The sequence below is a fragment of the Colossoma macropomum genome, unplaced genomic scaffold, assembly GCF_904425465.1.
Source record: "Colossoma macropomum unplaced genomic scaffold, Colossoma_macropomum, whole genome shotgun sequence".
NCBI classification, from domain to species: domain Eukaryota; kingdom Metazoa; phylum Chordata; class Actinopteri; order Characiformes; family Serrasalmidae; genus Colossoma; species Colossoma macropomum.
This window is the reverse complement of record NW_023494798.1, coordinates 31,623,929-31,768,107: the sequence shown is the minus strand read 5'-3', so window position 1 is coordinate 31,768,107 and position 144,179 is coordinate 31,623,929. Positions and strand designations below refer to the sequence as shown.

General features: G+C 39.3%; 2 protein-coding genes and 1 non-coding gene across 6 annotated transcripts; 1 reads left to right on the top strand and 2 right to left on the bottom strand.

Annotated features, from left to right (window-relative positions):
• The first annotated feature begins 11,548 nt into the window (after positions 1–11,548).
• gdpd4a (glycerophosphodiester phosphodiesterase domain containing 4a) lies at positions 11,549–61,515 on the top strand. Of its 4 annotated transcripts, none has more exons than XM_036584924.1 (17): positions 11,549–11,640; positions 24,077–24,377; positions 25,358–25,461; positions 27,581–27,674; positions 27,760–27,819; positions 28,978–29,076; positions 29,211–29,304; positions 35,483–35,628; positions 36,933–37,015; positions 42,770–42,920; positions 46,461–46,685; positions 48,783–48,940; positions 53,178–53,325; positions 53,504–53,586; positions 56,068–56,147; positions 58,646–58,776; positions 60,655–60,767. In XM_036584924.1, the coding sequence occupies exons 2-17, from the start codon at positions 24,195–24,197 to the stop codon at positions 60,658–60,660; spliced, it is 1,845 nt and encodes a 614-aa protein (XP_036440817.1). In that variant the 5' UTR covers positions 11,549–11,640; positions 24,077–24,194; the 3' UTR covers positions 60,661–60,767. The 4 variants fall into 4 exon arrangements, with proteins under 4 accessions (XP_036440817.1, XP_036440816.1, XP_036440819.1 ...); XM_036584923.1 differs by having other exon boundaries at positions 60,652–60,767; XM_036584926.1 differs by lacking the exon at positions 58,646–58,776 and having other exon boundaries at positions 60,655–61,515.
• A 5,532-nt stretch (positions 61,516–67,047) lies between these two features.
• myo7aa (myosin VIIAa) lies at positions 67,048–136,630 on the bottom strand. Its single transcript, XM_036584922.1, is given in 48 exon segments — positions 67,048–69,373; positions 70,886–71,005; positions 71,100–71,183; positions 72,149–72,265; positions 72,421–72,606; positions 72,780–72,886; positions 74,571–74,658; positions 74,932–75,045; positions 76,793–76,898; positions 77,719–77,874; positions 79,190–79,343; positions 80,637–80,794; positions 82,318–82,442; positions 85,293–85,483; positions 86,636–86,805; positions 86,920–87,046; positions 89,173–89,290; positions 90,465–90,632; positions 91,116–91,343; positions 91,904–92,077; positions 92,669–92,788; positions 92,908–93,034; positions 94,476–94,603; positions 96,280–96,369; positions 99,699–99,779; positions 99,781–99,876; positions 101,867–102,070; positions 102,839–103,156; positions 104,519–104,737; positions 104,968–105,052; positions 106,430–106,524; positions 107,915–108,007; positions 109,638–109,796; positions 111,426–111,563; positions 118,016–118,122; positions 119,638–119,773; positions 120,838–121,048; positions 121,249–121,391; positions 121,535–121,654; positions 122,907–122,983; positions 123,854–124,007; positions 125,377–125,490; positions 125,692–125,834; positions 127,336–127,457; positions 127,615–127,799; positions 132,884–133,036; positions 133,372–133,485; positions 136,353–136,630. Coding segments are annotated over 48 exon segments (6,621 nt in total). The 5' UTR covers positions 136,458–136,630; the 3' UTR covers positions 67,048–69,280.
• On the bottom strand, positions 97,445–97,602 carry LOC118818586. The gene has a single exon (XR_005008100.1). It is a non-coding gene; the product is annotated as a U1 spliceosomal RNA (small nuclear RNA).
• Positions 136,631–144,179: the final 7,549 nt, after the last annotated feature.

Genomic DNA, 144,179 nt, shown 5'->3' with positions numbered 1-144,179 from the left:
ACGGTGGGAGGCACAGCAAGTGCTTTGGGGTGGGTACATGAGTTTGACATGTTTTGTTTTCCCCACTAGCTGAATACAGAAGGAAGCTGGATATCACCTTTGTGTTTTTTAAGTTTGTAATGAATATATTTGCGTAATGCATGCTGGGCATTGTAGTGTGTGAACATTGATGGACAAAAACACAAAAAGAACATAAAATCGCAAAATCTGCACTACAGAATATTACACAACATGACAAGTAACACATTAAATGCCAGTTTTAGGCCAGAATGCCCCTTTATTGAAAGTGCTCCACTGGCCAACTTGGTGCCCGATGGATTCTGTTTTGAATTTGGACTCTCTCAGTAAAACATTGACCGCATGCTACAGGTCTGGCAGATAGAGATGAAGTCGAAAACTCTGGATTATTACTTGTGAAAGGAAGCCTGTCCATCACTCTTCCCCTTTGAGAAGCTCTTCGGTACATCTGGAAAATTGTGACAGATACTTTCTGCATCTGCAGTGCAGTGAGCCGTGAGGAACAGCCTGTGTGGCTCATCTTTTCAGACAGAAGGATGTTTCCATATATCATTCAAGATATTCAAGTTGCACATGGACATAAGCACATATAACCCTTCCATAGTTGACTTTTTGAGACATTCTTGCTCTTTATAAAGACAAATGTTGTGGACATCTATGGACAGTGGTGCTCCGGTGTGCCCTGTCTTTTGATTTAAATGCATAGACTCACTAATTTCGGTGAAAGTTAGCTAAAACTAGTTGTTCAGAAAGTTGTAGACGCTATCTGTATCCCACTTAGTTCGCTTCAGTTTAGCTTAGTTAGCTTCAGTTTACTGTTTCTATGCATTTTCTTATCTAGTGCTAAGCTAACTAGCATAGTTCATGGGCAATGTTAGCTCGCTAACCGACTAACATCAACGTGAGCTACTTACCAATGTTAGCTGCTGTTGTGTTTTTCAGGCTTAACCAACTCCAGAAGCATAACAAACAAGGATATAATAATAAAATTAGCCTTATTGACAGCATGTATCTACACAAACTCTCCAGCAATGAATAGACATGTTAACATAAACTCTTCAGCAATGATCTGGATATGCTAACATTAATAGCCTAGCCATAGCATACGTTACTTCACCTCGTACCTTTTAGCTGGAAAACGGCGTGTTTGTGAATATTTAGCTGATATCAAACATGAAAATTCCGCTAAATGATGCTGAACATTTTAGTCCATTAATTCTATATGAGTAGAGCATAAAATAGAAAGAAAATGTAAGTCACTCTGGATAAAGTGTCTGTCGAAAGCCATACGTGTAAATATAGGCCAAAGCAAGGTCATTCATTATGTCCTTCAATTCCTGTAGAATTTTCTTTTCTGTCTTTCTTTTCCTGGTTTGTTTGGGAGTCTAAGCGGTTATAGCTGGTGGTGGAAACAGCAATTTTAGGGTTTTTTTTTCCTGACGTTGTTTCTTTGAAGACCTAACCAGGTGTTGCAATGGGTCTTATCATAACTCATGCTTGTAGTTAGCTAATGTTGCTAGCAGAGGGTCAATCATATCAGATAGTGGAAGCCTTTTGTTTTTCAGCACCAAACTTACACTGTGCGATTCTGTACGGCTAAAATGGCTTATAAGCTCTGCGGTTTTGCCCTGAATGTCTTTTGTAATTGACTTCCTGCGGATTTTCCGTGCTCTCGTACTATAGCACGGTGTGGCATTGCAGTGATAAACCTGTTTCCATTTCTTTTCTCTGTCTCTCTCTTTCTCTCTCTTTCTCTCTCTCTCTCTCTCTCTCTCTCTCTCTCTCTTTTTACGGCCAATGAATTCTGAGGCAGTAGAAATCCCGCTGAGTTGGCGCTGAAGAGGTTTGCCAGTGTAATGGAGACAAGCCAGTGTGACGTACTGACAAGGACAAATGACAGCAGCCAAATCGACTGGAGGGGAAAAAGGGAGGGAGACGGATGGAAGGAGGATTGGCACTGAGCCCACTACACTGCATGAGCCCCAGCTAAAGGAAAGACTGTAGAACAGCAGAGAAGGATGTCGTGAAAGACTGCAGTACAGGGTCATCAGCACTGGCAATGCGCTTTTTTCAGGAAGATTCAGCAGAATATCTGTACCAGGAGCACGATTTTGTTCAAAATTCATTTGACATGAATGCACTGACATTACGCTGGAGCCTCATAATATTAAATACTAAATAATACATAATATTAAATATTTATTTGTATACACTGAATATGCATAGTCATTTTATATGTGCATTAATTAATACATATGAAAGCATATTTAATATACATGCCTCATTAAAATGCTTACATTCATTAATACTCAGTGTATGTAAACATAATGTTATTCCTGTATATGAATGTATTTTAAAGCAAATTTAATGTAAATATATGTACTATACACACATTAATAGACATTGAAATATGTATTTTAATACATATTGATGTATATGTACATGTAAAACACGTACATGAATAGACACTATAGTAACGTATATGTATAATATACATATTTTAATAGACAGTATACTAATGCATATTTTATATCTATGTAATATACATATATTAATAGACACTATGAATGTTAATTTACATGAATGTATGTTTACTAATGTGCATGTAATTTGAAAAAAATAATGGAAATTTAATATGGATATGGAAATATATATATATATTATATATATATATATATATGTATATATATAATATATGTATTAAACTATATACATATATATAATATAACAAGTTTAATATGCATGAACTTAGTGCTGCAGCATCAGATATAGGCTTGCTTAAGTTAAACTCTGGATTGTCAATCCAAGTTAAACTCTGGATTGTCCTTGTTTCTGTCCGACACTGTGTGCTGTGCTGGTTTGTTGAAGGTGGCGGCGGCTCTGATGTCACCGTTGCCCAGGGTTACCCTCAGGTGCAGTTCTGCTGTTTGATTTGTCGCTGGAGTTGACAGAGCAGAGGGGTGCTGGAGTCTGAAAGGCGTGTGTGTGTGTGTGTGTGTGTGTGCTCCGTGATCAATGATGCACCGTTCCCTCCTCAACACACACTGACTGAGCTTACATAAGAATCTGCAGCAGAGATTTCATACCAGGTTGCAGCACACACACACACACACACACACACACACACACATACATATATACATATATATGTATATATGTATGTGGTGTACATATATACATATATATGTATTCATATATATGTATTCATATATATGTATATATATATATACACACATACACACCACTGTGTATCTACCCTCATTGTCCATTATATCAGCTCCACTGACCATACAGGAGCACTTTGTAGTTCTATAGTTACAGAGTGTAGTCCATCTGTATACTTTGTTAGCTCCCCTTCACCCTGCTCTTCAATGGTCAGGACCCACAGGACCACTACAGAGCAGGTATTATATGGTGGTGGGTCATTCTCAGCGCTGCAGTGACACTGATGTGGTGGTGTGTTAGTGTGCGTTGTGCTGGTCTGAGTGGATCAGACACAGCAGAGCTGCTGGAGTGTGTAAACACCTCAGTGTCACTGCTGGATTGAGAATTGTCCACCACCAAAAATATCGAGCCAGCAGCGTCCTGTGACCACAGATGAAGGACTAGAGGATGACCAACACAAACTGTGCAGCAGCAGATGAGCTATCATCTCTGACTTTACATCTACAAGGTGGACCAACAAGGTAGGAGTGTCTAATAGAGTGGACAGTGAGTGGACACAGTGTTTAAAGATCTCCATCTCATCTTAATCTGCATTGTTGTTTCAGTTCAGATGCAGCACTTGCTGGTAACTATCAGGTGTATTAGTGTAAGACAGGCTGAAACGTCTGTAGACGGATCTGCCCAATCCATCATTAGTGTCTGAACTGGTCAGAGAGGACGTGTTTACCTCTGAAGGCCAATAGAGTCATTTAACTAAAGCCCCCCACTTCAGGGCAAAGGTGGAGAGGTGGATTGTGTCAGATTATCCCAGCGCGTGATTAAGTGTGAAGGAGCGGTGTTTGAGGGAATTCTGCATTAGTGAAAGACCTCAGGCACTCAGCATTAAGCTCCTTATGCTGTAAACACACTGGCATTTAGTGGAGACGTAGATGTACATAAGCTGTTGGGTAACTGAAATGAATGTGAATTAGTGGAGAATTTTGAAAAGGTCAGTTTTATTATAAGATCATGTATTTGGAACCCTAATTGAAATTCAATGTGCTGGAGAACAGAGCCCAAAAAACATAAACGTGTTTGTGCACTGCGGTGTAGATTATATAATATAAGATAATATAAGAGTTATATGTTGATGTTAGAGTTATATGGTGATGATGTAAGAGTTATATGTTGATGTTAGTTATATATTAATGTTAGTTATATGTTGATATTAGAGCTATATGGTGATGATGTTAGAGTTACATGGTAATGTTAGAGTTATATGTTGATGTTAGTTATATGGTGATGATATTAGAGTTATATCTTAATGTTAGAGTTATATGGTGATATTAGAGTTACATCTTAATGTTAGAGTTATATGTTAATGTTAGAGTTATATGGTGATGATATTAGAGTTATATCTTAATGTTAGAGTTATATGTTAATGTTAGAGTTATATGTTAATGTTAGAGTTATATGGTGATGATCTTAGAGTTATGTTAATGTTAGAGTTATATGTTGATGTTAGTTATATGGTGATGATATTAGAGTTATATGTTAATGTTAGAGTTATATGGTGATGATATTAGAGTTATATGGTGATGTTAGTTATATGGTGATGATATTAGAGTTATATGTCAATGTTAGAGTTATATGGTGATGATGTTAGAGTTATATGTTAATGTTAGAGTTATATGGTGATGTTAGTTATATGGTAATGATATTAGAGTTATATGTTAATGTTAGAGTTATATGGTGATGATATTAGAGTTATATGGTGATGTTAGAGTTATATGTTAATGTTAGAGTTATATGGTGATGTTAGTTATATGGTAATGATATTAGAGTTATATGTTAATGTTACAGTTATATGGTAATGATATTAGAGTTATACGTTAATGTTACAGTTATATGGTAATGAAGCTCATGAAAAGCTTCTTCAGGTTAATGTCAGTCTCTCCTCTCCTGCATTAACATCTGCATCTCGCGAAAGCTCCATTATGTAACAGAGATCAATAAGGGCTCGCGCGCGCCACGCTCTCTGCATCCCAACTGCTGCGCGAGACGTAACACATACACACACACACACACACACACACACACACCAAGTGCGCGAGACTGCGGCAGCCCCTCCCCCTGCCCGTGGTTCCCCGTGACGCCGCTCGTTTTTTTTCGCGCGCTTCTCAGCGGAGCAGCTCGCGTGCTGCACGACGGTGCAACTCTGCCGGATGAAGCTGAGTCTGAGCAGAACGGAGCCTCCTCATCCTCATCCTCAGCGCGTGTGAGGTAAGGAGCGCATGCTGTTCCCTTCGTTTAAAGCTGGGTGTGCACGTGCCGCTGAAGGGGCTAGTTTGTTTCTTTAACGACAGATCGAGGAAGCTTGTGTAATATACATCAGAGCAGGCAGGCGCGTGCGAATGCGAGGGCAGGAGAGGGGAACTTTGTGCTTTATTGAAGGGGCAGTTCTGAAGCGTCATGCAGAAAGAACAGAGCTGCTGCTGCTGCTGCTGCTTTCAGGTAATCAAGGTCTTCAATGCTGCAGCTCAGACTAATAACTGCACCAGTCCGCAGCAGGACAGAGAGCTCAGTCTGAAAAGGACAGAGATCCTTCATTGTGCCTCAGTTCATTAAGCTACACAGTCCAGTTCAGTCAGGTAGTGTTGCAGTCCTGCCTTAACTGTCACTATCCTTCACTTCAGGGTCGTGTCTGCGCTGCTCTGTCCTGCTCTGAGCTGTATTTGCTGGATTCCAATGTGTCCATCGTTTCCACGTGAACAACATTTGCCAGTCCTTATTCTTCAGTAACAACACTGAACGCAATGCAAAATGACTGAGTTAGTATGAAGTTATGGTAGAATGGAAGTTTGGACCCAGATGTGAAGATTAAGGGGTTAAATTGCAACATAACTGCCAGTGATTGTGTTGATGTAAAGTAAATTCAATGCAGTACTGTTTACTATTTGCTGTTTGTGTATTGTTTGTGTGTCTACTGTTCATTATTTTTTATCATATAGTGGTATAATGACAATAATCTTTAATTGAATTGAACCAAATTCATCTGAATTGAATTGAATCGAATTTATCCGAACTGAGTTAAACGTAATTAAATCGAAACGAATTGAACTGACTCTAAATTAAATGAAGTGAATTGAACTGAACTGAGTTTAAATGAACTGAACTGAACAAAATATGATTGACCTAAATTAAACTCGACTGATTTAGAGTCAATTGAATTGTACTGCATTAAATCAAGTTTAACTAAACTAAATTGAATTTAAATAAATTGAAGTAAACCAATTTAACTGAATTGATCAAAGTTGAATTGAATTGAATTGAATTGAACTGAACATAATTGAACTGGATTGAGTTGAATTGTGTTCAACTGAGCAAAATTGAATTGAATTGAATTGGATCAAAATTGAACTGAACTGAAATGAACTAAATTAAATTATACTGGACTCAACTTAATTGAATTGAATTGAACTGAATTGAATCGAACAGAACAAGATTGAATTGAACTGAATTGGATCAAACTGAATTATACTGAACTCAGCTGAAATAAATGGAATTTAATTGAATTGAACTGCACTGTACAAAATTGAGTTGAATGAAGTGATTTGACTGGATTGAATTAAACTAAACTGAACTAAATTGAATTAAACTGAACTGAGCTGGATTGAATTGGACTGAACGGAGCTGAAATGAATTAAACTGAACTGATCTAAACTGAATTGAACTGAACTGAACAAAGTTGAATTGAACTGAATTGAATGGAACTGAACTGTGCTGAGTTGAATTGAATTGAACTGAATTGATCTAAACTGAGTTGAAGTGAACTGAACAAGTTGAATTGAATTAAGTGATTTGATTGGATTGAATTGAATTTAACTGAACACAATTGAATTGAACTGAAAAAATTGAATTGAATTGGATCAAATTGAACCGAACTGAAATAAATTGAATTATTAAGATCTCAACTGAATAGAATCTAATTGAATTGAATTGGATCGAATCAAACTGAACTAAATTGAACTGAACTGAACCGAACTGAACTGAGCTGAATTAAACTAAAATGATCTAAATTGGATTGAACTGAATTAATAAAGTTGAATTGAACTTAATTTAATGGAACTCGGCTGAATTGAATCAAATTGGATCAAATTGAACTGAATTGAATGAAACTGAACTGAGCTGAGTTGAACTGAACTGAATTGATCTAAACTGAGTTGAAGTGAACTGATCTAAACTGAGTTGAAGTGAACTGAACAAAGTTGAATTGAATTGAGTGATTTGATTGGATTGGGGTTGTATATGTGTACAACTGTTCAAAGCTGTGTTTGCTGGTCATGCACTGGCTGTGTTTTTGAGTTCTGCTCAAAATGAGCTAAAATTGTCTCTACCGAAACAGTCACTAATGAAACATTTGGTCATGGTAGAAAAGTTTGGTAGTGTTATGATTGTTTTGTTAGTGACAAAATGGAATGTTCAGTTATTTATTTCAATAAAATAAACATAATTAAGGTATAAAGTCACTCAGGATTTTAGTCTAAAGTCCAAGTGAGTTAAAATACTTAATACTTAATACTTAGAAATACTTTTTAGGCCAAAATCTTATCTCAAATATTACATTATTATTATATAATAAGTATTATAAAACAGTGTCTCAGTCTTCAGGTAACACATTCATAACCAGTTCATGTAATAACTTTCTGTGAGGGAGCTTTTAGAGGTGGACGTCTGGTTCCTATCACCACCACTGTGAACAGTTCTGACTCAGTTTCTCTAGAACAGAGCGTTTCACACCAAACCACTCTGAATGACTTTGTTTACATCTAAGTGACTAAATTATATAGAAATTCTAGAATTATCAGATGTTCTATTGGATTATTATTGTGATAATGAGAAGAATTTAGTCTGTTAAGTTATATGATATGATGAATAATGCTTAATATGATCAGAGACATAAACTGACAAGCAAAAATGAGTCAGTTCTGGCACCAGGTTGAGATGGATGGTACGTTTCATGTGTCCTCCTATAGGGGGCACTATATAATAACAGGATGAACTGAGTGTTTGTCATGTTCTGTGTGCTTACAGTGTGTCTCATGTGGTTGAGCAACACTGTTTCATAATAATTCAGAGTCAGGGTAGTTTTGTGTTTGTTTTTGCATTTCTAATAACTGATTAAATTGAAAATCGATGTGCACTGATTGGCATATATTTAAATGTTATAAAATGGCACAGTTAAATTTATTTAGCGCATATATTTGAAAAAAAACATCACACATATTGCACATATACTGCATGAGTAAATATGCATACATATATTTTTCTACCATATTGGACAGTAATCATAATAATAACTTATTTATATAATACCTTCAATATATAATATGCGGACTGCTTACAATAAAATAAAAATGAATGAAAAAACAACAGCATTAAATGATATAAAAAGGAATAAGATTGAAAATTAAAACAGTTTATTAAGACAAACAGAATGTAGGATTAAAAATGTTTTTTAGCTGATTTTTAAAACTTGCAGTTGTGCACACACACACACACACACACACACACACGCACACTCACACACAAATTTTCTAAGCCGCTTATCCTTCCGGGTCGCGGGTTCAACTAGGCAAAGTGTTCCAAATCTTTTGTACAAGGCTGCTTCACCAGTCTGTGCTTCAGTAGAGGACAACATGCGGGTTATTTTGGTGTGACACTTTCATCAGTTTTATGTTATATGTTAAAAGTGTATTTCAGCCAAAATCAGATGTATGTATTTCCCCCTTGCTTTGTTGTCCACTCAGATAATGTATTATTGCTAGTACAGGTAGGTCAGAGTAAAAGCTGCTCCTGAGCTCAGAAACTGCAAGAAACAAAAGCCCATGTTGATACCCAGAAGGAACAGAGCTCCACCACCTGAGTTCCAGGACAGAGAAGAGCCTTGATGCTTGTCTCCCACGTGTCTTGAAGGACGGCGGGCCAAGCCGAACTGTACTTGAAGCTTGAAGGGCTCGAGGTACAGTTCAAGTTTTGACCATTGCCATCAGGTAGGGAGGGGCTGGTCCATTTTTGGCTTTGTAGGCATCAGAGTTTAAAGAAGAACATTATTAAAATCTAATAACTCCCTAATCTAATAACTTTAATAACTCCCTCAACACATCAGGCTGTCTTTATATAATTATGTCTGGAGTCGGTGAGGCCTGTTCAGCTTATTACAGCCTCATATAGATTCTGTTCTCAGTGCAGGTGAATCTACAGACAGATCAGTTTCCATCTAGTGGGGGACTCTGTTATGTCAGAGAGAGAAAAAACAGCTGCAGCAGCAGGAGAGCCTCCCTCTGAGAGTCTCTCTGAAATCAATGAAAGTCATCCAGCAGAGCGTGCAGAGAGGAGGAGAGTCTGATTTCACACGGAGACGGACGAGGACCTGCGTCACGGCAACATCTAACCATACTGGGGGGGGGTAGAGAGAGATTGAGGGAATGAGAGAGAATGAGAGAAAATGAGAGAGAGAGAGAGAGAGAGACTTGGGATGGGAAAGAGAGGGAGAGAGAGAAGAGAAATAAAAGAGAAGGATAGAGAGAGAGAGAGTGGGGATAGGGAAAGAGAGGGGGAGAAAGAAAGAGAAGGACAGAGAGCGATTAAGAGAGAGAGAAGAGAGATAAAAGAAAGGGATAGAGAGCGACAGAGAGAGGGTGGAGATGGCAAAAGAGAGAGGGAGAAAGAAGAGAGAAAAGAGAAGGATAGAGAGCGATTTAGAGAGAGAGAGAGGGTGAGGATAGCGAAAGAGAGAGGGAGAAAGAAGAGAGAAAAGAAGGATAGAGAGTGATTGGGGTAGAGAGAGATTGAGGGAATGAGAGAGAGAGAAATTGAGGGAATGAGAGAGAGAGACTTGGGATGGGGAAAGAGAGAGGGAGAAGAAGATAAAGAGGGAGAGATGAAGAGGTAGAAAAGGATAGAGAGAGACTGAGGGAGAGAGAGATGGGGATGGGGAAAGAGAGACAGAGAAGAAGGAAAGAGAGATAAAGAGGTATTGAAGGAGTGAGGAGAGAGATGGGAAAGAGACAGGAGAGAGAAGGAGTAAGAGGGGAGAGAGATAGAATGAAAGAAATGTAGAAAGAGAAAGAATGAAGGAAAGGGAGAGAAGAAGTATAGATAGACACAGTAAGGCAGAAAAAGAAAATAAAGAGAGTGAGAGAGAGAACTAGGGAGAGAAATAGAGAAAGAGACAAAGAGAGAGAGGGGAAAGAATAAATGCAGTAGGGCAGAAAAAAAATAAGGGAAAGAGTGAGAAGGAGAGAAAGGAAAGGAGGGAGATAAATAGAACAAGAAAGAGAAGAAGGGAGATAAAGTGAGAGAGAGACGGCTGTAGATAGGGAGAGATTGGGGGAGAGAGGAGGAATAGGTAGTTGCAGAAAGAAAGAAAATGAGTGGAAGAGAAGGAGAATAGATAGATGCAGAAAGGCAGAAGAAGTGTTAGATAAGAAACAGAGAGAAAGGAGACAGACAGGGAGAGAGAGAAAGAAAGAGAATGAGAGAAAAGCAGAAAGAACCAATGAAAGTGGGAGAGTTGAAATAAAGAAAAAAAGAGGGTGAGAGAAAAATAGTGGGGGAGAGGGAAGAGAGAGAAAAAGAGAGAAATAGTGGGGGAGAGGGAAGAGAGAGAAAGAGAGAGAGAGAGAAATAGTGGGGAGAGGGAAGAGAGCGAAAGAGAGAGAGAAATAGTTGGGGAGAGGGAAGAGAGAGAAATAGTGGGGGAGTGTAAAGAGAGAGAAATAGTGGGGGAGAGGGAAGAGAGAGATAGAAATAGAAAGAGTAAGAGTGAAAAGTAGTAGAAGAAAGGATAGAAAAGTAGGGAGAAAAAGAGAAATAGTGTAGCATGAGTAGAGAGAAAGAGAAAGAAAGAACAGAAGGAGAAAGAGTGAACGGTAGAGAGAAACAGTAGCAGAGAGAGAGAGAGAGAGAGAGAGAGAGAGAGAGAGAGAAATACTGGGGTAGAGGAAAGAAAGAGAGAAATAGTGGGGGAGAGGGAAGAGAAAGAAAGAGTGAAAAATAGTAGGAGGAAGAAAAAGAGAGAAATGGGAGGGAGAGAGAGAGAGAGAGAGAGAGAGAGAGGCTGCTGATGCCTGTCTGTGCAACAAGTGAGAACGAAAACGCGAAGGTTATTTTTATTCCCACCTGTAATCCTTCAAGTCCCGCCTCCCTGCGCCACGATTGGCTAATAGATCCGTATTTTGCGCTAGGATTGGCTGAATTGTTAGACTTCGTCTGCATACAAACTATTGGCCAATCCTATCCCATAACGCGGAATACCGATAGCCAATCGCTGTCGAGTTCTAGCACAGGAAGGCGTGGCTCTCCTGAAAACAGGTGGGAAGAAATAAAAAAATAACGCCGCTCAGCTCGGCAGCTCCCACCTTCAGTCCATCCAGAAAAACACAGAGCTGGAGGAAGAAGTCAGGCTACAGCTTCGTAAGTCACGACTATTAGTACTGGTTACTCTGGTTTCTAGCCAAGTTTAAGATCTAAAACTAGAGCTGTTTGCTTAATATTTTAGCAAATTATTCCGGACTGTAAGTTACTTCAGTGCCGACTGGGCGGTGTGGAGGTTATTGACTGTGCCACGCAGTGACTGAGGCTCACAGACAGGCTGCTCTTTCTCTTTCACAGCGCAGAGGCTTCGAGAAAAACCAGCAGATACACAAATGCGCTTTATCTGCTTTCTGCTGCTGTTTTGTTCTGACTGGTTGTTGTTTGTCTGTGTTGGTTTACAACTGTCTGCTCACTTTACTGAAACTACATAGCTTTTTTGGTGTTTGTGGTGTTTCCCTTCTGGTATATATACCACCATAACAGACCTTAAAGGGAAATTCCACTGATTTTTCAAAATTTCTGCATTAATCAGTCTTTTAAGTGTTTAAAATGTAATCAAAGTCATTCAGAGTGATTGGATGTGAGAATAAGTGTTTGTAGAGAAACTTACAGAGTCACAACTGTTCACAGTGGTGGTGATAGGAACCAGACGTCCACCTCTAAAAGCTCCCCCACAGAAAGTTACTGTCTGATGTCTGAGACATTACTGTTTTATTATAGCAGACAAAACAGTCCCCAAACTAAACTTATTTTTCAGATACAGGATGTGTTAACGTATTTACACAAAATCAACAATTTTTTGATTACTACTTTGTGTCAGATATGAGAAATGGTTATTCTTACATCAACAGCAAGCCTTAAAATCTTTACTGAAACTTGAACCTAGTATCTAGAAAGATAAAACCAACTTTGTTGCAGATACATGTATAAAATTGTTGTAATGTGATGTTAATATTCTGATTATTCTGTAGGTTTCAAACAGTCTGTAGGCTGTACATGTTGATGAGCAGAGCTGTTTATGATTGCATAATAATTGTAGCTATTTTAGTAAGACTTAAATAAATACTAGGTTGCTATGCTAAATGCTGAGACATAGCTGTAGTACCATGGACCAGTGGACTACAGCTGTTTCCATGGTTACTCTACACCCATTTCCATAGTTTCTGTACTGTGATTTTCATTGGTTATGCTAAGTCATTTCTATGGTAACGCTACTGCCATGTCAATGGTCACTCTACCACAATTTCCTTGGTCATGCTGAGTCATTTCCATGGTAATGCTACAGCCATTTACGTGGCAACACTACATCTATTTCCATGGTAACACTACACCCATTTCCATGTTAATGCTACACAAATTTCCACGGTTACTCTCCCATGATTTTCATTGGTTACGTTAAGCCATTTCCATGGTCACACTACACTCGTTTCCATGGTTACTGTACCATGATTTCCTTCATTATGCTGAGTCATTTCCATGGCCACACTACACTCGTTTCCGTGGTTACTTTACCATGATTTCCTTCATTATGCTGAGTCATTTCCATGGTAACACTACATCCATTCCTGTGGTAACGCTACACCCATTTCTATGGTAACATTACACCCGTTTCTATGGTAACATTACACCCATTCCCATGGTAACACTACACCCATTTCTATGGTAACACTACACCAATTCCCATGGTAATGCTACACAAATTAAGCCATTTCCATGGTCACACTATACTTATTTCCATGGTTACTGTACCATGATTTCTTTGGGTATACTGAGTCATTTCCTTGGTAACGCCACACCCACTTACATGATAACACTGCACCCATTCCCGTGGTAACACTACACCCATTTCATGGTAACACTACACCCATTCCCATGGTAACATTACACCCATTTCCATGGTAACACTACACATATTTCCATGGTTACTCTACCTTGATATTCATTGGTTATGCTAAACCATTTCCATGGCTTCTTTACCAAGAGTTTCATTGTTTTTGCCGCAGCCGTTTAGATGCAACTATAGTACCATGGAATGATCATTTGTACGATGTCTTTCTTCAGCATCATCTTTTATCATTTGCAGCTGTGTGTGTGAGAAGTTGACCCTGTGAGAATCTCTTGTCAACCTCTGACAGCGTCAGCTGTTTTCATTCTATGGGGCAGAATCAGCTTTTCCAGTTTAATCATTACTCTGCCGTCCTGAGTCTGAAGACAGTAGGGTGTTGAGCCGCAGTTAATCTGGTGTTGGTTTGCAGTGTCTGCTGGGACTGCGCTGTGCAGTCTGAGACTGGAATGAAGGCAAAGTCCAGTAGGGGTGGAGTCCAGCATGTCTGAGCTCATTCATCTCCTTCCATAACCAGGTCTGTGTGGAAGGGAAGTATATATGATTTTAAGAACAGCTCGATTTAGATTTTCATGTCTTTCATTCATGTCTTTATCTGAAAGACATGCATCTGCACAGACACAGAGTCTGGATTACTTTATATAGGTGAAGTACACCTGCATATATGAGGAATATGTTTTGGGTAAAATAGAGCGTAGGCAAAGAGACAATAGAGTGCAAATAATAAATATAAATACATATAATATAATAAGAAAATAGAGATGCCCCCCCCATATATATATATATATATATATATGTATGTATATATATATGTGTATATATATATATATATTTTTGGGATGTTAAGTTCATTCTGGATGCTATACAGCTTTCTGAATTATTGAATTATCTACAGCTCCATTAATAATCCAGTATTAATTTTTGCACCTCCAAATAGTTTGAAAACTATGAAATATCAGCATCATACTACACCATACTTTATGCTGTATGGTATGTTATATATTTGACTACTGGCCAATCCTAGCCCAGAACACGGGATACCGATAGCCATTTTCAGTTGAGTTCTAGCACAGAAAGGCTTGGCTTTCCTGAAAACAGGTGGGAAGAAATAAAAAAAATGTTTCCAGGCATTTACTTGGTCCATCTAATGAGCACAACACCAAACAAAAGATTATTTACGCTGACATCAGCAGCAGTAGCGGATTTTATTGCATTACGGTGTGATTAGCTGTGTGAGGTGTGTTAAATTAGCCCACACTGCCGTGTGTGTGTTTGATGGGGGGAAATGACCTTCAGTCTGTGTGTCTTGTTTTATTGCTCAATGGCATCTCGCTGCTCATCTCTGATGGTTTATTGGACTTCATTGTGAGTCTTTCCGCTGTGGACAGGGACGATATGCCCTCCATCACTTTTTTAAAATGCACTTTTTCACGCTTTCAACGTGAGCTAGAGGCTGTGGTGAAATCTGTAAATAATGCAGGTCCACTGTTACTGCCCAGCTGACATAATGCAGCTAAGAGGAATTCAATTATAACATGAGCTGATTAAAGAAATCCATCACTGAGCCACTGATATGTGGACCTGTGGACTACAGCTGTTTCCCTGGGTGCTCTACACCCAGTTACACGGTTACTCGACTTCCTCAGTAATGCTACGGCCATTTCCATGGTTACGCTACACTCATTCCCATGGTTACTCTACACCCGTTTACGCTACACCATATTCGATGGTTACACTACACTCGTTTCTATGGCTACTCTTTACTCATTTCTATGGTTACTCTGCACCCTTTCCTGTGGTTACACTACACTCGTTTCCATGGCTACTCTTCACTCATTTCCATGGTTACTACACCCATTTCTGTGGTTACGCTACACCCATTTCCATGGATATACCGTACCCATTTCCACGGTTACGCTAAATCCATTTTCATGATTACACTAAATCCAATTCTGTGGCTACACTATAGCAGTTTCCATGGCTACTCTATGTGCATTTCTGTAATAACACTAATTTCTGTGGTTACTCTACACCCGTTTCCATTGTTACGCTACACCATTTCCGATGGTTACACTACATTTGTTTCCATGGCTAGTCTTTAATCATTTCCACGGTTACTCTACGCCCGTTTCTGTGGTTAAGCTACACGCATTTCCATGGTTACAGTGCACTCGTTTCCATGGTTATGCTACATGCTTTTCCATGGTTACACTACACTGGTTTCCATGGCTACTCTTCACTTATTTTCATGGTTACTCTACATCCGTTTCCGTGGTTATGCTACGCCCATTTCGTGTGTGTGAGTGATTTTGCATACATTTATGTGTATATATATACATTAAATGTTTTGACTGGTTACCATGTCCACCACTATGGACAATTCTGACACTGTAATGACTTTGTTTGTGTCTTAATGATTGAATTATGCAGAAAATTTGAGAAATCAGTGGAATTCTCCTTTAAGTTATTTCATGTATGAAGACTATGTTACTTAATTATGTACAGTTGCTGTTAAGAAATGATTATAATTTACCATAACGATAAATGGGCAGTGATTAGTTGGCAGTTTGTGTGCTGATAATGCATATTTTACATTCACCTGCAGGTGGATACAGACTTTTAGACACATTTTTTAATGAAGTCTTTTTGAAGGCCTGTAGTTCATTATTTCCCAGTAAAGTGCTTTGGAATGAAAGTATCTGCACGGCCTGTTACTCTACAGTTAAGACAATTTTTTATTCTTTGACCTTTTTTAAAAACTTTGATTACTCAGTTACTTGTCAAAATGATCAGTAGATGGCGTGATCACTAATATAATAGATGTATTCAGCCCCAAACAAAACACTGATGAAATGTTCCCTTTTTACCGAGGGAGGACATCCATTCTGCGTCTTTCACTGCTGATCAGATTTGTGTCTTGACCTCCAAACCCCAACAAGGATTGATGTTTTTTGACTTGAGGACGGTCAGAAATAAACACTTCTACGTTTGTGGAGCCGCTTTAGTTGATGTGATGTTCCATTAGTTAATGAAAGGTCAGAGGCAGCCGACCTTAATGACGTGTTTAACCTCAGAGTGTTCTTTAAATCCTCTGCTCAAACCCAGAGACACTAGGAAATACCCAGTGCTGTGTACGCAAGAGGAGGAGATAAACTCACCTTTAATCATCTACAGTGTGTGGAGGGTGATATTCACTCCATTCACCCTCCCATATTACACCACCATCTTTACCTATCAGTCATTTCCTCTCCAGCTTCACTAGATCCCCACTGACGCGTCTTATTATGTCATTTAGGAAATTACTGTGGAATCCCGCAGTCTGATAAGCGTGGGAACAAAGCTAGATTTAATTTATTGATTCTCTTCTGTAGTTACGATAACAGGAATGATATTGAACTGGCAGTAGTAGTGATAAAACAATCTGAATTTAAATCAACATTGCTACCAACTGCATCAGGCAATCGCTAGGACGTAAAGTCATTCAGAGTGATTTGGTGTGAAATGCTCTGTTGTAGTGGTGGTGATAGGAACCAGACGTCCGCCTCTAAAAACCCCCTTCACAGAAAGTTATTAGGTGAAATGGTTATTGCTACCCTGCCTGATGTCTGAGACATAGTTTTATGATAGCTTTGAGAAGGTTTTGGCGTGGAACGTGTATTTTAAAATTCATGGGGGAGAGGTACACCCAGGGCATTGTGGGGCAAAATAGTCCCCAAAGAAAACTTATTTTTTCAGTGTTGCCACTATTTTATCATCATCAACATTCCATATAAAACTCAGAAGACACGTGAAGGTAATATTCAGGATTTTATTGAGATTTGTGGACAAACTGGAACAAAGAAAATGTTCTTACAAAAGCAGTGGCACATTTAACTTAAAGAAACAGTTTTTAAGAAGCTATTGATCGTAAAAAGTTTTATTATTCATATTATGCTTAGGGTACTATGTGTATATATATGTATACACACACACACACACACACATATATATATATATATACGTATGTGTATATATATGTATACACACACACACACACACACACATATATATATATACGTATGTGGATATATATATACTATATATATATATATATATATATATATATATATATATGACTTAATAATTGTGTCTTAATGATCGAATTATGCAGAGACTTTGAGAAATCAGTGGAATTCTCCTTTAAGGTATTGTATTTATGAAGACTAAGTTACTTAATTATGTACAGTTGCTGTGTGAATTGATATGCTACAGTATTACGGGCTGCTGGGATGTGTAGTTCAAGCCATATTTAGTCAGAAGTACGTGTGAATAGAGTGCTTTAAACAGCTGTTGCAACAGAGGCTCTCTGAGGGTTAAAAGGGTGCTATGCAAAATTACGAGAGACCTGCACTCTTAAAAATAATGGAACCAAAAAGGGTTTTCTGAAGTGATGCCATACAAGGACCTCTTTTGTTTCCCTAAGGACCTTTCAGTGGTTGGTTCTTCAGAGAACCATTTTTGTGAGTGAGTTGTGTGAGTGTGAAAGATCTTTTTAAAGTTTAAACAACCTCCATTTCATTTCTATACCGATTAAAGGGTTTTGTCCATACGTGGAACCATTTAGGAATCTTTATTTTAATTGATTTTTTATTCAGCGTTAGCAAAAATACACTGCTTAAGAATGAACAGGAGGAGAAATCAAACAATTAATAAAAAATAATGAGCTGTTGACCAGTGAACTGCTTACTACAGTTATGTGCAAAAGTTTGAACACCCCTGGTCAGTTTACGCATTTTTTTTATTTTCTAAGTGAAAATAATAAGACTTGAAATGATTAGATTATTAGATTTTGAACAGGCCACATTTAATGTGTTATTTTTTTCCAATTTGTTAAACTTAAAATTCGACGAAATAGAAATTGTGCACTAAAATTAGCAGGAAAAATGACGTTTTTAAGTGTGTTACTTCCTTTAACTCAGGAAATCAACCAGACGTCACTTGACCAGGGGTGCCGAAACTTTTGCACGCAACTCTGTGCACTAGTTATTGAGATTGTTGTTTACAGGCTCTCTTTTTATGGTACTTGCGCAGTTGTTCAATGTTCTAGAAGTACTGACGTTGTCCATGATGATGAAAAGTGCATTATGATGTGAATTAGTATGATAACTGTAGTAGCTTTTGCTTCTTTAGTTTATAACATCGTCATAGTGCCCTCCCCTAATGGAGATGTTCTTTTGGAGAGCAGTGGTGGGTGAGAGATTTACGGTTCTATTGAGAGTAATAACTGAAGGAACAGACTGAATGTACCGCAGTCTCCCACCTACACACCAACCTGTGAGGACACACTCATTGAAAGCCACTGCGGATGCCAAGGACAGCTGTCGCTATGGCTACAGAAAGCCCAGGAAAGTCTCTCCTGCAGATTCAGGAGCAGCCCAGGACTCGAATTTCATCCCAGGATCCCTTCTCCTCTCCTTATGCTTAAAGGAGAGGAGAAGGGATCCTGGGATTTGTGTTGTCTACAACACAAATATAGACGTTTTATTTCAATATAGATGTTATTTACTATCTGAAACCTTCTATCAGACCTACACGTGGTGCATGGGGTAAATCTGTTTTCTTTGGGAACTATTTTGCTTCATAACTTTTCACCATGAATATATATTTAAAAAATAAACTATATCAAAACCATATACACCGATCAGGCATAACATTATCACCTTGTTTCAACGCTCATTGTCCATTTTATCAGCTCCACTACAATTACAGACTGTTGTCCATCTGTTTCTCTGCATACTTTGTTAGCCCCCTTTTACCCTGTTCTTCAGTGGTCAGGACCCCCATGGACCCTCACAGAGCAGGTACTATTTGGGTGGTGAATCATTCCCAACACTGCAGTACCACTGATGTGGTGGTGGTGTGTTAGTGTGTGTTGTGCTGGTCTGAGTGGATCAGACATAGCAGAGACATGGACGTTTGGTTCCTTTCACCACCACTGTGAACAATTCTGTTTCTTTAGAATGGAGCATTTTACATCAAACCACGCTGAATGACTTTGTTTACATCTCACTCGTTTAATTATGCAGATATTTTAAATGGAATTTCATAATATCTGCATAATTTCCCTTTACGTAATCTCAGATAGACTTCGACACCCAAACAGAGCATTATTTGTGCAGTATGGACGTGCCTGAATCCCAAATCTCCACTTCTTAGCTATATTATGTACTGTTTGGGTGCAGAAGCCAGTATTTGAATTCCTACACAGTGCACTATATTTGAGATTCAGTCCCAGTGTGGAGGAAAGGGACATACAACACCATTAGTTTGGTGCTAAATAAAACTGGAAATCGCATAGAGGTGGTGAAGGAAGTCAGAGTCACCATCCAGTGTGCAAAAAGTGAAAGTTTTACATTAAACAGTGTTATGATTATTAAACAGTCATGTTTATTATTATATGACAGAAAGTTTAAAAGGTTCATGGAATCACTGCTGTAGACAGTGATGTGCGAAAATTCTTGTTCTTTTTCAAGAGTCTGTGGTTGGATGGAAACAGTCTTATACTCTAAACTACGTATCTTGGTGAAAAAATTGTTTATCTCTATTATTAATATTTAAGATCCTAAATCTTTATTAGACAGATTGTGTGTTTTATCATATTTAATGTCATCTGCTGTTTTATAAAAGCAGTAAGCCACTTGAGGCTGCACATTACAGTGATTTTATCAGGGGTAAGAGAGTTTCACTGTGCTTCATGTCATGCCTAATAACACCCTTACCTGTGGTAAACGTACAGGCTAATTGCTTTATTTTGTCTGTACATTTGTCCATTTTTACCAAATTATTCCTTTAAGCCTGCGATCCACCTGCCAACTACTCTGGCAGTCCATTTAGGGGGTGAAGAAAGAGTGACCATTGGGCACAGACAGTTCTTTCCGCTCCTGTATTCCCTCTTTCAGTTCGTCCTTTACCTCCCACACCGCCACAACTCAACTTCAGGTCCTGTATTGAAGGATGGCTGAAAAACAGGTGTAATGGCCTCCATAATAGACCTCTGAAAAGCTTAATAAGCTAGTGTCATCTTCTCATCTCCCCGCCTCAGACCCTGGGGGCTGAGTGTTTACTTGGCCACGCTCAGGCATTAGCTCTTAGCACTAGACCTGCAAAATAAGGCTATTTTTACTCTAATCTCTCACCGTAATATCCACTAACGGGCTTAGCTGCTCTGTGACAGGAAGCTAACACTCTTCTGAAGTTCACAGACCCAAATAGCCTCTTACAACTGAGAGTGTATTGATGGGGTCAGACGCTGCGGCCCCAGGACGACCCCTGCAGCTGACAGGCTACCACTGTGACCATATAGCAGAATAACTTATTTTTTACTCACAGAAGAACCGAGTGCACTTAGCTGGTTAAGTACTGCTTTAGTCAACCTCTAAAGGTCAGTATGTGGCCCACGCTTTTCATATTAGTTTCATAGGTCTTTCTTGTGCCTATAGAAAAAAAAATGTATTTATTTGGTTTTATAGCCTTTATTGAGGTAATACTGACTGTCTCTCAGGCCTTCAGTGCAGAAATGTGCTTGTAGTGCTGATGTAAGTAGTTGTTAGTATTTCATTTTTTTATTGCAGAATATTAAAGAGTGTTTTTGTAATTTTGTACTTTGCTGTTTGTTTAAATAGAGATTAGTTTGATTTCTGTTTACACATCCCAAAAAAATGTCTGCGCTTACTGTAATAGTTAATTTATCGCTTCTCATATCATCGTCATGATATTCGACAGCTTTAACGAACGTCGCATTTTATGTCAAAATCGTGCAGCCCAAGTTTAGAGAGAGTAGATGCTCAGTAATTTATCGTAGATAATATAAAGCTATATTAGTCATTGAAAAATTCATATCATTTATAATATTTATTTAATAATTCATATTAATTAATGAATAAATAATAGTGGGTACTAAACGATTTATAGTAGTTATTGAATGATAAATATTTAGATTAATATCTGTGTAATAAGCTCTAAGTTGATTAACAGTAGATATTGAATAATTATTAGTTACTGAATAATTCGAAGTACATACTGAATAATTTATTGTTATTCCAGAATAATTATTAGTAGTTACTGAATAGTTCATATTAGTTACTCAATAATGTCTTAAGATTAACAAGTGAATAATAAGCGTAAGAGTTTAAATGGTTAGGCTATAGGTGATGAGGAGCTGCTCTAATGGAATCCTTCTTTTACTGGTTTGTTATCTTTTTTTGGTTTGTTTTGCTGTGGCCTGAATTAGAGAAGCACATGCAGGAATATGAATGAAGGCATATGAATGAGTTTGCCGCTATTTCTGGATCAGGGAAGCCCGCGGGAGGCACGTGAGGCCAAAGCTTCTAATGACCAGTGTGATGGACTGGCGCAGGGTCATTAATAAGCAGCTTTCACTCTGACTAACCACACAGCCTCATCCGCTGGAATCGCTCGTCTGCTGGAATTTTTCTAAACAGGCCAAATAAGATATTAAAGGGCCCATATCATGAGAAAACAAACGTTCTGGTCTTTGTTTTTTTATTATTGTTTAGAATTATTATGGCTTTAATTATGTACAATTCAAGGTTTCAGTCCATATATGGAAACGTGCAAGCTGCAAAAACAGTTTATTGTGGTTGTGATGTCATAACCATGAAATCATATAACCACCTTACCATTTTACAACAGTTTAGCCTCACTTGCTCCACTTGCTTACTTGTGACAGGGTCAGCAAGTCAGAGCAGGGGTCATTTACATATGTCAGTTGTAAAAGGCACACAAACAAAAACAGGGATAAATCTAGATTGGAAAAAAAATGGTCATGTAAAAATGAACTATGACTGTTTTTGGTACATAAAACCTTGTGCAACATAAGTGGACCTCAGAGGTTAAATAAAAGAAGGATATGGACTCTTTAAAGGGAGAATTCCACCAATTTTTAAAACTTTCTGAATAACTAAACAAGTAAAGAGACATTCAGAGGGGTTTTGTGTGAAATGCTCCATTCTAGAGAAACTTACCAGGTCAGAATTGTTGACATTGGTGGTGATAGGAACCAGACATCTGATCCAAAAAACAGACATTGTTTTACGGTCTAAAATGAATTTAACAAAATCCTTTAATCACGGAGGGGTACGTGCAGGGCGTTGTGAGGCAAAGTAGCCCCCCCCCAAAGTGTTTTTTTCAGATTTACCACTATTTTACCATCATGAACATCCACATAAAAGCTCAGGAGACTCGTGTAGGTTCACTGGTGGTTTTGGTTGGTAAATAAAATGTCTATATTTGTGTTGTAGTCATGGTGACCCCTGGTTCCTATCAGCACCACTGTAAGTCAGAGACTGTATGTTTCTCTACAATAAAGTATAGAAATTTTGAGAAATTGGTGGAATTTCCCTTTAATATTTTCCTTATATTACTATACTTTATTCCTGATTTGTATTATTTTGCTGAAGGTGGTGTAGATGTCCATACTAAAGTGTAGCTGTTGCAGGTCATGTGAGGTGTTGGATGTCAGGTTTCTTCGGGCACGAGCTGCAAAATGCTGCTGCTCCTCTCTGCCGCAGAATTGAAAAGCTTCCTCCAATTTAACGAGAAAACGTGTCCTTGAATCCTCGAGTGGTGCTTCAGCATCTCTCTTCCTCTTTCATCTGTGCTCAGTTTCTCTCTCTCTCTCTCTCTCTCTCTCTCTCTCTCTCTCTCTCTCACTCTCTCTCTCTCTCTCTCTCTCTCTCTCTCTCTCTCACACTCTCTGTCTCTCTCTCACTCTCTCTCTCTCTCTCTCTCTCTCTCTCGCTCTGTCTCTCTCTCTCTCTGTCTCTCTCTATCTCTCTCTCTCTGTCTCTGTCTCTCTCTCTCTCTGTCTCTCTCTCTCTCTCTCTCTGTCCCCTTCACGCTGTCTCACAGCAGCTCGGGGGCAGCGTTACATATTTAAGATTGGATTATGAAGAAGAAATGAGGTATGGATGAAAAAGACGTGTCTCTCTTTTAACTCATTTAATTCTCTTTCTCTCTCTCTCTCCCTCTCTCGCTCTCTCCCTCTCATATTTTCTTTCACTCTCTATCTGTCTTCATCACTCTCTCTTTCTCCTCTTGTCCATTTGTCCATTTCTCCACCTCTTTCTTTCTCCCATTCTCTTTTTCACCCCTTCTCATCCATCGGCCTTTATCTCTCCATCACTCCTTCTTATTTTCTCTCTCTCCCTTGACCTCTTTCTTTTTCCTTCTCTCTTTCCGTCTCTATCTCCTTACCTCTCTCTACCACCTTTCTGTATTTCTTTCTTTCCCTCTTTTTCTCTTTGTTTCTCTCCCACTCTGTTTTTATTTCCTCTCTCTTTCTGTTTGTTCTGTACCTCTTTCCACTTCGCTTCTCCCTCTCCCTTTATCTCTCGTTTACTTTCTTTCTGTCTTCTCTATCTTTATCTCTCTTTCTCATTCTCTGTCTTCTTTCCCTCTCTCCCTTTCTCTTCTTCTCTCCATTTCTCTCTCTTTCTCTCCTTCTACCTCTCTCTCTCTTCTCTCTCCTGTCCCCCTTCTCTCTCCCTTTCTGTTTCTCTCTCTTTCTCTGTCCCCCTCTCCCTCTCACTCTTTCGCTCTCTCTTTCTCTCTCTCTGACTCTCTTTCTTCCCCCTCTTTCTCTGTCTTCTATCTGTTCTCTCTCATTACTCCCCCCTCCTCTCTCTCACTCAGGTCTCCAGAAGTGTGGAGTGATCAGTCTCTCCTCCAGTCTCTCTCTCTCTCTCTCTCTCTCTCTCTCTCTCTCTCTCTCTTTTTTTCTCTCTCCATGCTGGTGTTTAACGGCTGACCCATGGGCCGCTCTCCGGTCAGCCTTTCCAGACTGAAGCTGGGGAGATTAAAGGTCGTGCGGCGGCAGCTGCTTCAGCGTTATGAACACCAGCCCTTCGTCTCCTGTCTGGCCGGACTGTACGGCTGCCAGTGGAGGCGCTATCAGAGGGCTAAAGCTCAGCCTGGAGAGTGCTGCTGCAGCCGGGTGAGAGGACACGCCCTCCCTTCTCCTGAAATGTTTTAATGTTGGATTTACACTTAAGCATTCAGGCAAGCTTTACATTGACTCTTTAGGAAAAGACCAACAAATTAAGCCTGTCTCTGAACATTACTGGAGCAGCCTGTTAACTTGTTAGCCTACTCTACTCCAGAGTGTACTCCTGTTACAGAGAGACTGTAAGCAGGGCACCGAAGGCGCATGTTACTTTTAGAAACTATTTTGGGAAAATCAGCAATCAAAAATACTTACATGTGGGAAATACTAACCAATAGAACACCAGAGGCTGTGTGCTATCACAAATGACTTCTTCGGTACTCGAATATCAAAACTAGTCAGAATTCACGTCCGTAGCATAAACATCTAGAAATATAACATGTACAACTCTTAATTGGACAAGCATGAAGCTCTCCCGCGCATGCAGCAGCAATTCACATCCTCATATAAGCTAAACATCCTGACAGCGCGCACACAAACCCGCTGTAAACCCTCCAGCTGCTGTGCTTCATTATAGAAAGCTTATTCGCTCACTTTGGCTGCATTTGCTGATTTCACTTTTCTCGAGTGTGCTGAGCGCTGCATCGATTACACACTCTCTGCTGACACATGCTGTTTTGTAAAAGGAGCATTTTTTCACTCCAAAACAAATCTGCCCTGATTTAGCTCTAAAACCTTCTTATGACTAAATAGAGGGTGCGTATAAAGGTTGCTCAAGCACTGCGATGGTTTGAATCATGATGTGGTGCTATTCGTCAGCAGTATTAGAACAGCTGCGACGCTTGGCCCTTGGATGACTCACTCTTTCTTTGTGTGAGCTAAGAGGCCGGGGCGTATTGATTTGTTGATTTGTGGGATTTTAAAGGGTGCATTAGTCTGACGCACTTCTACAGAATCCCCTCACACTGACATGCGCTAAGTCAGTCACTAAAAGCCGTTCTTATTGTGTGTGTTATCTGTGGTTGTTTCAGTTGGAGTGTGGAAGTTTCGGCCTCCTCATCGTTACGTTTTTCCTGACGCTGGTGTTCCTGTATTTCTGGAGCGAGGCTCAGAATGACTACAACGACTTTGATTGGTAAGCATAAACGCCGCAGCACAACGGAAGTGCCGCCCACGACTGCAGCATCCAAAATTTCAAAACCACTATTTCAAATGAAGGTACGCACATCAGCGACAACATTCGATTCCGAGCATGGGATACCTGTATTTTCTGGGTGCTGTGTTTCCAAGGTTACATATTCCCACCCTGCTGAAAAAGAAGTGCTGGTTTAGCTGGTCACCCAGCATGGTCATGCTGGTTAACCACCATACCAGCTTCCAAAACACTACTGTGGTAGTTTTTCTAGCAGGGTAGGACTGTATGTTCCTTATGTTCAGCTCTTTATGCATCATAAGTCAACATGATACTTTAAGGAGACCCACAAAACGTTTCCAAAGTCATGGTTAACATCATAAGGTCATCCAAGGTCATACAGGGAACAACAAGGAGCAGGTTTTTCAATAGGAATGCACTTATCCTTAGCTAGGCTAGGGTAATTTACAGAGAGAAAAACAGTCAAGCTCATTTAACATCAGACGTGGTAACCGTGCCGCATGACGCACCACGCAATATGCTCCTATATTAATCAGTGTAGCCTTTTGCACCAGCCGCACACATCACGCGGCATGTAGCGCTAAAAATACGCTCTGGGTCTATATCTGACGCGTGCCGCACGCAGCGTGCTAGTAGTTTCTGTGCAGAAACAGCAGTGAAATGCAATGTCTCTGCTATAATATAGGCTAATAAACAAACCAACAAATCTAGTTTTAAGTCTTTGACAGGTTGACTGACATCCTTTGAGTAGGTTAATGTTGTGAACACACAGGCATCTCCTCCTCTTCATATAGCGCTACATCACCTGGCAGCTAGTGAAGGTTTTATTGTTGATCTCTTTATGTCATCATCTACATGAAGCTTATATGAGTAATAAACAGACAATACAGATGTTTATATTATGTGACAAACGCAACACAAACAGCTACCGCGCTTGCTTTGTGACGCGTCCAGTGTGAAATACCAAGCGACGCGTAGTGGTTCTGGATTAACGTGCCACATCTGTGTGAAATGGTGTGAAATGGGCCTTAGTCTTTTCGATAAACAGACAGATGCTAATGAAAATGTTACCTCAGCTAACATTACTACCTTAGTCTTTTTCTCTCCTTGTGTGTTTCATCTCTAAAACGGTCAGTTTGTGAAATTAATTAACTGATGCCAAACATGATAAATCATTTTGAAAGTTAAATTTCATTAAAGCAGAGTTTAAAAATGAACTTGAACTTGACACTATTTTGTTGTTGCTTCCACTGCAACATGTTCTATGTAGTATAACAGCACTCTGTACTGTATCAGCTACATGATGCTATGCGATGCTACACAGGTCGCTGAAATTCCACTTATTTTTCAAAATTTCTGTATCATTCAGTGGTGGAGATGTAAATAGTCATTCTGAGGGGTTTGATGTGAAATGGTTCATGGTATAGAAGCTTACAGACTCAGATTTCTTTACAGTGGTGGTGATAGGAACCAGGGGTTGTGATGTCTACAACACAAATACAGCCATTGTATTTACTATACAGAGCCACCAGTGAACCTACGTGTGTCTTTGAATTTATTTATGTAATGTTGATGGTGGTAAAATAATGATAAATCTGAAAAAAGTCTTCTTTGGGGACTATTTTGCCTTAGAACACTGTGCATGTTCCCCCCTGCCATGACTGGATTAAACAATAGGTTTCAGGCCAAAACCTTATTTCAAAACGATCATAATACAAGGCATCAGGCAGCATATTCATAACCTTTTAGTGTAATAATTGTCGGTGAGGGAACTTTTAGAGACATTGAACTCTTCAGACGTCTGGTTCCTATCACCACCACTGTGAACAAATCTGACTCAGTACGTTTCTCTAGAATGCAGCATTTGACACTAAACCACTCTGAATGACTTTGTATTCATCTTGAACATTCCCCTTTAAAATGGCAGCATCTTAAAGTCTTATGTCTTGAGGCTTGTGATTATGAACATATTGATTGCCCATTGTCTTTTGATAGCAGCCCATAATTGGCTGTTGACCATCTAAAGACACTGCTGACGGTCTGCATTCTGCACACTAAATTAATCTGGATTTGTTGTCGACTCTATGTTGTGTGCACTCAGGTTTAACTTCGGAAACCTGGGCTTTTGGTTCCCCTGGTCGGTGGTGCTGCTGGTGGCGTCTGCAGCACTTTTCACCTACATCGCCCTCCTGCTGGTGAGAATATGGAACTGCAGCTATGTTAAACTTAGCTCTGTGAAGTGTTTTGCTTGTTATCTGATGTAATTTTACATACTGGCAGGTCTTAGCGGTGTGCCTTCTCTCTGAGGGACAGAGGCTTTACCTACACTGGAGCCACAAGGTGAACACTTTATGGTTTATGGCCTTTATTATTATTTCTGCAGTGAATTTAAATAAAGTGAGGGGACACAATATTTTGGCACTTCTGTTTTTGTTATTTAATATACTTCCATTGCATATATTTGTTCATATTTTACAAGTACAAAACCAAAAAAATAGTTTGATTGCTCAGCAGAAGCTTGTTGCTAGGCGGTTGCTGATGTGTATCTAGGCAGTTGCTATGGCAAGAGGGGTGCGAACTGAGTGGTTGTTAGCTAAGTGTTTTTGCTAAGTGTTGTGAAAAATGAATGGGAGTCTATGGGGGGAACAAGGGATGAAAAAAACGACACACGGAGGAGCGCAGGTCAGTATGCCTGTGAATTACACCTTGGGGTTCTGCCCTGAATGAGTCCATGCAGTCTAGTATCTGTTGGGCAAAGGAAAGGTTAGGATTTGAATGGGGACAAAAATGAACGGGACTCTATGGGAGGAATGAGGGATGAAAAACGACACATAGAGGAGTGCAGGTCAGTATGCATGTGCAGTAGAGTTTGAGGTCCTGCCTTGATTGAGTACATGCAGTTTGGTGGCTGTCGGGCAAAGAGATAATACGCCTAGTGTGGAGTCAAAAATGAATGGGACTCTATGGGAGAAACGAGGGATGAGAAAAAATGACAAACAGATGAGTGCAGGTCAGACCAACATTGAGTTTGTGCTTGGGGGCCTGCCCTGAGATAGTATATGTGAAATGGTGTCTTTCGGTTGAGCAGAAGTACAGTAGGTGGGCGTGCAATTTTTCACCCCATTCATTCCTATGGGAAAAAATGTGTAATTTAACGAAGATTGTATGAAAACCGTACGTCGGATCAAAAAGCAGTACACAAGCACACCTTTCCTGATCAGACCAAACATTCCGAAGTTAGAACAGTGTTGATATCTTGAAAACTGTGGGTTGTGTTAGTGGACAAAAATCCAGCAGAAGAAGAAGAAGAATATATAATTAGGAGAACAATAATGTTGCACAATCAATAACATCAAATACATTATGTGTGTCAGTTTGAAGTGGATATGTGCACTGGAAGTATATTAAATAAAAGCAAAAGTGCCTGAATACTTGTTTCCCCTCACTGTATAAACCGTATTGAATAACTCTGATATTTTCTTTTTTCGGTTTTTATAGATTGGTATTCTGGTGACCCTCACCTTCTCTATCAGTGCTACAGCTGTGCTCTCTGACCTATGGAGCAAAGAGTGGAAAACGCTCCTGCTTTCCTTTCAGGTTGGTCAGTCCACATTAACTCACAAACTCAGGTGGTATTCAGATCGTCTCAGCAGCTTCATTACAGTCACTTACGTGCCTGAATGATTGAACTTATTAATAATATTGCCGTTTATTGTCTGAATTGTCTGCAGGTCACAGCACCCTTTCTGCATGTGGGTGGAGTCTTGTTAATGACTCTCCTATCCTGGCCAGTAGCCTTACACTTCTTTCGAATGAATAAGAGAGGTGAGTACTGCTGTTCACTGTAGTTTTGCCTGTTGCTGTTTTTGCTGCAGTAGGTTGGCTTAATTTCTACTGAAAGCTACAGTAGAGGTTCCCAACAGCCAGGCTGCATACTGGTGCCGGGCCCAGGGAGTTAACGGCCCGAAACAATGCAGCAGTGAGCAAGGAAAACCACAAAAAATATACCACTGAAAGGGTTCAGCTCTGGTTACAAGTTAAAGAACTTATTTAGTTCTATACACCTTAATTGAAACGTTATGGGTGGTATAGTGTGGTGGGTAACACCTCTGCCTTCTATGCTGTAGACTGGGGTTCAGTCCCCACCTGAGTAAACACCCTACAGTCCTTGGGCAAGACTCCTAACACTACCTTCGCCTACCTGTGTAAAAAATGAGCAAATTGTAAGTCGCTCTGGATAAGAGTGTCTGCAAAATGCCATTAATGTAAAAGGGAATTCCACTGATTTTCTAAAAATTCTGTATAATTAAACTGATAATAAGTAAAGGAAATCAGTCGCAGTAGTTTGGCGAGAAACGCACCATTCTAGAGAAACACAATTAAATTATGAAGCTAGAATTTTTCACAGTGGTTCTGATAGGAACCAGGTGTCCATATGAGTTTTATGCTGGTAAAAGCTACATCAGGGTAGGTTATTACATAAAATGGTTATGAATATGTTGTCTGATGCCTGAGGCATTGCTTTACAAAAGTTTTGGCCTAAAATATATGTTTTTTAAATCGATTTATGGCGGAAATGTAAATGCAGGGCGTTCTAAGACAGAATAGCCCCCAAAGAAACCATATTTTTTCAGATTTATCACTATTTTATCATCATCAACGTTCCGTATAAACCTCAAAAGATACGCATAAGTTAACTGGTGGTTTTGGATAGTAAATAAAATGGCCACCACCACTGTAAACAGTATCTAGGTTATTAAGCTTATCTACCATGATCCATTTCATACAAAACACTCTGAATGATTTTGAATTGAATTAATCAGAACTTTTGTTTTGTTTGGAAAAACACACTGGGACTAATAGCTTATTAGACGTAAAGTAAATAAGGGGGCAGCTGGCATGTTTGTTAGTTTGGCTTTGAATTTGCATCTAGACAAATAGAGCTGTTTTGGAACAGTGTACTCCGGTCCACAGAGCCCTGCTGGTGACATCCTGTATGAATAAAAATAATGCGTGAGATAATTACATTGTGACCATGACTTAGTAAGGCGTGGAAACTAAAAACCTAATGCATGGCCGTGACTTAGTAAGGGAATGAGATAAGTTGTGGCCCCAATTTAGTAAGGCGTGGGAACGAGATCCAGTGCTCTCATCATTGAAAACCCTATAGTTAACATGACAGGCCCAGTAGCTTGTTAGACATAGTGGAAGTAATAAAGGGGTGGGGACAGTTTGGCTTTGCCTGCAATTCAAAACAAAACAAAAAAGGCATTTTCACAGCTGGTTATGTGAGATTTCTGTTTATTACAGTTACAATACCATATTCATAGTGCATGATAGTGATGAATGAGTAAATGAATATCAGTGTGTCTGTGTAAAGATCAGAGCTCTCTGCTCCAGCTCCTTACATCAGTTGTTTGATGTGTTTGTGAAATGCGGTCGGAGATGACGCATCAGTCGTCTTTGGCGGGCAGAGTGTTTCTCTCTGTGGCTTCATCACTTTCTATCTCGTTCTTTCTTTGTATTCCTCTCACTCTTCTTCTGCGGCCCTCCCTGTCTCTCCATCTGTGTGTCTGGTTGTCATGGGTGATGAGGTGGGGGGCTGACTCACGTCTGGACTCTCAGAGGGCGCCTGATGAGGGGATGACTAACGAGGGAGGGAGAGAGAGAGAGAGAGAGAGAGAGAGAGAGAGAGAGAGGGGGTTACAGGCTTGCACCGACTGTGTCAGCTGTTCTATTGTTCAAACACCACACTGACATCTTTCTCTTGACTCTGTCTCTCTCTGTCTCTCTCTCTCTCTCTCTCTCTCTCTCTCTATATATATATATATATATATATATATATATATATATATATTAGACACTCCTACCTTGTCAGTCCACCTTGTAGATGTAAAGTCAGAGACGATAGCTCATCTGCTGCTGCACAGTTTCTGTTGGTCATCCTCTAGTCCTTCATCAGTGGTCACAGGACGCTGTTGGCTGGATATTTTTGGTTGGTGGACTATTCTCAGTCCAGCAGTGACACTGAGGTGTCCAGCAGCACTGCTGTGTCTGATCCACTCAGACCAGCGCAACACACACTAACACACCACCACCACATCAGTGTTACTGCAGTGCTGAGAATGATCCACCACCCAAATAGGACCTGCTCTGTGAGGGTCCATGGGGGTCCTGACCACTGAAGAACAGAGTATCCAGAGAAACAGATGGACTACAGTCTGTAACTGTAGAACTACAAAGTGACCCTATATGGTCAGTGGAGCAGATTAAATGGACAGAGAGTGTAGAAACAAGGTAGATATACCTTGAAGTGCTCAGTGAGTGTATATATTTATCTTTCTCTCTCTCTTCTGTATTTTATTTCTGTCTCTCTCTTTTGTTCCTCTCTCTCTTTTTTCACGTTTTCTTTCTCTCCATCTCTCTTCTCCTCTTTACGTCTCCCTCTCCAACTCCTTCTCTCTCTCTCTCTCTCTCTTTCTCTGTTTGTGTCTCCATCTCTTTACATCTCTCACTTTTCACTCTCTCCTCTATCTGTGTCACTTTCACTCTTTCTCTCTTCTTTCTCTCTCCTCTTTCTATCTTTCTTTCACACCTTCTCTTCCTCTCCCTTCTTTCTCTCTCCACTCTATCTCTCTTTCTCTCCCTCTGCTCTCTTTCTCCCTTCTCTCTCTATCTCCCTCTATCTCTCCATCTCCTTCCTCTGTCTCTCCTCTTTCGTTCTCTCCCTGTATCTTTTTATATCTCTCTTTGTCTTTTTCACTCTCTTTCCTCTCTGTTTCCCTCACATTGTCTGTCTTTTTCTCTTTGCATCTCTCTCTTTACATCTCTCTCACTCGCTGCCTTGCTCTCTCTGTTTGTCCCTCTTTTTCTCTTTACATCTTTCTCTGCTCTTTTGCTGTCTTCTCTCTCTTTCATTCTCACTTTATCTCTCTTTTTCCTCCTCTCACTTCTCTGTTCCCTCTCTTTCACTCTTTCTCTTTTGTATTTACATCTCTATCTCTGTCTCTCCTCTCTCTATCTCTCCTCTTTCTTGCTCTGTATCTCTTTATCTCTCTTTGTCTTTTTCACTCTCACCTCTTTCCCTCGTAGCATCTCTCTTTCACTCTTACATATCTATCTCTCTCTCCTCTTTCATTCTCTTTCACTTCATCTCTTTTTCTCTTTACATCTCTTTCTCTGCTCTTTTGCTGTCTTATCTCTTTCACTCTTACTTCTTTCACCTCTCTTCCTCTCTCTCTCACCTCCCTATTCCTTCTCTTTCTCTCTTTCACTTTCTATTTACACCTTTTTCTCTCTCTCTTCCTCTTTCTCTCTCTGTATGTATCTCTCATTTTCTCTTTCTACTCTCTCTCTCTCTTTTCTATATTATTTTAATGTAATCACATATTTACATAATTATGTAGTTACGTGATGGACTAGATTTAAATTTGATTACGTTCTGTATGGACAGCTTCGAGTCTGGACTTCTTCCTAAAGAGTAGTTTAGAGTCTCCTCTTCTCAAGTTCTCCTCTTGTTCTAATAAGTTATGAGTGAGAAATAATTCATGTAAAATTACAGCGGTTATTGGTGGTAATATCTGCTACTTCTAAGGGCTGTTTAGATCAGCAGGGTCAACTCTGAGGGCTGTATTAGGGAGAGCTGAATGTGGAACCGTAAAGCAGAGACATAAACATGTGATTATCACCCTGTTTTTCCCATAACAGACTGACGTCACTTCCTAACAGAGTTGTGTAATGACTTATTAAACCACCTTTGTACCAGTCCTGAATACCGCTGTTTTATAACTGCAGCAGGATTGCACAGACCTGGACTCAGACCCACAGAGTGTATTCAGGAATGTTCTTCTCTGCCTGAACAAACAGGCTTTAAGTGGAGAGTGAGGTGGGTCTGTAGCAGGTGTTGGGTCAGATCACACGGCTTTCGTAAGTGCTGGTTATGAATGCTGTCTGATTCACACTGAATGAGCTCCATTCTGTTCAGCCACGGCCAGAGAACATCTTTACATATCAGTCGTGGTGCTTTTATGACTTAATAAAAAGTTCAGCATGACGTACTGGATTTGAATATGATCATATTACAGTACTGTGCAAAAGTTAACCCCTGTGTGGTGTTCACGTTTTTGTTTTATTGGCTTTTCAAATCAATACAGCCATATCAATTTATGTAAAATGCCAGATGTTTAAAATATCAGAAGTGCCCAGTGTAGGGTTCTCCTTTAGCAGCTGTAGCCAGTCAGCAGCCTGTCCATGTTGTCCACCCACACACACACACACACACACACACACACACTAACAGCAGACCATGTAGGAGGAGAACAGAGTGAAGAACACAGCACCTCCATACTTTTACTCCCCGCAGGTTCAGCCCAACACCATGTGTAATATAAATGTGTGGGGGGTGAACAGAGTGAAGACACTGAAAATGGGTTATTATATATGTTCTTCACAGAAAATGAGCAAAGAACAAGAAATCTGAGGTTGAAATAATAATTATTCGCATCATTTTTTTTTGGTGAACATTGAAAATGGGTCCCACAGACCTGAACACCACACAAGGGTTAAATGCCACCAGGAGTGTTGGCTGGGCATGTAAAGGTCCAGCGATCAGCCCTGTTCATTGTAGGATTGTTTTGGACTATCCTGACCCACAGTTTTTGAAGCATCTGTTAATGGGTAAACAAAATCATGAAAAAAAGAAAATTAGAGTGAAAACACAGCCTGTAACAGAAAATGAAAAAAACATCAATTTAAAAGATGCTAAAACAAGCCATTCCATCTGGGTGATTTTGTGAGTGTACTGATAACCATTTTAGAGGCCTGCTTCTGAACCCGAGTCTGAGGGCCCAACAAAATATCACGTTTTGTGCTGCGTGAGGGCCAATTTTGCACGTACATCAGGCCTGGGCTGCGCTTGCTCTCTGGGTCATTTTTATGTAGTAGATTGGCTTTTTTCTTTCTCTCTCTCTCCTTCTCTCATTCTCATTCTCTCATAACATTATAGTCTAGAGCTGTGTTTGGAAGAGCTCTGTTGTTGGAGGGGTGGGTGAATGTGCCCCTGAATCACACAGTTGGTGATTAGAGAGATGTGCAAATGAGCTTGGATAAAACGTGTTACATCTGCAGGGATGTTTCTCCACAACTCCTTAGTTCAGTCTTAGAAGCTGGTTGATCATTTTCTGAAGTAATCAAACACATTGAGTGATGTTGAGGTCTGGACTCTGGGGTGGTCAGTCCATTGTTCAGCTTCTTTGTTCGATGTGTCTGTCTCCTTTTCTCTGTGAGGTTCTTCTTGATCAGCTACACATCCTTTCAGACCCACAGCGCTGAGTCGTCTTCTCACAGTGGAAGGATGGACAGAAACACCTGTGGATGTTTTCAGATCTGAAGCAGCTTGATTTTCTCCTCTCTCTCAAAGATGAAAGCTTTGAGTGTTGTTTATCTGATGGGGGCAGTTTTGGTGTCGACCAGGTCTTCCAGGTGGTTGTTAGGAGTCACATGTTTTCTGCAGCTTTTAATAATTTTTGGAACTCTAGTTTTGTAAACTTATGTTTTTTTGTGACTTATTTTCCTTTAACTTTCTCCTTCCTCATGCAAGTCTTATATCTGATCTCCTCAGATGTTTGCACAGTACTGGACTTACTGTGGCTTGATTGGAGCCCACAAAGGCAAATGCTTGAGTATAAATGTTGACTCCATTTATTTAGTTTCCGATTGATTCCATTAGACTTATTATTAAAAATAAACTCACCTTAATGGAACTTGAGAAACTATTTACACAGTAGTGAAATATGCACAATAAAAACAACGAAAGGTTTGTTTTTTTTGGATTTTTTCATTTAAAAATAGCCCGTAAATTATATCCTGGCCTAAAAATATTATTATAATGAATTCTAGCATTCCAGAACTGATGAATCTCTACCTTCATATCTTCTCCAGCTACCACTTAAATTGCTGTATTTCTAAATGACGTGTGTGTTTCTGTATTGTGTTTGTTGTGCAGTGAGGCAGGTGATTATTCTGGGTCTGTATCTGGCTGTGCTCTTCACTCTGTATCTGGTTCCGCTGGGCATGTATTCCCCCTGCATTAAAGAGGAGGGCACACTGGGCCCGGCGCCGATCCTCATCGGGCACAGAGGAGCCCCCATGGTAACCTCTCTGTTTATATCACCAGCATCAGTTGTGTGTTTTAACCCTTACATTCACACCACAGGGCATTTCCTCCTGCCTGCTGCTGTCATTATTTCACAGGAGTGACAAAAAAAAATTTAAATATAAAAAATTCCCCTGAAAAAGTCATTGTTTGTTTGACTTAAAATGTCGCAATTAAATAATTTAATTTTAACCTAGGAAAATTTGTACTTTATTGCTGTTGTGCCAAAACCTTGTACCTCCAATATGGTAAATTTGTAGTGGAAGGGAAAAATGTTATTCTCTTTAAATATAAGTTACATTTATTCCTTTTGGGCCAGTTCTGTGGTCTGTTCATCAGGAATATATATGATGTAAAAAGTAACTGCTGTTTTAAAATGATGTAAACTGAATTGTAAGATTTTGACGTGTATGTGACGATGTTCTGACTGTGGCATAACTAAAAAAACGTTTACATTAGCATTTAATTTTTTGAGTATATATAATAAGCACTAAAAAGTTTTAAGAGTTTTACATGCTTATGTTATCGGTGTTTCTCTGAGGCTAAAATCAAGCCGATATGTACCGTCCTACCTCAAGTGTACAACTCAGAACATTAAAATGTTCGCTTTTATGTGGTGATGTTGACCGTTTCCTGTGTATCTCCCAAGCTAATGATAATGCTAGTGACACAGTGCATTTACTTAAGACAGTGAGACAGATGGTTATATGGAAATATGGAAATAACAGCTAAATTAATGTTTTGAGGTGTTTTCTGCTCTTTTCGCATCTCCCATCTCTGTCATTTACAACATTATGCCACAATATACTGCATTGGGCATCCTACACTACACTATACAACAGTACCTTTGACTCTATACTGCATTATACACACTACTCTGTACTACACTGTACATACCATCTCTGTACTACATTATACATACTACACTATACATACTACACTAGACTACACTACATATGACACTAAACAGCACTACACTACACTATACGGCGTTAAACACACTACACTACATTATACAACACTATGCTATGCTATACACTATATACACCACACTATGCATACATGCTTCATTGTACTATGCTAATTATGCTATACATACACTCTGTACACTAATTATACTATACTATAAAAATAGCCACTCCCATCTCTGCCATTTATATTGAAATTTCATATCCCATTAATGTTACAGACTGTGATAAACTGGCATTACCCACCTCTATTTCACATTCTAAGAAATATATTTTCATTTTTCATGCAGGCCTCTGAGTCACAGAGCTGAAATTTTCTGTTGTGTTTATAGCTCGCTCCCGAGAACACGCAGCTGTCCTTCCAGAAGGCTGTGGAGGCCGGAGGAGAGGGGCTGGAGACCGACGTCAGTATAAGGTGAGTTTTTATATTCTGTTTTCCTTTTTGCCTCCATCTGTCTCTCTTTCTCTTTCTCTCCCTTCCTCTTTTGCTCTTTCTTTCTTCCTCTCATTTTCCTACTCTTTTTTTTCTCTCCTCTCTTTCTTCTTCGATCTCTTCCTTCTCGATCTCTTTTCACCTCTCTTAATATCTTTTTCCATCCTCCTTTCTCTATTTCCCTCTCTCTCTTTCAGTCCCATGTTCTCCTTCTTTTTCTCTCTGTCTCTTTCTGTCCTCTCCTGTGGCTACCTTTCTCTTGCTCTTTTTTGTCTCTCTTTACCCCTCTTTTCCATCATTCTTTCTCTTTCTCGCTCTTTGCCTCTTTCACTTTCCCTCTGCCTCGCATGCTCTCCCTTATCCATTACTGTCATTATTTTGAGGCTGTATTAGCCTCCTCTCCTGCTCTCACCTTATAAGTAGCCACACACAACTTCCTGTATGTCCAGTGGTCAGGCACATGTCCAGCCATGAGCTTTCTCCTTTGAGCCCTCTGTCATCAGCTACAGAGCTCACCTTCAAAGATCCATCCATTCATAAGATCCAGTCGTGCTCACTACCTTCAGTTATTTACATTATTTAAGAATATGGCTGCATCCAAAATCACACACTATACTGACTATACTGTACTGCTCCATACTGCACTATACATACTGCTGTATACTATGTTATACATACTACAATAACTATACTACACTATACTACACTATACATACTGCTCTGCACTGTTATACATACTACAATAACTATACTACACTATATTACACTATACATACTGCTCTGCACTGTTATACATACTACAATAACTATACTACACTACACTACACTATACATACTGCTCTGCACTATGTTATACATACTACAATAACTATACTACACTATATTACACTATACATACTGCTCTGCACTGTTATACATACTACAATAACTATACTACACTATATTACACTATACATACTGCTCTGCACTATGTTATACATACTACAATAACTATACTACACTATACTACACTATACATACTGCTCTGTACTGTGTTATACATACTACAGTAACTATACTACACTACACTATACAACACTATGCTGTGCTATACATACTAATCTGTACTACATTATATATGCTACACTATACTAAACACTATACACTATACTGTTATGTATACTACACTACACTATACAACAGTACATTGGACACTATACTGCATTATACACACTACACTACACTACACAACACTATACTACACTATACATATTACTCTGTACTACATCATACATACAACACTACACTACACTATACATACAACCTGGTATACCAATGGTATACTTTGCAATACAACCCCATTTCCAAAACAATTTGAGACACTGCGCAAAATATTAATAAAAACAAAATGCAATGATGTGCAAATCATTTAAACCCTATATTTCATTGAAAACAGTACAAAGACAACATTTCAGATGTTGAAACTGAGAAATTTTATTGTTTTCTGAAAAATATTTGCCCATTTTGAATATGATGCCAACAACACGTTCCAAAAAGGTGGGACGAGGGCAACAAAAGGCTGGTAAAGTTGTGTAATGCTAAAAAAAACACCTGGTGGTTTATTGGCAACAGTTCAGTACCATGATTGGGTATAAAAGAGCATCTCAGAGAGGCGAAGTCTTTCAGAAGTAAAGATGAGGAGGGGTTCACCACTCTGTGAAAGACTGCATGATCAGATGCAGTGCAACAATTCAAGAATAACGTTTATCAACATGAAATAGCAAAGAACTTGGGGATTTCATCATCTACAGTACATAATAACATTAAAAGATTCAGATAATCTGGAGAAATCTCTGTATGTAAGAGACAAGGCCAAAAACCAGTATTTGCTGACCGTGATCTTTGGGCCCCTCAGGCAGCACTGCATTAAAAACAGACATGATTCTGTAGTGGAAATCACTTCCTGGGCTCAGAAACACTTCTGAAAACCAGTGTCTGTGAAAACAGTTTGTCGCTGCATCCACAAATGCAAGTTAAAACTCTAAAACACAAAGAAGAAACCATATATAAACAGCCCAGAAACACTGCTGCCCGACCATTTACTGGACTGGGGTTTCCTGGGTTCTTTTTGGAAATCATGGACACTGTGTCCTCTGCGCTAAAGACCACTCAGCTTGTTATCAGTGCACAGTTCAAAAGCCAGTATTCAGGATGGTATAGGGGTGCATTAGTGCACATGGCATGGATGACCTGCACATCTGTGAAGGCACCATTAATGCTGAACGATACATGTTTTGGCAACATATGCTGCCATTCAGACAACGTCTTTTTCAGGGAAGGCCTTGATTATTTCTGCAAGACAGCATCAAACCACATTCTGCATGTATTACAACAGCATGGGTCTGTATTAAAAGAGGCTGGGATGCTAAACTGACCTGCCTGCAGTCCAGACCTGTCACCCACAGAAAACATTTGGCACATTATGAAATGAAAAATACAACAAAGGAGACCCTGAACTGATGAGCAGCTGAAATCCTTTATCAAACAAGAACGAGAAAACATTTCACTTTCTAAACTACAGCAGTGTCTCCTCAGTTCCCAAACACTTACAGAGTGTTGTTAAAAGAAGAGGTGATGAAGCACAGTGGTAAACAGGCCCCCGTCCCAACTTTTTTGGAATGTATTGTTGGCATCAAATTCAAAATATACATATATTTTTAAAAAAAACAATAACATTTCTCAGTTTCAACATTTGATATGTTGTCTTCGTAGTATTTTTATTGAAATACAGGGTTTACATGATTTGCATATCATTGCATTCTATTTTTATTTACATTCTGCACAGCATCCCAACTCTTTTGGAAATGGGGTTGTACTTTACAATACTACCCTGTACACTGTACTGCTCACATGTATACATGCTGCACTATACTGTACATAGTTTTATATTATACTGTACTAGTGTTCAGATGTTATCTGCATTCATTGTCAGGCTAAAGCAAAAGAGGCAAAACTGTAGAATTCATCCTTCATCTCACTGTCTAACTGTGACAAACTGAGTTTTTCCTGTTGACTCTCTCTAGCTAAAGATTTCTCCTTTGCTGGCAGCCTCTTTCCCCTCATGGTATCGGACAGCTGGGAGGCTATAAAAGCTTACCCAATTTTCCCTGTTTTGTTTTTGTTGCTGTTGTTGCTACAGCCATTATCCACTCAGCACACGATGGCTATATTTTACCTGTCAGGGTGCTTCAATGACTAAAGCTGTAAATGGACTCTGTAGGAGTAAATTCAGGGCTTTGGGTTTTGCTGTGTTTGTTCTGGACTTGCACTGTAAATTCATTTCATGAACAAACCAAAAACAAAAAACATCTCACTGCCTTCAAAGAGTCACTCATTCATAAGATCCTTATCACTGGACACAAGGACACGCCAGCCAGGTGGCCTCTATAAATAGAGAGCAGACACTGGCAGCTGACCATGTGTCACGCCACCCGGCCATGATGAGTAGAAAAGCCCATTAGCGTTACTCTAATCCGGTTAGCGGAGTAGCATCCTCACAGACCCAGCTAGCACGCTAGTTCATATGACATGGACTAGAAGGTCTTTGGAGCTGCTGTTACCTGGGAAAGGTGGTGGGGTAGGAGATCAGCCGCTGATCTGTCTCACAAGAGCCTGTAAAGAAATGCGGTGACTCTGAAGGTTTGTAGGGTGAAGGAGAAGTGAAAGCAGGACATAATTTATTGCGTGCTATATGATGTGCGGCTGAAAGGATGTGTAGCTGTTATGAATCCATTACTGAGAAAAGGAAAGAGGCAAGAAGAGCGATCGTACTAGAACACAGAGGCTGGACATCTGAGATGTGGAGGAAGGGTTTATGGACTGAGTCTAAATTTATAAAGGGGCTACTTTAATTCTGGGAAGCAGAAAATGCAACTAACTTCTAAGACTGAACTTTGTAGAAAAATATCTCTGGCCCTTTTTTAAAAACTGTAATACACTCTAAGGCTCAATCCTGTTTCTTAATTTTACCCCTAACTCTTGTTTTCGAGTGTCACCTCGCCCCTTAGAACTGAGTTACAAGGTAGAGGTTGAAATCTTTCCCTATGAAATGGGACCCTCAAATAAAAAGAGCATCACTTCATTAACAGCTACCAGCGCTGCTCTGTAGGCGACCCTGCCAGTCTGCAGTGACAGCAGAGGAGGGTAAAGTTCAGCTCCTCACTGCTGGGCTTTAGTTACATTTAGGGCATCATATGCCTTCAAAGAGGGGGGCAATTATTTGTTATCACCCACCCCTAATTCTTCAGTGATATGAAGCTGAATTTAGATATTCACCAGCTTCTCGTTTGAATTTTCCTGTTCCATAGTTCAGCAGTTACATACTAGCGCTTCAGGCATCAGAACTCCTGGACTATTTAAGGTGGAACGGGAAATTTGGATAGCTACTGAGACATCAGCTACTATTAACAATTTTTTATGCTTGTTATGAAGAAAAGGACCATGATACACCGAAACAACATTAAACTAAGATAATCCAATGTTTATCATAATTTTTTTAACAGAGAAAATTCTCACATTTGTGTGTTTCTTTGGTCTCTTGTTCAGCCGTCTTGTCGTTTTTTTCTTTTTTTTCTCATAACACTCTGTTCGGAGTCTCTGAAAAACCTCAGTTTGGAGGGCCATGTAGTCTTAACACTTCACCCTCCCCCTCTATCTCAACAAGAATCAGGACACCCCACCCCTAGACGTGAAATGAACCAGCAACGTAATCTATTTGTAAGTCGGTTTGTGACTTACAAATACAAGTGACTGACCTACTTGCAATGTTACTTTAGTTCCAGTTATTGTTAAATGTAATAATTTTGCAGATTGTCATTACATTAATTACTACTGTTAATTTAGTTCACTGGAAGGTGCAGTGTAGATCTTTTATTTAATATCCAATCATTTTCCATGTTACAAAACAGTAAATGTTGACATGTGAGGACCTGGACAATGGAACATCTGTACTTGTACTACATAAAAAAGTTTTTCTCTGTACGTTGTTGTAATATGCAGTTCACTAGATAACTAAATGGTTGGATAGGTAGATAGATAGATAGATAGATAGATAGATAGACAGACAGACAGACTTAAGGCTGGCCAATATGACAATATATGTTATTATTGTGATAAATTAAGTCATTGTTCAATACAGTATGCTTCTCTGAACATATCATGTATTGTGAAAATTACTTAATGTATTGCAATATTATATTTTTGCCATATCATCCACCTCTAGATAGACTCATTATGCATTTAACATTGCGATTTAATATATGCATTATTTGTGATATTACCTATTTCTGCATTTTAATGTATCTGTTAATATGTTAAACCCTTAAATAGCCAGGGCCCAAAGGGTGGCCCAGAGTTTTAATACACACTTCTGTACCCTAAGAATAGCTCGACTAGTTTTAATTGAAGTCCCTGTAGTTACTGAATAGTAAGCCTTAGTATGTAATAAGCCTGGGATTTTAAGGAGTTGATAATATGGTATTTCATAAAATATATCATATTACCATCATGCAACCCTAGTAGCGTTAATAAGTCATAATATATCTCTCCTCTGTCCTAGTTAGCACTTAAAAAACAATCAATATTATTGTGTATCAGCACTTTTCTCTATTATTGTTCACTTCCTCTGCCTCCTGCACTTAGACTCCCTGTTTGCAGCAGTAAAACTCTCATTAACCTCCGTGTTTTTATTTCCTGCAGTTATGACGGCGTGCCCTTCCTCATGCACGACAACACACTGAGGAGGACCACCAACGTGCACGAGGTTTTCCCCAACCGGACCAACACCCCAGCGGCCATGTTCACCTGGGCCGAGCTGGAGATGCTCAGCGCCGGAGCGTGGTTCCTCGCGGTCAGTTCCTAAAACTTTCTACATTAACTGCTACAGCTACGGTACTGAGCAGAAGTCTTAGGACATCCGAGAAAACAGTTTAAAATGCAGGCTCTTTTTGAACTTTTACCAAAGTAAACAAAACAAAACTATGATTAACTGTAGAAAGAGGAAGTGGAGTTTTTAAAGAACCGTAATACGCACATGGGCGGCAGTACGCTTTCATTCATTTCTCACAACGTTAGCTTTTTTAGACAGAACTATTACTTTAAATTAAAGCAGGTGTTTCGATGCTGGAGATGAACAAATACATTGAGAACTGCATTAAGAAGAGCAAGATTCAAACCTGATTTCCAGAATTAATTCACCTTATTTTTATTGTATTATATTCGTTTGTATTTCAAGGCTTTCATTGCAAAGCACATCTAATGCTGCTTTCATGCTTGTTTCATTATCATACAAGTACTATCAGTGTTATATTATGATTAGTACCACCTTTATTTGAGAAATAAAATGTATTTTGTGACCAAGTGCACTATACGTCAGCTGTTTATATCCAGAATTGTTACAGCTGCATATACAGCACAGAGTAAAATTATTCCAATATTATAGTGTTTATAAAAGCAAAAACAGACTTACTGTCGAGATAAATAGTTTTTAACAGTTTTTTGATTGCCTGAGTCCTGTTCAGTGTCTTAAACAGACATCCGTCCATCATTCCTACAGTGTAAGCAATATAATTAAACATAATAATGACTAATATGAAAGATATTATGTAAAAGACTCAATTCACTTCCTCAAACTCAGGCATTTACACAGACATTTATAACTTTATGTATTTTTCAGTATCGTCCTGTTAAATAATGTATTATGTGTTTTATGTAGAGCAAAACAAGACACAAAACACAAAAAGAGATACAAAACAAATGGATGTCTTGATCAAAGGTATTATAAAAAAGACTTGTTTAACTTCCTCAAATTTCAGCGTTTAAGCAAACTTATTATTTTTTTTATGTATTTTTCAGTATCTTCCTGTTAAATAATGCATATTGTGTTTTATGTAGAGCAAAACAAGACACAAAACACAAAAAGAGATACAAAACGAATGGATGTCTTGATCAAAAAACAGGTTTGCATTATGAAAGCTGCTTTTGATCCCTTCATGGTGTTTTAGCTTAATACAACACATATCCAAAATATGCTCCACAGCCTGGCCTCCTAATTAACGTCAGAAATCCTTTGTAAATCCGAGGGAGGAAATCAATAGGGATTAAAAGATTTGGGCTGGAATTTAGGCTCCGCCAGGAGGTGCCAGCCATTCACTCTCATTCACACTGAACACAGGACAGAGAAAGGCCGTCAGTGCGTAACTCATTCACATCATAGAGTCCACTCAGGAAGACGGTCACAAACCACAAACAACTACTTATTAGTATTTATGAAGGGGGAATTTTCAAGGAGAATGTATTAAATTTGTTTATGAAGAAAAATATTACTCTGTAATTTAGAATAGTATAAAAATCAGCACCATAAACAAACTTTACTACCTCTGCTTCGGTGTCAGTTATTAAAACCATGACTAATTAGTCTGATTCTGTGCTAGCTTGAATTTAACCTGTTGAGTAATTTGCCACAGCCTGACGTAAGGCTCCGTTCACATTACAAGCCTCATTGCTCAAATCCGATTTTTTGCCCAAATCTGATCTCTCTGACACGATGGTTCACACTTGTTTAGGTAGTGATTAGTAAGTGATTAAAATCTGTCATTAATGTGAACGAACCAGCGTCCTGAAATGACCCTCATGAGCTCATCCTACTCAGTAACGTCACGTGAATGAATCACGTGCATCATCAGCACAAACTAACGAGCAGAACGAGCTTCGCTGAGAAGATAATTAACTCTGATCAGCTCTCAGCTTCATTATTAGAGCGAGACGAAAGAGAAAAAGGTGAGATGAGCTGCTTTTCCACCGTTTACAGGCTTTAACTTCTGTTCGGCGCTGCTGCCATGGTAACGTTGAATGATGGAGCAGTGGAAAAGAAGCACATGAATTCCACATGGCCATGAATCGGATACGTATCTGATCTAGGACCACGTATGAAAGTGGCTCAGGTTGGATTTGAAAAGATCAGATTTGCGTGTCCACACAGGCCTGAAAACATCAGATCTGTTCACATTAGGGCAAAAAATCGGATTTGTGCCACTTCAGTCTGGTAATGTGAACGTAGCCTAAGATAAAAAATCAAAAATAAAAAAAGTAAAGAATTTCTTGTGATTAATGCCAAAAAAAGTGAAAAGAGATGAACACATTTTGAATTTAAATAGAAAGAAAACTGAAATGTAATAAAAAGTGCATGTCAGAATTACAGTAACATAAAAAGAAAACTAAGAGAATTGATAAATTGTGATGAATGTCCATATCATGCAATGTAAAATGCAATGTTGGATAAAGTTATGGGATTTTGATCATAAGACCCGACTGAATCTACCACAAGTGCAGACGTTTTTTGCTGCATCAATAGAAATCGAACCTCTTCTTTAAGCAACAAAATACAAAATTGCAAGTACATAATTCACTATTGTGCAAAATGGAATGAATAAAATACCGCAGGTACTGTAATGCTAAAAAATCCTGAACAACTTTTTCTTGAAGGCTACAAAAAACTAATTAATGTATGTTTAATTGTGTGTAAGGCTCCTTATGGTGATGCAGGTTTTTTAATTAGCCATTACTGCTTCACATATGTAACACTGGGATTGAGAGCTATCATCAAGTTTGGAGTATTTGTACAGGCTGGTAGTTCAGAATAGAGTAGTTTTTGAACTGTAAACACTTATATGTTTTATAATTGGCTGTTGAGTTACTCCATGCGGGAGCGCATGGTTCAAACCCAGCCCAGGTGAGCACCTGTTGCTTCTAGCCGTAGAAAAATCTGTTTATTTCACTCTAATGTTGCGTATGTGAAGTAATTTGATCTGTCTTGTCATCGCAGCCTTTAACAATGTGTTTATCGCAGAAACTGATTCATCATTACATATCAAAGCTGATAAAGTGGGGATTTAGAAACATACAGCTTCACAAACATAACTAAACACAATGTCAGTGATTAAGTTCAGTCAACAAAGACTGCGTCCCTCATATCACATCCTAATGACATCTGCACCAGCCAGTCTGAGGTGAAGAAACACCACACAAAGGCTCGTTGCTGTCCATCTCCAAAATAGTAACTTTACAGGAGAGGTCAAAAACCTTCTTTACTTTCAGTGTAAGTCAATGGAAAAAAGATTTTATTCTAAGCAATTTTGGAGCATTTCTATTGGTCAAATCATCATAAAATTTTCACACAGTGTAAAGGACGACTGCTGAGCTCAAATGATGCAGAAAAGTAAAAATCGCAAAAAAATGGAGATACATGTTTTTCATTGGACAGTGACGATATGCCACATGAAGTATATTCTTTAGAAAATAGTTTATATTACAAAGATATAAATTTGATCACAGTAGATAATCCATAACAAACCAATCAGGACGCTCTATCCTAATCTCTCCCACTCCATAGAGGGATCCGTTTGGGATGGCCTCGTCTCTGGACCTGGAGGAGCGCGCTCTGGTGGAGAATCAGACGGTTCCTACGCTGAAAGACTTCCTGGACTTAGCTGCTCAGCACGGCAGGCTGGTGATTTTCGACCTCCGTCGGCCACCGCAGGGTCATCCGTACCACGACACGTGGATCACCCGGACTCTGGAGGTCCTCCACAACGAATCCTCCATCAATTCCAGCCAGGTACTGCAGTCTACTGATCTCACTGACTGTGACTGTTTATTTTTGTTTAACCCTGTTGAATCAGTGATCCTTTCTGGGAACTTGGCAATGACCACTTTAGCATGCTTAAATCTGCCACTAGAGGGGTTACAGCACGTGCATGCTTATAGCAAAATGTATTTGTGTAATACCGTGTTTCCTATCACTGTGGTAAAGATGCACAAGGCTTTATTGTTGAATATGCTGTGAGTGAGTCAGATTCAGAGCACAGTGCATTCAACAATAAAGAAAGCCTTGTGCATCTTTAACACAGTGATAGGAAACATAGTAGTACACGAATACCTTTTGCTTTGAGCACGCACGTGCTGTAACCCCTCTAGTGGTAGATTTAAACAAGTTAAAGAGGTCAAATTCCCAGAAAGGATCCATTCTTTATTGTTGAATGCACTATTAGGAGCACAGTTCAGATCGTTAAGTGTGTAGTTTTTTTTTAATTCAAAGTTGAGTAAAGATAAAATTTGTCTGATGTATGAGTTCCTATTCTTACGTGTTCTAAATGTAGTTTGTCAGAGCAAAAAAAAAATCTCTAAATTTATATCTTGTTCTTCAAATACATACAACAAAAGCATGGAGAAATCATGGAGAAGGTCAGATTGAACCACTGAAGTGCAGAAATAGCCATTTTTTATATTTGAACTGTAAAAAAATGGGGTTTTAACTTCAAAGATTGTTATAAATTTAAAGTTTTTTTTATGATTAACAGTTTTTATTGATTTTTATTTTAGATTAATACAAAACAACATATCTTACTGCAACAGCATGACACCCTTTACCCTCCCCCTTCCCACCCCGACTGTGTCGGTACTACATTCATGACCTGACCTAAGGTGCGGTACAAGGCTCTGTATCATAAAAATATATAAATAAATAAACAAACAAACAAACGAAATGTTGCAGCATATAGATGACCATAGATACACATATCTTTAAAAAAAACCCAAAAAAAACAATAACAACAAATGAAGGTCACACCACGGTACTCATCTTTAAGAACACTCTATAAATCTTAAATATTTGCCCCATTTACGCCTCTAAACTTCTAAATGGCCGAACAATTTAAATGATAATTTTTCATATGCAGCTACTTTGCCCATCTCTCTTCCGTCCACTTCCTAAGGATGATTTGCCTACCAGTCATTAAACTGGTTTGAATCCAAATCTTTAAGTACTTGTCCCTGGCTTTAAGCACTAAGGGATCTGCTAAGACAAAAAAGTCTTGGGCAAAAAGGAATTTGACCACCTGAAACTTCACAAATATAATCATAAAGCACCATCTGAAATTCCTGAACTCTAGGGCAGCGCCACATAGCATGAATAAAGTCCCAGTGCGAATTGAAAGTTACTTGAGCTTGAAATGATAAGTTGACAGGGCATAAAACAGATTCTTTCTCTGTTAAACTACTATTTGAAGGTCAACTAAAAAATTAAGGCCCCCCGAATACTAGCTTTTTAAGCTAAAACCCCAAATTCTTTTTACAGTGTTTTTGTATTGGAATGATCATATGCTTGTTGTTGTTGTTGCTGTTGTGTTTCTTGCTTCAGTAAAGCAACCTTGGCTCTGAGAAAGCCAACATATCGCTGCTGTTGGAAGAAAACCTCACATCTCCAATTTTGTTGTTTTTCAGTTTTTGACATAATTTTAAAATGCCTGTTGCCCTTTATAGTGTATGTAAATTTAATGATGAATGAACCAAGAAAAACGACCCAAAAATGCTTGGAAAAATGTCTGGTTCCATCGACTTACTTTAAAAATAAAGTGTGTTTTTTCCTTCTCCTGTAAAGTTACCATTCTGGAGATACGAGGTTTTCTTCCGACAACAGTGATATATAATAAAAAGTGCTTATTATTCCTCTTTATTTCTATTGTGATGCATAGTAAACAAAGTATATTGAAATAGCCTGTGGTGCATATACATTACCACTGAATCTGTTTGTTCTCTAATGTGCTCTGACACTCTGTGGCTTCATCTAAGCAAAGTTGGTTCTAAATGCAGACTGGATTCTGCCTTCTAAAGTAAATGGGATGATAAAAAGACTTGCCTTTATTGCGGTGTATAGGTGCTGTGGCTGCCAGAGGATCAGAGGGACGTGGTGCAGGAGCTTGATCCAGAGTTGCAGCAGACTTCCGGAGACCGAGCCTCCGTCGAGGAGCTGCAGGAGGAGCACATTGTCCTCCTCAACCTGCACTACAGCTCCATGAGCCAGGAGCAGATCAGGTACTGAAACTGAAACAGGAAGACTTGGTTTCTCAACCTTCTGTAGGCCCCCTGATTATCACTAGAAAGCAAGAACACACCAGAAAAGTTTTTTTTTGCTTAAAAGTTTTAAAATATTTTCATCACAGCTATGATTGAGTGCCTACTCCCAATAAGCAGCTTGTATCAGAGAGAATAAAATACCAACAGAATGGTGGCAGATCAAGTGGAAATCTTTACAACTTTTTTTTTTTTGCACCAGTCGCTCGAAGGTGGACACCTGAACAGTCAGGAGGAGTAAATTTTGTTTCAAAAAAATGACAAAGGTGTTGTTGCTCGCCGTTGTTGCAGGGATTGTATTAATATTGTGTACCAAGATTATATATATATGTCTGTGGCCGTGTGGAGGGCAATGCAGTTCATTAACAATCACTGTTCTTTTTAAAGGCCTTTACTGGTAAAACATGTAACAGTTCAGTTTACAGTTTTTGTGGCTTGAAGAAAAGATGAAGCTTCCCAGTTATTTGGTCCAGCTGTATTTTTATTTGTTTTTTTGTTTGGTTTGTTTGTTTGTTTTAAGCTATTGTGGCATCCAAAATTCCAAAAAACAAGATTGATGTGAAGCACCAAAAGCTACTGAAGTGCTAATAGTACCTGTTTAATGCGAGTGAGTGAGTGAGTGAGTGAGTGAGTGAGGTAGATAATTATTTTGTTAGTTAGGTAGGTAGGTAGGTAATTAGTTAGTTAAGTATGTAGGTAGCTAATTAATTAGGTAGGTGGCTATCTAATTTTTTAGTTGGTGGGTAGGTAGCTAATCACTTAGTTAGGTTCATAGCTAGGTAGGTAATTAGTTAAGTTAGTTGAGTATTAGCTAGTAATTATTTAGGTAGGTAGGTAGCTAATTAGGTTCATTAGTTAGTTATGTATGTGGCTAATTAGTTAGTTAGATATGTATTTAAGTTTGGTAGGTTGCTAGTCAGTCAGTCAGTCAGTCAGTCTGTCACTTAGTCCATTGGGTTCTGTCCATCTAAAAAGCAGGTACTGCATATTCAGTGAGAAAACAGAAAGTTTATTAACTGAGCAGTTAATAATCTCAGGATCCAGGTTCATCGAACTGAAAGTCTTTCAGCAGCGGTGAACCAGCCACTGAATGGCTCTTTTAGCTTGATCATTTGCATGATTTTGTACCAAGTATTTTGCATGTGAATACCTGACCTGTGAAATGGATCACCATAATCAAATCAGCTCTGACGTTAAACAAACGTTCTGCTCTTTGTTTCTCCTCCACATCTGCTTAATCCCTCAAACGTCTTTACATTTTCATAAAGCCATCTGATAGGAGAACCTACAGCCGTCTCTGAACGTTTTCCGCTTATGAATCTGTTTGGAGTCAATGTTTTAAATAATACTGAAGCAGTTTTTGTTTCAGCTACATGTGATTCAGATATGATGCTTGTAGTCAGTAGTTTTTTAGCTAACGGTGATTAATAGTAGGTAGATGTGTGTAGAGTGATGAACAGAGCTGGAGATGTTTCTAAAATGAGAAAGCTGTAATAATGCCTCATGTTAAAAAATGTGATAAATAGGTATTTACAGTATATTATTTATTATTTAATCAGTATTTTTTTATTTATAAAGTAACGAGTGATTGCAGACTTTTGAACAGTAGTATTGGTGCACTTATGTAAGTGCTGGGTACAGATGGCATTCATCATACCAATCTGTCAGCAGGAAGAGAGCTACAGAGCAGGAGACTGAAAAAGGAGCTACATGAAAAGAGAAAAGTGGAAGAGCAGCAAAAGTGTGGCTGAAAGTGGCTGCGATTAGTGGCAGAGAATGAGGGAAGGGAAGTAGAGAAAAGAGAGAGGGACATGAACACAGAGTCTCCCCCAGTTCAGTTATGTAATGCCAGCTTTTTTTCAGCAATTGCGCGAACGCTTCTGTGGAAGATGAGAGGTGGAGACCACTGAAACATGGCTGAATGTTCACGCAGTGCACAAATTGCCTCAGAAGTGGAGAACGTTCTCGTTTTTTGGCTGCCAGACCCCAAATCTTTTAGGTCAGTGCAGATCCCAGATAGCAAGTTCCAGAAAGTCCTCAGTTATTGAAAACAGTGAGTCATCATTTTTTTGCCGTGCCTTAGTAAATAGACCAAATTCCAGCAGATTTTCAAACTTTCTGCTTAACTCAGTTGTCGAAATGTTAACAAAGTCATAAAATAGATTTTATGCCATATTATAAGTCTTATCATAAAACAATATCAGGCACAAGACAATGAGACAATGTGTTTGTCTGAGGGAGCTTTTAGAGGTGGACGTCTGGTTCCTATCACCACCACTGTGAACAGTTCTGACTGTAAGTTTCTCTAAAATGAATCATTTCTCACCAAACCACTCTGAATGACTTTGTTTCCACCTTAATAATTTAATTATGCAGAATTCTTTTCAAAATTGGTGGAATTTCCCTTTAACACACTGAATGATAGGGCTGCATAGCCTAAATGAGCTGCATTATTCTGACCAAAATACTTTACTTTCGTTAGATTATATGAATACATTGATTGGAATGTATTATTGCAGTGTCCAGTATTGAGATGTAAATAACTAATGACATACAGCACAGCCCTGCTTAATGATCAATCAATCAATCAATCAACCTTTATTTAATCTCAGAGAACATTGAGGGTGACCCTCATTTACAGTGTTGCCGAGTTGATACAGAACAAGGGATTGATAATGTGTAAGAACATATCAAATAATAAAAGTAAATTTAATTAAAAAAAATTAGTCAAATCAAGTAATTATAAAAAAAACAATAATAAAAATACAATAAAAAATACAAAACCAATTAAAACGTAGCTAAAATGTAAAAGTTAATCAAATCAAAATAAAATAAAAGGAGAATAAGATCAAAAAGTAAACTAAAGATGAATTAAAATGACTAAAATAACAAAAAATAATCATAATTAAAATAAGAATATGAGTAATAATAAAATAATGAAAATAAGATAATAATGGTAAAAACTCATTAGCGAGCTGAGCTTTCCTGTAGTGAGTTCCAGCTCGCTGATGCACCGTAATGATGTTTTTGAAGTGAACCCTTGAAGCAGATGTGGTGCTGGTGACTTGTGATGTCGTTTCCATCCCACTCCCATATCCATTTTTCAGACAGGTGACAAACAAAATATCAGAATAGAGCAAAATGTATCTTAAAGTCAGCAGACTGGTTTGACAGCTTTACGAGGGCGGTTTGTAGATCTGTTTGTGTCAGATTTTAGTGATGTCTGTGTGGACAGTTGGAGAAATGACTCATGCATTTGAGTGTCGAAAGTGTAAACCGAGTCCAGTTTCAGGGCTGTTTCTGTTATAGTGGACACAATTTAACTCTGTGTGACTGATTATAAACAGTGTCTTTCAGCTTCTGGTCTTTTATTGCTCTTTTAGCCATCTGCTGTGTTCCAGATGGAGCTTACTCACTTAGAGACTCAGCATAGTCAGAATCACCCCCCCATCAGACCACACGGCCCACTTCTTTATATTTATTAATTCATTTGTTTATTTATGTATCTGTTTGTCTGACTGCCTGTCTGTTTATCTGTCTGTCTATTTATCTGTCTGTCTTTATGTTCATCTGTCTATCTATCCGAGTGTCCGTTTGTTTATATGTCTGTTGATCTGAGTGTCTGTTTGTTCATCGGTCTATCTGTCTGTCTGTCTATCTGTCATTTTGTTTACCTATCTGTCTGTCAATTTATCTCTCTGAGTGTCTGTTTATGTCTGTCTGTCTGTCTATCTGTCTATCTATTTGTGTCTGTTTGTCTGTTTTTATGTTCATCTGTCTATCTTTACCTGTCTGTTGATCTGAGTGTCTGTTTGTTTATCTATCTATCTATCTATCTATCTATCTATCTATCTATCTATCTATCTATCTATCTATCTATCCATCCATCTGTTTATCTGTCTGTCTTTTTGTTTACCTGTCTGTCTACTTGTTTATCCGTCTGTCTATCTGTGTGTCTGTCTGTCTTTTTTGTTTACCTATCTATCCATTTATCTGTCTTTGTTTGTCTGTCTATCTTGAGTTTCTGTCTGTCTGTCCATCTTGTTGTCTGTCTGATTGTCTGTCTGTCTACCTATCTATCCATCCATCCTTATAAGGGACAGTGCATAATAATTAACCTGAAGGCCAGTGTGTCAGTGTGTCCAGCTCTCTGATTTTCTGAGTCCTGATGTTTCTCTCTGTGTGTCTGTCTCCTCAGTAAATACGCCTCAGTGAACATCAGCACTAACCTGTATGTGGTCAGTCAGCCGTGGCTGTACTCTCTGGCCTGGTGTGCTGGGGCTCAGTCCGTCACCACCAACTCTCTGCACCTGCTCAAGAACCTGCACAAACCCATCTTCCTCATGGTGAGTCGGTCTGCGCTGACACTGACGTATAGCCTGTCTGGGTTAGGTGTTTCAATCAGACTCGAGCTGCCCTTCTGATTATTTGCTCAATCGCTTCTACTCTCTCTCTCTCTCTCTCTCTCTCCTCTCTCTCTCTTTCTCTCTCTCTCCCACTCTCTCTCTCTCTCTCTCTCTCCAGACTCCACATGAGTACAGTATGATGTGGATCCTAACAGATATCATCTCTGCAGTCCTCATCACGGCTGTGTTTATATTCCACTGGTGAGTTGAGTTTGAATTTGCACTCCTTTCACACATGATGCCAGTTTTTATTGTCCGGTACAGATACCAGTACAGAAAACTTGAGTATCGGCTGACAGCTGTACTGATCCAATATTTTTTCTTTAAAAGCTTCTCATCTTTTAAAGGAGCTGTTTTTAATTTTAGCTCTTCAGTTAAGATGGTTATTAAAATCTTCATGATTATGTAACAAAAATGAAAAAGTTTCCAGACTAAAAAAGTTTAAATTAAGTTTAAAATGCCCTACTAGATGCTTGTATTACTCATGCGAACATTAGGCTCTGTGTCTACTGTTCTCATTTGATAGTGTGGCCTGCTTTACGTCACTTTACAGTTTGTGGCGCTGTGAGCAGATCTGTGCTATTTCAGGGTAGATTTGTTACACAAACAGATTGAATTTATTACTTTGTCTTTGTTCACACCGATCCGGGACATTCTGCTCATATCAGCCTGATATCTGTGCCATCTGTACCCTGCACCAAGAGTTGCACTCTAAGCCTAGATTAAAGCCATTGCACAACATGCAACAGCTCAAATTCAGTCACTGGGTTAGTGTGTCAGACCTGTGTTATATTTTGGAGGTACTATATATAGAACATTCTAGCTCATTTAAACTGGCTCAATTGGCTTATCAGTTATGTAACTGTATTATTGAGTTAAATTATTGAATTACTAAACAAAAGCAAACGCTGTTTTCTAATTATTGCAAAGCCATCCGTCAAAGGTAGAATTAGGACTGGGCATTTCTCTGATATTGGACATTCAAATTTGTAAAACATTAGCATCCACCCACAACAAAATTCCTATAGGATATAAGGTTACAGGCTACGGCACACCTAGTCCAAACTTATTTCACCTTGTAACATTTAGGTGGAAAACTGTTTGTGAGTTTGTAGAAAGTTAGTTATCTTATACCAAGTGAGATAAATTCACTGAATTAACTTAATCCATTAAAATCCCAGGCTTATTGCATACTTTTTAGTTACTACAGGAACTTCAGTGCAACTGTGTGTAATAAAACTGGACATTTAAATATATAAGGTGTGAAATGAGCTTGTTTATTGGTGCTTTTCTGGAATGTGCTCTATGTGCTATAGCAGCACTCTGTACCATCCATTGTGCAGCACAATGCGTCTTGCCTAGTGTGCAGTAGCCTTTACATGGCTGCAGTAGTCTCTTCTATGTGGTTTCCTTCTTTGACCTAAACAGATTGACAAAATCTCTGACCGAAATGTAAGACACAGACACTGAACTGCCAACTGGTGGAGTGTAGATTTCCGACATCTCAAGGGTCTTAAATATGAAACTGTCTAACATTGGAGAATGGTGAATTGTTTTTTGTTTGTAATTGTTTATTACATAGGTGCAGCTAAAGATGCACATCCATTCACACTTCCACGTTATCATACAGTTCAGTAAAAATAAAGGATAAATAAAACACAAAACTGCAAACCTGTGACAAGAAGGCATCACGTATAGGAAAACCGCATTTTCTTGTTTTTGTAACAGAAGGATTTCATACTATGTGAAAATTCGATGTACCATTTGCTCCTCCATATATCTAAACTAAGCTGAAAAAACAGCCTGTTTTGGATTCATCATGGTTGTGACATCAAACACATTGACTGTGTTTACACGCAAAGATTTTTGCCAATCTGATTAAATACATTCTGATTATAGGTTAAGACTGAGGCGCTTATATGCCCACTCGATTCAACAATCTGATAGAAAATCTCTGTTTACATGCTCACTACAAGTAATCTGATCCAAAATTACGTGCTTGCATAGAGAACCACTTAGTGTAGATGTTACCATGACAACGAGCATCACGTGAGTCCAGTCAGAGTGAGATGAGCAGCAGTGAGCAGCGTTTGTGTTTTTAATTCCTTTAAAATGATGTCAGACTCAAGAAAACGTCCTTCACATGTCCTTATTAAAGAAGGCCGAGAGGAAGACGTCGTGTTCTGAGACACATAAGCTGGACGTCCGTCCCACCGCCGTCTTTTAAAGATCAGAGCATAAACTTCGTCTCCTCTGTAGACCAGTTTCTGCTCCGCCATGTTGAACGGTATAAACTTTCACTATGACGTGACGAACATGATCAGAACGGACTTAAACTTTCCGATAGGGAATGTAATCAGATACAGGCGTTTACACTGATATTATTCTTCTATTTAACAGATTATTTACAGGATTACCCACCTCGTTCAGTCGGATGGATATTGTATTCCCAATGGCCTCAATCGGACTAGTCTTTTCCGATTGAGGTGTATACATTGATGTATACATACATCAATCTACTCCGATTGAGCTATCAGTCGGATTATTAACAGATCGTCTCTAGTTAGAATGGCCTCGCTTTGTGTTTTGAATTTGTGTGTTGGGCATCATATTTGACATCCTTTAGAATTACAGACCTGTCCTTATCACTGCTGGACTCACCTTTTCCCCTTTCTCCTTCAGGTGGCGTGAGAGAGGCTTACCTTTCTGGTCTGGCAGTAGGCAGGTGCATGAGAACGGACCCTACAGCAAGTTCAGGACTGGTGAGAAATGTCTCTGTTTGTAAATGTATTCAAGCCTCAGACAACATCGCTTCATCCTGCACGTCTCATCTGTGTGTATGAAGCATCTCAGACGTTCTTGGTCTGTTCTCGTACATCATCCTCATCTTCAGTATCGCTATAAATGCACCAAGGTTGATGTTCACAGTTTGTTTTGATCTGATATTTTCCAAAAAAAAGAAAAAAGAAAAAGAAACAATCAAATCCAATAAAGTCTATGTTGTTAATGCTTTCAGTGCACAGTATAATAGTCTTTTTGTGTTCTTGGGGGAATTTCAATGAGTGTTGAGTGTTCGTGTGCTGATGTAGCAGGGTCGAGGTCAAGTAGCTAATGGAAGCGGTAATTGAATGAAAGGATTTTTTTTCATTTTTTTCCCTCAGTCCTTCAGAAGCAGAGGGGTAGCATGTAGGAGTTTCGAGTGCTGTGACTGTATCCTCCATGAGTAGTTGTACTAATGGCCCAATGCCCTGACATCATTATCAAATACGTCATGATATACATCATCATTCTCAGCCCTGCAGTAACACTGATGTGGTGGTGGTGTGTTAGTGTGTGTTGTGCTGGTACAAGTGGATCAGACACAGCAGTGTTGCTGGAGTTTTTAAACATTGTGTCCACTCACTGTCCACTCTATTAGACACTCCTACCTTGTCAGTCCACCTTGTAGATGTAAAGTCGGAGACGATAGCTCATCTGCTGCTGCACAGTTTGTGTTGGTCATCCTCAAGTCCTTCATCAGTGGTCACAGGACGCTGTTGGCTGGATATTTTTGGTTGGTGGACTATTCTCAGTCCAGCAGTGACACTGAGGTGTTTCAAAACTCCAGCAGCACTGCTGTGTCTGATCCACTCAGACCAGCGCAACACACACTAACACACCACCACCACGTCAGTGTCACTGCAGTGCTGAGAATGATCCACCACCCAAATAGTACCTGCTCTGTGAGGGTCCATGGGGGTCCTGACCACTGAAGAACAGGGTAAAATGGGGCTAACAAAGTATCAGAGAAACAGATGGACTACAGTCTGTAACTGTAGAACTACAAAGTGCACCTATATAGTAAGTGGAGCTGATAAAATGGACAATGAGCGTAGAAACAAGGAGGTGGTCAGAATGTTATGCCTGCTAAAGATGCACTTCCATTCACTTTCAAGCCTGTCCACATCTATTGTAATATAATCCAAAATACAAAGTAAAACTGCAAAATTGCAAACCGATGACGAGACCTTAAAGAGCTCATATAGCTCAAACTACAATTTTCCTTTTTCTTTTTGTAACATAAGTAAATAATTAATGTAAAGTTTATACAGAACCAGAAACTTAATTTTGGACAACTGATCATCTTGTCACTTTATATTATCTGTGATCGAATGATAGCTGTTATTCTCACAGTGAGGTAATTGACGACATCATAAAAAATATCAGGTTTTATTTGGCATTTTGATTGATGACGGGCAGGTTTGGGTCAGTTACAGACAGATTTTTTTTGGGCTCAAAACCTAACAATGTGGATGTTCAATCAGAAAGTTCTCAGGCTGTATTTAGGCTCAGACTAAAATTTCAGGCCCCATTAAAGGTCTGGACTTTGCAGTTCCATGTTTCAGTCTGGACTGCTTTTCTTTTAGAACAGTAGAGGCAATAAGGCTGGCTTTACATGGCGAAACCTTCATGCAACTAGTTGAGTTGCATGCTGTGAGTTGCCTGCAACCTAACTTCTGTGCAAGCTGACAGTTACACAAAGCAATTTAGAAACAATCACACGCAACACATTCAATTATTCCACTAGTTGCCAAAGTAGAAACTCATATTTAACGATACGTGCTTTGTTTTCTGTATATATGTCTTTTATTTCTCTATGGTTATTTACTACATATTATTTTTACTATATATCAATAGCCAGTATGGTTGTACCTGATTTTACGCCATCCTGTCCTAGAAGCACCATCAGCTGGCTTGTTTATAAACACTGCCAACTTTACATAAAGTCAGGAGGATATTCTTTTCAACTGCCCAATAAACCACTTTATTTTCTTGTCCACTGAACCACAAAGATCAAGCATTGGAAATTACGTTGTTTGATATGATCATGATGCATTGTAGGTGTTTTGACTGTTTCATGAAACTTATTTCATGAAGTTAAGACACTTGCAGCAGTTGCAGCTAAGTTTCATGTGAATTGCAGGATGGTTGACACTATGCAATTTACGTGCAATTTAGCTTCATGTAGGTTTTAAGCAACTAAAGTTGCATAAAGTTTAATTGTGTAAAGCTGGCCTAACAAAAACAGCAGGTTTCATTCTAAGGAATAAAGAAAGAATGAAAAATGGTCACGTAAGATTGAATTGTTTATAAAAATACACGTTAGAAATGAACTTCAGAGAAAACACTGTGTTTAAAACCTTGGTGCATTGTGCATCTGCTGTCCCGTCCCTGCATGCAGAAAGCTTTCCTCTGAAACCCGTCGCTTTCTGTGTCACAGATACCTCAGAAGTCCGGGGTGTTCGCTGGAACCCCCTCTTCTCTGACGACACTGTGTGGACCGTAGTCTCTCTGCCTCAGGACACTGCCCACCTCCCGCATGACATCCCTGTGCATGGCTACCCTGTGCTGGTGTGACCCCTCCTCCTTTCCCTTCACCTTGTTCAGCACTGAGATTCGACTAGTCAATCTAACGGGCTGAAAAGTGTTCTACCTGTGTTGTTATCAGATATAAGCACATTTTTTCATTATATCTGTGTCATTCTGTTGACCACTGGTTGCTATGGACGAAAAATGTCCGCTGCTGATAACTATCAACACTTGAACAAATACAAAGCTAGAAAAACAGATGTATTACAAAAGATATTTGGTTGAATAGTCATATATTAGTAGTAAACCTGCTGGTGCTTTTCAGCCCCCTTGTTGCAACAGGCGATTTGTGGTGGAACTACTTTTTAGCGGAAATAATTTCCAGTCCTAAAGGAACGGTTTAGTGAAAAATCATATTTACTCAATCTTCCACTTTCCCTACATATAGTGGATTGACCAAGACGTTCAGTCTCCAGATTCTGCTTCTTTAGTTCAGCGCTGGAGCTATGCGGCTAATGTAGCTAACAAACACTAGAAGCCAATAGTCACCCAAATCTTTTCTGTAAATACATCCCCAAAACAAACCTCATCCAGGTCTCCGTTAAGAAAATGGCCATGTCGGCGTATGGACGATACAGAGTACATTTGCTATTCCTGTTGTTTATTTTTATAGATAACTGTACGTCTTTCATTTTTGAACTGAAGATATATGTTCTAGCTTAATCAAGCATCTATATGCCGGCGTGACATGCAGGCACCCAAAGAGGAGCCAGATTCTGCAGGGAGGACAGATTTGTTGTCTACAATAGTTTCCCGCTGTGTTCAGTGAAATTAAGTTGATTTTTTTATGTGAGTGATATCACAGTCAGACATAGAAGCCATAAAATGTAAAGCCTTAGGTTCACTACACGACTTTTACAGTCTTAACAGATTATAAAAAGACTGGACATCTCACACTATCCGACTGAGAACTCACTGAACTCTCGCGAACTCTTGCTTTCTCCTGTTACTAGGAGACCCAAATGAACAAACGTGGAGCTGCTGCTGCTGTTTTCTCTGCTGTTTGCACTGAAACAGTAAAGAAGCAGCAGGTAAACGTTTTTAAATGAGGCTCATGGATTTAAGAATGTAATCACTGTGGTATTTTTTAGAGCTTTAAATGTACATAAACTAGATTGTGTCTTAAAATCAGCTCATTAAAAAGCTTCGCTCCACATATGAGTGACTTTTTGCCATTTTTTCTTTGTTTACTTGCTGTATTTTCTTCTTTATCGCTCTCAGTTTTCATTGGCTGTTGCAGGAATCCATTCAGATTGAGTCATTGACCAGTTCACACTAGATTTCGCTCAGAGTCGGGTCAAAAAAATCAGACATGTCTGATAAACTCCGACTGGTCTGAAACGCGATCGGGAGGCCGAAAATCTGAGTCTGCGCCCCTCAAACACGACTCGATTCTCTCTCCAACTGTCGACTCAGACTGACCCAAAAATCTGCAGACTAGAGCCGACCAGCACAGACTCGGCCAGGCTGAGAATCGGGGCTGATATCGGGGTGAATGTCGTGTAGTGTAACCCCGGCTTATGTTATACTGCGCTCTAAACCACACTGACAAATCTGTGTGACCTTAAAGAAGAACTGTGTACTGTTTGAGAGACATTTTAAGGAAAAAGATTTGACTTCTAGTGTTTCTTAGCTACGTTAGCTTTGTAACTCCAGCACTAAACTAAAGAAGCAAGATTTGAACATCAAACATAACTTCACTGACTGACAACTTTTGGGTTAAGTAGAAAATTGTGCAAATATGCACCAAATCGTTCCTTTAAAACATGTATTAGCGATGGAACTCAAATGTGAATAACTAAATGAAGTAACTAACTCCACTGTGATTCTTTTCCTCTCCTTCCTTGACCTTCTCAGCAGAACTGAGCGATGTTTGGTCCATCTCCAGCCTCAGCGTCCGGGGGGAGGGGCGGAGTCAGCCAACTTCACCCAATTTACCCACCATCTCCGAGGAGCCGCCAGTCTGAGCCCGGCCAGGCGGGGGCGCCAGAGAGGCCAGCGGTAACAGCAAAGACTTTCTGCTGCTTAAACGCTGCCCACTCAAAGCCATTCATCCATCCACTTAGGCTACACATTCGCTTCTGCGTTCCAGACTGACGTGAGGGACACATAGTTTACACATTCGGACCACTGCTTCACATGCAAGTAACCACATACGGAGCAACCAGCATCTTTTAACTGAAAACCAAGGAAAGCAGCATGTGTGGAACACTTCTTTAAGGGAGTTTTTATGGTGTTAATGGCACGAGAAACTCCTTGGAGTCCTCTGCTGCTGATGAGGTGACACCCAGGAATGGGATATATGGATATAATTCATACTGGAGGAAGAAAAATCTCTCTCAGAGCTCATTCATCAGCGGATTCATCGGAGTGAGAAACTGAGGAAAGCTTACTGTTCTCTGTGTCTGAATATGTGGATAGACTTATACGTGTATAGATAAAGATTTTGCTACAATAGGATTTTAATGGTAATGAATTATCATTGAATGTAGCTTATCGACAAGCAACCACATTTAGCATGAGAGCAAAAAAAAAACCCTCTTCATTCAGCTTTTTTTGCTTGTATGGAGTTGTCAAAGTCGCCATGTGAGAAAATTACAACCAAATACGCAATTACTCAACTTTTAAATGTGTAATCTTAGTAGCTGCACTGCAAAGAAATCTTGGCGTGTGAAAACATCTTAGATTTAGTTAATATATGGCTGTATGCAAAATTAAAAACACATCTTTTACAGATTTTCTTCATCAGTAATATATATATATATATATAGTTTAAAACAAAGAAATAAAACGTGCCTTGACTTTTGCACAGGCCAAATTTAATGTTTTATTTTTTCCCAAACATATTAAATTCAGCAAATAAACAGTAAATTGTATTAAAATGTGCAGAAGTGTCTCTGTAGAGGATGTTCACTTATTTACACTTAGAAAATCAACAAAACATGGAAATTGACCAGGGGCACCTAAACTACCAACTGTACCTAATATTACTCATTTGGAGGTTGTTGTAAGCATATTAATAAACTTATTTCTAGTATTTCTTTATTTGTTTAAAAGAGAAATTGTCTTATTATGTTGGTAGATAATTTTGCTTGATTCAAAACACAATGGAGATAATTTTGTTTTAAACAAATAAAACAAAACAAAAAAGACTATTTCAGTACATTAAAATGACTGGAAATAAATGTCTAGAATTGAGTCGAATAATCTTAGAGAAGTCTTACAACAATCTCAGAATGAAAAACATTAAAAATATTGACTAGATTGAAGAAGATTTCACTTGCCAAGATATCATATTTTGCCGTGAGACAGCGTGTCGGTCCCTGTTTACAGCTGGTCATTTCATACATTGTGAGTATCAGGATTATTTAAAATGCAGATTTAGCCCATTCATGTCAGATCATGCCAGATTTAGCCCATTCATGTCCACCTACATTTAGTACGAGGAGGAAAAATGCCACAGAATGTATTTGGATTGCACTGAAGTGCTGAAATGTTGCAGTTGAACAATCTTGGATGACCATCTTAAGGCCATCACACACCGGACATGTGCACCATCTACCGGATACACTACAAAGAGTTGCTATATTGCAGTGTGTCGCAGTGAGAACTGCTGAGTTCATTTTTACACGCTTCTCCTAAATCCAATGACACGAAATTTTTAACATAATTTATCATGTTTGGCATCAGTTTACAAAATTCACGAACTCGCTGTTTTCCAAGCTAAAAGTTATGAAGACTAGAATCGCACCGTTTTTCTGTCTGTTGATCTAAAAGACTGGCTGCCTTTCTCTGTAAATTTGAAGCCATGTGATCTACCGTGGCTTTCTGTGGACTCAATGTGGCTTTAATCAGACTCAGTAAAGGCAAAATGTCGAGTGGCGCTGTGACACGCTGAGAAACTGAACAGTGCTGGGAGTTACTGAGCGCCAGCGCGGATCAACACAGAACGTTGGCCCTGGTATGAGTAGCACTCTACAAAAAAAAAGTTTGAATTTTAGGATGCTGTGTGATGCACCTTACCAGTGTGCATTTGAATGTTTTAATCACATCATACTTTTATCTCTTTTACATACTAAAAAAAGCAATTCCGCATGTCAGCAAGACTAGATTAAATAAAGAATATGATGAGTGATTTAAAACTCTCTTTTTAGTCGTATAGTTTAGTTGTAGAGATTTTCTTTAGCTTTGCGCTCATGCAAGCTCAGAAAATATGAAAATGCAGCATGGACATTAATGGGTTAAATCCAACCACTTAAACCTTTTCACATGTATTTTAGCTGGACGTTGTACGTCTTTCTACATTTGATGACCCAAATCCCTCCCGATACATTCCATCATAACACGATCCATGACTGTGATGATTAAACTGGAGTGATAAAGGATGGGCGTGGTTTGGTTTGTGTGCGCAGAAAACAATGAATGACAGAACACACACGTGAGATTTTGCATAGAAATAGAACAGAAGAAAGAAGGACCAACACAGGCGACTGAGCATCAGTGTTTGAGCTGATCTGCACCATTTAAAGCAATCGATTTTAGTCCAACTAACCAGAGACTGCCTAGTGTGAGCGCATGCGGTTATAATCTCATTAGGAACCAGTCTGAATACAAGTCACATGAACTGGCCAGGTGTAAACAGGGGTCAAAAGAATGAGAGCGATAGTTTTATGTCATAATCTTAGTCTGTTTATCCGTCACCACTAAGACTAATGCGAGAGGAATAAGACAATCTGTGTTCTAACGTGATTAAAATTGGTTCGCAAAATATGCAATTACATGACGTGGCTGAAGCTCCAAAACGAAGACTGAAATTTGGTCAAAGCTGAATAAAATTGAAGATACAGGTGTGAGCCAAGAGACTGCACGGTAAAACATGAGAGGTCTGCTCAACTTAAAATGATGTAGTAACTGATTACATGGCTTTTCTTGAGTTGACCCAACTTGAGGACACCAGAGTTGACACAACTCAGACTTCTTAGTTGAGTCAAAAATCCTCCCAGCTACTGTTTCTACATCTGCATCTCAGTTAGATAAACAAAACTGAATTTGTGTTTTTTTTACTCAGTTTCTCCACTAGCTGGCGCTCCTTCACTTGCACAGTCTCATCTGGCATATTTTCCTCTTGGGCTTCCAAATATGGACAGCTGTGGTATTGCTGGGATTGAAACTCACAACCTCCTGATGTTGGGATGAATTTTTACACAGCTGCACCACATGAGATGACGCCATGCTTTACCGTTAAAACAAATATTTTCTAGTGCATTAAACATTTGTAGACACAAAATCTGAGCTGAGTTCACACAACTCAAACTTCTTAGTTGAGTCAAAAGTTAGGTAAATAAAATGAACCTGTTTTTATATTCATCTTCCCCACCAGCCAGGACTCTCTCCATCACACTATCCTGCTAGACATTTTTCCTCTTGGGCTCCACTTACAGATGACTATGGCATCGCTGGGGCTTAAACTCACAACCTCCTGCTGGGGAGGCAGCTTAGTCCACTGCATCACTCAGGCTTTCTATGCTATGCTTTACCATTAAAACAACAAATATTTTCTAGCGTATTAAACATTTGTAGACACAAAATCTGACCTGCTTCATGGGTTCCTGAGTGGTGCAGTGGACTAAGCTGTCATCCCAACAGGAGGTTGTGAGTTTGAGCCCCAGCAATGCCATAGCCATCCATAAGTGGGTACCCAAGAGGAAAAATGTCTAGCAGGAGTTTGAGTTGTGTCTTTAAGTTGAATCAATGCACGAAAAGCCATGTAATCAGTTACTATATCAATTTGAGCTGAGCTGACCTCTCATGTTTAACAGTGTGCACATATATCGTCGCTGCAGGACAAAACCTTTTTTCGTCTGTCTTTTACTGCTTTATTTACATAACCTACCTGCCCTGCGCATTGTGTGGATGTTTCATGATGAGTGGACCTATAAAAATGGCCTGAAGTTACTTTCAGAATCACTATTCAGAATGTTTGCCCTTCCTTGGCGATACAAGGTTTTGTTCTGACAGCCACAATATAGAAACCAAGCTGCACAAACAGCTGAGTTCATGTTTGTGATGTCACAACCAGTGGCTGAAGTTTATTTTTTTCTCAAACAAAACAAAAAGGAAAATAAAGACATAGATAAAGAGTAAATGTATTGTTTTATAATGTGGCTCCAGGCCAATATTAGTGCTCGAGACACTGCAGCACTTTTAGACATTGCACCTGACGCACTTTCATACGTGAGCTGCTACAGTAAACATACAGCCGCTCGTTCAGTGAGGAATGCTATGTGTTTTTAGTCTACACTCCACATATCAGGTTCCCAGTAAAGAGACGAATAAAGCCGTGCCAGCTACATGAAATGTGACAGCTAGTATGATTTATATTTATTACATTCTGTCTTAATGCATTTATTTTCCTGTAACTGTTGTATGGCTGTAAATATCATCATAATGGAATTAAAAAAAGGTATTCTGATTAAGAAACGGCATTTCAGATTCTTCCTGTGTTTTTTTAATCCACCAGTCACTCACCATTGAACAAAATGGAAATATTTTCAATATAAACAAAGCCGCGGAATGGCTGCTCTTTCCAAGAAATGAATGACCACGCCTTAAAAATAAGCCCTGAGTGTACTGTTTCACTGCTTTACAATGTCAGACTACATACAGAAACATGTCATATAAACCGTTTCGACTGTTTAGGAGGGTCTCACTTTACCCAGGAGGGGTCTAAATCTATATAAGAATTCACTTTGAGGCTTTATTTCATCTGCATAATCATCATTCTGAGCACTGCAGTAACACTGACGTGGTGGTGGTGTGTTAGTGTGTGTTGCGCTGGTCTGAGTGGATCAGACACAGCAGTGCTGCTGGAGTTTTTAAATACCTCAGTGTCACTGCTGGACTGAGAATAGTCCACCAACCAAAAATATCCAGTCAACAGCGTCCTGTGGGCAGCGTCCTGTGACCACTGATGAAGGACTACAGGATGACCAACCCAAACTGTGCAGCAGCAGGGTGAGCTGTCGTCTCTGACTTTACATCTACAAGGAGGACTGACAAGGTAGGAGTGTCTAATAGAGTGGACAGTGAGTGGACACAGTGTTTAAAAACTCCAGCAGCACTGCTGTGTCTGATCCACTCAGACCAGCACAACACACACTAGCACACCACCACCACGTCAGTGTTACTGCAGTGCTGAGAATGATCCACCACCCAAATAGTACCTGCTCTGTGAGGATATATATATATATATATATATATATGTCAGAATCTCACTGAAAACTGCTTAAGTGGGTTTTAAGAAGAAATTTCTTCTTAAGAACAGTTGGTGAACGAGGCCCAATAAAACAATAGCTTGTTTTTTAAGCACCATTTTGAGGTTCTGTATATGTGATTTGAGACAACTGAATATGAAGATATTTGAATATGAAGATATTTGGATAACTGGAAGGGTAAACTCCAAGATTTCTGAAGCAAACAAAATAGCTCACTGTGAGCATCCATTTTTTGGCAGCCTTAAACAGCTGAGGTTGCGTAAACGCTCTGAAGTTAGGAGCGCAAAGTTCTGAGGTTGATTTCCCCGTCTTTATGAATGTAGAACAAGGGTATTCATCTCATAATGGGAGTGAACTGTACCGTGATTTAGGCTGTAGAGCACTGCACAAAAGTCAGAGACCACCTTTCATTTATTTAACTGCCAGTCAAAATGGCCATTAAGTACAAGATCTTCATTTTTCAGGAGATATTTCCGAGATCTGGTAAAAGATTGCATAAGGAAGAAGACAAAGAAAAGTAAGTGAAAAACAGGAGTTATCAAAACTGGAGTTCAAAAAACAAATAAACGCTACAGAGAAAAAGCAACCCCTAACAACCACCTGGAAGACCTGGTAGACCCCAAAACTGCCCCCATCAGATAAACAGCACTTAAAGCTTTCATCTCTGAGAGAGAGGAGAAAATCAAGCTGCTTCAGATCTGAAAACATCTACAGGTGTTTCTGTCCATCCTTCCACTGTGAGAAGACGACTCAGCGCTGTGGGTCTGAAAGGATGTGTAGCTGTCAAGAAGAACCTCACTGAGAAAAGGAGACGGACACATCAAACAAAGAAGCGAAACAATGGACTGACCACCCCAGAGTCCAGACCTCAACATCACTCAATGTGTTTGATTACCTCAGAAAATGATCAACCAGCTTCTAAGACTGAATTTTGGAGGTGTGTCTGCAGATTCTTTGAGAAACTGAAAGTGGGTCTCCTGAAAAGAATGGAAGCTGTAATAAAAAATCAGTAAATAAATCTGTTTTTTTTTCTCAGATGTTGAAAAATATTTGTACTTACATGCAATTTTGACTAGAAATTAAATAAATGAAGCCCAGTACTGTAGTTTGGCCTGATACACTTGAAGCAACTTGACAACCCGAATATTCTGACCCTCATCATTTGAGTCATCTCAGGTCAAGTAAACATATATGAAATGATAAAATGACCTTTAAACCTTTACTTTAGCAACATATCTACACAACGTGGAGGAGGACCAGGGTAAGAACACAAAGAACACTCTAAAGACAATACCAGAACCAAAATAAACACCAGATACGTAGATCCTAGAACGGTTAAAGGTCGAGCTTTGAAAGTGTTAATAAGCCACATGAAAAATAAAGTTCACAAACTAGGTTAGACTTTCCACATTCCAGCCCCTCGTTACACAGACACGATCATGAAATAAGGCCATGAGTTTCATAACTCCCTTTCTCACTGTTCGCCAGCCTAACAATCCTTCAGCTTACACAATGAGGACTGTAGAAGCGCTGACTCTTCTGAGAACCATTTCTTTGACCCAACATTAAAAACAAATAGAAGCCTAAAAGATTCTAGATTAATCCATTAACCCTTACAAATCTACTTCACAGTGTTCACACCTATAAAAACATACAGTACTTACACACACAATTCAAAAATGAACAAATTAAGGCTTCCAACAGAAAGCTAAGATATAAAAATGCTACAGTCAGTTTACAATTCACATAATACAACATAAGCTCTTACAAAACCTTCCATCAGACCTCTTATCCCTGGGCTCTACATTTCCACAGCTATAGTTGAGAAAATAACATGCCTATTTTGGTTGGAACATCCAAACCACCCTGATTTTTCATAAGATGGGCTGCATCATAAATTAAAGGGGTGCTCTGGCCAAATTGACAAATATAACCATCGCTACACCGGTTTAAAACATGCCTATTCACAATTTACGGCAGTGTCACAGGAGATTTTCTGGTTTAAAAACTAAGAAAATCCCCTTCCGATGATGTACCTTGAAGGTGGGAGGAGCTTTTGAAAAACCACAACAGCTTTGGGGTGTTTTTTTGGGCTTTTTGAAACGTTTTTGTTCTTTATTTATTAGACTAAGTGGCTATGCTAGCTGTTAGGACTGCTGTGGGGGTCCTAATGGTTGGGTAATATATTTGCCTAATGCATGCTGGGTATTGTAGTGAGACAACACTGATGGACAAAAGAGGACACAAAATTATGAACTGTGTCAAACCGAAGAGGCTGTACTGCAGAATATTACATAACAGGACAAAAATGACAAATATTAACACGGTAAAATGACGGTTTTAGGCCAAAATGCCCCTTTAAATATTACACAACTTCAGCCCAAAGTAAAAACTGCCCAGGAACAGTTGGGCACTTGCTTTATGAGGAAACCCTTAAACGAAACACTGCTGTGCTTAATTATATGTTCATGATTCATGATAGTATTTATAATAGTCGTAAAAATGACATTGTACCCAAATTAACTGGTAAAAGCTTTCTTGCATAATTCAAAACATAAAGACACTGCAGCTCATTTATAACCTGCGTTCAGCTGCACTCTGTCCATAACTCTCACATGCACTATCAGCAGAGCAACCGTCCCACGAAGCCACTTAAACATCAATGTTTGTGTCACAGAATCAGGTATAGTGTACAGAATTACACTGAAAACGTTTCCTTATCTGTCTATACCTCACAGTGTTTGTTGTCTCTTATTCACTCATTTTATTTCTTTTGGTTGTATATTTTTCTTGCCTGTTTAATTTTCTGTTCTTCTCTCTTGTTTTCCTTGTTATTAATGTGCATCATTGCTGGGCTTTGCTCTTCATTGTTGATGATTTGTAGAGCGACCTTGAGCTTCGTAAAGGCGCTATATAAATAAAATGTATTATTATCATTATATTTATTATCAGAGGCGGGAGGCTAGCAGCTTTATGGCCGGTAGCTCAGTCTCCAGCCCCAGGTCCAGTCAGAGGTAGGTGTCCTCAGTGGAGGGAGAAGAAATGGCATCATCATCGTCATCTAGGTCGGGGTATCCGGAGCCCAGGGAGCTAGCGGAGGGGCTGCGGCTCATCCTCCACAGCTGCCACGCGAAGGTCCGGCTCCAGCTGCACGGCTGGCCCATGGGCCGCAGCAGACGCACCAGCTCCGCCGCCTCCCGCCAGTAAGACGTTCACTTGCTGTGGCCCCGCGAGCTCCGCTGCTTACTCATGGTGGTCAGCATCTGGCTGATGTAGGACGTCAGCAGGTCGTCCATTTTGTAGCCCTGTTAAGGACAAATGGGGAAAACAGATCCTTCACTCTGACCGTTTAGCTCACTATCATTCTCCACCTAACACCATCATTCTCCAACAATCATTCACCAACATACACCAATGCTCTCCAGATAAATACTGTCATAGTTGCAAAAACACTTTTTCTCCAACAGACACCATCATTCTTCACTCTCTACTACACATCATTATTCTCCAGCAAAGACCATCATTCAACATCAAACACCATCATTCTCCATCAATCATTACCCATCAAACACCCCCATTCTCTGTCAATCATTCTCCAAACACCTTCATACTCTATCAAACACCACTATTTCCATCAATCACTCCCCATCAAACACCATCATTCTCCATTAATCATTCCCTATCAAACACCATCATTCTCCATCAAACACCTTCATACTCTATCAAACATCACCATTTTCCATCAATCACTCCCCATCAAACACCATCATTCTCCAACAAACACCATCATTCTCCATCAATCATTCCCTATCAAACACCATCATTCTCCATCAAACACCTTCATACTCTATCAAACATCACCATTTTCCATCAATCACTCCCCATCAAACACCATCATTCTCCAACAAACACCATCATTTTCCATCAATCATTCCCTATCAAACACCAGCATTCTCCATCAAACAAAACACCACAATTCTCCAACAAACACCATCATTCTCCATCAATCATTCCCCATCAAACACTATCATTCTCCATCAAACAAAATACCACCGTTCTCCAACAAACAGCATCATTATCCAACAAACACCTTCATTTTCCATCAAACAAAACATTATAATTCTCTAACAAACACCATCATTTTCCATCAAACACCTTGATTCTATATTGAACACCAACATACAAACACCATTGTTCTCCAAGAAACGCCATCATTTTCCAACAAACTCCAACAATTTCCAACAAACCGTCATTTTAAATGTGGCTGGTGGCTTTAGTACTCATCCCAAGCCAAATAAACCAATGTGAGTGCAGAAAGAACATTCTAGAACATGGATACCCAAAGACCCTGCGTGCTGAACCAGAGCTGGTTTTTGAGGAGTATGGCCACTCCCTATTTCCCCCATTATATCAAAAACAGGACTGCAAAACAGCAGAGGGCACCCCAAGAACCTCAATGAATGCTCAAATGCTCCATCTTAACCCATTCATTTTGGACTTGCTCAGGAGCGCCCGCTAGCGTCTGAGAAACCCAGAAGACATTACAGAGTGGAAATTCTCCTCTCTACAAGTTCTCTGGCTGAACATATTTTCCCCTGTTCTAACACCCAGACACCACCATGAGAGGCTTGTTAATTAGTTAAAGAGGTGAATCTGGCATATTGTGGTTTGAATTACACTTCTAGAGACTTCCAGGGCAGCAAACACAGGTAGACACGAGTTTGGGTTCATTGGAGAACTTTGGGTCGATGTGCTCTGGGCTCATGATCATCCTTTTATTCTGTGGAATTCAAACAGTATTGAAATACATCTCTCACCAGCGAGGTTTCACAGAGCAGCTTGCTTCCTCGCACCAGGTTGCCGATGGTGATGTGGAAGTACGTGTTTCCACTGCTCCAGTTGGAGATCTTTGTGAAGGGGTGGGTGGTCAAAATGTCCTGGGACAACACAGAGAGAGGACAACATGTTTCATTCAAAAGTCATTCAGTCAGCTACACTCTTACAGAAACTCTCTCACACAGACTCGCATACCTTGGTCTTTGGGTCTATGAGGCTCACTCCGTGTTTGTTGATGGCTATCAGCAAGATCTCAGGGAAGTTGGGCTCAGTGGTTTGCTGCAGGTGGGGGAAATGAGAGGAGATGAAGTCACTGTGCCCTGACTGTGCCAACCAGCTCTCTGTTTAACACCAGGGAGCCTGTCATGGCGCTGCCAGCCTCGCCACCTCAGCCAGACAGAAGTAGGCGACAATTCTGGATCATAAAGCTTATGGTTCTGACATGTTCTGGTACAAAATGTGACCCATGTCCCTATGAGCCTTCAGTTCCAAGACATTAATGGGTACACAGGATTGAAACAGCTATATTCTATATATATATATATATATATATATATATAATTGTCCATTTTATCAGCTCCACTTACTATATAGATGCACTTTGTAGTTCTACTGTTACAGACTGTAGTCCATCTGTTTCTCTGCATACTTTGTTAGCCCCCTTTTACCCTGTTCTTCAGTGGTCAGGACCCCCATGGACCCTCACAGAGCAGGTACTGTTTGGGTGGTGGATCACTCTCAGCACTGCAGTAACACTGACGTGGTGGTGGTGTGTTAGTGTGTGTTGCGCTGACACAGAGAATGATCCGCCACCCAAATAGTACCTGCTCTGTGAGGGTCCATGGCCTGACCACTAACTCTCGCTAGGACGAAGCAATCTGAACGAAACAACATGCAATGTGCTACTCAGTATATGGAGCTTTGAACAAGCCGGGATGCCCCTGCGTCGGAGCGATGAGGTAGGTGCCGGACAGCCGTCGCAATGTTTAACCACTGTTCGCAACTTCCGGGTGCATACCCCCGTACACCTTCATGTATGAAAACGGAGATCACTTCCGGCATCGCATGTAATGTAATCGATTACACATACGTCAAGGTATGTAGCGTATTTGTTTGGTTCAGATTGCTTCATCCTAACGGGAATTACAACGGAATATTCGGGGCCTCTTTCAAGTGAATCTCCCTGTATAACAGTGTTAGTCAGTGCTGTAGACCTGCATTTAACGGTAAAGTAAGACTGTTACCTTCACTTCAAAGAAAGCAGAGCCGAACGTGGGCCACTTGAAAATGATCTTCAGAAACATCAGCTTGGCCTCCTCCCTCGACTTGCCAGCGTGCTTATTGAAGTACGCCACAATCGACTGCAGCAGAAGTTTGTACAATCAACACGTCAGACACAATAAAAAACAGTAAGGCAAAGAGCTCCACTTCAGTTTAATAGCAGGTGGAAGTGGAGTTGAAGAAAGTGGACAACTGGACAAGAACTGCCCAACATGCTTTGCAGTAAGAAACGCACCCGCTTCCAGTCGTCAGGGGAGAGCTGGCGGATCAGGTCCTGGGGAATCAGCTCTTTCAGCATTTTAGGGATGCTGGGAAAGTAGGATTTGTCGTCTTCAAATTTGACTCGGTAGATCAGAGCTGCCAGCTGGAAGACTTCGTCTCGCGAGCATTTGTGGTAACCGCGAAGATACTTAGGAAGCTCCTGGATGGAGGCAGCATTACAGATGGGATTACATGCAGTTACATAAAGCACAAACAAAATAAAGCTCACCGACACAGAACCCAGCAGAAAAATTCATATGAAAAGTATTATCTGAACAGAAGTGAGGACGACTACGAGCTGTGATCGTAGTCATCCACCTCAAGCCAACTTACCTGGTAGTAATGGAAGATAGAGTCAGCAAAAGAGTCCTTTCCTGGGACTGTGTTAGTCCACAGCTTCTTCATGAAGAACACCTGGTAGGTCAATGAAGGCACTATACCTGGTGAGCAGTAGGAGACAAAGACTTTATGACTGAATCAAGTCAGAGTTAAAAGCTTGACTTATGAAATCAAACTTGAATGAATCCCTTATTTCTTAACATTTTTAGTCTGTCTAGCAATAAACTTTTGCACTGGAGATCTGGAAATCTGAGAGCATCACAAACTCAACGTCAGTTTGTCACAGAGTCTCTTGTTGTTTAGTCGTGGGGGCGCTCAGACTAGACGACAAGGCAGAGAGAGAGAATATCACACATACCGAGTTTGGGCTACGAATAAGAACTCAAACTCCCAGATCTCCTCAGAGATCACAACACACAAACAAAGCTAACCTTACTGGACCTGTTTGTGCTTTTATGTGCAGTGAAAGTGCAAACTGGTGATTAATATGGGGCTCAGAAGTGCTGATACAGAGAAAGCTGGAGAAATATTTCACTGCAAACTGGCAGCAGAGCTGAAACTGTAAAGAGAGTGCTTTGACATCTGGATCCAAACATCAACATGATAACAGCTCCAATCTGCCTGTGTTTTACACGCAGCTCCTCTGTTCAGACAGCGTGCGTGCTGGTCTCTTTGCCTGTTTTCTCTGATTGGCTGTTGTTTGAATCACTCGTTGAGTAAATCTCTGACCTTCTCACACCACAGAATTCGTGAACGTTTTGAGTCGTAAATATCAAACGTCTGATTATACTGGAGGGTTTCCGATCACTGCAGAGTTTGATCAGGGGGCTAAAGATGCACTTGTTTCTCTTCTCACACTACCAGATCATCCATCAGTTGCGTACGATTGAGCTCCCCACCTGGAAAATCGCTTCAGATTGTAAACTTTTGTCATAAGGGGCAAATCGTACGACAGCGATTCGTAATATACTAAAGTCGTAATATTTTGAGAAAAAAGTCGTAATATTTGGAGGATAAAGTGGGCTAACTGTAGGTGGGTTAACTGTAGGGGGCTGTCATAACGCGTTGGGGTCTCAGTTGCTGTACTGGCGCCGGAGTCCAACACATTCCTGTCTCTCTGTGGATCATTTTGATCATCATTCTCACTGTCTGTGAAACTTCATGCCCTCTTTGAATGGTGTGGAGATGTAGCCCCCAATAGCCGTGTAGACGACCCTGCCTGCGATTCTCCTTCAACAACACAGACAGACAGTTTCCTCCGAGTCCGTCTGGCTCTTTATTCTAGATAAACAGCCGTTTCAGCCGGTTCTTATACTAATAACAGGCTGGTGCTGATGTGCAGGAGAGACAGGGAGACTGAGTGTTTCTTTATGGGTGAATCGATATGAAAGTAGAACTCCACCAACTCACCGCCCCTCATTTAACACGAGGAGGGGCTGCCTTCCCTTTGCAAAGCCTTTGGCCACAATATTGAGACCTTTCCTGGTATTAATGTCCTAATTCTATGACTTATTTACAGAAAATATGACTTTTTTCTTGAAATATTTCAGATTTTTTCTCGAAATATTATGACTTTTTTTTCTCAAAATAGTACAACTTTTTTCTCAAAATATCTATGTGAAATAGGGCAGAAAGACAGTGTATTAAAATGTGCAGGAGTGTGTTCTCTGTAGAGGATGTGTTCACTTATTTACACTCAGAAAATCAACAAAAACGTTTTGCATACGACTGAACTGTACATTTAAAAGATGAGCAATGATACTCCATGCTTTGCAATATCCATACCATCTTTAGCAGGTCTGGCTTTCTTGATCCAGTCAGTGAGATGTCGGACAAAGTCGAAGAAGAAATCACCTTCTGGAACACTTATCACCTGTTAGCAGAAAAATATCAGATTTTAAAACAACGCACTGTCATAACTTCTTTTCCAATCCATGTTCAATGACTGACATTCATGCTTTCATTGCTACCACAGTTGAAATTAATGCAGATAAAATGAATGCAACTTAATGCAGATGCAGCTGTACTGGTTAATGGTCTGAAACTGGAGGAAAGTGAGAGCTTGTCTTCTGTCCAGTTTCACTGTGTTCTGGCAAAGTCTGAGTGATTCTGGCAGTAACTCTGCTTGGAGAGCAGCTGATAGCACCTTATCGGAAATCTTTACAAACAGGCTGAAGCCCTCCGGAGATTTGAGCAGCAGGCGGCCGGAGATGTTCAAACAGAAGTCCTTAGCCTTGGTGCTGGACTCGACCTCGAAAGCCTGAGAGAGAGACAGGGAGGGAGAGAGAGAGCGAGAGGGAGAGAGAGAGAGAGAGAGAGAGTATTTACAGCAAGTTTGACCTCTAATCCAATTGCACAGTTGCACTGGGTCAAGTGAAAGGAAGAAGAGACATTTAAACCGCAGTGAGGAGACACTGCTGACCTGAACAGCCTGTTACACAACGTTCATCTAATTTCAGACAGAAAATTACACATGTACTGACTTCCAACTGAACCGGGTCTGTATGCAATTATGAGATTTGTGTCATTCAGAATGAGGAGAGAGAGGAGCGGATAAAGGTCTCTCTGTCGCACGCCTAGAAATCTTGTCATCTATGTCGCAAACAGCACAGAGATCCAAAGTAACAGGCAATATTTGATCAGTGGTTTGTTTGTGGTAAGAGACTCACAACAGTAACTGTGCAGTACAATGTGCAGAAGCATGTTCTCTGCAGAGGATGTGTTCACTTATTTACACTTAGCTAAGTGAAAGTCTTCAGCAGTGCGACTGTACAGGGCCTTTGTTGTCGTATTTTAAGCTTAATAAGACACACATTTGGACTGCAGACAGGAGAGTCAAGCACTCTCTGATTACACAGCCATGCTATTGTAACACATGCAGAACGTAGTTTGGTGTTGTCATGTTGAAATAAGCATGGATGTCCCTGAAAATGATGCCATCTAAAAGGCAGCATGTGTTGCTCCAAAATGTGTTCAGTGTTAACAACGTTTTCGCAGATGCAGTGAAGCAAGATATTCACTAATACCCCACCAATCCATGACAATCGCTGGCATTTGAACTTTACACTGGTAATAATCTGGATTCTTTTTACTTTGGCTTGGAGAACACAACAACCAGTATTTCCATAAAGAATCTGAAAGGTGGGCTCGTCAGACCACAAAAACACATTTCTCCTGTGTATCAGTCCATTTGATGAGCTCGAGCCCAGAGAAGTCGGCGGTGTTTTTGGAAGTTGCTGACATTTCCTGATTTCCTGAATTTGAGGACATTATGCACTGTAGAGGATGAAATGCCTGGCGTTTTTGCAATGCTTGGCTGAAGAACCTTATCAAACTGTTGTACTATGCGATGATGCATTTCTGTCAAATTGGTGAGCCTCAATCCTATCTTGCCTATAAAGGACTCTGCCCTTCCTGGATTCCTAAACTGTCCTAACTTTTTTGGAATGTGTTGCAGGCATGAATTTCAGAATGAGCATATATTCACAGAAAAATCAAAGAAGTTGATTAGAAGTTTCTGTTTTTTTGGGTTTTTTTTGTTTTTTTTTTTGTTGTTTTTTGGGGATTTTACCTGCTGTCCCAACTTTTTTTGAAATTGGGTTTGTAATTGACCGGGGTGCCCAAACTTTTGCATACAACTGTAGATGCCTTAGTATGAACTTCCAAAACAAATGCAATTAAATTTAAAGAATATTTTTTCAAAATCAACCATTTTTCATGTAGGACTTTAGTGAAATTTATAGTGTAAAAATAATAAACACCAATCATTATGCCATCCTAATTAGCATGTGTGCTTCATTAAGAGTTAATTAGTGGAATGACTCTCCTCATTTATGCGTTTGAGCGAATCAGGTGAGTTGCTGGTAGGTGGGGTCTGATTTAGTAGAAGGTCAGTGTTTTAATGTCATTTTGTGAGATTGATGTCTTCACTGCTACTTTAAAATGTGAAAAATATTAAAAAACACTCATGTTTGGACTGGTACTGTACGTGTTCGCTCCTCTTTTACCTCGTCTGTGTCGTCTGGGAAGTACACTTTGTGAAAGATCTGAGTTGTCTTGTGCTGGATCGCCTCCACTTCCACCAGGTGAGGAGGATACTTCCTGGAGCCGTTCCTGACAACACAGGAGCAACATATTCAGAAGGAACCATTCACTGCAGTGGTTGTGTCTACTGAACAAATGCTTTTAGCTCACCTGACTTCATTAGTACTGATTTTAAAGAGCAGCACTCTAAAGGTGCCAAAACAGAGGAGGTGAATACACAAACTAACAACCTGGAGCGACTGAGTGACATGGAGTGATTTACTAATCTGGACTGGCCAGAAAATCAGAAAATAATGTGTTTTGAATTAGAATAGTGTGGATTTTTATTTCACACTAAAATAGCAGTTTCACAAAAAACTGAATTGCATGAAAGACAGAGAGAGAGAGAGAGAGAGAGAGAGAGGAGCAGAGAGAGAGAGGAGCAGAGAGAGAGAGAGGGAGGGAGGGAGAGAGAGAGAGAGAGAAGCAGAGAGAGAGAGAGAGGAGCAAAGAGAGAGAGAGAGAGAGAGAGAGGAGCAGAGAGAGAGAGAGAGAGTGGGAGAGAGAGAGAGAGAGAGAGAGAGAGAGGAGCAAGAGAGAGAGAGAGAGAGAGAGCAAAGCGAGAGAGAGAGAGAGAGAGAGAGAGAGAGAGAGAGAGAGGAGCAAAGCGAGAGAGAGAGATTTATCACTACTTTTCCATCATCAACATTCCATATAAAAGCTCAGAAGACTCATGTAGGTTCACTGGTGGTTTTATATAGTTAATAAAATGGCTGTATTTGTGTTGTAGATATCTGCTATGTTTTTTCTACAATAAACCATTTCAAACCAAACCACTCTGTTTACATCTCAATGACTGAATTCTGTAGAAGTTTTCAAAAATTGGTGGAATTCCCCTTTAAGGCTGTACCGTAAGGCTTTCTGCAGTCTCTGCATGCAGTCCAGGGCGAGCGGATGGTGTTTCTTTGACTGGAGAAATCTCTGGACGTGGGGCAGGAGGACATTACTGGGAGGGAAGAGTCCAGTACACAACCATAACAGCTCCCAGCCTTTCTCCTCACTGTACCTGCACACACACACACACACATCACAATGACCAAACATGAGGTTATTGTATATTGTCACATTAATATCAACTATAGTTTAAAACTACACTACACTAGAATCAACAGCTATAGCTTGGTTTCAAAGTTATCTCTTGGATAGACGTCAAAGAGTTTTCTATAACGGATGTCTGTCAGAGAGTAAAAGGGTAAACCTAGGAGCACCTCAAGGAAGTTGTCTTGGCCCATTATTATTTTTGATATATATAAACGATCTGCCTTTAGTATTGAACAGAGCCAAGCTGCAGCTGATGACACTACTCTGTATGCAGCAGGCAAGACAGTAAAGGATCTTTCAAAAATGCTGGATGAAGAATTAAAGATAGTGGTGAACCAGATTGAAGGCAATCAACTTACACTGATCAGGCATAACATTCTGACCACCTCCTTGTTTCTACGCTTATTGTCCATTTTATCAGCTCCACTTACTATATAGGTGCACTTTGTAGTTCTACAGTTACAGACTGTAGTCCATCTGTTTCTCTGTATACTTTGTTAGCCCCCTTTTACCCTGTTCTTCAGTGGTCAGGACCCCCATGGACCCTCACAGAGCAGGTACTATTTGGGTGGTGGATCATTCTCAGCACTGCAGTAACACTGATGTGGTGGTGGTGTGTTACTGTGTGTTGTGCTGGTCTGAGTGGATCAGATACAGCAGTGCTGCTGGAGTTTTTAAACACCTCAGTGTCACTACTGGACTGAGAATAGTCCACCAACCAAAAATATCCAGCCAACAGCGTCCTGTGGGCAGCGTCCTGTGACCACTGATGAAGGACTAGAGGATGACCAACACAAACTGTGCAGCAGCAGATGAGCTATCGTCTCTGACTTTACATCTACAAGGAGGACTGACAAGGTAGGAGTGTCTAATAGAGTGGACAGTGAGTGGACACAGTGTTTAAAAACCCCAGCAGCACTGCTGTGTCTGATCCACTCGTACCAGCACAACACACACTAACACACCACCACCGCGTCAGTGTTACTGCAGTGCTGAGAATGATCCACCACCCAAATAGTACCTGCTCTGTGAGGGTCCATGGGGGTCCTGGCCACTGAAGAACAGGGTAAAAGGGGGCTAACAAAGTATGCAGAGCGTAGAAACAAGGAGGTGGTCATAATGTTATGCCTGATCGGTGTATATTCTGAATGAGAACAGAGGTCAGTGTAACGCCTCTCTGCACAAAAGCGCTGAAACTTCTGCCAACAAGACATTTGCAAGTGACAGCAGGAGGCAACAAGACAAGCTGAAGAGACAGATGGACATACTGTATGACTTACTTCACATGATTCTCAGTTAGCTGTTTGAGAATCTGACAGTAGATCTCATCTTTCAGCGGCTCCGCCTTCAGCGCCCCCTCGAAGATTTGGTCTGTCAGTTCGTTCACAGAGCGAGTCCGTTTGGACGGATAGTCGCCCATATATTTCATCATGGGTGCAGAGGAGCACGTTAAGGAGAAGCTTCAGTTCACAGACACACATACAGAACTTACACAGAGCTCTAGTTAAAATAATAACAGTCTTTTTACTGCAGCAGAAAACACTTTGTTTATTATCTAATCGGCTTGGACAGACACATTTCAAATAAAATACTTATCTTTAACTCCATATTTATGTCCATATTTAAAATGTCACATTTGTGCCAGCTGTAAAGTTTGGTGGAGGAGGGATGATGATATGGGGTTGTTTTTCAGGGTTGGTCTAGAACCCTTAGTTCCAGTGAAGGGAAATCTTAATGCTTCAGCACCAAGACATTTTGGACAATTCTATGCTTCTAACCTTGTGGGAACACACAAATGACTGAGCCCCAGTGCACAAAGCAAGGTCCATAAAGTCATGCCTGGGTGAGTTTGGTGTGGAAGAACTTGACTGGCCCTGCACAGAGCCCTGACCTCAACCTCGTCACCTTTGGGATAAACTAGAACAGAGTTTGCTAGCCAGGCCCTCTCGTCCAAGATCAGTGTCTGACCTCACAAATCTCTTCTGGATGAATGGACAAAAATTCCCACAGACGCTCTCCAACATCTTGTAGAAAGCTTCTCAGAAGAATGGAAGCTGTTACAGCTGCAAACGTGGACCAACTCCATATTAATACCTATGGATGTAGAATGGGATTCATAAAAGCTACTGTGGGTGTAATGTGTAGGTGTCCCAACACTTTTGTCCATACAGTGTAAGTTAACACATCCTCTATACCGTTACTGTTTATTTGGTGAATTTAACACACTGGGGAAAACAGATGAAATATATGATGTGTAATTTTTTTTTACAACATGCTAAACCCAGCAAATAAAGAAATTATGCACTAGAATTTGCAGGAAATGCCTTATTTAAGTTTATTCTCTGTAGATGGTGAGTTTAATATATTGAAAAAACATAGAATTAAAAAAAATGTGCCATAACTTTCACAAATGTAGTCTAATGTTAACATAAGAGCAACTAGCTATACAGCGAAGCACATGTGTGGGGGTTGTTATTCACTTCATGCTTTTAGACGCCCATCTTAAATGAAGTGCTTCAATTAAAAATAGCTCATGTTTACAGCAAAAGTATTGGATTGGTATTTGTATCAACTGATACTCAAGGCTTCAGTATTGGTATTGGAGCAAAAAAGTGGTATCATACCTTCTCTAATAAGGTTTAATGAGGTTAGAATCAGGTGAGAGGCAAACACTAAAACATCCAGTGCTGTAGCCTTTCAAATTAGCTCCAAGTATTAAAAGGATATCAATGAAAGCCATGCAGGCCTCCTGGGAGAGCTCCTCATGGGCCAGGACCTTCTTCAGCAGGGGCTGTTTGATGGGCTCTCGCGTGCAGCACCACAGCTTGTCCTTCCCTCGGTTCTTCGTGATCATCACTCGGCTTAGAGTGTGTTTAGGAGGCGGCCTGGAGAAAGTCAGAAGTAGATAGGAGGGTAAGAAAGGCTCAGGGTCAAAACTGTCCATATATGTCCAACTACAATTTACTAAACCAATTCTCAAACTTTTTATATCTTCACTGCAGACAGTTGGCAATCCTTCTAGATGGGTCTCTATAGAATCTGATAGTTCTGCACTTTACTGTACTTTAACTCACAGGCCACATAATGAGCTCCATCTACCTTATATATCACTATATAAGTGTATAGTTACAGACTGTAGTTCATCTTTTGTTGCACCATTAATCAGCCCTGCTCTACCCCATTCGTCACTGGCCATTAACTGGACTACTGTCATCTAGATACTATGTGGGTGCTGGAACATGATGGCGTTGTCACTGCGGTTTTTACACAGGCCAGTGTCACTGTTAGGTTGAGAGTGAACTGCCTCCCAAAAGTATTCAGCCAAGGACAGCTACGTGGTCAGACACTGACCACCAATGAAGAGCTAGAGGATACCTAAGACTGTGCATCAAGAGATGACCTACAGTCTCTAACTGTACACCACCAAGGTGGAGCTACAACAGAGGGGTTTCTAATAAAGTGGCCAGAAATGTATGTTTTATAGCTGTACTTCTGTATACAGATCATTCTACCAAATTGGTTCAAAGTCAGAAATCAAAACATATTGCAGACTTTTAACTTGGATTTTAAACTAAAATCCTTTTGCCTTGAGTAACGTAAGGCCTTCAATATGTTCATTTTATTCAAAAAAAATTACTGAACATTTCATTTTGTCTCAACCAACACAATCATAACTGTACCAAAATGTTTCACTCATTAGTGATGTGGTGTGGAGTAATTTTTAGTTGGTGGACTATTCTCAGTCCAGCAGTGACACTGAGGAGTTTAAAAACTCCAGCAGCACTGCTGTGTCTGATCCACTCAGACCAGCGCAACACACACTAACACACCACCACCACATCAGTGTCACTGCAGTGCTGAGAATGACCCACCACCCAAATAATACCTACTCTGTGGTGGTCCTGACTATCGTGAATGGTTTAAGGGTGGGATAATAAATTATGCATATAAATGTGCTTCTATATGGTAAGTTGAGCTGATAAAATGGACTGAGTGTAGAAACACAACAGGCCTAATACCTAATAAAGTGCTCAGTGAGTGTAGAATTTGAAATATGGAATTGAAGGACAGTGTTAGAGACCTGGTACTAATTCAGTTACTAAAAAAACTTAAAGAAGTTGCTCACAAGAGGTAAGAGACTGAGTAAGGTTATGTGTGGACACGCTAAAGCTGAGAGATGCATGGCGAGGCTGGATGTGACACTTCACCTGAAGTACAATGAACAATGAACGCTGCTGCTCCCAATACACAAATGATTTCATTCTCATCAGCGTGACGTGATGTTTTAAGTGAGAACTTAGGACTTCATTAGACTTCATCATTTCTGTTTGTCCTCATGGTTTTTCGGTTAAGCACCACTATCATTTGTTTCATTGAGATTGTGCTTTGTTTTCTTCTTTTCCATTACCTGAAGTAGTCGTAGGAGAACTCCTCCAATGTGTAAGGTTTCACTCTCTCCACACTCTCCGGCAGAGCTACCTGGGACACGCGGATCGACTCCTGACGCTGGTCTGGCGTCATAGTAACCAGAGCCTGAGTCATACGCACAGAAAGAACCAGAGAGTCAGAGAGAGGCAGGAGAATAAAGATGCAGAGGTATTTGTACATGTGCAAGAGAGAGAGGGAGAGAGAGAGAGAGAGAGAGAGAGAGAGAACAAGTGGGGCAGAGAAACAGGAAGGAAGGTAGAATTATTAAAAAGAGGAGAAAGCACAGGAAATGATGAGTCATAAGGGGCACATCAGCGGCTTCTCAAAGAAAAGTGCCCACTTTTTCTAAAAAGTTTAGAGGCAACATCTGTTTCTTTAACCCGAATCAGATCCTCTGACGAAATATACAACAAAATCCATAAAACCTTCATCCATAAAACATTCAGGGCCTGATGTACTGACCCCACCTGAGGGCACGTTCTGTACGAAACTGGTGCACGAGCATAAACACACACATGCACTTCTCTTCCTCATGCACACGCATTTGAAGAAAAAGTGAGTGGAGGTATTACACCTGCAGCCGATTACATATTCCAACAGATTGACTACAGTCTGAGCAACTGGGGGCCGGTTTTGAGTTCATTTTCTTCCATCCTTTAAAACCAGCTGTTAATCTGTGTTAAAGCAGCAGCAGCAGCAGCTACGTTTAACAAAAAGTTGTATCAGAGCACAGAGTAAGAAACGCAACTACATATGAATCTATAAATGTTACGGTCAGCGGTCGCAACCCAAATGGTAAGAAGAGTCATTTTGTCCTTTCAGCAAATATCAAACCCCCTTGGGAGTCACAGCATCTTATGCACATTTTACCATGTTGGCTATAAATACATCTCAGTATGTGCTGATATCCTAGTATAGGCTAAAAATATAATATAAACAAAAACTGAGTTTTTTACGAGGTTGAAGTCACTTCTCATTCTCCAGCTTCTTGTTCGAATTTTTCTGTTCCACCTTAAATGAACGTAACTGCGGCACCATTTAAGGTGGAACGGGAAAATTCGAACAAGAAGCTGGAGAATGAGAAGCGACTTCAACCTCGTGACTTTTTAATGTTTGAACATATCAGCAAACCAGCTGTGGTCATTATAACTACAAATAAGTCCACTCGTCTCCAAATGATCGATGTTCATCTTAAATCTCTCTCTTTGCCGTTTCGTTAGCTACGAGCTAGGCAAGACTGCTGTCTGTGTTGCTATGGTGACCAGCAGTCTGTGCTGATCTTCAGGGTTAAAGGGTGAATCAGCAGTTCTACTTTAACTCCAGTGTTTAAGACCATTTATTGTTAAACTGTGTTGAACGATCAGCAGAGCTTTATTTTACTGTAAAGGAGGATTATTTTATTATTACCTAATAATTAACCCTCTATTGCACGGTGTTGCCATATGGCAACAATTACTTTATCTCAATTTTAATAAAAAGCAGTAATATAAAATGTGTTTTCCTATTTAATTGTAAAAAAAGGGTCTTTTGCTTTGAAAGAACAAATACTTCATGACATCACATGACCCAGAATTCTTATTAGGATGTTTTTATTAATATACATTTTAATTACCAATTAAAATTTTATTAACTTCCAATATTTGTAAATATTGGATCATGCATTTTTCAAAGTATAAGTTGGATTTGTTTGTTTTTGTTTTCAATAAAAAGATGTTTTTACAGAAAAATTAGATTTTATTGGTGTTTTTTTTTTTTTTAGATTTTATAATGCTATGGTACGATTGCGCATTGTTGCCATATGGCAACAATTTACCAAATACCAAATTTTTAGCAATAAATATTTTTTTCAAATATGTCCAATATTTAAACCATTTCCAATAACATAAACACATTAAACATCTTTAATCATGTTTAAGTAATAATTCATGCAATAGAGGGTTAAATTCTGCTGTGGAGCCACAACAGGACAGTAAAAGAGCTGCATGCGGCTCCACAGCTGCATGTTGCCGACCCCTGATCTAGGTTATTTTAGCAGACACACTTATCCCTTATCACTTACACTTATCAGACCACGTTTTGGATTATGATATCTCTGTGGAGAGCGGCGAGGCTTTAAAGGCAAGGACCCACAGATTTGCTAGCTTTGCTAATTGGGTGCTTTTGTTGCAAATGAGATGTAACTGCTGTGAATAACTGATCATAAAATGGTTTGAGGGAATCGAATCCTGGGATTTCAACCTTTCTAATGGTGTACTGCAGCATCATATTGCTGGATGATTTGATGCATAAAAATGACGTATAAAAAAACGAAGTGAAAGCTTTGTCGGAAGTGTGCTAGAAATGATACAGTGATCTAGAAAAGGTTAAATCAGTAATTAATGGGAACTACATATGAATCAGGGCCAGTTATTATAGTTTTTTAAACACACCGCTGTTTTTTCAGTACTTGTATTCACTCTTTTTAATTATCCACTATTGCTCCCATTGGGATGCAGCAGGAGACGCACTAAAAAAGTCATGCAACTAAAACAGGTTAATGCATAAAAGTCATTATTATTTGATTATTATACTACATATCTCCAGGTAAATACCTCACAGTACACAAGAATAGATTTCACTAATGACAAGATTTGGCTGAGGTCTGAGTCTTGAAGGCCAAACACTTCATTGGAATCTCAAAATGTTTACAGGCAACATCTGCTAAGGAAACCCAAATCAGGTTCTCAGACAAAGGCCCAACGAAGTTCATCAAATATTGAATAGGTATAGGTAGATTGGCTGAGTCCTGGATGTTGGCAGTCTAGTCACGCCTGCAGTATGACACACAGATTTTGTTGTATGCTGTACTGTCTGCTACCACAAAGAGTAGTGTGCAGTATACAGTATATACTAGCATAGTATGCAGTATGTAGTGTAGTAGCATGTACTTTCTAATGCACCCAATATTTCACTGACCACAACATCAGGCTGAGGTCTGGTGACAGTGGGCAGCACATAGACACAGTCAGCTGGAAAGTCCCCTCTCTGTTTGGTCCTGTCGTTGATCCCATGCGCCCAGCCAGAGGTCATGACCTGCTCGCCCGTGTCCTGGTCCAGCAGGATGAGGTCACCCTTGGAGAAGCTCAGGAACGTCGAGTCATCACCAACTGATCAGGACCAAGAGAGAAATGACTGACTTTACAGAAACATACACTGTCCATCTAAAGTATGGGGACACCTTGACTTTTTAAAATAAAACTCCAATTAATACAAATAAATATTTTTAATATATTTTATATTATATTTTATATTTAATGAGTATTTCATTATTTTTGCTAAAGTTTTTGTCACAAAAATATTTATACATGCAACACTGTTCTGCTCTAAAAATCCTGGTGCCAGATTCTCAAAACATCTTCCAAACCTCGGTCAACTCCTATGATTCTCAGAACATTTTGCCATATTGTCACGACATTGGTCAACTGTAAGGCTATTATCGTGAAATGGAAGCATCTAGGAGCAACAACAGCTCAGTCACGAAGCAGCAGACCATGCAAACTCACAGAGCAGGGCCACCAAGTGCTGAACCACGCCTATCTATCCTAATATCGTCTGTTCTCTGTTGCATTACGTACTACAGAGTTCCAAACAGCATCTGGAAGCAACATCAGCACAAGAGCTGTGTGTCAGGAACTTCATGAAATGGGTTTCCATGACCGAGAAAAACTGCACACAAGACTAAGATCACTATGTGCAATGCCAAGCGTCGGCTGGAGAGGTGTAAAGCACATCGCTACTGGATTGTATTTTCCATAAGACTGAGTAGAAAGTCCATATAAAGACCTCAGCCTTCATCTATAATCAGAATGTATTCAATTGGATTAGTAAAAATCTTTGCATGGAAATGAGCAAACATCTGACATGCCACATGTCCTTTAAGATTAAGCCTTGCGTTATTCCACAACTAAGTTAGGATTTTCTACCCTTCTTTTGAGAATGACGCCTTAAGAAAGTTGCTAGCTGGTCACAAAGGGGTTCTAGGTTAAGATGGTCAAGCCAGTCATCATTAGTAACCATGAAGCTTTGAGAATCCAGCCTCTGGTCAGTCTTTAATATGTCAAGTTTTTGCAAACTGACAAAGAAACCTGGTTGTTTATTAAAGAGCATTTTGACAAATTAGGTTATAAGCAGTGTAAGTCAATAACAGATATAATCATAAGTCTTTGCTGTCCTGAGTGACTGTTATATTTCGTTATAACAGCAGTGATGTGATTTTCTCTAGACCAGGGCAGAAAACAGGAGCAGTAACCACAGCATACCTGGACTCGGGTTATCCTGCAGTGCCACTACAAACTTTGACCTCTTCCTGAGGCCCTCGAGGAAAGTGACGACCAGGTCTCGAATGTCCTCTGCGTTGTTGGAGGTGAAGGTGTACTCATCTCCTTTAATGGTGGCCAAGGTGAAGCTCTGCCCCTGGAGTTTCCCTCCCCTGTTCAAACAGAAGGAGACCAAACTGGCTGTAGTTTGCATAGTACAAGTTTACAGACCAGACAAAGTGTTTGTTAAGTGTTTGCATATTTTTATCTTCATTATTTTTTCATACCTGCTGCTGGAGACAGCAGTGATCTCAGGGAAAGAGAGTTCCAGAAGAACCTGCTCTTGTTCGTCCACAAAGTAAACTCCAGTCCAGTTCACCGCTACAATTACATCGTTCTTAGGTAAGCTGGGCCCTGTGGGACAAACAGGGAGACAACAAAACAAGATCAAAGCCAGCTGTTCACTCGCTGTCCGCTTTTTTAGAATCTTTATTAGTCATTGTTGAGGTGAACATTTAGGTTCTGGATGTACATGTTCATGTAAAAACTCTCACTGTCCACTTTACTCAGCTCATCTCTCCTTGAGACTGTAGTTTATCAGCGCAGTTTGTGTTAGTCAAAGCTTCAATTCAATTTCATTCAATTCTTACTTTTCCTTTAAAATTATATTTTAGCATCATTTTAGTTACAAAATTTAACTGAATAAACTTTATTTGTCCCAGAGCAATTAATAACTGGGCATGTAAACATATGACACCAACCATATAACCATATAACATAGAGACACCTACAGACAACTGAAAACAAACATCTTAATAAATAAGATAAATAAATAAAATGCATAGTAAGCACAGCTCACTGTGAATGAGCACCGATCAAGCTGACGGCCTCAGGCACATATGACGCTCTCTGTCGGACAAACCGACATCTAGGGCAGCGATAATGGTGGCCCAGGGGCAACAATTCAAAGGCAGATTGGAGGACATGTGAAGGGTCTTTAATGATGGAATGGCCTTTTTTAGGGTTGTTTATGTAACAAAGCCAGTCACCTCTATGGAAAAAATTAAAACAACTTAAAAATATTTACATTTTGGAGCAAATACTTATCAGGCTCTGTAAATGGTTCTTATTTGTCAGTGTAATGTTGTAAAATACTCTTTAAAAATCTCAAACTGAAACCTAAATACCTTCTTTTTTTACTGTACTGCTTTGATTTTTGGCCCTCTGCCCACTACAATCTTTGTGCTTTGACCCCCAGGACAAAAGATTTGGCCACCCATGCTAGCCCTTCATTGAGAGTAAAGTACAGCTGATAAATTTTTGCCACAAATGGGCTACAGTTCATAATTGTACATCTATATATTGGACCTATTAGGTAGGTGGAGTTGACCATAATATAATATATGACCATAATGTGACCATAATAAAGTGGATGGTGAGTGTATATGTGCCATATGTGCCAGTGCATTACTCATCATTTCGTGGGGTCATTTCATGTCAGCTAGGGCCGGTCCAGTGTGGTCATAGATTTTCATAAAAAATTCAAGCAAAATCTACAGTTTAAACGAGTTTAACATGTTTGATGGGAATAAATACAGACATAAGAATAATCTTTCACTTTAAGCAGCTTAATGTACATAAATGTCTATAAGGGTTGAACTTATTATTATAGTGCATTGGTAATAATTTTTACTAAATTTAGATTTTATGCTGGACTTTTGAATCTTCAAATCATTAATTTCTGCATGCAATAATTGAGTACAAAATGACATCACTAACAATGGGACCAATCCTAAAGGGACTAAACCCATTTCCCTCAGACTTTCTCCTGAATTGGAACACTTATGTCTGAATAACAAATGCATATTGAAAGAAATGTATTTCCGTGTATTGTTCAAAATATATTTGACAATGTAAATATTAAAAAATGGCACTATTACAAATGTGAAAATATTTCAATATATTGACATGTTTGTGCATATATTTTAATATATTTAAATATTAGAAATTGGCACAGTTAAATATATTTAGCTTGTATATTTTAAAACATCACATATATTGCACATATATGTACATATCACTGCTGTCGGAAGAAAACCTCGTATCTCGTTTTTCAGTTTTTGACATAATTTGAAAATGCCTGTTGTCTTTTACATTGTGAGTAAATTTCATGAAGAATGGACCAAAAGAAACGACCCAAAATGATTTTGAAAGAACTCTGGTTCCATTGACTTACATTAAAAGTAAAGTAGGTTTTTTCCTTTCCTTACCGTTTTGGAGATATGAGGTTTTATTCCGACAACAGCGATATATTTTTCTTCTATATGGGAGTAAAATAATAACACATTAGGGCTCTTTCATAGTTTGTGTATTGTCTTTTTTTGCTTCAGGTAAACTGAAGTTTTTGCTTGAATTTTTGAACAGAAATCCATGACGTGACTAAGTGAGATTGCAGGGAATGGCCTTTTTATATTGTTGTACTTATAATACATACAACTTTTTGCAGTGCCTGTTTTAGAAATGAACATGTAGTCGAGTACCTGAGAATTTAAAGGCTTCATAGAATCTTGAGAATAACAAAGGCCACTTGTATCGAGCAAAATCCACCACTTCCTCTTTGACCTTCTGGGGGTCCACTCGTTTCTGCGTGTAAATGCCCTGCAGAAAGAAAAGGGGCTCAGGTTAGTTACCACGAACTTACAGTAACACAACAAAACACCAAGGCAAATGGCTTTATTTAAGCGGGCATGTATTCAGCTGCTGACAGCATTCACAGAAATCAGTGAAGATTTGTCCACCCAGCATTCTGTATCAAACTGTGGTTCCAAAGTAAAAAAACAGCTCTTTTGCATTTTCAGACCTTAAATATTTACAAGGATTATTTTATGATCTATTTAAACCCAGGGCTTTAACAGAAACGGTAACAATGTAAATATCAAAATCACAGATTATAGGGTACTTTCTATTTTTTTTCTATTTTTTCTAATCCCTTAATTTACACCTGTGCATAATGCTTTTGGGTGTTTTGCATTTTTCATTTTTTTTTGAAGATCTTTCTGATGTCTTTTAAAGGGAAATTGGGAGATTCAGGTTTATCATGACTTTAATTTTTAAATAAAAAAAACTCTGTCCCACATTTTCACATCCCGACTGAAACACAAAGAGTTTTAGTCCATAAGCAGAGCCTTCTTTTAGCCACACTACTGCATTTTAGAGCAGGAACTGAGACTCCATCATTGCCCCTCATGGCCACATGAACATTTAGATCCCATTTTGAAGAAAATTCTGAAAATCAGTGTGGAACATTAAGAACCGTCAATACCAGAACACATATTTTCTGCAAATAATAAATTTTTATGTGCTGTAATGAAAAATATGATGAGTTTCTGTGTGATCAGCTGTTCAGAGCTGTGTTTGCTGGTCATGCACTGGCTGCGTTTTTGAATGTTGCTCAAATGAGTTAAATTGTCACTAATGAAACAGCCACTACTGAAACACTTGGTAAGGTTTCAGTAGTGTTATGATTGTTCTGGTAGTGACAAAATGAAATGTCCAATCATTTATTTTAATAAAATAAACATAATTAAGGTTTAGGGTCACTCAAAGCAAAAGCATTTTAGTCTGAAGTCCAAGTCCGAAGTCTGAAATGTGTTTTGAGCTCTGACTTTAAACCAGTTGGTTAGAATGATCTGTACACAAGCGCCTTTAAATCCATGCAGTGGGAAGTTTCTACTCTCTAAGCTTGAAGAAATGAGAATTTGGAGAGGAAGGGGATGGGAAGTCATTAATATCATTAATAATTTAATTTTTAATCTGCTGAAAGTGTACGTGCCTTTTTATGGGCAGCCATGATGAAGTGGGCCCATTTCTCCACCGTCTTGGCGGAGCTGATTTCTCGGTCAGGAATGTAGGACGGAATGAGGCTGAGAAGACGTTCCACCAGGATCTCCGAACCATAGTCCACATAATACTGCTGAGAGGCAAGCTCTGCTAGATCATCCTGAGGGTGGAATGAAAACAAGAGAAGAGGACAAATTAAAGAGGAAAAAAGCAGAAGAAAAGAAGCAGAAAGAAAGAGTAAGCCACTCAAAAGACAGAGGCAAAATATATATATATATGAATGTTTCCACATTTTTTCACGTTACACCCACAAACTTAAATGTGTTTTATTGGGATAGACCAACACAAAGTAGCAAGTAATTGTGAAGTGAAAAGAAAATTATACATAGTTTTCAAAATTTTTTTACAAATAAAAATCTGAAAAGTGTAGTGTGCATTTGTATTTAGCCCCCCTGAGTCAATACTTTGTATGACCACCTTTCACTGCAATTACAGCTGCAAGTCTTTGGGGTATGTCTGTACCAGCTTTGCACATCTAGAGGCTGAAATTTTTGCCCATTCTTCTTTGCAAAATAGCTCAAGCTCAGTCAGATTAGATGGAGAGCGTCTGTGAACAGCAATTTACGCTTCTACTGGTCCTCACCCGGTCACAGCGGTACTCTCCGAATTTGACCCCGCGTACGATCTGCTGGTAGATGAGGTTAGTGGCCACCCCGTCCTCAGTGGGGTCGTGCCAGGGCGTGAAGATTTCCTTCCTAAAGAACAGCCTCCAGGGGGCGTTACGCTCCTGAGCTCCCTGCTCTTTAGCATACTGCTCACACTGTGACACAGCGTCCATCACATGGTCACTGCCGCTGCCCAGAGACGACACCTGGACACAACAGGAAATGAATTCACTCATTCATTCATTCAAATGAGGAGGGGGGGGGGTGAGAGAGAGACAGAGAGAGAGACATAGAGACAAAAAGAAACAGTGAGACAGAGAAAGAAAAAGAGCATTGAAACATGAGAGAAAATACAACAGAGAAGAGAAACAGAGAAAGAGAGAAAGCAAGAGAAGGAGGGTAAAGAAAGAGAGAGAGTGAGAGAAAGTCCAGAGGACAGCTTTTCTTCATTACTACTCATTCTGTCCATCCCTCCTCTTCCTTCTGCTCTTCAGGGGTAGGAGAGGAGCAGTCATAGGCCAAACAGAGAGAGAGAGAGAGAGAGAGAGAGAGAGAGAGAGAAAGAAAGAAAGAGAGAGAGAGAGAGAGAGAGAGAGAGAGAGAAAGAGAGAGAGAGAGAGAGAGAGTGAGAGAAAGAAAGAAAGAAAGAGAGAGAGAGAGAGAGAGAAAGAAAGAGAGAGAGAGAGAGAGAAAGAAAGAAAGAGAGAGAGAGAGAGAGAGAGAGAGAGAGCTACATATGACCCTTCAGGCTGGCCTGTGTGTTCACCTTATCAAACAGGGCGATGTAGAGAGAGAAGCCGAAGCGATCTCTGAGGGTGATTTTGTCTGACAGGGCGTTACACAGCTCCTTAGCTGTGGTGGCCGAGTCGGTCAGCAGTGTCTTCGTGGTCCCATCCATGAAGGTCACGGGCAGCATGATGGGTTTCTTAGACTTAGTAGCCTGATGGGTGAAAACATAAACACAGTGGAAGTCAGTTAGTGTTACAATTGGAGATGAATCTACACTCGAAGCCTCATGTTCTCTTGCTACCAAATAGAAATATATTTGAAATATTCACATGAGTAACACCTACTCTGGCCACTTTATTGGAAACCCCTCTCTCAAGCTCCACCTCGCTGGTGTATAGTTAGAGATTGTAGTTCACCTGTTGATGTACAGTTTGTGTTAGCCCTACATCAGTGGTCAGTTTCTTGGCTGGATATTTTTAGGTGGTGGTCCATTTTCAGCCTAGCAGTGAAACTGACAAGTAAAAGCCCCAGCAACAGTGATTTTGTGAACAGTGATAGTGATTTTGATAAAGTGGCCAGTGAGTGGAGGCACAAGGTAGGTGTTTCTAATAAAGTGGCTGGTGAGTGGAAGCACAATTTAGGTGTTTCTAATAAAATGGCCAGTGAGTGGAGGCACATTGTAGGTGTTTCTAATGAAGTGAACAGTGAGTGGAAGCACAAGGTAGGTGTTTCAGATAAAGTGGCCAGTGAGTAGAAGCACGCTGAGGGTGTGCCTAAGGAGAAGAAGCAGGTGATATCTTACTTGGAGCTCAAGCCAAGAGGGGGGTTGTGTTCTGGTGCCATTCACAAACGTCCTCCTGAGCCTTTCCTCGCAGTACGGAGCGTAACCTGGAGGTCCTTCACTGATGAAGTTCCTCAGGTACTGCAAAGTAAAACCAGTAAACCAGTTGCAAAATTGTATATACTTCGGTATTTCATTATCCACAAATACATGTGAAGATATAGACACATGTCCAAGGTTGTATATCCAACATCTCTCACCTTCACAAACTTCTCGGAGGGGGCAAAGCAGCCCACACACAGGGACAGGAGGATCCAGCCGCGGGCGTGGCTGCTTTTGGACGGGTTCTGGGTCAGCTGCTTACAAATCTGACAGTAGATTTCATCTCTGCAAATCAAAACAACCAGAGCATCGTTTAGAGCTGAGCTTCATCTCAGAAAATGAGCCAAAGGGGTTGTTTGAATTACAAACCACAATATGTTGACATGCATTAAACTGCATTTTAGGGAGCCCCACTGGTGACATCCTGTATACATTAAAATAATGCATGGCCACGACTTAGTAAGGCTTGGGAACAAGATAATTAAGTCGTGGCCACGACTTAATAAGGTGTGGGAACAAGGTCTTAATGCGTGGCCATGACTTGGTAAGGCGTGGGAATGAGATCACACCTTACTAAACACCTACGTTGTGCCTCCACTCACTGGCCACTTTATCAGAAACACCTACCTTGTGCTTCTACTCACTGGCCACTTTATCAGAAACACCTACCTTGTGCTTCCACTCACTGCTTGTTGTTGCCACGCATTTAGACGGGATGTCACCAGCAGGGCTCCATAGCATTTTATGTCTTTTTATTTATTTTTTGCAATTTTTTTGCAACCATATATGTGGACTACACTCAGCTTGCATGAGAAATCATGAATGTTCTCAATTTACACTATTTTTCTATTTGATTTTTCTTTTTATTTTTATATTTTATTTATTACTTTTTTCTTTTGTTCTATAGTCCTTCTATATTGTCTCAGTGTGATCTACTTGCAATATCTAACCAATTCCGATTCTGATTACTACAGCAATAAAGTTCCCTTAAGGTCCACAGCATTAGTGTCAGTTTATGTACCAAAAATAGTCATAATTCATATTTACATGACCATTTTCCAACCTCTCTTTATGCCCCAGAATTAAACTGGCTTGTTTTTGTAACACCTTTTAAACTAATCTATGTAAATGAGCTCTGTTCTGATTGGCTGTGCTATATTGTGCCTCATTCGAAAACCAGTCCAGGTTGAAGCACTCCTTATAACTTCAGCATGGGTGAGTGGAGCTAAACTGCAATGAGCTGAAAAGACGGCTCGTGTGACATCACAAAAACAGTGAATTCAAATCGGGCAGATTTTGCAGCCTAGTTTCCATGTATGGACTGTATGGACTGGAGAATAAAGGGATTGTTTTGAAACTTTAATAAGTTTACATACTACATTTTTACTTCCAAGACATAAGAAAAATTCAGTTTTCTATGATATGGGCCCTTTAATGATATACTGAAAAAAACAATGAATTGAATTTACTTGACTGCAATGTGTTTCAATTCCACCTGAATAAAATATATTACACAAAAACAATTATTTTCTATATAACTTTATAAATGAGATAACATGAAATGCAAAAATTTGACTTAGGTATTTTACACACGTTACTGTATTACATTACATTATTTTTTAGTCTTTGTAATTCATCTTTGGAGTGTTATTTGGGTGTTGGAGTCCTTATGCGCTATTTATGTGATGCTTTATCATCTGAGAATCTGTGGCCTTGCAGGTCTGACCTGAGCGCGGGACGGAGGATGCCGTTGCCGATGATGAAGTGAAGTTTCTCCAGGTTGGACGTGGGCCGGTCCTCCAGCATGCTGTTCCCGTGCACCGTGTACTCACCATCGTTCAGACGCTTGGTCACCTGCCACAAGTGTTAGCTTGATTGTAACACAATTCAAAATCTAACCTATTATATGATTGGACTTCATTTCTGCTATGCTGTGATCTAAGTTTTGTGTTCCCCATGTTCCCATATTTTCTTATTGCTCATAAACACTGACAGCACTCTTACCCACAAATGCAACACAGTGCTGTGAAAAAGTATTTGCCCGTCACATTTAAATGCTTCAGATCCTCCAACTACTTTTAATATAAGATAAAGACAACAAGAGCAAACACAGCATGCAGCCTTTAAATGATCATTCCATTTATTGAAGATCTATTTATCACCCATGTGAAAAAGTAATTGACCCCTAAACCTTATAACTGGTTGTGCCACCCTTGGCAGAAACAGCTGCAATCAAACAATTGCGCTAACTCGCGATGAGTCTTTTACATCATTGTGGAAGAATTTTGGTGTTGTGTGATGTTTTGCTTGTGTGCTTCAGATTATTGTCCTGCTGCATAACCCAAATGCACTTGAGCGTTAGGTCACAAACTGACTGATAGAGAGCAGAATTCATGGCTCCACCAATTATGACAAGTCATCCAGGTCCTGCAGAAGTAAAGCAGCCCCAGACCATCACACTACCACCACCGTGTATCACTGTTGGTATGATGTTCTTATGATGGAATGCGGTGTTAGCTTTGCCCCAGATGTAATGGGATCCATGTCTTCCAACAAGTTCCACTTTTGACTCTTCAGTCCCCAGAATATTGCCCCAAAAGTCTTGGGGGGTCATCTTCATGTTTTTTTTTGGCAAATGTGACTCAAAACTTTGTGTTCTTTTTGGTCAGCAGTGATTTGCCCCTCGCAACTCTCCCATGGATGCCATTTTTGCCCGCCGCCTTTCCTATTGTGGAATCATGTACACTGACCATAACTGAGGCAAGTGGGGCCTGTAGCTCTGTAGATGTTCATCTGAGTTCTTTTGTGACCTCCTGGATGAGTCATCAATGTGCTCTTGATGAAATTTTGGTAGGCCAGCCACTCCTGGGACGGTTCACCACCATGGATAATGGCTCTCACTGTGGTTCATGGGGTTCCAGAGCCTTAGCAATGGCTGTGTAACTCTTTCCAGACTGGTAGATTTCAATGACTTTGTATTACATCTGTATTTGAATCTCTTTAGGATGTGGCATCATGTGCTGCTTTTTGAGACCTTCTAGCTGCTTCACTTTGCCAGACAAGTTCTATTTAAGTGATGTTTAGATTCAACAGGTCTGGCAGTAATCATACCCGGGTGTGACCAGTGAAACTGAACCCGATAATCAACTGAATTTGGTTAACTAGTTGATTTAGTAGCTAAGGGGGCAATTACTTTTTCACATGGGTCCAGGTAGGGTCTGAACAGCATTTTTCCTTCAATAAATGAAATCATCATTTAAAAACAGCATTTTGTGTTTAGGTTACCATTGTCGAATATTAAAAGGAGTCTGATGATCTGAAACACTGAAGTGTGGCAAATATGCAATAGAAGAAACTGGGAAGGGGGCAAATACTTCTTCACAGCACTATATTATATTGAATATAAATAGAAATGTTCAAAGGTGAAATTATGCCTTCTACGAGGTAAGACAGAGCTGAACAAAGCCAAAAACCCTGCATGAGCGTCATCATGAGACCGCGTTCCCATGGCAACCACACTGCCAACTCACCTCCTCAGTAATCTTTGACTTCTTCTTAAGGGTGAGGGACACTAGCTTGTGACGCACACTGTTCTTCTTATGACTGTCAATGTGAGCGTTCTGTAAGAAGGAGGGAGGGGGGGACATGGAGGAAATTTATAAATCATGAAGCAGCTGGACCGCAGCATGAAGCAGCAAGACTCACTACAGAGGCCCAGATTCAGTACTGAAATGTAATGGAAACAGTAAAAATGAGAAAATGGTTAAGTACCATATGTCAGTAGACATTCACTTAATTTATCTTGATTTATCTGCAATGCAACTATGAAATAAATGTACACCGATCAGACATAACATGATGACCACCTCCTTGTTTCTACGCTCATTGTCCATTTTATCAGCTCCACTTACTATATAGGTGCACTTTTTACAGACTGTAGTCCATCTGTTTCTCTGCATACTTTGTTAGCCCCCTTTTACCCTGTTCTTCAGTGGTCAGGACCCCCATGGTCCCTCACAGAGCAGGTACTATTTGGGCGGTGGATCATTCTCAGCTCTGCAGTAACACTGATGTGGTGATGGTGTGTTAGTTTGTGTTGCGCTGGTCTGAGTGGATCAGACAGTGCTGCTGGAGTTTCTAAACACCTCAGTGTCACTGCTGGACTGAGAATAGTCCACCAACCAAAAATATCCAGCCAACAGCGTCCTGTGGGCAGCGTCCTGTGACCACAAACTGTGCAGCAGCAGATGAGCTATTGTCTCTGACTTTACATCTACAAGGTGGACTGACAAGGTAGGAGTGTCTAATAGAGTGGACAGTGAGTGGACACAGTGTTCAAAAACTCCAGCAGCACTGCTGTGTCTGATCGTACCAGCACAACACACACTAATGAAATGAAATGAATCTTTTTAGCCAACTGTGTCTGACCACATCGGAATTAGACCTCCGCATTTAACCCATCCGTGCAGTGAAACACAACATACACACTAGTGAACACGCACACACTAGGGGGCAGTGAGCATACTTGCTCAGAGCGGTGGGCAGCCCTATCCACGGCGCCCGGGGAGCAGTTGGGGGTTAGGTGCCTTGCTCAAGGGCACTTCAGTCACGTACTGTCAGCTGAGGGGATCGAACCGGTGACCTTCCGGTTACAAGGCTGGTTCCCTAACCTCCAGCCCCCAACTACCCCTAAGTCAGGGGAGAGCGTGAACGCAGTCCTCCACTACCAGAAATTATGCAGTCGAGATTCCCGCATTTGGGGAATTTGCAAGGGTCAGCACAACCGAACTGCAATGGCCGAGCCTCGGTGAACCACCTTCGTGATCATGGTGTCGCCCCTGCCAGGTAAGTAACCAACAAACCACCACCACGTCAGTGTTACTGCAGTGCTGAGAACGATCCGCCACCCAAATAGTACCCGCTGAGAGGGTCCATGGGGGTCCTGACCACTGAAGAACAGGGTAAAAGGGGGCTAACAAAGTACACAGAGAAAGAGATGGACTACAGTCTGTAACTGTAGAACTACAAAGTGCACCTATATAGTAAGTGGACCTGATAAAATGGACAGTGAGTGTAGAAACAAGGAGGTGGTCATAATGTTATGCCTGATCGGTGTATAACCTCTGATGTTTCTCAGCCAGAAGCTCTTCAGCATCCCTGATGTTAGTGCTGTAGTGAGTTGTGCACAATGGGATTTGAACAGAGTGTTCAAAGTGTTAATGTTTCACAGTCTAAAATTTCTGTTAGTTGGTTACATTATGTGAAAAATAGCTTGATTCAGCAAAGCACAATCGACTGGTAGTCATGATTTATAAAACCCACTTCATACATTCTTGGCTGCTGGGGTCGCACAAATCTATAACATCTTTAGTCACATGCAAATTCATTACACCAGTATTTAGTGTTCATCTATTAAATACTACACCAAGATGTATGAAGCTTAATCACTCACAACTACAGGAAAGGTTGACCTAAAACACAACACTAACTGGCCACTTTGTCAGAAACCCTTTTCTTATAGCTCCAACTTGCTGGTGGACAGTTAGAGACTGTAGTTTATCTGTTAATGCACAATTTCGTGAACCAGTTTCTCACCATAGAGTTGATCTTGGTTGGATATTTTTGGGTGGCGGTCCACTCTCAACCAAACACTGACAGTGAAGTATGTAAAAACTCCATGCTGCAAAAAATAGTGTCTTGTCAAGTAAAATGATCTTAAATCCAGTCAATATATCTAATATTTCTCCTGTTGAGATTGTTGTAAGCTTATTTTAAGATTATTTCACTTATTTCCAAACATTTTTTACTTGTTTTAAGTGATTTCATTAAGTAAAATTATCTCACTATATTGGCAGAAAATTTTGCTGGTTTTAATAAATGAGCTTGAAAGCAGCTAAATTATCTGCCAGTACAATGAGACCATTTTACTCAATAAAATTACTGAAAACAAGTAAAAAATGTCTAGAAATAAGCAAAATAATCTTATAATTAAATGCAAAACCATCTAAAAATAAGAAATATTAGATATATCGACTAGAAATAAGATAATTTCACTTGACAAGATGCAATTTTTTGCAGTACAGCAACACTGATGTGTATGTGCACCAGCATACAATACTATCTCAGTGTCACCGCTGCGCTGAGAATGGACCACCACTCAAATAAGACAAGACTGGACAAGAGTGGTCCTTTGGTCAGAAACTGACCAATAATGAATGTGGTAGAGGAAGCTGATAAACTGAGAATCAACAGATGGGCTACAGTCCTATATGGTGGAGCTATAAGGTAGGTGGGGTTTATAAAGTGGTCAAGTTTAAGTACAAGGTAGGGTGTCTAATAATAAAGTGGACACTGATGGTATTCTTTAATGATTATACATGCAAATAACTAAAGCACTCAAATACTCAAAAGCAACATTATTACTTTATCTTCTTGCCTAAGTTTGCATCGGTGATCTTTCAAATCATTACCCAAAATCAGGACCACCCAGTTTACATCAAAAAAAGTGAAGACTGGCCATTTGTTTGATTGGAAGGTCATTAACTGGACATACTTTGTATATGTTGTGAGCCCACAAGAACAGAATGAACCTTCTTAGAAAGAAAATCAGATTTAGGTTTCATGGGGCTTTAATGAAACTACTTTTCTTTGCAGAATGTAAACAAACGTTCTTTTCTGCCGTTTTTATGTTACGATAGTCTTAAATAATCAATATCAATGATGAATATATGGTATAATCTCAATCATGCACTCAAGATTCTTCAGCTCCGTGAGATACTGACACTAGTGTGCTGATCTACTCTGCCTTCGGCCTCATGCCCACGTTTACAGAACAAGTGCCAATATCTCACTTACAGCACTCCGTCTTGCCACATCCTCGTTCAATCTTCCTCTATGACTCATCATTTTTGTTTACTTCACACCTTCACACGTCCCCCTGTCCCCTCACCTCTCCCTCGCCCTGCAGGGCCTGCAGTTCTCTCTTGTAGGTTTTCTTGCCCAGTGTCTCGTAGATCTTGGTCATGACAGGGGATTTTCTCGCTGCCGTCGCTGATGGCCGTGTGGTATTTGGGTTCTGGAAGGTCACCCATGAAGCGCAGGACTGTGATCCACACCGCCAGCGCAGCCTGCAGGACACAGAACCAAAACCTCTCACCCACAACCCACTCACCACAAACACTGAGCAGAGCTGACCATCCCAATAACAAACATTCTCATTCGATACAATCTGATGCAAAATGTGCACAAACAAAAAGCACACCTAGTACACTGAAAGAGGTAATGCACCATCTTTACTTGATTCAAATGTGTACATAATTATTACATTAATCAATAATATTATATATCTTGCCTTTGAGTTTGAATCACGTAAATTCAATGTATTGCCAGAGCCAGTTTAAAGGGACTCTGGTCATCTCCTATTCCCCTTACAACACCAAAAACATGGCTGCTGAACGCTGGAGAGCACCCACGAGGAAGTCCTCAATGAATGGAGGTGAATGGAGCTAAACGACTACAAGCGAAAAACTAAACGTTTCTAGCCACTCAAGCAGGAACTTACATTAAAAAAATAAATGAATTTCTGTATTTCTACAGCAAAAAGGTTTTGGCCAGTATGAGGCTAGAATTACTGCTACTGAGTGCTGACTGGTGGGGACTACTGCTACTGAATGCTGATCGGCTGATGGGCAGATCAGTTCATTGGCCATGTAACATGGTTTGCAGTCACTGATGTCATGCATGGGCATAAGTTACTGTTAGAAAGTCCTATAGCTAAAGTATTACTGAATTATGTGTAGTATTAAATATGAATATATGCTGAATATGCAGTTTTTATTATCTTTTATACCTCCAAACACTGCAACTAAAATTCCTGTGTTTGTACATGTTCTTATTGTGGTGATTAAAGAAGAACGTAAAAAAAAGTCCTACAACTGCAGTTTTGTGCTTAAATATATTGCTGTGAACAAAAAAACATATATATCCATTTTGTGCAGTTTTTATTTTTCTACATCATTTGAGCTCAGCAGCTGCCCTTTACATTATGTGAAAATTTCATGATGAATGGACCAATAGAAATGCTCCAAAATTGAAAATCCCTTTACATTAAAAGTTAAGAACATTTTTCGGTAACACTTTCTATAAATGTCACCTTTGTAAGCATCTATAAACACTTTCATAACATGTTACAATGCATTCATAAGACATTATAAACATGGCTATAAATATTTATAAAAATGCATTATACGTTATAGCCATGCTTATTATGCATTATGAATTGTTAACATACTACATTATAAGTACTAATCATAAATTATAAGAGCTCATAAGTTGTATTTGTCCTCTCTAAGTAAAGTGAAGCGTACTGTACTAAAGCCTCCTCCAGTGTTCAGAGTGAGGCTTCAAGTTGAAGTATTTACTGAAGGATTTACTGAAACACTAAAACATACACAGTAAAGCACATTACAGGCTTCAAATGTCAGAGTTTAAACTAGAGCTGCCATCAGTGTTTTACCCAATGTGGGAAAGGTAATGTTCACCACCGTTAGCTTGGTATTTGTCTTTACTTTACGCTCTCCAAGCTGGGACTGACTTCTTTGGCACTGACAGTATAACATGTTATTAACACTATTTATAATGCATTATATTAACAATTCATAATGTATAATAAACATGGCTATAGTTATTCAGTGTAATTCTTTTTATAAATATTTATACCCACGTTTATAATGCCTTATGAATACATTATAACATGTTATAAATGTGTTTATAGATGCTTACAAATGCGACATTCATAGAAAGTGTTACCTATTTTTCCTCTCTCCTGTAAAGTTGCCATTCTGGAGATACTTGTTTGTCTTCGCACAGTTATGGTATGCTAAAATATTTTTTATCATTCTGTGTTGAGAAAGAGTTCATTTTCCTGTATAAGAAGGATTATAAATTATGATTTTGCACATAAGCTCCTTAGGAACTTATTAATTTTAGACTCCCTGGCGCCTGGCCAACACAGAAGACATTGATTTCTCTGGTCTTCCTTTTTTCAGCACATTGCATTACAGTGTATTGTGTTATATTGCCTGGTAATCAAAGAAGGGAGATTCAGGGTTTACATACCAGCTGATCACCCTCGTCCTCGTGAAACAGCAGAGGCTGTTTGAGCGGACGGCGCATGTAAGTGTGTGTGCTGGTGCCCTGGAAGTAGGTGGCAGAAAACTTGGCAAATTTATACTCAGACAGGTCCTCCTCCTCTTCCTCAGGCAGAGGAAGAGCTTCATCCAGATCCTCTTCCTCCAGCTCCTTCTGAGTGCGCTCCAGGTCCTAAAGCACGAAATACACACATCCATTTTTAATGGCCTATATCTTACTTCTGATATATATATATATATATGTATATATACACACACATATATATATATATATATATATATATATATATATATATATATATATATATATATATATATTTTTTATAAGAGGTTTACATATAATATTTGTGTGGGTATAAAAACAGTCATAATAACTTTTTACATGACCATTTTCCAACCTCGCTTTATCCATTAGAACTGAACTGGCTGTTTTATTGTTCATGTGCCCTTACGACTAATATATGTAAATGAGCTCTGTTCTGATTGGCTGCCCTGTATTGTGCCTCTTTCAGAAAGTAGTCTGTACTGAAACGCACCTTCTAACTTCTCTAACTTCAGCTTAAATTGGCGAGGCTTCACTGCTATAGACTAAAATAGGTGTGTGTGTGTGTGTGTGTATATATATATATATATATATATATATATACATAAATGCATTGTTTCTGTGACATCACAAAAAGAGTTTGCAGCTTAGTTTCCATTTATGGACTGGATAGATGTTTTAAAACTTTAAAATGGTTTACATACTGCATCAAACTGTTTTATTTCAATTAAGTGAGGGAAATTCTGTTTTCCATGATTTGGGCCCTTTAAAATTTAAGGCTGTTTGCATGGAGGTGTGATTCAATGGCACGAGGTACCATGCAGTCGTTTCTGTTTAGTGCAAATTGAGACAGGACTAGTCTCACCAAAAGTGAGCACTCTTCACTCACTCTCTCACCTCAAACCCGGCCGGCGCCTGGCCCTCCTGCCCAGGGAAGGAATTGGTGGTACCCAGAAACCCAAACATCTTATCCACCATGTCTGAGTCATTCACAGGCTCATGGCGTGCTTTCTCCATCTGCTCTAGCATCTCCTTCTTCCTGCGCGCCTCCTCTTTCTCCTTCTTCTCCCGCTCGGCGTCCTCCCGAGCCAGCTGGGCCAGACGCTCCTGGTGTTTACGTTCCGCCTCAGCTTTGGCCCGCTTGGCGCTCATCTGGTTCCTCAGCTTCTCCTCCTCAGCCAGACGCATCTTCTCTGCCTCCAGACGCCTCCGGTACTGGAGAAGAGAGGATGAGTGGAAAGAGAGAGAGTAAAAGAGATCGAGCTGAGTGAGGTCAGATACAATACCCTTCAGGTGTTCGGAATCACTCATAATTTTAATAATCTTTGTAGTTTTCAATGCAATAATTACTTGAACAATGTAGATTTAAATACTATACTAAGTTATTGGCCTTGAGATTTAATCACCACTTGAAATACATTTTTTATATATTTATTTATTCATATTTATTACTTTTTTATAAGTTTTATTGCAGACTGTTTTTGTTTATGTGCCTATAAGACTAATATATGTAAATGAGCTCTGTTCTGACTGGCTACCCCGTTTACACTGTGCAGCTCTGTTCATTAATCTAACATTTTTTCTTTCTAGCTTCCTATTAAGTAATTGAAACCTGTAAAGTTGAAAGATGAGCATAATAGAGGCATTGTATGCATTTATCTGCAACCAAATAGGTTTTATATTATTGAAAAATATTGTTTCCAAAAATTTTAATGGTAATATACTATGAAAATATACTAAGAACACCTGGGTAAATTAGATTTAAAAAGCCATTTATTTTAAAAAATACTTACATTACAATAAATGTAAGTATAAAAATAATATGGATCCAAAGTTTTTTAATATGGATCCAAACTTTTTTAATATGGATCCAAACTTTCTTTTAATATGGATCCAAAGTTTTTTAATATGGATCCAAACTTTTTTAATATGGATCCAAACTTTCTTTTAATATGGATCCAAACTTTTTTAATATGGATCCAAACTTTCTTTTAATATGGATCCAAACTTTTTTAATATGGATCCAAACTTTTTTAATATGGATCCAAACTTTTTAAAATATAGATCCAAACGTTTTTTTTTTAATATAGATCCAACTGTCACTGTGGCAGGTCCCCTCTTGTCACTGGCATGGTACCCTCAAGGGTCCATCTCAGTACCTTTAGTCAGGGAACATAACTGTACCATAATCCATTCCAATCATAGTACATTTTTAAGTTGTACAGACTACACACTCTGTCTTTACTCCAGGCTTTTTTATTTTTATTGTTCTGTTTTAAAACATTAGGTTATGAAAAAGTACAATATGTCCATTTCCCCTGGGAAAAAAAAACATTTAAGGTGCCCAATTGGACCTTAAATCCATTGTTATACCTTTGAGGGAACTTTACATCGTTTGTACCTTGATGAATAAAGATGTACCTGCACAGTATTTTTTACAATGTTCATGTTTATTTGCTTTTATTCCAGTAATATATGGTGTTTTTATAAATTATTGCTAAGATAACTGGCTTTTAATAATGTGCTTAGGTGCCTAAGACCAACACAAAGTACTTTTATTCTGGTCCTCTGCTTTACCTCTCCTTTGAGTCTCTTGTAGAGGCGGCGGGCGATCATGCCCCTGGTGTAGGCCTGGATGGTGATAACAGCCCAGAGGCGGTGCCTGAAGGCACGGCGCACCAGGCAGCCTCTGCAGCGGGCCTGGAACAGTGTAATCCTCTGCCGGGCCACATGGTACGTCTGATAGAGCTTCCGCGAGCGATACAGGGCCTGGAGCCGAGAGAAGCCAGCACGCATCTGCAGGACAGGAAGGCACACAGGGACATCAGCATGGCAGGCAGCTCAAGAGCCTGTGAATAGTCAAATTACTGTGAGCAGTTGCTCTTTGGGCTGGTTTCCCAGACCCGGATTAAGCTTGAATGTAGACTCAAAATGATTTTCAACAGTCAAACGTTGCACCGCAAATAAGTCCCTGATGAGGCTTCCAGGAAACCAGAGAATTAACTGCGAAGTTCATCGTGACTCACCGCATCGTAGTTCTTCCGGCAGTAGTAACCTCTCCAAGTTTTCTGGATCATCAGAGCTGCTCTCTTCATTTTAAGGAAGTTGGATCTGTTAAAAAGAATAATAGTGGTATGAACACAGCAGGGCAGCACTGTGGTGCAGTGGGTAGCACTGTTGCCTCACAGCAAGCAGGGCCTGGGTTCGGTCCCCCGGCCGGTCAACCAGGGTCCTCTCTGTGTGGAGTTTGCATGTTCTCCCCGTGTGGGTTTCCTCCCACAGTCCAAAGACATGCAGTCAGGCCAATTGGACATGCTAAATTGCCCCTAGGTGTGAATGTACAGTATATGTCTGTCTGTCTGCCCTGTGATGGACCGGCAACCTGTCCAGGGTGTTTCCCGTCTTCCACCCAATGACCACTGGGATAGGCTTCAGCACCCGACCGTGACACAGAAGGATAAGCAGCTTAGATTGTGTGTGTATGTGTGAACACAGCAGTTATTATTTCCATTACTGGGGACCGTACACTGCTTATTATTATTATTATTACAGCCAAGATTTCACCATATTTAAACATTTTTCACAATAAAATACTGCATTTATCTTTCTCTTTGTAACCAAATCAAGATATTTTCTATAATAATACAGCAAATTTTAAAGTTTTACCATGAGCTGTAGCGCACAGCATCATGGGATCAGTAACTAAAAGTTAGAAAAGGCTTAAACATTTTAATACGAACATTTTAATTGTTTTTCTTCTGATGATTCATGTTTCAGTGTTTTGAAGACTTTAACGCAGACTTTTCACACTGGATTTTTATTTATTTATTCATTCGTCATTCATTCATTCGATTGGTTAATGCTGTAACACTGTGGTGCTCACAAAAATAATACTGTTAATTGATATTGCCAGATACATATAGATGTAAATCTGTTAAATGCGTACGTGTTCACTGATGTTTTTTTTTAAATGAACATAGTTATGGGTCAGGTAAAATTAAAAGTCATTTTTTTTATAGGTAAATAACCTCCTAAATCAGCCACCTCCACCGGCACAAACATCTGTAGACCATCTGTATTTAGTATTCTTTGCAGAATTGATTTCATTTAATAACGTACACCCTTTGTATTCAGTTTCTTTTCGTGTTTTGATCTTGCTTTTATGCACTTAGTTCATCCTTTTAATGATTTGTTTCAGATATTTAAGCTATAGCACTTTTTACTGTCTTACAGTATTTTTTGTTGTTTTTTTTTATTTTTGAGGACTTCGTCTATTTTTCCTTTTGATGTTCCTTTTGCTTTTATTTATTTGATAAAAGTACATGCAATTGCCTTTGCGCATGAAATGGCTAAATAAAAAAAACATGCCTTGCTGTGCTTAATTTGGCCACTAAGGGGGCAATTACTTTTTCACACAGGGCCAGTTGGTGTTGGATAACTTTTTTCTTTCAATGAATGAAATAAAAGAGTAAACGCGTTTGGTCGTACCTGTCTTTAAAACCCCGGACTACTTTCTGGATGAGGATGACCTTGTCAGTGATGGCCTTGTCTCGCTCGATCTCCAGCAGCATGTCATGATGATCCTGTCAAACACAGCGAAACACTCATCATCGCAGTGGAGACCCTGCTGGACTCCAGAGTGCAGGACACATGACAAATGAACAGGACTCTCCATGAAAAACAGTACGGATAAATAACAATCAGACGCGTTTAGAAGCAGCTCCTGATTGATTTGTAGAACATCTCCCATGATCCTGCTCTGATGCTGTCGCTTCCTGTTAGGAAGTGTTGGCAGTGCCCTCTCTTTACTCTTGCTGAGGGGGTTTCCTGTTGCTGTGAGCTGAGAGGCCTGATAAAGCACTCCAGCGTGGAAAACCCGGGCAACGGACAAACTCTCTGCTGACCTCTGACCTGTGCTTTGGGTTTCTTTCCGGATGGCAAAACACAAAACACGATCTTGCTGGCAGAGAGAAGCACATGACCACATAACTAACACAACACTGAGCAGACATTTCCACGCTTGTGTCCAGCTCTTTGATGAGAAACCCTCAGTGTCATAATTTCATCATTATGAATAATGTATGTTGCAGGAGAAGGACAAAGCCTACTTTACTTCAGTCAATGGAACCAGACTTACTTTCCAAGTAATTTCGGGTCATTTCTTTTGGTCCATTAATCACGAAATTTTTCAAATTATGTCAAAAACTGAAAAATGTCAAAAATGGAGATACGAGGTTTTCTTCTGACAGTGGCGATATATTAATCATAAGTAATGAAAATTAAGCCCCAATACCTTTTGGTTTGGTTACTGAGCTTAAAATATTTTTTAGTAACTACTATGAATTATTCAATAATTACTACAAATTATTCAGTACAATTATAAATTATTCTGTAACAATTATGACATATTTAATAATTACTTTGAATTATACAGTAACCAATTTGTATTATTCAGTGACTACTATTAAATATTCAGTAACTATGACAAATTATTCAGTAACTATGATGAATTATTCAATAACTACTACAAATTATTCATTAACTATTATTATTCAATAATTATGAGAAATTATTCATTGACTATTATGAATTATTCAATAACTACTATAAATTATTCAATAAATATTGTGAATTATTTAATAACTACTACAAACTATTCAATAAATATTGTGAATTATTCAACAACTACTACAAATTATTCAACAAATATAATGAATAATTCAGAACTACTACAAATTTTTCAGTAACTATGTATCTACTATGAAACTAATGTACTAAAACGTGGGGGGACCCTTTCACTGCACTGTCACTTCTCATTATGAAATGTCTCTGTCTCTCTGTCTCTCTGTCTCTCTCTCTGTCTCTCTCCCTCTCTTCACACAGGTTTGACCGTGGTCACTATTAGTATGAGCCACTTCCATAACTAGTTCCTGGAAGTGTGATGTAATGCTGGGAGGCGCTTGGCCGGAATACCTTCAGGAAAATTTTGGTCTTTCCCATCTGCCAGTCATCGTCTCTGCCAAGGACGGCCTCGGCAATCCGCTGGCAGGTCCCTCTCAGGTCCTCCTTGAAGAGAGCAAACAAAAAGCAGGATGAATTGGCACTTACGTGACCATTACATGACCGCTTACATCAGCTTGGTGTGCTTTAGTCATACAAAGGTCTCGCAGCACCACAAACAACTACAGAATATTAGAACGGACGTTTCTCGTCAGTGGACAGTGTAAGGCAGGGGTGTCAAACTCAACCACTAAAGGGGCCATATTAAAAAACCTCAACAGATCCGTGGGCAGCTGTGTTTTTATATTATTTTTACTTATCATTTTGCCATAACTTGTTAAAAATATGCCAAAACTACAACGAAAACAAAAATAGGCACTAGCACTAAATACTTAAACGGTTCAAAATAGTTTTATATAAAACAATAAACCACATTAGCTGCAGATAAGTAAACCCCTTTAAATGTCCCCAGTGTACAGCAGGTTTTTAAAACTGCCCATTCGCTTGAACTGGACACCTGCCACCTTTTTTTGTTTGTTTTTGTGGTGCTGTCCCTTAGATTGCTGTTGGGGAGGGGGCGGGAGGACACATTACGTTGCAGTGCGTGCTGGGAACTGTAGTGCAGCGCATGTTGAAATGGGCTAATGTTAACAGAAAATTGAAATAATTTTGCAGGCCGAATAGGATTGCACCACGGGCCTGACCTGGCCTGTGGGCCTTGTGTTTGACACATGGGGTTGTAAGGTAATCCTGTATAATCCTGTATACCAGCACAATGAACATTGTCAGATCTTTGACAGACTTTGATCTGTTCAGAGTGAATCTGTTTGAAGCAACAGTTGAGTAAAAATGAACTTTATTGTGTTTGGTGTCTGAAGGTTACTTCTTTTGTTTTGCACCGAAGCTACAAGGCTAATCAAGTTAACAAGTACTGAGAGTTTATACCACCATTTATGCAACAGTTAGTTCCGGCCATGCAAGCTGATTGGTTGAGAAGCGTTCTAACTGTGCTGATATTTCGCCATAACATCACGTTTTTTTTCACAAACACTGTATCACTCCGCTGAGATGCCGTTGCTAAGCAACGACTTTGACAGCTGTAGGAGACGCTCAAGACATTTGAACATTTTTACTTCTTACTTTGCCACAAACAGAAAATGGACATTTTTAAGATCACATTTGACCGATAGCCGATTTGGTCAGACTCTGAAGATGAGACTACACTAAATTCCCAAACTGTCATCACCACTGAGCAGCTTTTCAGTCGGCAGCTCTGACAGAAGAACAGCTAAACAACCTGGAATCAGCCAGAAATGAACCCAACACCATTCGCCAAACTAAATGGGCTGTAAGATGCTTTACAGACTGGCTGGAACAAAACAACATTAATACTGATCTGGCAAAAACTGACAAAACTGAGCTGAACTTGATATTGCGGCAGTTTTATGGCTCAGTCCGATTTGGTCAGACTCTGAAGATCAGACTACACGTTTGGAACCATCTACAGCACAACGCAAAGAACTCTTTAATCATGCAAAGGGTTCTGTGAGTGTTCATGGTTCTATATAGAACCATTTTCATTACTAAAGAACCCTTGCAGAACCATCTCTTTTAAGAGTGTATGTTATTGTTCATCTTTACAGACACCATGCGTCATACAGGGCCAGAAACCATGTAAGTAAGTCTCTTCATTCACCTGTTTGTATGCAGGCTTCACTCCAGGCATCAGGACGCGATATCGATCCACAAACTCCACAAAGGTGTAGCGGATGGGGTATCCGGCCCGACGGATCCGGATCGTTTCCATCATTCCGGAGTAGCGGAGCTGCCTCACACACAGCTCCCTGTCAAACAGCTGCGAGGGGAGGAAAACGTCAAACACGCCTTTAAATAATTGACTGTGCAAAGAAACTCAAACAGCAACACCAAAGCTACATTTTCAACAAATCTGAAGTTCTTGTTAGTTTATAAGTTTAATATTCATGCTGACGGATGCACTTTGATTCGCCAACCCAGCTAGAAATCTTTTAGTTCTGAGAATATTACATATGTTCTATTAATGTTTTCAGCAGGAAGCTTTTTTTTGTAGGGAACATTCCTTAAAAAAACATCATCATGCAACATAATCTGTTGCCCTGACAACAACCTTAAAACATCCCCCAAATGTTGTCTTAGTTAACATGCAACCTTATTGGAACATTACTTGAAATGCTAAACATCCTTAAAACGTTCTCTGAACATTAGATTAAAAGGTTTTCTTTAAACATTATTTGAACTTCTAGGTAACCTTACGAGGGAACGTTCCTTGCTAGCTGGGAATAACTTCATCTGACCCACAGTAAGCATCTGGGGGCAGTCGTGGGCTGGAGGTTAGGGAACCAGGTCGCTGGTTCGATCCCCTGAGCCTAAACTACGTGACTGAGGTGCCCTTGAGCAAGGCACCTAACCCCCAACTTCTCCCCTGGCGCTGACCACTACTCCAGGCAAGTGTGCTCACTGCCCCCTAGTGTGTGTGTTCACTAGTGTGTATGTGGTGTTTCACTGCACAGATGGGTTAGATTGCGGAGGTGAAATTTTCCCATTGTGGGACTAAAAGCGTCACTTAATCTTAATCTTAATCTTAGTAATAACAGCAATACTAATAATCATAATAACAGCTTCAACTTCATTTCCATAGCACACTTTTAAGCCTCTTAAATGTAAAGGCCTGTATTTTGCCCTTCACTTCATAACTACACAGTTAAAAAGTGGGTCTTTCAAGGGTTCTTCAGTATTTATTCAGTGGTTAAACAGTCATATGCAGAAGTTTGTGCACCCCTGGTCAAATGTTGTTTTGTTGATTTTCTAAGAGAATAAAAGCTCCTCTACATCCTCTACAGAGAACACACTTCTGCACATTTCAATGTACAATTACTGTTTATTTGCTCAATTTAACATATTGGGGGAAAATAAAACATAAAATGAGGCCTGTGCAAAAGTTATGGCACCTTTTATGTTTTGTTGGAAATGTTAAATGTTAAATTCACTTCAACAAAAAATAGTAACTGCACATAAAAATTTCACTGTTGCCAGAATAAAACCTCGAAAACGGTAATTTTACAGGAGAAGGAAAAAACTTACTTTACTGTTAATGTAAGTCAATGGAACCAGATGTATTTCCAAGTAATTTTGGGCCGTTTCTTTTGGCCCATTCGTTATGAAATTTACACACAATGTAAAGGACAACAGGCATTTTCAAATTATGTCAAAAACTGGAAAACGACAAAAGTGGAGATACAAGGTTTTGTTCTGACAGCAGCAAAATTTGCCCTTTTTAAGCATGTTTCCTGTAGAGGGTGTGTTAACTTATTTCCACTTATAAAATCAACAAAACATGTCATTTAAGTAGGGGCGCCCAAACTTCTGCACATGACTGTACATTCAATGCATCGCTTTATTAGTAATCTATGATGTAAGATGTACAGATAAGAGCAGTGGGACTCACCATGGGCTTCTTGTACTCATTTGGTTTGATGCAGCGCACGAAGAAAGGCTGACACACGCTCAGCGTGCGCATCAGCAGCTCCAGAGAACGTTTGAACTGACTGCTCAGCGTTGGAGAACGCTTCCTCGTCTCTGCCCCCTGCACTCCAGGAAACACACACACACACGGACACAGAGAAAAACAGCGAGTCAGGAATGGTGGGAAACAGAGACAGAGAGGATTCCTTTAGGCCCTTCCTTTCCTCTGCCTCTATCCCTCTCTGTCTCGGCCCACCCCAAAAACTCTCTTCCTGTAATCACATTTCTTTTATTCTCTCACGGGAAAGTGTTTGTCCTCAGGTTGTCTCTGACAGATTCATTATCCCGCTAAATGGACAGCATTATTTCTGTATGCTTCAGGGGTTACGGAGAACAAAAGAGGTCCTCAGGGTTACGACTTCAGTCATGCTGTCACCCAATGGATATGAATTAAAGAGCCATACTAGTAAAAAATATATATAAAACTATATTTTAAATATAAATGTGTATCATGTTTCTATTCTATCATGCCATTCTGTAAAAGGGGCTGCATTTAACTGACTTGATTCAAATGTGAACATAATTTCTACATGAATTAGTATCATCAGTGTCCAATTTTTTTCAGATTTTATTCTTCTACATCACTTGAGCACCAGCTGCCCTTTACACTGTGTGAGAATTTCAGGATGAATGGACCAATAAATGCTCCAAAATATTTTGTAATAAACTCCATTTATAGTAATTTACATTAAAAGTAATCAGTAATTAGGGTGACTCCTGTAAAGTTGTCATTTTAGAGCTACGTTTTTGTTCACACTACATCAAAACAATTTTTCAATTTACTTACTGTTGACAATATTACTTCAAATTTTTTAATCTCTGGATAGTCAGTTTTTTCAGTAAGAGCAGCTCACACTGGGAATGAGCTGTAGGGATATATAGGAGGCTTTTTTTTAACTAATTCAAAGCTACACTCTGTAGATTTTGGGATTTGGAGACCTCTCTGGTGGAAATGTGTAACTGCATGCAATGTGCAGAAGCACACTTTCAGTGTGTCCCAGTTCAGGGGCTGCGTCCTTCGGAGGCTGCATTTGAAGGACCGATTGCATCACAGTGGCGCGACTAGACTGTCCCATTTCAAAGGCTCCTTCATATGCAGCTGAGAAATGTGTCCTTCTTTTCCATGGAAACAAAGGATCCAATGGGTGGATCCTTCGCCAGCCAACATATCCCGAGGTTCAATGCGTGTCGGCGAGGATTCGAGAACATGATGGCATCAACAGAGAAGCGAACGGCGGCTGAAGAGTTCACTTTTAAATATAAGTTAAATATATATAAATATAAGTAAGCAGTGAAGCATCTCCAGCTCTAAGAAATGAAAAAATAAACAACTAAAATGGAACAAATTTTCTGGCTCCATCTTTAAAGAATTTTAAAAGAACTTGACAGGAGCGGTGTTTCGTGGCGCAACGGTAAGGGCGGGAACAGCGGGGCTGTGACGCAAACAGAAAATCCGCCGTAGAGCAGACCGTCTCATTTCGGTTCAGCCTTCACGGGTCTAAGCAGCCTTCGAAGGACACACCTTCGTAGACTGCGTCTTTCCAAGGATCCAGCCCCTGAATTTGGACACACTGTTTGTATCATGGGTTGTGCTTTGGAGCCCTTCCCCGAGAGGATGAATCTGAGGATTGAAAGGGAATTCAAAGAGAACTCAGTCAAATTTTGGTGAAGGACACGACTTCTGAGGATGTGAGTGAATTATCTACTGTTGTCATCACATCTTCATCAGTTAATTTTGCATTTGAGACCTAAATATCAAACCATATCTGTTTTTTGAGCATGTGTGTGTGACATTAATATGTAAAGATGAACGATGTGGCATAAAAAACTCCGATCTGATGCCTCTGACTATTTCAGGCTTTACAGGGCGACTCACAGCAGCGCACACTCATCATATTTTAGCCTGTTCTTATTCTTCTGACTCAGTAATGCTGCTTCTTTCAGTTTTAGCCTAAAATCTAACATAGTGCTTCTATTATGGCGAAAAACAATCAAGAATCATCATAGTATGTAAATCATTTTAACAGCTGGTGTTGTGCTATATTTGTTGTCCTGTAATGTTGTATGTGTTCTGTTTGTCATTTTGAAAGTGTTCTTTTGTACCTGCTCATGTTAAAAATGAATATTGGCTAAACTGGCGCATTTGCAGAAATGTTAATCCATGTGTATTGTCCCTGTAAATATAAATAGAATAAACTAAAAAGCTTTAAAAGGATTTTTTGTAAGACACCAAAATGCTGTAAATGCTGTAATATTGATGTTAAACATTATACACTGCTGTTCAAAAGTTTGGAATCACTGTTTTCAATAATATAAAACCAAATGTGTTGCAGGTACATGTAAACACTATATTCTAATATAATGCTATACATTTAAAATATTGCAGAGTATCAGAATTTGCAATTATGATCATTTAAAGCATGAATGGAGCTGTAGATCATTCCATAATAACAGGGAAAGCTCGGCATTGAAAAAAGAGAACGCTTCCATAATAACAGAGAAATACTTGCATTGAGGATGAACTTATCAAAAAAGTTCTTATCCAAAATGTCTCATATTCAAAAAGCATCGACATGAAATGATCACAAATGGATCAGGCTATTATTCAAGGGCTCATATCGCTTTTTTGAAACAAAAGAGTTTATGAAAGAGTCTGTACAGTCCATGTATGAAAACTATGCTGCAAAACAGCTCAATTTGAATTCACTGTTTCAGTGACGTCACTAATACCAGCACGCTTTCGATTCATCTGCCTATTTAGCCTACAGCAGTTTAGCTGTAGTGTTTCAGCCTGCACTGCTTTTTGAATGAGGCGCAATGCAGTGCAGAACAGAGCTCATTTACATATATCAGTCTTAAAGGCACAGTAACAAAAAACACCCTGTTTCATTCTAAGGTTCAAGATAGGTTGGAAAATGGTCATGTATAAATTCAAGATGACTGTTTTAAGCACATGAACCCAAATAAACCTCATAAGTGGACCTCAGCAGAAAAAACTGAATACAAGAAAAATATACAATATGTGCCCTTTAGTAGCCTTTACTATTTTTTAAAATATGTCTTAACTTGATGCCAATTTCATAACATTTCAATCTACATTATATTAGTTATTATGGAATAACAACTAATAACATGACAAGTGATTCCAAACTTTAGAACAGTATTGTATGCAGAATGTTATAGGATCTAAGACAAAAGGCCACTGTGAAATGGATCTATAACCCCATTTCCAAAAAAAAGTTGGGATGCTGTGCAAAATGCAAATAAAAACAACATGCAATGATAAGCAAATCATCTAAACCCTACATTTCATTGAAAATAGTACAAAGACAACATTTTAGTGTTTTTTAAAAAATATATATGCCCATTTTGAATTTGATGCCAACAACATGTTCCAAAAAAGTTGAGACAGGGACAACAAAAGAAAAGTAAAGTTGTGTAATGCTAAAAGAAAAACCTGGTGGTTGACTGGCAGTAACATGATTGGGTATAAAAAGAGCATCTCAGAGAGTGCAACAATTTAAGAATAATGTTTCACAATGTAAAACAGCAAAGAACTTTTGCTTTTCATCATCTACGGTACATAATATCATTAAAAGATTCAGAGAATCTGGAGAAATCTCTGTATGCAAGAGACAAGGCTGAAAACCAGTATTTGCTGGCTGTGATCTTTGGGCCCTCAGACAGCACTGCATTAAAAATAGACATGATTCTGTAGTGGAAATCACTGCATGGGCTCAGAAACACTTCTAAAAACCACTGTCTGTGAACACAGTTCATCACTGCATCCATAAATGCAAGTTAAAACTGTAAAACACAAAGAAGCAACCAAATATAAACAGGATCCAGAAACTCTGCCACCTTCTCTGGGCCCGAGCTCACTTAAAATGGACTGAGAGGATATGGAAAAGTGTCCTGTGGTCCTACGAGTCAACATTTGAAATTCTTTATGTAAATCATGGACGCTGTGTCCTCCGGGTTAAAGACCACTCAGCTTGTTATCACTGCACAGATCAAAAGCCAGTATTCATGATGGTATAGGGGTGCATTAGTGCACATGGCATGGTTGACGTGCACATCTGTGAGGGCACCATTAATGCTGAACGATATATACATGTTTTGGCAACATATGCTGCCATACAGACAACGTCTTTTTCAGGGAAGGCCTTGATTATTTCAACAAGCCACATTCTGCATGTATTACAACAGGATTGCTCCATATTAAAAGAGTCTGGGTGCTAAATTGACCTGCCTGCAGTCCAGACCTGTCACCACTGAAAACATTTGGTGCATCATGTAATGAAAAATACAACAAAGGAGACCCTGAACTGATGAGCAGCTGAAATCCAATATCAAACAATAATGGGAAAACATTTCACTTTCAAAACTACAGCAGTCGGTCTCCTCAGTGTTGTTAAAAGAAGAGGTGATGAAACACAGTGGTAAACATGCCCCCAACTTTTTTGGAATGTGTTGTTGGCATCAAATTCAAAATGGGCATATATTTTTCAAAAAACAATAAAATTTCTCAGTTTCAACATCTGATATGTTGTCTTTGTATTATTTTCTTTTATAGAAATGGTTTACATGATTTGCATATCATTGCATTGTTATTTTATTTACATTCTGCACAGCATCCCATCTTTTTTGGAAATGGGGTTGTACTTCTCTCTGAATGGAATGGAGTTGTTCACTTCTGTGCTCTTCATGCTTGTATGAACTCTAATCCAGACTGAACACAAAGACAATTACTGTGCCACATCATAAATAAATAAATAAACATGTTTGCTATTTCAGCAAATACTATCTGGTTCAGCACAGAAGTGCAAAACTGCAGGTTAAAGACAACAGGAAACAGGAGGTGATGTCACTGCTCTGGGATGGAGGCTGTTTTCTCGGTGAGGTTAGTGTTCAGTGAATGATGAGTGATGCTGGTTGGGATGCTGGAAAACAATAAACTGTCACAATGGACAAAATGGCAGGAGGGCTGTGGAGTTAGAGGGACGGGCTGGAGGTTTTCTGTTTGCTTTACCTTCAGAGGAGGCGTGCCCGGCTGACCGAGCGTACCACCAGGCACATAACCACACAGAAACTGAGACACGTCACACAGACAGAGAGAAAACCCATCAGAACACTGAGAACACCTCTAAAAAGACATTAAACAGTTAAAATGACCTCCTCAGTCATCATTTAGTGCAGAAAACACTGTTCAGGTCTGTACATAAACTTTTTGAGCATTTAGCACCGGTGCTATAAATGTTGCAAATCACACAAAGGAGATGAACAACTTGGAATGACTCTAAAATGTATAAATATCAATGGAACGAACTGTCATTTTAACTGCAGAAAAAAAATGTTTTAATGTTTGTGTTGTGAAATACACATTCTTTGTTTCAGTAATAATTCAAATTTACCACAAGGGGGCACTATTAGCACTCAAGTAGCCTTTTTTCATCATTAAGTGCCTGGAAATCCACAGCAGAGGTAACGCACGTACAGTTAGAGGCATATATTTATAAACATGAAACTAAATCGGTTCAGTGTTATTTAATCATTTTTTTTTACATCCTGTACAGAAAACGTAAATATTTTGGTGATAGTAGGACCATTCTGTCAAATTAGCTCAAACAGCAGTGCCACAATGGAAAAAACTGTGTAAAAAAACAATTAAGTATTCAGACCTAATCAGCTAAATTATTCCAATTGATTTCTTTTAAAGTGAAGCTGAAAGATTTAGATTTATGATGAGCTTTTCTTTTTAAATAAATTAAAAAACATGGTGAGCAGTTAGATCCCATTGTTTTGAAGTTAATGTGCCAAAGTCTGTAAATTAGTGTGGAACATTAAGAATTGTCACTACTGAAACACACATTTTCTGCAATTAAGTAACTTTTTGTGTTTTAATGAAACATATTATGGTTTTATGTGTGTACAGCTGTTCAAAGCTGTGTTTGCTAGTCATGTAATGGTAAGCATCTTTGAGTTCTACTCAGAAAGAGCTAAAATTGTCAGCACCGAAACAGTCACTGCTGAAACACTTGGTAAAGTTTCGGTAGTGTTCAGTGTTTTGGTAGTGACAAAAGGGAATGTTCAGTCAAACAGAATACACATAATTAAGGTAAAGAGTCACTCAAAGTAAACAGATTTTAGTCTAAGTCAGTTAAAAGTCTGAGATGTGTTTTGAATTCTGACTTGGAACCGATTCATCAGAACGATCCATAAGGGCTAAAAACAGCAGAGAACAGCTGGAGGCGCCTCCAAATCCATACGTTCTTAACAGGACTTATTTTTTCAGCAGGCAAACAGTAAAGTCTTGAATTAGTGTCGTTAATCAATTTTTAGACGTATTTCTAAGATCTTATGTGAACTGAGGAGGTTGTCTTTCATCGACTTACATACACTTTCTGCAAACATTCCGATTGGCTTTAACATCCACACTGACAAAGACCTGGAAGGAGAATCAAGCTGAGTAAAAACAATAGTCAGAGTAACATACAGAACAGAGCGCATTACCATGGCCACGTCAGCCTGGAAGATCTGCTTAATGAACTTGTTCTTCGAAGAGTGGACGAGCTGAATGATGTCACCATGAAGGGTGTCTCTGTTCTTCTCTAGAAAACCTGCAGACATTATTCATCACAGAGAATCAGTTTAGAGCCTCATCGCTCGCTTTACACCTTAAAACACTTTGAAGGCCCATATCATGGAAAAACAATGTTTCAATCATTGTTTCAATCAAAAAACAATCTTGTTTTTAAAGTTCCAAATTCTACTTTCACTCTGCCATACAGTCCAAAAACAGCCTGTTTAGAAGTCATCGTTTTTGTGATGTCATGAAAAATCTGTGTGTTTACAAATAGCCACCTTTTCAGCCTATAGCAGTTTAACTAAGCCATTCACAATGAAGCTATAAGGGTTGTTTCAGCCAGGAATGCTTTTTAATGAGATACAGTACAGGGCAGCCAATCAGTCTGTTGTTGTGGGTGCTGTCTTCTTTGCAGAGAGGAGGGGGAGATGCAAATAAGCTCAACAAACTGATCAAGAAGGCTGGCTCTGTCTTGGGATGCTCACTGGATGGTTTTGAGGTGGTGGTTGAAAGGAGGTCACTTAATAAACTCACTGCTATCCTGACCTACTGGTCAGACAGCGGAGCACCTTCAGCAACAGACTCATTCAGCTCTGCTGTAGTGAGGAACAGTACAGGAGATCATTTGTACCAACAGTGATCGCACTGTACAGAACCTCGTCGCTGTGCCGGGACATTACTTTATACTGAGCCACTGACAGGACAGGCTCACTGGGCACCAACTGGACATTACTACGTCTCTCCACTGCCACTTTGTTTACTTGTCCACAAATATTGCACATTGCACTGTCACTTTGTTTATTCATCTATAAATGTCATATTGCACAACTGTTAACACTGGTTATCGTTTACAGTACATAGTCACTTCTTCATTCACCAGAGGGGACGTGCACCACTGCACTGTCAACTGCATAATATTTATGCAATTTATTTCTTATTTTTGTACTGCACATTATTTTTATTGTTTTTAGTATATTTTTATTTTATTCTATTATTTATCCTTACTTTCTATTTATGCATCTGTAAATACTGTAAGACAATACTTTGCTCCTGTTCAGTTTGCCCTTGTTTTGCTCTTTACTGTGCTTTGTACAAGTGCAATAACAGCACCCACCTACCTACCTACCTACCTACCTACCTACCTATCTATCTATCTATCTATCTATCTATCTATCTATCTATCTATCTATCTATCTATCTATCTATCTATCTATCTATCTATCTATCTATCTATCTATCTATCTATCTATCTATCTATCTATCTATCTATCCACCAGAACAGAGCTCATTTAAATATATCAGTCTTAAAGGCCCAATAACTAAAACAGCCTGATTAATTCTTAGGGATAAAGGGGTTGGAAAGTGGTCCTATAGAAATGATTTATGACATAAAAATGTACATAAAAATGCACAAACATCACGAGCAGACCACATGGCAAAAAATCTAAGAAAAGTTTAAGACATGGGCCCATTAAAACAAAACCATTATGCTAGTTTCTGTGTAGGATGCTGCACTGAGAACATGGACTTTAACCAATCTGTTCCTGACCTCGCGTCTCGTAGTAGACGATGCCGGCGAAGTGCTGGATTCCAAACTGGGTCTCGTAGGTGTTTTTCGGGGGGATGTAGTTGGTGTTGAGTTTGTGTTGGGAGTTCAGCTTGTTCAGCATGGTGGTGTCTGTGCCCTGAAGAGCACCAGAGGGAAAACAGAGTGAAACTGAGAGTGAAACTAAATAAAATATCTCTCCCTCTATTTCTGTCCTGCTCTTCCTCACTCTCTCATAAATTTCTAAGAGGTGAACAGATTTGGCTTCAGAACCTAAAAGCCCCGATGATTTTTCCTTTTACCTGTCGGCTTGTTCACCCTGTGAATAAGTGAATAAATGAATAAATCTGGCTAAGTGACTCACTAATGCATTACTATTAAATACAGTCAGGTCCGTAAATATTTGGACGCCGACAAAGTTATTTTAGCTGCCTACCACAGCATACTGGAGCTTAAATTAGATAATGAATAAGAGCTCAAAGTGCAGATTTGCAGCTTTCTTCTGAGAGTATTTACAACCAAATCAGTTGAACAGCAGTACCAACACTACCTCCACCATGCTTGACAGATGAGGCGGTATGCTTTGGATCATGAGCAGTTCCTCCCCTTATCCATAATCTTCTCTTCCCATCATTCTGGTACATGTCTCTTCTGTCCATAAGACGTTGTTCCAGAACTGTACATGCTTTTTTAGATGTTTTTTGGTAAACTCAAATCTGATCTTCCTGTTTTTGAGGCTTACAAATGGTTTACATCTTGTGTATTTTACTCTGCTGAATTTTTCTCTTGGTTGTTGACTTTGACACAGATGTGCTGACCTCCTGGAGGGTGTCCTTCATCTAACCTTCCTCCCCAGGGAAAGAATTCTTCTGTCTTCCTCCATAGTTGCTTCTTATGGTCTTCTGGGCCTTTTGGTGTTGCTGAGCTCACCAGTGCCTTCCTTTCTTAAAGAATGTACCAAATCGTTGATTTGGCCGCTATTAATGTTCTGTGCTGTCTCTCTAATAGGTTTGTTTGGAATGTTCAGCCTAATGATGACTTGTTTCACTGGAAGTGACTGCTCTTCATATTGAGAGATGAATACAATAGTACAAAAACAATCATTTTATGGACGTCCAAACATTTATGGGCTTGACTTTAGTATCACTGTTCTTGTTGCAGCAACAACAACAACAACAACAACAAGCTCTCTCTCTCTCTGACCTTGGGGAACTTGCTCTCCTCGTCGATGAGGGAGATGATGTTCATGGGTTTGATGGCGATCATGTCCAGGGCGTCCTGGTTGTCGGTGAACTCGATGTGCTGCCAGCTGATGTTCTCCAGGTTGTACTCCTCCTGCTCCAGCTTGAAGACGTGACGAACAAAGAACTGCTGCAGGTTCTCATTAGCGAAGTTTATACACAGCTGCTCAAAGCTAGACAGGAAGGAAGCAACAATAATGTTAAAAAAAAGTGTAATGAAAGTAAAGACACATTTTTAAAGCTACGCTAAGTGTTATTTACTGGGAATTAAAAGATCTAATACACTATCACTGCTTCGGCTAACTTGGTCACTAAAATCGAGTTGATTGACTGAGCTATGTCGCTGAGCACTTTGGATAAAGGCGATAATGACCTGTTGACTGTAAAGTTCTCAAAGCCAAAGATGTCCAGCAGGCCGATGGACCTGCGGACCGCTTTAAGATCATGGGATGGAGGCTTGTAGATTGCTGCATTAATCTTTTCGACAATCCACACAAACAGGCGTCCATATATTCCCTATGACAGAGAAAAAAACGATCAGTAATGTTATCAGAATAAATATAGGCTGTATGTTTACATTATATCACATTCTGAACATTTTTTATTTTTGTATAAACTCCGATTTGGTCAGATGTGTCTGAACAGAAGGTAAGTTTTACCTTTACAAAGGCGTCTCGAACATCCAAGGCCTGCTCCATGCTCAGAGGAGTGGACACTGTCTCCCCTCGTGTGATTATGGTGCGACTGGTCAGGCAGTTCATCAGGTCCTTAGAGTCGACCTGTTGGTAAAAACAGCAATTAAACAATTTCAGAAATATTGGATCCAATATGCATTACAATAATAATAATAATAATAATAATAATAATAATAATAATAATAATAATAATCAGTTCATTTACAGGCATCTTTCAATACCTCAATGAAACCAGGCTATATACATATATACAGGCTATAACAATAATGCATATACAACATAAAGGAAGAGAGGAAAAAGAGTCCAGAAGGTAAAGTTATAGAGGACAAATTTAGATATTTAGATACAATTGAGATATTGTAGATTTACATCCTGTTAAAAGAACCTCAGGTTTGAGTTAAGCATCAACAAAATTGTCATCCATTTTTTTTTTATCTCTGAAAGACAATATAAAAGAGAAAACCCAGAGAAGCAGCTGTAGGCAAGGTAGATATATAGAGCTGCCAAGTGTCTGTGTAACAACGTAAATCAATACTACATCCCAAGGGGAGAAGATACATGGCAAAAAAAGAAGGGGACCCAAAACTGACCCCTGGGGAACACCATGAGGATGATCTATTTATGGACACTTTACATCAAGTTACCTGCTTTGAGATTTGATCATCATGTCTGACAGATTTCTGGACATTAGCTAATTTCATTCTTGATGTTCTACAGCTCTCTCAGTCACCATGGAATTATATACAGTTTATTATAGACACATCAAACATTTCTTCATTTTTATTGATTATTTACTATACTTCAGAAGTAGTGATCAAATCTCAAGACAGTTAACATAAGATGCCTGGAAATAGATAATTACAGTATATCATTTATCATTCATCATTTCTTGTTAATCCAATGCTTGAAATTTTGAAAAAAAAACAAAAAAAACAAATTAAGTGTGCCTTTACTACTCTGTCACTAGATGGCACTCTGCCTTCTCTCTCAGTCCTGATATCCTGCAGTAGAGTCTCTCCTGTCTCTCTCGTGTCAGGACGTTCACTGACCTGTTGCTCACCTGAAGGGCTAGTCAGCTTATATAACCTTCTTATTCCTGATTCTACTCTTACAATAACCGCCTGACAAACACCATATATCACTCATTCATAAGCACAGTCACTGTAACAGGAGCATTTAGTTTATTATTCCAACAAATATGGTGCCTAACCTGAACATTATAATGATTATTGATTCCAGGCTATCTAGCACAGCTAACATGGTAAAATACAAAGCACAAATACAGTCATATGCAGAATCTAAACACAATTCTGAATCTGCATTTTGATCATGTTACCTCCAACAACTTTGCAGCAGTGGCCAGATCAGCACAGCGCACCACCTCACAGGCATCCAGGTTATCATATGTGCGGGCTGAGGAGTAAAAAAAAATAATTATCAGCTTATATTCACTGCATTTATTATAATATACACTATCAAAAATATGTCTCTTGTAGCTCCACCTTGCTTGCTGGTATACAATTAGAAACTGCAGCCCATCTGCAGATGCACAATTGGTGTTAATTATCCTCTGATCATTCATCAGTGGTCAGTTTCTGACCTCAAAACCACTCTTGGCTGGATATTTCTGGGTGGTGGACCACTCTCAATCTAGCAGTGGACTACATTCTGAAATTGCACACATTTATAGTAGACCTATAAGGTAGGTGGAGCTCACGAAGTGCCCAGTGAGTAGAAGTACAAGGAAGCTGTGGACATCAAATGGACAGTGAGTGCACTTACAGTACTGTGCAAGAGACCACTCTTCTCTATATAATTATTACATAATTATGTAATATAACATAATTATGATTACATTCATGGGTACATTAATAGGTACATATACATAATATATCATCATCATTAACCATCATTAACATGACTCATAGTATTTCTGTGGTCAGAAACTGACCAATTATGAGGGGTAGCTGATGACTGCAGCAACAGATGGGCTACAGTCTGTAACTGTACACTTACATAGTGGTCACCAACCCTGGTCCTGGAGATCTACCTGCCTTCAGAGTCTCATTCCAACCACCATCTGCCACACCTGCTCCAGCTAATGAACCCTTTTCAGAAGGTGGGGCAGGATGTTAGATACAGGCTGGAACTGAGCTCTGCAGTTCAGGAGAAGAGTTAGTGACCACTGACCTTATAAGGTAAGTGGAGCTCCTAAAGTGGACGCTGAACGGAAGCACAAGAGAGGAGTTTCTACAGGCGTGACAGCTACTGTCTGTGTCTGACCTTCGTAGTTGAGGTTGCCCATGTGCAGAATAGAGGCCAGCAACTTGGAGATCTCCCAGTTCTCTGTGTCTGTGAACATGAGCACCTTCATGGCTGAGCGAATGTTAGAGTACTCCTTCTGGTCATCACGTCCATCACACACCGTGCAGTTTCCCTGAATTGATGTCAGATGGAAAATATAAGATAAATGTTATAAAATGGGAGCTAAACTATCCCTAACGTGGCTACTTGTTTGGATGGGTGACTTGTTTTACTTATATTTCATCGAATTTTGTAGTTGTAATCAAATATAAATAAAACTATTATAACAATAAAACAATGACATTAATATAATAAATGTATTATTATTACTAAATGTAATATTAAATATATAACACAATTATGATTACATTAATAGGTACATTAATAGGTACACATATATAATACATCATCTTCATCATTATTATTAACTGCTTAGTCCAGATAGAGTCACGGTAGCTGTTGGGAGGGCAGAGAATCCCAGACGACCCTGTCTCCCGCAACTTCCTCTAGCTCATTCCCAGGGACCCCAAGCTGCTCCCAGGCAAACTTGTAGATATAATCCTTCCAGTGGGTCCTAGAACGACCCCAGGGTCTTGTCCCAGTAGGCCATGCCTGGTACACCCCCACCGGGAGGCGTCCAGGGGGCATCCATATCAGATGCCCGAACCACCTCAACTGGCTCCTCTCAATGCGGAGGAGTAGTGGCTCTACTCCGAGCTCCTCCTGGATGACCGAGGTCCTCACCCTTTGGAGTAGAGTGTAGCCCGCCACCCTGCGGAGAAAGCTCATGTCCGCCGCTTGTATTCGCAACCTCATTCATGTGGTCATTACCCACAGCTCATGACCATTGCTGAGGGTCGGGATGTAGATATAATACATACTGGATCTATTTTTATTACACTTATATATCATCGTTGTCTCCATTTCTGTCTTTTTTTTTTTCCTTTGTTTCACATAATTTGTCAGCTGCGGTCCAAAACTGCTATATATATAAATACATTTTATAATAATACAACTATATGCATTTATACATACATACATTTATAATACATTTAATTTTTACATATAAATACTTACATTTCATCGCTGTCCAAAAAAAAATCTCCATTTTTGCCGATTTTTAATTTTTCTTCATTATTTAAAACATAGCAGCTGCACTTTACGTTGTGAAACTTTCATAATGAAGGGCCCAAAAGAAATGTTCATTACTTGGAGTGAAACCTCTTCACATTAACTTACATTAAAAGTTAAGAGGGTTTTGTAAAGTTACCATTCTGGAGATGCTTGTTTTTCTTTGGACTGTGACAATATGTGTTAAAATTATATGTGTGCATAAATTATAAACACTTGCATATAAATACTACACTATATACATATATGTGTGTGCATATATGTATACATTTAAAAGTATCTATATGTAGTTGTAATGTGTGGTATCTACATGTAACTGTTTGTGTAATAATTACACATTATTATGAAGTAGTATCATCATCTTCACTCACAATAGTGAGGTAAGTGTAGTCTGTAGCTTTTCCCAGGCCGAGCTTCTTCTTCTGCTCTGGAGTCATCCCCTTCAGCATGCAGTAGAAAATATGATAGTTCCTCTCATCTCGGGCCTAGTCGAGAGAGAGAGAGAGAGAGAGAGAGAGAGGGAGAGAGAGAGGCAAATATAAAAAAGACAGGAAAAGACAGCCATCCAGCCAAGTCCCATCATCGATCTGATGCGTCAGAGCAGTGAAACCAGTACAGCGTGCACTGCTGTGGCCCCCAGGGCTGCTTGTAGACACATATATCTCTAAACTAACACGTTTCCTTACCTGTCGACACACTCTGGACTTCTCCAGCAGGTACTGCTCGATTTTGGCCCCCTCTATAGCCCCTCTTTTGTTGAAATGGATGTCAATGTATTTCCCAAATCGGCTGGAGTTGTCATTGCGGATGGTCTTGGCATTTCCAAAGGCTGTCGAAAAAACAAATCTCAGTGTCCCACAGTCCTGTCAGTAACTCATCATGGACTCTCCTATGGTCAGTTATACAACGGTTCTCGGTCCCAGCATTGGTGAGCTGCATCGCCTGCTCTAATACACCTGACACAGCTTAGGAAGGTAACTAGCAATATGGTGAGGGCATGAGGGAGCAGTAAAGCACTATCCTATATGCTAAACCTGTACAAGCAGAAAGGACGACATCATGCATGTTCTTGCATTGTTACACTGCTCCAGTTTCTTTTTTCTTTTATTTTAGTCTGTTGTTATAAAGGTTTGCATCTTCAACTATAATTATTAGAGTTGTCTAAAAGACTCATCTAAAGCTACGCTATGCTAAAGCTGGATATGTCTGCAGTTAAACATAAGAAATGTAATAAAGCAGCTTTCTATTTTATGCTACAACGATTCTTCACTTTCTCATCATATGCTGAGTGTTTTAAAAAAAAACAGCCACAAAAATGCACCTCATTAATTTACATTGGCTTTCATTTGCCTGTTTCTCTTTTTCAATGCTCTTTCCTTTATGATTATTTTGTTTGCATCTTTTTTGGTGAATTACACTGAACTGCATGTGCAGAATATGGAGTTCAAACATCTCTGATACCAGTACACTGAGTTCAGTACCGATTCCTCAATGATTTTTTTTTCAAATTACAAACTGGGTATGGCTCAGGGCTGGGCGATTAATTGCCATTGGAATTTTGGCTTCCATCAATTATGAAAACAAGATAAAGATAAAATGATTATTGTGCCTTATTCCATTTTGCAATGATGCCCTCATTTAGTCTTGTGTTATAATCCCTGTGTATCCCTCCCATTTACAGCGGTCCCCCTTTACCCCTCCCTTAAACTCATCAAATTTATTTTTGGTGTAATTTATTTTTATTTATTTTATATATATTTAATAGTGCACTACAAAATAGTTGATTTCTTTTATATATATATATATATATATATATATATATATACATACACTGAAACACCTGAACTCAATAATTAGGAGGGGTTACAATCAGTTTTTCACATTTATTTTTTTATTTGTTTTTCTGTTACATTATATCTAAAGTTCAAGGAAATCTACTGTCAGACAGGAAATCATGATCTCAATACTGACCAAAATAATCGTGATTATGATTTTTGCCATAATCGAGCAGCCCTAATATGGCTTAAACCGGAAATCAGTGACAGGTGCTGAAAGTATGTATATTTATTTACTGCAATGAATTACAGACTAATCAAGAAGCGCTGACATCAATATCACACATGCAGAATGTCATTTACACAGCCAAAATGTGCTCATTGGCTCACATACGCTAAGATTGACTACTTGCGCATTGCAAGGATATAGAATTTTTCAATACTAGGTAATATCGAACTAATCCAGTTAGAACTATAGACGTACTGAATTTCAACACCCAGCCGCTTCTGTCACGCATCTCTGTAAAAACACTGTGGCTCATGCTAAGTTCTCACCCTCTAGTATGGGGTTGGCCTCCAGCACCTGCTGCTCAATCCAGGAGTGCTGACCACTGATGGCTGCCAGAAACTGCAGGATCAGCTTCGTGCTCTCCGTCTTCCCTGCCCCGGACTCACCGCTGAGAGGGACGTTTAAAAATACACACAGAGAGATTAACACAGATAAACAGCGGTAATTATTCTGGACACCGCACATCCAAAGCGTTTGCTCTGAGAGCCACAGCTGCTGCAGTAACACCTGCGCTTACTAACAAAGGGCTGAGAAGAAAGTCAGACCTGATAATGCAGCACTGGTCTTTATTGTTTCTCTGCATGTTGAAGTAACAGTTGTCAGCGATGGCAAAGATGTGAGGAGGCATCTCTCCGATTTTCTTGTTGGTGTAGAGGCGTATCTGGTCAGCTGTGTAGATGGGGAGCAGCTGGTAGGGGTTCACCGCCACCAGGATCGAACCTGTGTATGTCTAAACAGGAGAAAGGAGGATAAATAAGTTTGGTTGTTTAAGGAACAGTTTGGTGAAAAAACTCATTTACACAAGTCCTCTCTTACTCCCCGATCAGATAAGACTTTTTGGTGTTGAAAGGTTGCTTCATTTGTTTTGCACTGGAGCCACAAGGCTAATGTAGTACACAAATAATGGAAGCTTACAGTGGTGATTGTTTGTGAATATGAATATTATGAAAATTAACCTAAAAGTGCTAATAGTAGATGATACTACCACCACCATGTTTCACAGATTGGATAAGGTTTTTATGCTGGGACGCAGTGTTTTCCGTTCTCCAAACATTACGTTTCTCATTTAAACCAAAAAGATCTATTTTGGTCTCATCCATCCACAAAACACTGTTCCAGCATCGTATCTACATGACTGCGCAGAAGTCAGAGAGCACTCTTTATTTATTTCATTTCCAGTCAAAATGGCCATTACTTGCAAAATACATTGGAAAACCTGGTAGACACCACAACTGCCCCATCAGATAAACAGCACTTAAAGCTTTCATCTTTGAGAGAGAGGAGAAAATCAAGCTGCTTCAGATCTGAAAACATCCACTGGTGTTTCTGTCCATCCTTCCACTGTGAGAAGACGACTCAGCGCTGTGGGTCTGAAAGGATGTGTAGCTGATCAAGAAGCCATTGATGAGTAAAAGTGCTAGACAAAAAAGAAAGAACATTTACACTAGAACACCAAAACTGGCCATCTGAGATGTGGAGGAATATTTTATGAACTGATGCTTCTAGATTTTAGATCTTTGGAAGTAACAGAAGCAGTACGTATGCTGTCAAAGCAGTGAAAAACTCTTGGAACCATGTCTACAATTATCTGTCACATATGGTGGAGGAACGGAGCAAGTGTGGGGAAGTAGATAAGTACAACAACTTGCAATACATCATCTGGAAATTAATATTAATTCTACAGCAAAATAGCTACTCTGCTGAGAGTGTAAGATGTTTTTATATATGTGTATGTGTGGGTATGTGTATATATGTATATGTATGAGGATATATATATATTTATGTATATATATGTATATATATGTATGAGGATATATATATAAATGTATGTGTGTGTATGTATATGTACATTTATGTATGTATGTATATATATCTGTATATATATATATATCTATTACCTATATATTTCTATATCTTTACACACATGTATATATATATATATATATATATATATATATATATATATATATATATATATATATATATATATATATATGCATCCTTTCAGGTGGTGCCCCTGAATTTCACTGTAGGTAAACATGCAATGAAAACGAAAGAAATCTAATCTAACTACTTATCAAACAAAGAAGCTGGTGTTCACAGAACAATAGACTGACCACCCAGAGTCCAGACCTCAACATCACTGAATTGGGATTACTTGCAGAAAGTGTAACCAACTTCTAAGAAGAAATCCATAAGAACTTTGAAGGTGTGGAAAAATATCCCCGCAGATTTCTTTGAAATACTGAAAGTGAGTCTCCTGAAAAGAACAGAAGCTGTAATAGAGGTAAAGAGTGACACACTAAACACTGAAAACATTATATTTAGTTGTTGAGGTTTCTGTGTAATGTTTTTTTTTAGATGTTTTTTTTTTTTCCTGATGCTGAAAAAAAAATGTGTAACTTGTACTTATTGTCAGTTTTGATTGGAACTTATGGTCTCTGACTTTTGCACAGTACTCTATTTCAGCTGACTGACTGCATTTGGTCTAATGGTGTAAATGTAATTCACTACACTATTGCTTTACTCTTAAGCTGTTCCAAACAACCTTAGTTTATTTTCTTATGTTCTGCATACAACTATTCAGACATCAAAACAGATGAGTTTACACTTGTTGCTTGATATTTATTCCATACATCCATTTTGAGTCTGGATTTACTTTGTAATACATAGAGCTGAAGGTGAGACGAGTGCATACGTCAGTGCATACAGTGTAATGCCCTACACAGCCATGCTGATGACTCTACACAAGCACTGTGTGAGGATGAGGGACAGTAGCTGAAAGAATGAGCGAATGAGAAAAGAGTGGACGCTGTCTCGGCTTTCACATCTCAGTGTCCGGTTACGGCGGGGCGGTGGAGCCATGCTGAAATGGAGCAGTGTAACGCAAACACACTCGCTCATAGCGAGCTGATGGACGGTGGGCAGCCATGCATGAGGTCAGCGCTGTACTTACCCTGCCTCCACAGTTTGTCTTAATGAAGGAAGAGACAGAGGGAAGAGAACACAAGCAGAGAGGGTTGACCAAGGACAGCTGATAAAGAGCTAGTGATTAAGCGGCAGGTGAGGAAATAAGACTGAGGACGTGTTCCAGTTCAAAGTCAAAGAGAACAATTTTTTATGTCTAAAGAAAAACATGCTAGATTATAAACACAGACAGCACTGTAAAGGATTGATTAACCAGGCATGAAACTAAAGTCCCACAGATCTGCACAGAAGCATCAGGCACATTATTTAAAACCACTTATCTTGGTTTTGCCTTGTAACCAAAGATCATTATAATAGATAAACAAATAAGATAAGCAAACAAACATAAATGCACTAAAAAGTAAGAAGATTTTTTTTTTCAACAAAGTAGCTGATATATTGTGAGCTACTTTGAAGAACAAAGTTTGGTTCTAGATTTCTCCTCGACGCCTCCAGCCAGATTTATTAAATTCCACCATCAGCACACTTGATGTAATTAAATGAAGTATTGATCTGTTAAGCCGTAGGTAAGGTTGCATAATGTTCTCTGTTCGTTTTATATTATTCTTATTTTTCTGCTGGATTTTCTGCTGCTTGTATACAGCTTTTTGATGGGATGCATGGTTTCCGTGGAGCAATGGAATTTTGCATCATTTTTTCCCATGGGAATGAATAGAGTGCAAAAGCTTTGGCACTTTTCTTGTGTCACGATGTTACAAATACACTAACACGCACACTCAACACACCACACACTCCGCAAACACACCTAACATACCACATACCACACACAGACACACCACAGAAACACCACACACATACACTGAACACACCACACATAACACATCAAACAAACATACTTTTAAGGTAGCAGGAGATTTTAGGTAGCAGTGTATTTAAGGTGGCACTGGATTTAAGGTAGCAGATTTAAGGAAGCGGGAGATCTAAGGTGACAGTGCATTTAAGGTGGAAGTGGATTTAAGGTAGCAATGATTTAAAGTAGCATTGAAGTTAAGGTAGCAGGAAATTTAAGGTGGCAGCAGGCAACCAAAGCAACCACCAGCTCAGCAACACCATGGCAACAACCCAGCAGGAAGTGGAAACCATTTAAGCTGCAGTACCATTCTGTGTTTCCTTCAGGAAATACATGTTTCTACTTACCAATAATGCTATGATTTCTCAAGGAGAGGTTTGGAAATGGTTAAATTGGCCTACATAAAGTAACAAATTATTGCATTACCTATTATTATTATTATTATTTGTTGTAAAATCGATGTTTTCTGAGCAAATAAACACTTACTGTCCAGATAAATAGCTTTTTAATTGCCATTTCATCAGCTGCCTAAAACATTTGCACAGAGCCTGATATATTGGTTAGTCAGTCAGTCGATATCAGCTGAACAGGCCAGAATCAGCTGACACTGGAAATCTGTGGTTTTATAAACATCTTGCAACTATTCTTGGCCACGGCATCGCCAGGGTTCGAACTCACAGTCTTCCAGTGTGGCCAATGTGAGGCACTGCTTGTTTGACTAAAAAACAACAGTTAAGGCTGTAAACGCAAAAACAGAATTATGGTTGAAATTACAAAAAAAAGTCAAATGTATTCATATATTTAGCATGAAAACATGTTATAACCAAGGTGCGAAATACAGGGGGGCCCAGGACCCCCTAATTAATCTCTTGGACCCCCTGAATGTCTCAAATTCAAAATTCTGGGGGGTCTCTGAAAATAAATGTATTATGCTGTTCATTAGGGAAAAATAGACACTCAAATACAAATTCAGGGAAAATCCTTTATTTAGCCTCCTCCACAATCGGTGAGCTTCTGTCTTTAATATTCTTAACTAACTAATGATGCAGCACTGCTCACTGCCTCAGGGTGGTGCTGTAGCAGATTGGTTCAGCCTGTTGGCCCTTCATAGCTCAGCCACTTTAACTACGTTCACAATACCTCTGAAAAACTTAGACACTAGAGGAGATGTGCAAGATCTCAATTAAGATCGCAATACCAAACTAGAACATTTCCAAAAGAAGAATTGTTGAACCAAACATTTTGGCGTCACTGAAGCCAGCACCAGTCCCGCTAAGGTGAGTAAGTTAGCAGTTAGCAGTTAGTCAACGCTGGAATCGCCAGCCAACTTCAGACCCCCCAAATACCAAGAAGTATTTTGCACACAAACCTTTTTCTAAAGAGGGAACGGATGAAAAATAAGAAACATTAGAGGTAATTAGCAGAACCCAAATTATATCATACGCTAAAACAACATGTAAATCCAACATATCGCTGCTGTCACAGCAAAACCTTGTATCTCTATTTTTGTTGTTTTTCAGTTTTGACATAATTTGAAAATACCTACTGTCCTTTATATATTGTGTGAATTACACGATGAATGGAACAAAAGAAACAGCTCAAAATGACTTGGAAAAAAGTCTGGTTCCATTGACTTACATTAAAAGTAAAGTGTGTTTCTTCCTTCTCCTGTTACCATTTTGGAGATACAAGATTTTGGTCTGACAGCACCGATATACAAACTTGGAGCTTTACATGTGCTAAAATTCATCAACCACATTTAGCTGTAGTTTGGCAACTGATAAACTATGACCTGCTGTTGAAATTATGTCAGTCATAAACTGGCTAATTTGAATCGCAGTCCTACGTCCTGCACAAACAAAACCATTTTGTTCAATTAAAAAAATCATAGGGAGAAAGTTAACACAATATTAGATTAATGATATAAATGTACAGTATATAATGCCTCACTTCAATGCTCACACACTGAAGTGTTATACTTTTAAAAAACTTGTCACTGAGGAAATGTGATTGGATAAAAAAGTGAGTGGACCTACATATATAAGGTGTTCTCTGTAGCGGATCAGCAGGTTACGGAGGATCCCCGCCTCGTTCAGGTCCCCCAGCCGAATCATGTCCTCCACCCCGTGGATAGAGGTGGGGTGCATCGGCTTAATGTTGGTGGCATTCTGAGGGGAGATCCAGTGTTCCTGAAAGAAGAGCGAGTGAAATGTAATAATTTGTACATTAGTAACTTGTACATCCACTCACTGGCCACTTTATCAGAAACACCTACCCTGAGCTTCAACTAACTGGCCAATTTATTAGAAACACCTGCCTTGTACTTCCACTCACTGGCCACTTTATTAGAAACACCTACCCTGAACTTCCACTCACTGGCCACTTTATTAGAAACACCTACCCTGAACTTCCACTCACTGGCCACTTTAGATTAGATTAGATTAGATTAGATTTCACACCTTATAAGGAAAGTTCACAGAAAAGGGTAAGAACAGAGAGGTTTATATGGAAACAAATAACTCACATTGCCTTCATCATCCAGAACCTGGATCTGACCCGAGTCACAGAGCTTCACCACTGCTCCAATGGGGACGTCGAACTCCCGCCCAGTCTTCAGGTCCAGCCATACATAGTCGCCCTAGATCAAGAGACGTCATTGACATGAAATGGTTCATTGTAGAGAAATTAACCAGGGTATTATTTACTACCAAAACCACTAGTGAACCTACATGTGTCTGCTGAGGTTTTATATGGAATGTTGATGATGGTAAAATAGTGAAAAATCTGAAAAAAGAAGTTTTCTTTGGGGACTACTTTGTCTAACAACACCCTGCATGTACCTCTCCACTATCAATAGATTTAAAAAATAAAATAGGCCTAAAAAAACTTTTCAAACTATTGTAAAACAATGTCTGAGCCATCAGACAGCATTTTCATAACCATTTTAGAGGCATTAAACTCTTCAGACGTCTGGTTCCTATCACCACCACTGTGAACAATTCTGAATAAGTAAGGTTCTCTAGAACAGAGAATCAAATCACTCTGAATGACTTTGTTTACCTCTTAACCACTGAATTATACAGAAATATTGAAAAAGTGGTGGAAATCCCCTCTAACAAACAGACAGTTCTGATTCTGAAATCTGATTGGCTGAGCGGTGTCAGAAGCTGATGTAAAATACTCAATAGACACACATAAATTAACTACTGATGTATAAAATTATTAAAATCATTTATGCTGATTTGGGAATAATCACTAACCATTATGTCGCCCAGCCACCACTGTCTACCCTTAATGATCTGCATTGCTTGGTGGAATAATCGCATTGCTATTATCATGAATAAAACAGTTATTTTGTATGTCGTATTGTTTGTAAAATCACTGTAATGCACAGCCTTAAGTGGCTTACTGCTTTAATCAGACCAGATTAGTGCCACAAGACAACACAGCCACATTACTGGAAGTAAATGACTTCTTTGCAAACGAATCAGTTCATGGAGCCATTCACAAACACATGAGGGATTCCTGTAATTATGGTGTTGTTTTTTCTATGTCAGGACATGTCCTCTACAACCTAAACTGCTGTTTGTTTGCTGAATTTAACACAAAATCTGGTCTGTGCAAATGTTTTGGCACAAATTTTATGTTAAATTTAGCAAATAAATAAAAATCGTGCACTACAATTGTGCACTATAAAATGTAACTTCTTCTGGAGTGTTTAAAATTTTGCATACAACTATATCTCGCTGTTGTCGGAAGAAAACCTTGCATCTCCATTTTTGACGTTTTTCAGTTTTTGACAAAATTTAAAAACACCTGTTACCCTTTACATTGTGTGTAAATTTCATGATGAACAGACTAAAATAAGTCTGGTTCCATTGACTTACATTAAAAGTAAAGTATGTTTTTTCCTTCTCCTACGAGGTTTTGTTCCAACAGCAGCAATATGTAAGTACCTACATGTGGTTGGCAATATGTTCCATGTATTACATATGTGCAAATAGCTGTAATAATAATATAACACTATGCACGGTTCTAAGGCACCTAACCACATTATTTAAATCTATTTGTCTGGCCAATAAGTGTGTTTTGCTTGTAAGAGCACCATATTTTATTAAAATAAACGCAAATAAACCTAAATACAGTAAAAAGTAACGAGCTTTTTTTGTAAAAAAGGTAGCTGATATTTTATGAGCTAGTTTGAAGAACAAACTAGGTCACAAGCTTTGGTTCCAGCTTTGTTTCCAGATTTCTCCTGGACGCCTCTTGCCATCAAACATGGATCTATTAAATTTCATCACCAGCTCACTTGATAATTTAATGAAGTATTAATTAGATACATATGGAAATATGGAAAAATAGTTAAACAAAACATTTGTAAAATCACTACTTACTGTATTAATGTTATTTGTGTTTATTCTAATATTAGTGTTTTTCTAAACCAAGGGTCACAACCCAAATGTTAAGAAGAGCCATTTTGTGTCCAATTTATGTCCATTTTAACATCTTGGCTGTAAACATGTCTCAGTATGTACTGATGTTCTAGTGTAGGCTAAAAATATAAACAAAAACACAGACTTACGTTGCTCTGCTTTAGGCTTTAGCTCAACTATAGCTGCTTTTCTCACATCTCCAGCAGGAAACCTTTCCAAACGTTTAATAGCTTCTTGTAAAATGTCTCTCAACATTCGCTATTTTATGAAGCTGATATCAGCTTCTCATTCTCCAGTGTCTTTTTCAGATTTTTCCTGTTCCGGGACACGGGAACGAGGAAATTCAAACAAGAAGCTGGAGAATGAGAAGCTGACTTCAGCTTCTTGAGTTTTAAGTGTTTGATAGTTTCTCATTGCAGATTAAACGTATCAGGAAACCAGCTGAGTGATTATAAACACTAATAAGTCCATTCGTCTCCAAATTATCAATGTTCGTCTTAAATCTCTCTTTGCCGTTTCGTTAGCTACTAGCTAGGCGAGACTGTTGTCTGTGTCGCTATGGTGACCAGCAGTCTGTGCGCCAACCTTCAGTGTTAAAGGGTGAATTAGCAGTTCTACATTAACTCCAGAGTTTAAGACCATTTATTGTTAAAACTGTGTTGAACGATCAGCAGAGCTTTATTTTACTGTAAAGGAGGATTATTTTATTTTTAACCTACGAATCTAATTCAGCTGTGGAGCCACAACAGGGCAGTAAAAGAGCTGCATGCAGCTCCAGTGCCACATGTTGTCAACCCCTGTTTTAAGCAAATAAGCTCAATTCAGTATCTTTTTAATTGTAATTTCTACAATGTTTCCACAGTACTGTACATCCCCTTTGAATTATACATGTAAATACCTATATGCAATAATAATAATATGCCCCACATTATATTTATATAAATATCTTTATAATAATAAAATGCCCCAAACTTAAAAATCATTTTCTAAATCAAACCTCAATCTTAACCTCAGTAACCAAAGAGAGATATAGGTTTTGTTCCAGTAGTGGCTATATACTCAGGGGTCCTACCGGCAGCAGAGTACTGTGTTTGAAGACAGTGTTGACGTTCCTCAGAAGAGCCCACTTGGCCTGATCCTTCTCATAGAGCTCAACGTAATCCCGTCGTTTATACATCCTCCACACAGCAAACTCTCATCCATACATGCAGCAAGAAGTCCAAAACTATTCAGCTCACTGTTCCTCCTCAACAGACAACCCACGCTTACTTCCTCAGCAGGTGTGCGAGAGAGAATGACCATTTAACTGAAGTCCAGCAGAAACTCAGGATATTACACTAAGGCGCTGTATCTTCCTCGGGGGTAAAAATAAACACAAACAAAAACAGTCGGCTCACAGATTCTTCACTTGAGCTTGTCTGGACGACCTCCTCAGACGGTGTGTGTCTGGACGCTGCTTCCTGCCCCTAAGATCAGTCCAAAAATAATTCTTTTCCTTTTTTTTCTGCTACTGTAGCATCTATATCTGTTTCTTTAAATTGATGCAAGCCAAATTCTACCAGGGTGTCCTCAGGCCAAAGGCTTAGAGCTTCTCCGTCCACCTGCCCCTGGCTGAGTGTGGGTAAAAGAGGAGGACGGAGGGGTTGATGGGTGTGGAGGTGGATCCCCTGATAATATACAGCTTTCTAATTAACTAAATATACTCCAGGCAAATCAATACAGGTCCAGGGAGAACCCTACACCCAAAGGACGCAGCTGTCACGTCCAGCCAGCAAATGTGGACACAATCCTAGCAACCAGAGCGTGAATAATTCATCCAAACAAGCCTTGTCTTAGCCCTCTCCTTCTCTCTCCCTCCTGCCGGATGGTCAGGTAGATACTACAGCTTGTGGAAGAATAGTAAAAAAGCGAGAGGTGGGCCTTCAGGTCTGTCCTCACCTTCACTGTCATATTTACAATTATTCTTTAAGTCTTCTAATTCTACATCTATCTATCTATCTATCTATCTATCTATCTATCTATCTATCTATTTATTTGTGTACATACAGTTAATGCAAAAGTTTGAATACACCTGGTCAAATGATGTTATGTTGATTTTCTAAGTGAAAATAAAAACCAAATAAACAGTAATTGTGCATTAAAACCTGCAGAAGTGTGTTCTCTGCAGAGGGTGTGTTAACTTATTTTCACTTAGAAAATCAACAAAACATGTCATTTGACCATGGGATCCCAAACTTTTGCATATGATGTCTGTCTGTCTCTCTCTCTGTCTGTCTGTCTGTCTGTCTGTTTATCTGGTTCATCCTACTAAATTAGCTCAAAACACATTTCAAACTTTTAACCGACATGGACTTTAGACTAAAATGCTTTTGCTTTGAGTGACCCTAAACCTTAATTATGTTTATTTCATTAAAACAAACCACTGAACCTTTCATTTAGTCACTACCAAAACCATCATAACACTACTGAAACTTTACCAAGTGTTTCAGTAGTGACTGTTTTGGTTGTGACAATTTCAGCTAATTTTGAGCAGAACTCAAAAACGCAGCCAGTACATGACCAGCAAACACAGCTTTGAACAGCTGTTCACACATAAAATCATCATATTTTTCATTAAAACAGAAAAAAAATTGAATTACAGAACATACGTGTTTCAGTAGTGACGATTCTCAACGTTCCACACTGATTTTCAGACTTTGGGAAACACTAAGTTCAAAACAGTGGGATCTAACTGTTCACCATGTGGCCATGAGGGACAGGGATGCAGCCTCACTTCCTGCTCTAAAATGCACAGGCATGGCTAAAATAAGTCCCTGCCTATGAACTAAAACTTTCTGTTTCAGTAGTGACATGAAAACATGGGACAGCAGATCCCAATAAAAAGTACCCTATAAATTATGATCTTTGTATAACTTAGCTCAATACTGTCTTTATTAATGACTTTGGTTTAAATAGATCATAATAAAGTCTGAATAAAGTCTGAATACATGTTTACTAAATACTGAATAAATCTTTTTTTTCCAAATTGTTTTTTTTACTGGGGGCCTCAGTTTGAACTAATTAAAGTAAATAAAATATATCTATCTATCTATATATATATATATATATATATATTTTTTTGTTATCTAATAAGAGAGACAAAGATGTCTGTTCTTTAACCTCTTCAAGATTTACATTCTGACTGAGAATCGTGCTTTGACAAATGTGTCAGTTTATTGAAGGGGCCACACATATTAAAACCCTTAAAATGCAAATGAATCCAGTTTTATGGCCTCAGTCCATCACTAAATCATGTACTTATCCAGTCAAGTGTCAGCAGAGCTGACCTCTGGAGCACAACACCAATAAAATGGCCATCAAATAGAGATGAGACATCAGGCAGAAAATCCTGAGTGCATGTAATTCACAATTTTTGATGTAGCCTTTATACATAAAGGCAGAATTGTGGTCAGACACACATGTGGAAAGAGATACAGGGAGCTGTTCAGAAAGCCCGGCGGTTATGTGAACTCGCAATTCAAGGTAAATTATTCAGGGAGCGCAATTGATCACTATCAGTGACTAACGGGCCTTCGAGGAGTGACACCAACACTTATGATAATGCTCCTGTCTCCACACACACAGATACACAAACAGTGCAATATATATATATATATATATATAGGTTAAACACCTCAGTGTCACTGCTGGAGGATGACCAACACAAACTGTGCACTAGCAGATGAGCTATCGTCTCTGACTTTACATCTACAAGGAGGACTGACAAGGTAGGAGTGTCTAATAGAGTGGACAGTGAGTGGACACAGTGTTTAAAAACTCCAGCAGCACTGCTGTGCCTGATCCACTCAGACCAGCGCAACACACACTAACACACCACCACCACGTCAGTGTCACTGCAGTGCTGAGAATGATCCACCACCCAAATAGTACCTGCTCTGCAAAGTGCACCAATATAGTAAGTGGAGCTGATAAAATGGACAATGAGCGTAGAAACAAGGAGGTGGTCATAATGTTATGCCTGATCGGTGTATATATATATATATATATATATATATATATGTATATATATATATATATATATATATGTATATATATGCATTTCTTTTTTTTTTAAATCATATTTAACAACCAATGTAAATCTGAATCATTTTTATTGTGCACATAATAAAAACAGATCTGAACAATGCACTGGTATCTCTGGACTAAACCGAGCTAAATATCATATCTGAATTTAACAAGGTTAAAGGCAATCAATCTGGTGTCCATGTTAGGCTAATGCTAACTCCAAAACACCAGTCATTCCTTTATGTGTGCCTTAAAACTAACCGGATTTCTTCAGGTGCAATGGGAGGTGATTGAGGCTCTGCTGTGTTTCATTTTCCTTGTTATATTCACTTAAAATGCAATTCAAACATCCCTGACTTAGCCATTCAGTGAAAGAGGATGTCAGCAGCGTGATCTGCATCTGTTTGTGGTACACCGGTATGACGGGAATGAGAAACACTGAAAAAGAACTGAGACAGAAATCAAAGAGAAAATTTTGTTTCAACTGTCTGGCTTTTCTAGTTAGCGCTCAAACCAGTAGCAGCGGTGTCATCAAGTAGCAACTGAAAGTAGTGTTTTAATGTCCATTTATAGAGGTCAAGCTTGTAGTTTATAAAACTAGCGTAGATGTGGTACAGAACTGAAAATGGATTCTATGACTTGTAACAATAGGGGAACCCTGTTTGGTGCTATACTGAACAACTTTTAAAAGGGTTCTTTAAAGAACCATATAGAAATACTGGTAACACTTTCTATGAATGTCATCTTTGTAAGCATTTATAAACATATTCATAACATGTAATGATGCATTCATAAGGCATTATAAACATGGCTATAAATATTTTTAAAAATGCATTACACGTTCAGATCATAACAAATTAATAAGAGCTCATAAGTCGTATTTGTCCGCTCTAAGTAAAGTGCAGCGTACTGTACTAAAGCCTCCTCCAGTGTTAAGAGTGAGGCTTCAAGTTGAAGTATTTACTGAAGGATTTACTGAAACACTAAAACATACATAATAAAGCACATTACAGGCTTCAAATGACAGAGTTTAAACTAGAGCTGCCATCAGTGTTTTACCCAACTTGGGAAAGGTAATGTACACCACCATTAGCTTGGTATTTGTCTTTACGCTCTCCAAGCTGGGACTGACTTCTTTGGCACTGACAGTATAACATGTTATCAACACTATTTATAACTCATTATATTAACAATTCATAATGTATAATAAACATGGCTATAAAGTGTAATTCGTTTTTATAAATATTTATAATCATGTTTATAATGCTGTATGAAGGCATTATAACGTTATAAATGTGTTTATAGATGCTTACAAACATGACATTCATAGAAAGTGTTCATAGAAGTGTTACTTTTTCTTTCATAGAGAAGAACCATTTGACCATGCAAAGAACCATTTTTTCATTCAAATGGTTCTTTGAGTGTTGATGGTTCCATATAGAATGATTGCCTTTACTAAAAAACCCTTGCAGAACCATTTTTAAGAGTGTGGGGTCAAATGGTTTTGTAAGAGTGTGAAAGAACATCATGCTATCCAGAGTCCTGGAGATTAAGCTCAGGAGAATTGCATGTAAAGGTTGCCCCCTGCTGTTAGCTTTGGCCCTTGTTTTTTCAGTCTATGGTTCCCCAGTCCTGCTTCTATAGTTCCCCTGTTCTGCACATGTTAGTGTCATCTGCTCTAACGACTCCATTTTAATGTGAAATGTTGCTGGAGAGAGTTAAATTAGTGAGTGAGCAGCAAAACACCAAAACGTGCAGGACAGAGAAACAGCGATTCAGTCTGAACATCAAGTTCATTCTTTTTCAGTAAAACACAACAGAGTAAAACACAAAAGTGTCATTTATCATGTCTAGCGAGAATATTGCTGCATCTTTGGTCCAAGTGTGCAGTTATCTGGATCTGCCTTTACAGCATTACCATTACTCATGTACAGACAGTTGTATGCAAAAGTTTGGGCGCCCCTGCTCATGTTTATAATAATGTTTGGCTGATTTTCAAATGCAAATCCCACATTCTCTGCAGGGACCAAACTAAAATATGTCTTTTTTTGCAAATTTTAATGCATTTCTATTTTTAAAATGTTGGAAAAAGATTAAACATAAAATATAAAATGTGCCATAACTTTTGCATGTCACATTTCATGTTTTATTTTTTCTTAACATGTTAAATTCAGTGAATAAACAGTAGCTGTGCATTAAAATGTGTGTTCACTGTAGAAGACGTCTTCACTTATTTACACTTAGAAAAGACAACAAGCCATATTATTTGACCAGGGGCACCCAAACTTTTGTAATCAACTGTATCTATCTATGAAAAAATTAGCTTTCAGACCAGAAAACAAATCAAATGCTGAACAGTGAGGAAGGCTGATTCAGAAGTCAGTAATTCATCATTCAATGTCCAATGAAAAATAAAAACAGCTAATTTATGCTTAATAATGCATTTTGTTTCTGTAAAACAACAAAAGCTACTAAATGGCTGTTAACCTGCTGTACATGCTGTCAACAAAACATTTTACTAGCAACATTAAACATCATTTGCTTTCAGGATGTGCTTTATTACAGAGGGACATCATAAAATAACAATAATGTCTACATGAATGTACAAATATCATAAGCTCCTCCTCTTTCCGTGTGAATGCTTTGTAGTTGTAAACTGTTATTCACTAACCTCATTAGAGTATAACCGGGCTCATTTAATGTCTTACTCATATGATTATGGCAAATGAATATTAATATATCTCTGTTGTTGGAAGAAAACCTTGTATCTCCAAAATGGTGTATGTATATATATATATATATATATATATATATATATATATATATATTCTCTCCCTAGTCCATTTCAGTCCATATATGAAAACAGAGTTGCAAACAGCCTGTTTTAATTCAGCTCTGAATCTCACATAATCTCATCTGCCTATTTAGCCTACAGCAGTTTAGCTCCGCCCACTCCCACTGAAGTCCTAGGGAGTGTTTCAGCTCTGAATGCTTTTTGAATGAGGCGCAATACAGCACAGCCAATCAGAACAGCAGGCCTGAACAATATGGCCAAAAATGTTATCATGATAAAAAATTTCAATATCAGTCGATATCGATAATTGTCACCATAAATGTCAAATAATTATTTCTTTCAAGTTTGAAGGCTGATTTTTGCTCCTGAGTGGTTAACTGTCATTTTAAACTATCCTTTATGGTCTGAACGTGACAACTACTCACCAAACAGTAGAACATAAACTCGAAAAAAGTGAAAACAGAGTGTTAAGCTACCTGGTTACAAGTGCTAAACTTTTCAGTTTCTCAACAACCTCAGCCTAGTACGAACAGCAAACATTAGCTGGCTCAGTACGTCAATGATAGATCGCAGTATTGAAGCACGAGCTAGCAGACCTTTGGATTTCTCTATTCTATCGCAGTAGTTTGAGGGGTGAAAGAACCTCAATATATCTGACGCTCGCTGTGTAAAAGCTTTAACTGCAGAGTGAATCTCTCGCACTAGAAAAACAACGTCTTTCTTTTAGGCACATTTAAACTGAAATCAGTGCTTTTCTTTGTCTTGTTTGATCTACAGCAACATCAACTCACCGTGCTGTGCGAGTATCGAACACTTTCTATTATGTCAAACATTTATCAAACATTTCTTACATTTATATCGCAATAACTATTGTTATCATTTTATCGCCCAGCCTCATATATCAGTCTTAAAGGCACAGTAACAAAAACAGCCTGTTTAAAGAGAGGTTAGAAAACGGTCACGTAGAAATGAATTATGGTCATTTTTGGAGCATAAAACCAAGTTGAGCTCGAGGAAAAAATCAAAGACGAGAAAAATGTAGGATATGGGCCATTGTCAGAAAAGCTTACTCTGATGTAATTTGTTGTGATAATAAATAAAATATAACAATATTATCCACATGTTATCATATTTTTAACCCTCCTCACTAAGTGTAATTCCCATATAGGCTGAGCTCACCTGTACTAATGTGGGACACCTGTAGCTGAGTCTGCGTGCTCTCCTGTCCCAGCCCTCCAAAGACCTTTCCACCTCCATGGCCCACTTCACTGCAGGAGCATCATCTCAGACTTCAAACACCAAACTGTGCAAAGCTGCTAACCTCAACCAGAGACTCAACATGACACTGCGTTCTCTCTCTCCCTCCCCTCTCTCTCTCTCTCTCGTCCTTGCAGCTAACAGAAGGGGCGGCTCATGGAACTATTTGCTGAGTAAATTTAAAACTCCACAAACTCCACAATCTGGCCAGCACATCTCTGTGCTGAAAAGGAGATGTTGTCAAAGGCGATTAGAGGCACAGAAAGGCTGACAGCCTGAAGCTCTACACTCAGTACAGACGAAGAAAGCTCCGGCTGCTCCGGCCACCGAGCCAACGGCCCGGAAAATGTCCTCTACTGTTCATATTCAACAAACAAAATGAGAAGCACTGCATGTTACAGGTTTGCAGATTTGCATGAATAAGCTATAGCAATTACACGGTTTGATCTCTTTAGTGAGAGATTATGATCCTATTACACCCAAACTGTAAACATGTTTTGCCTCTGAGCATGCTGAGAAACAGAGTGACCATGTGGAGATGCAAAATTATAAAATGGATTATTCTAAAATCTGATTGGCCCATTAGAAGCCAATATAATTACTCATACACAACATACTGCGCCGCACAAATCAGTCACTGCCCTGTCTATGTTCCAACAACACCTACTGCTAGGCTGGACAAGCTCATGTTGGCAAAAATTTAGTTCAAACTAATGAGAAACTGTAGCTCTAACTCTTTGAGCCACTATATAACGTTGAACTTAAATGTTACACTACCAAGTA

Coding starts and splice junctions, on each gene's coding strand:
- gdpd4a (XM_036584923.1), top strand. CDS start 24,195: ATGGGCCGCTCTCCGGTCAGCCTTTCCAGACTGAAGCTGGGGAGATTA. Junction 29,305..35,482: donor CTTTCGAATGAATAAGAGAG/GTGAGTACTGCT, acceptor TTTGTTGTGCAG/TGAGGCAGGTGATTATTCTG. Junction 53,587..56,067: donor GCTGTGTTTATATTCCACTG/GTGAGTTGAGTT, acceptor TTTCTCCTTCAG/GTGGCGTGAGAGAGGCTTAC.